The sequence below is a fragment of the Thamnophis elegans genome, chromosome Z (genome assembly GCF_009769535.1).
Source record: "Thamnophis elegans isolate rThaEle1 chromosome Z, rThaEle1.pri, whole genome shotgun sequence".
Lineage (NCBI taxonomy): Eukaryota > Metazoa > Chordata > Lepidosauria > Squamata > Colubridae > Thamnophis > Thamnophis elegans.
The window spans coordinates 106,043,926-106,188,104 of record NC_045558.1 but is presented as its reverse complement, the minus strand read 5'-3'; the positions used below and the strand labels follow the sequence as shown (position 1 = coordinate 106,188,104).

At 39.5% G+C, this 144,179-nt stretch overlaps 4 protein-coding genes and 1 pseudogene across 10 annotated transcripts; 3 read left to right on the top strand and 2 right to left on the bottom strand.

The window, feature by feature from the left end:
• Positions 1-3,389: 3,389 nt before the first annotated feature.
• On the bottom strand, positions 3,390-16,030 carry LOC116522606 (paired box protein Pax-6-like). The gene is made up of 7 exons (XM_032237587.1): positions 15,916-16,030; positions 8,791-8,949; positions 6,618-6,700; positions 6,346-6,505; positions 5,921-6,021; positions 5,620-5,761; positions 3,390-3,588 (listed from the first exon to the last, which is right to left on the bottom strand). Exons 1-7 carry the CDS (start codon positions 16,028-16,030, stop codon positions 3,503-3,505), a joined length of 846 nt encoding a protein of 281 aa, XP_032093478.1. The 3' UTR covers positions 3,390-3,502.
• A 28,191-nt stretch (positions 16,031-44,221) lies between these two features.
• On the top strand, positions 44,222-44,363 carry LOC116523097 (annotated as a pseudogene).
• A 20,361-nt stretch (positions 44,364-64,724) lies between these two features.
• Positions 64,725-76,117, top strand: RCN3 (reticulocalbin 3). 3 transcript variants are annotated; one of them, XM_032237060.1, is made up of 7 exons: positions 64,725-64,820; positions 67,918-68,157; positions 69,617-69,810; positions 70,361-70,533; positions 73,029-73,089; positions 73,335-73,534; positions 75,227-75,915. In XM_032237060.1, the coding sequence occupies exons 1-7, from the start codon at positions 64,759-64,761 to the stop codon at positions 75,332-75,334; spliced, it is 1,038 nt and encodes a 345-aa protein (XP_032092951.1). In that variant the 5' UTR covers positions 64,725-64,758; the 3' UTR covers positions 75,335-75,915. The 3 variants fall into 3 exon arrangements, with proteins under 3 accessions (XP_032092951.1, XP_032092952.1, XP_032092950.1); XM_032237061.1 differs by lacking the exon at positions 75,227-75,915 and adding an exon at positions 75,923-76,082 and having other exon boundaries at positions 64,726-64,820; XM_032237059.1 differs by lacking the exon at positions 75,227-75,915 and adding an exon at positions 75,952-76,117 and having other exon boundaries at positions 64,727-64,820.
• Positions 76,118-76,189: 72 nt separating this feature from the next.
• On the bottom strand, positions 76,190-89,065 carry NOSIP (nitric oxide synthase interacting protein). The gene is made up of 9 exons (XM_032237063.1): positions 88,690-89,065; positions 88,109-88,219; positions 87,198-87,303; positions 85,027-85,108; positions 83,012-83,153; positions 81,053-81,159; positions 79,282-79,469; positions 79,038-79,146; positions 76,190-76,567 (listed from the first exon to the last, which is right to left on the bottom strand). Exons 2-9 carry the CDS (start codon positions 88,176-88,178, stop codon positions 76,496-76,498), a joined length of 876 nt encoding a protein of 291 aa, XP_032092954.1. The 5' UTR covers positions 88,179-88,219; positions 88,690-89,065; the 3' UTR covers positions 76,190-76,495.
• Positions 89,066-109,331: 20,266 nt separating this feature from the next.
• PRRG2 (proline rich and Gla domain 2) lies at positions 109,332-142,078 on the top strand. 5 transcript variants are annotated; one of them, XR_004257022.1, is made up of 8 exons: positions 109,332-109,605; positions 121,101-121,208; positions 125,424-125,587; positions 134,131-134,164; positions 136,226-136,352; positions 136,945-137,091; positions 139,086-139,184; positions 140,546-142,078. XR_004257022.1 is itself a non-coding variant. In XM_032238161.1 (8 exons), the coding sequence occupies exons 3-8, from the start codon at positions 121,109-121,111 to the stop codon at positions 140,571-140,573; spliced, it is 600 nt and encodes a 199-aa protein (XP_032094052.1). In that variant the 5' UTR covers positions 109,527-109,605; positions 110,012-110,171; positions 121,101-121,108; the 3' UTR covers positions 140,574-142,078. The 5 variants fall into 5 exon arrangements, 4 of the variants coding, with proteins under 4 accessions (XP_032094048.1, XP_032094049.1, XP_032094050.1 ...); XM_032238161.1 differs by lacking the exon at positions 139,086-139,184 and adding an exon at positions 110,012-110,171 and having other exon boundaries at positions 109,527-109,605; XM_032238157.1 differs by lacking the exon at positions 139,086-139,184.
• Positions 142,079-144,179: the final 2,101 nt, after the last annotated feature.

Here is a 144,179-nt window from a genome sequence, read left to right as displayed (position 1 = left end):
GGCATTACTGCTGGTTTGGCGCACAAACAATTTTGCGCACACGCCAAATGCACTCTCTGCACACATGTTAGAAAAGGGGGGGGGGTTACATTTCTGCAATGGAGATTGTTCTGTGCTTGTGCAGAACCAAACATCAAGATGGTGCCACTGACAAATAGAACCGTTTTGGGTTCGTGAGCAGCCGAGTTACTACCTACTCGTCCGAACCAGTAGGAACCCACCTCTCCTGTGCACATGTAAACTATTAATTGGACTAAAAGAGAGATGCATAATCTTAAGGAATACATATGATATTGAAAAATCTTGAGCAAGACCTCTAGAGGTTCCCCAACCTATATCTGAAATTGTGAATGATAAAGATTTTTTTTTTAAAAAAAATGTTGTGGCATTCATGTCTCATTTTTCTCTGGGAGTTCAGAATGAATTTTATGGATGGTCTCTCCTCACTTTACCCTTATAACAAAAAAAAAAAAACCCTGCCAGGTCAAATTAAGCCTAATTCAAAGTTATAAATATAAAATTAATATATTTAATTATATGTAAATGTTAACATCGATTTCACTTTTTATCCCATCCTTACTATTTTCAGAGTATGGCACCTAACCAGTCACTTAAGGCCTTGAACATCATTTAGCCCAGAAAAAAAATAATTAACCCAATGCTCACCAAAACGTATGATGCTTTCCCAAAAAATAATACTTCCCTCCCACTTTCATTGGAGATGCCTATTTTACAGATGAGAATCAGAAGGAAACAGCCCAATGCCTTATGCGGCAGAAAGCTCCTCAATGTTGATGAGAGATTAATTTCTAATGCAAGAAAGACATTTCACTAATGTTTTTTTTAACCTTCCCATCCCATATGCTACCAAAAAGACTGCTGCATTGTTCGCAATTCACAAAGGAGTAGACCTGTAGCAGTGGTGGGTTCCGGATTCCATTGCAACCGGTACAGTGGAACAGGGACAGATGCCCACCACGTGAACACGCGCAGCGCGCATGCACGGACATGTACTTCACGTGTACTTACCGCCAGCAACGCTCCAGCTGCTTGGCAGAGCATCGTGCAGGCACCGTACACATGTGCAGAAGCCCCCAAAACTTCAAATACCAGTAAGGAGTGCCGGCGAGCAGGTGGGCCCTGGGACGGTGCCTGGTGCTCCCAGCATCTGGTACCGGTTGTAACCCACCACTGATCTGTAGGGTTCTTTCTGTTTTTTTAAATCAGATATGGAAATGGAATATATAAAGAGGAAGAAAATTATTCCACTTGTCCCTCTAATATTGGACTCCCTACTCCCAGAGGCCACTGTAAGTTAATGATGAATAATGTCTGGAGGCCCATTGGGTTGCCAAACCCGCACCCCCACTTCAGAACTCTGTAGCGAGATAATTGGGTTTTCTCTCTTATTCTTGTTGCGTCCAATCTCTGGTGTGAGGTCATCATATCCTTGTGTGAGCTGGACTCGCCTTAACACTTAAACACAGGAAAAATATTTGAGTTCTGTATCTTCCTTCCTTCATCCCCTAGTCCTCTGCTCTTCATCCTGAATACAAGCCTATTGTCTTTGCATAATTTCGTAGCTTTTTTCTTGCCTCGTTTATTCTTGTTTTCTGTTATTTTTTAAAAAAAAATCTGGAGCAGATTACAATTGCTCAGCCCTTCAAGAAATGCACAGAAGTTTACTGTGTCTTGAATCAACAACAATCTTCATGTGGTTTAGAGCCCAAAGACACACAGCTCTCTCTGTTCATCAGCACCCCAAACCACAGGCCTTACTAAAAGCAAGAGAGACCAAGGTGGGACATGTTTGCTGAACAAAAGGTAGGGCAATACAGTAGAAAGCATTCTTGATAAACTGATATATGAGACACTGGAAAAAGCTGAGAGAGCAAGAGGCAACTTTAACACTATTTTATAACAGACAGGTTCTAAAATCTCCTCCACAACATCCAAAGCTAAATATCAAACGGAATGCACTTGCAGAAAAGTTGATGTGTATTGCATCTTTGCATTGTAATAATACATCCTCTCTCCCTCTGCCTAGCCTCTTATCTTTCCCATTCTACCTCACTACCCCGGTTCTGGAATAAGACCATATTGCTTAGAACTGGGTGATGTGACTGTATTGTTCACATGTGCATGCATACATGTGCACATACAACACACACACACATATGGAGTATTATGTACACAGGTCCTTTATTAACACACATGAAACAGTGTGAACTTACAAGTAGTATGTGTGTTTGTGTAAGTAGTTAGAAAGGGATGGCAAACATCCCAAGCTCTGGGATCCATGTAAAATTCAGCTAAATGAATTGCATGCAGGAGAGAAAATATGTGGGGCTGAGGAGATAGCAGAAACTAAGTTATGAGGCATAGATTAAAGGGCAATTTTGGAAAAAAAATCCAAAACACTGGATATCACACATCAATGAAGTAAACTAGTATACACCACCTAATTTTCCCACAATACTACAGGAGGGTTTTTCGTCCTCACAACCCTTTGCAAAACTTGCCCAAAATAGGAATGCTATGCTTTCCTGCACTCTTTTGCAATAGGTCAAAAGAGGATTGGGTGTATATTTTTCTTCCCATGAACATTCTTGTGCTTCCCATTGCATCCTGTGATTCCCATTGAAAGGTGGGAATCAGAAGTCAGATAAATAAATAGTAAGGAAGTGAATGAATGAATGAATGAATATCATTGCCACTTTTTCAAGCTTTTGCTAAGCATTTCTGTCCAAGGTTCCAACTTTTTTTTATATTGGACTTACTTTCTTTTATTCATTATTCATTTCCTGCCATTTGCAGCTATTCCTGCAAGGGGCACTAGTTCTCTTTGCTCCCCTCCTCCCAAAATCCTTTATGCTGGATTCCCCCCAAAGATGTTCCATTTCTTTCCAGACCTGTTTTTTGTTGTGATTCGCACTGTTCTCGCTGGGAGGCAAACAGGCCGTCTGCAAGGTCTGGTTAAAAAAAAAAAAAAGTCAAGATGGAGTATGCAGCACTGTGATTGAAGCTTGGCCTCCATCTTGACTTTTTTGACCAGGCCTTGCAGATATCTCTGGAGCCAAACAAGAAGAGGAGGCTCATGGGGCAGAATGCCAACTGGGCATAGAGTGGCTGTAGATGCACACACAAAGTTGAAGAGAAGCTTTAGAGCAGCGTTATTTGAACTTGGCAACTTCAAGAGGTGTAGATCTCAACTCCCAGAATTCCCCATGCTGGCTGGGCAATTCTGTGAGTTGAAGTCCACAACTCTTAAAGTTACCAAGGTTGAAAAAAAAACCTGCCTTAGAACCAAGACGGATGAGGTTGCCTAACTTAAAGACACAAAGAGGGAAGGGCAGGGAAGCTCTCCCTGTGTGCCATCCCCCCCCCAAAAAAAGTTTTTCACCATTCCTGTATTTCCCCCTGCAGAGGAAAAGCCCTTTTCTCTCCATTAACCTTCCTTCCTTTTTGCTTGTTCGTTTTATTTCCTCCACCACTTTTGTGCTCATTGCAGTCGTGGCCAATACTGGGCAAGATCAGAATCCCCACCTGGGACTTGTACAGGAACTGACACTCCTGGAGAAATCAACCCTAGAAAGAGAGAGAAAGCGTCAGAGGGGGTTGTGGGGGGAGGGAGAATCCTACCAGATCGGTTACAGAGTGCAAAATTCTGAACCCAGGATTTTCAGCTCAGCAACTGTAGGAAACACAGCAAATTGTAGGAAGTTGGGGACAAGAACTGAAACAAGTTGAACAATCCTGTTGCAATAATGTTCCCTGTGCCCAGACTGCTAAGGCTGTTTCAGATTCCTTAAATAAAATTTAGAAAAGGCAACAAAAAGATTGCTTCTTTAAAGTCTAGAGACATGGCAGGAGCCCCAGAGATATTTCTGGGCCCCTGAAATAATGTGTGTTCCTTGTGGTTACTACAGTTGCATTCTTAAGAACAATTTAAGAGAATGGTGGACTGTTTGCATAAAAAAGGAGGTGCAAAACAGAAATACTCTTGCTTTGATCCCTATACATGGATACAAGTATAGAAGCAGGATTTCCACTTAGCTTTCAACACCCAGAGGAGCATAAAATAACATCAAGATTAACATTAGACCAACCATCAAGAAGCAAACAATATCCTCAACAAGGAACTGCCAAACAAGCTAACAGTAAACAGCCCAACCAAAGAACTATCAAGGCCATTTCCATCAACATTGACAGGGCTGCCTATATAAAATAAATATAAATATAAAAAGAGAGCAAAGCTCATTCTTTATTAGCACTGGTGATGTTACCAAGTTTGGATAATGAAATATCTGCAAGAAAACAACCAAGCTCAGAGGCACCAAGGCTTCCCCACATAGTTTTCTTCCCTTTCCATTGTTCCCTAAAGATGCTATACTATTATTAGTATAATTTAGTAATGAGTTGAAAACAATAATGAAAAGGGAAATGCCTGTTGGGATGAAGTACTAGCAAATCTGTTTGTAAACATAATTTCTTTCTTTGTTCAATTTCTTTGGCAGACTTTGGCATAGCTTGTTCACTTCTTTTCTTTATTGTCTTTCTTGAGGCTGAAAATGGCCTTATGGTATCTGTAAAGGAAGACTCTGACACCCAATATGGTAGTTAAAATGGTGCTTGATGAGTAAATATTGCCTTTAATGAAAGAAAAATGAAACTAACACATCCAATTATTTTTCCATGACCATGAGGCTAGAAAGAAGCATCTTCTATTTTGTTTTCAAAAATATTAAAAGAAATTCACACAAGTGGACATCTTCTCCCAACCAGAGTGTAAGAATTAATCCCCATGTTCTTCACTTGTATTTGCCATGGTTATTATAACAGAATAACAGTTGGAAGGGACCTTGGGGGTCTTCTAGTCCAACTCCCTGCTTAGGCAGGAAACTCTATACCACTTCAAACAAATGGTTATCCAGTATCTTCTTAAAGACTTCCAGTGTTGGGGCATTCACAACTTCTGGAGGCAAGCTGTTCCACTGATCAATTGTTCTAACTGTCAGGAAATTTCTCCTTAGTTCTAGGTTGCTTCTCTCCTTGATTAGTTTCCACCCATTGCTTCTTGTTCTACCCTCAGGTGCTTTGAGAATAGCTTGACTCCCTCTTCTTTGTGGCAACCCCCAAGATACTGTCATGTCTCCCCTAATCCTTCTTTTCATTAAACTAGACATACCCAGTTCCTGCAACCGTTCCTCATATGTTTTGGCCTCCAGTCCCCTAATCATCTTTGTTGCTCTTCTCTGCACTCTTTCTAGAATCTCTTTCTAGAATCTCCATATTTTTTTACATTGTGGTGACCAAAACTGGATGCAGTATTCCAAGTGTGGCCTTACCAAGGCATTATAAAATGGTATTAACACTTCATGTGATCTTGATTCTATCCCTCTGTTTATGAAGTGTTGGCTTTTTTGGCAGCTGCAGCACACTGCTGGCTCATATTTAAATGGTTGTCCGCTAGGACTCCAAGATCCCTCTCACAATTATGATTGTGTCCTTCCTCCTGCCAGGTTTTCCTGATATCAGTTCTGTTTTCCCCCATCCCAAGTGCTCTGCTTCCATCTCACCCTGCCCCAATCCCACTTCCCCTTGTGTCTGCTACATTACCAGTAGAAGTCCCACTGCTGGAGTTCAGACTATGAGAGGAGAGCTGGGAGGGTGTGTATGAATCATAACTTCGCACTGATGGGCTGCCAGGGAGCATGCAGGAATAAGACGATGTCTGGCTGGCAACAGGGGGCACTGCCTGCTAATGAGTACCAGAGAATATGCAACAGAGAAAGAAAAAAGGATATTAATATTGCTAGTGTATCAGTATTGGTTTTTTGCACACACACACACACACACACACACACACACACACCCTGCTTGGACCATTCAAGACTTCTGTTGTTCCTTTTAAGCTCACCTGAATAGGGAGGCTGTTGTTGGCCATAGAGAAGGGAGCTAAAGGTGGAAGGGAACCATAGTTGTTGCTGAGGACACTTTCTGTATGGCCCAGCATAGCACCTGAAAAAAAAAGAGGAAAAAGAGGTTTGTGATTGAAAAGAGCGGTACCCTCTAGGAAACAAATTAAAAAATAGTCCAAGAAGCATTCAGTAGAATGAGGAAGTGTGTTCTTAAAAACATCTCAGCTGTCTCATCAATTTCTGCAATGAATGAATAACAGGCATTCCTGTCCAAACAGGTGATCTTTTAAATCCAGAATCTAAAAATGTCTCGTGGCACCCACGTTTCCAAAGAGTACATGGTACCTTGATGAATTATGCTGCATGGGAAGGTCCCAGGAGTAGGTGGGGAATGAATGAGTTTGTTTGGGGACAGGGCCCTCACCTGACCCTATAGGCTGAGGGAGTGACTGGTAGACAGCACTGCCTACAGTGCCAAAAGTGCTGTTTATGATCAGGTGCCCCCCAGTGCCACCTGCTTGGCGCCTCTGGTTCCGCAGTTTCTCTTCCCGACGCCATTTAGCTCGACGGTTGGAGAACCAGACCTGGAAAAATTAAAAAGAGGAACTCTGTTGCCCAAGAGAACAAGGAGTATAATGGTAGAAAGTCCCTGCCTTTTTGTTTCTTGTTAAATGGCTACAAGGTCATCTCATTTACCTGGATCCGGGCTTCGGGAAGATCGATTTTTGCTGCCAAGCGTTCACGGGCAAAGACATCAGGGTAGTGAGTACGCTCAAATTCTGAAGATTTAAGTTGCAACGTGTAAAGATATTAAACACACAGCCTCCTCTTTACCAACACTTACAGTTCTTAACAAAATATATTTTCAAGCACTCATGCTGTACATATCACATTAAAGGTACATTGATAGTTCCCCTTGTTACATTGAAGTTTAGATTCAAAAGAACAGTTCTTTCATATGTGATCCTTCTCTCCCTCTAGTTCTCCTTTAGTGATCAGCAGAAGAATATGTATTTAAAAAAGATAATCTTCCTTCAATATTAGGTTATTATCTGGTTACTCCACTGTCAGACTTCCATAGGAATTCAGCAATACTGCAAATGTTATGTCCAGTGCTATCCATTTACTGTTCACATCAGTCATCTTCTTTCTTTTTAGTATTACGAGCCATATCTTTTGGAAACATTACAGTCTTAAAAATCATTGCAGTGTTTTTTCAAATTGGGGCAGCTTAAGATGTGTAGACTTCAACTGGGCCACTTTGAAGAAATTCTATGAGTTGAAGCTTACACATTTTCAAGTGGCCCAGTTGGTGAAACATGGATATAATGTATTCTATGTTTTTGGTACAAATATGCATTTTTGTATAATGCATGATTTAAAAATGGCAGGTCTTACAATGTTGATGACAAAAAAAAAAAGCTTCGTTTGTGCAATACCAGATATGGCCACCAGATGGCCATGTATGTCTTTCCCGTCCCCATTCTGACTTTGAAATGGTATTTCCAACTCTGGACCACCTTAATGTCTGGGTTAGGGAAAAATAAATTATACCTCTCACCGTTATTACACAGCAATATTCTAAAAAAGAAGTTAGAGGGAGTCAGTGAAATCATTATGCATAATCCAGTGTACTCCACTTCTTCTATTACAGTGTATGATTTAAAAATGGCATGGCTTATAATCTGTGGCAAAAATGCAGTTTTGTACATAGGTTGCAATACTATTTATGATTTCTGTATAGCATGATTGCCATCCCACTGAAAGGGTTTCTAATGCTTTTGGTTCTGTGTAGTCAGCATGCAAACTCCTCAAATTTATTTCCTGATATTTCTAGGTTAGAACTGGAAAAATTCCTATGTGAGCCTTGGAGGGTCACTGCCAGCCATAATTCTAGTTTAGATGGAGTGATTATCTGATGCAATAAAAGGATATTTCCTGTTTCAGAAATATTCAGGCAATGTTTCTCAACCTTGGGAATTTTAAACTGTTTCCCAGAATTCCTCAGTCAGCATGGGGAGCATTCCCATCTGACTGGAGAATTCTGGGAGTTGATGTCCAAACATCTTAAACTTCTCAAGATTGAGAAACATCATTTTCAGTCTTCATCTGTCAGGTGGCTTCAAAAATAGAGCAACTATACAACTGGCTTTCTTGAGCTGTGTGTCTGGGCCTGATAGCAATAGCCATATCACTTAGACTTATATAACGCTTCATAGTACTTTTACAGCCCTCTCTAAGCATTTTTTTTTTACAGAGTCAGTGTATTGCCCCCAACAATCTGGGTCCTCATTTTACCCACCTTGGAAGGATGGAAGGCTGAGTCAACCATGAGCTGGTGAGATTTGAACTGCTGAACTGCAACTAGCGATCAGCTGAAGTAGCCTGCAGTACTGCACTCTAACCACAGTGCAATCCACTGATGGGTTGTCTACATCTGTGATTAGGGTAACAAGAAGTTCCTGGAAAGACTAACTAACTACTGACCTCTTCACACACCTTTTATTAAAGGCCACATGCTGGCAAAGTTTTATGTGTTTGTTTGAATCAGCCCCTTACTGCAATTGCTTAGATCAGTGTTTCTCAACCTTGGCAACTTGAAGATGTCTGGACTTCAACTCCCAGAATTCCCAGCGAATGCTGGCTGGGGAATTCTGGGAGTTGAAGTCCAGATATCTTCAAGTAGCCAAGGTTGAGAAACACTGGCTTAGATTAATGTAACAGGGTGCATCTACATGCTGGTTATAAAAACATTGACATTCCCCATACTTATCTCACAACTTCCTGTTCAAATTACCCCAGAAAAGAAATGCCACCCAATGGATTCCAATCTCACCAGAGAGCATTCCCTGCTTCCTCTTTGCCTTACCTTTCTCCAATGCCTCTATTTGCTCTTGTGTGAAAGAAGTTCTGTTTCTCTGCAATTTGCGCTTCAGCTGCAAATGGATTTGAGAGTCATCTAGGTCTTGGCTGCCACCACCTTGGGGGTGCTCAGAATCCAAGCTACTTTCTAGCTGCTGACAGCTGTCTGAGGAGTAGGATGGAGAACAATGAGCAGCACAGAGTTAATAACACTCTTCCCCAAACTGGTGCTCTTCAGAAATGCTTGACAGTGACAGATACCTTGACTCTGGGATATGGGAGTTGTAGTCCTCCTGTATGACCATAAATTCTCAAATGGTTTAGGAGCAGAGATGGAAGCAGAGACATCATTTCAACACTGCTATTTTTTTTCTTATTTATTAGCTTTATAGGTAGCCTTTATTTCTACGATTCAAGGTGAAGTAGTAATGGCTCTCTTTTTATTTGCTCCACAATGAGACAGATTGGGCTGAAAATGAGGGGTAGAAAATAACTTACAGTAGTTGACTTTTTTGCCTAACCACTGCACCAATCTGTTTCTCCAAGCCCTTCAGAAACGGATGTATGGTGGTTATCACCAGCACTAGTCTTTACAGGTAGTTCTCTACTTACGACCATAATGATTGTAAATCACAATAGTCACAAAGTAGGTCATCATGTAACTGGATGTAATTTTATGATCTTTTTTGGCAGCAATTATTAAGTGATCACCATAGTTGTTAAGTGAATCCATTGTTCACCGTGGAGCACTTTTGCTGCAAACTGGAGTAAATGCTGGTTTTTGGCAAAAAAAGATTGACAATCACGATCACATGACTGCTAGATACCGCAAACAGCCATTAATGTGAATTGGTTGCTGAGTGCCCAAAATATGATCATGGAGTTGGCATCGGAACTTTAAACTGTCACTAAGTGACCAATCGTAAGTCGAGGACTATCTATAAAATGCCACAGGAGCCAAGCAGTGCTTCCTTCTGCTGACCAAGTAGAGAGGAAGAAAACCAGCAGCAAACTAGCCCCTACCCCAATTATGGGTCTGTATTGTTTGGCATCAATTATAGACAATGTGTAGAGGCTGCTTAGACTGCTTCCCCAAGGACTCCAGAGTTTTGCTGGAGATTTGGATTCAGTGTGTTTGCTGCTGAACTGCAGCTGAGATGGAAATAAATGGACTCAGTGCCACACTAACTATCTTGAAAAATTGTGCTGATGAGAAGATAGTTTACGTTCTTTGCCATTTTCTCCTATTCCAGGTTACTCCTCTCTCCAGCATAGCAACTTGTTCCAATGTTGAGTTGGGGCACCGTTGACCACTGTTGGGCAAAGCTTCATGCACTGACCAGTTTGTACAATATCTGTGAGAAAGTGTCTTGTTTGTAAAAGGTAAAAAGGAAAATGTAGCCACAAGGTGCTGCAAGATTAGGAATTCCTTCAAACCGTTTCCAGCCACTACTTCTCTTTCCCATGCTCCCCTTTCCTCTGTAAGATTAGGGTTCAGTTGAGAAATATCCTGCTCAACTTATCTAACTCATCAACTCGGACATGAAAGAAATCGGCATAATTTTGCTCCAGCCACAGACCGTGAGATTTTAGTGCAGAATGCAAAGCCTTGGGGGGAGGGGAGCATAGACATCCTGCTTGGTGTATTTGAAATGTAAAAGAATGGTCTGTTGGAATTCTTAAGAGAAACATATACATTCAAGATTGTTCAGCTTTCCACGAATTCTTTCCATGGTCTAAGCCACAAGTATCAGGCCTCCATTTCAATTTCCCACAATGTTCTGCTTTGCAGTCAGAATCAATAGTTATAGCCGTTAGCTTCTTTGAGTATGAGGGAGTTTCACAGCATTATGGGGAACTAATATAGTGGCTTGAGAAAGCCACTCAGTGCTGCTTCAGAGAACCACTGTTCCTGTCCTTTGCCCGTAATTAGAAAGATCAGGCTCACAGTAAGAAGATAGGCATTTTTATTTGGAGCACATATAAAGAAGCTAACCAGCTGACAAAAATAGCCCTGCAGCACAAGCCCTAATCCTTTGGCATGTACATACAATGTTACATGCACATTCAAATGAGGGTGAATTTTGCTGGGTGATGATGTCATTCTGTACAAAGATGTCCTTCAGCTGGTTCTCACACAGATAGGGAGCCTACCAGCCGATTTCCAAACCATCAGAATACATAGGCCGTCCTTCCTTCCTCAAAGAGTTAATCTCTTTTATACAGAAAGGTAACCAAAAAAAAAAAAAGAAAATCAAGCCAAAATATTACCACCTTACATTGCCTGTAAAGATAATCCCTGACTTTGAAATATATGCACTGCAATTCTGTGCTATAGCTATAGCCTTCTTTCTAGCCAATTTTAATAATCAGAATTCTGGAACTTCCTCTTCCAATAAATTGTGCCCACAAATCTGGCATGGGGGGGGGTCTCTGAACTTCAAGTGGTGTCATGTGGTATCTTGCTTCGTCCCCTGATGGAAAATAGACATTCTCCTCTGGCTTCTTAGCTTCCCCCACCCCGAGCCTTTTCTTCTTCCTGTCTGACTCTGTGGTGAGACAACTGTGTATTAATAGTTTATAAAGAGTCACTGAATAATGTGTGTTAAGAAATTGTTAATCCATGACTGCACACTCACAGTAGAGATAGATTCTTCTATCTAGTTTTAATTCATTAAGGTGGGGCGGAACCATCCCTGACACATGGCACATAAAATATAATGCATGCATACTGACTCAAGGGACAACAAATGGGAAGACATAAAAACAATCTCAGTCTCTCTAGCGGAAATGTGGGGGGGGGGGGGGCAAATGGGAGAAGACTCCATTCCCAGGATAGCATGTAGGTTTTGTGTATATAGTGTGTATTGTGGGAATCTTGATCTCTCTGAGACAGGAAGTTTTCTTCCTGGTTGGCTCAAAATAGGGGCTGCAGGGAAACTGGTGACAGCTGCTTGAGGCCTTGGAGCCCACGAGAAAGGGATAATGGATGGGTGGCAACTGAGGGTTTGGGGAACCCACAAGAGCTTAACCTTTCATCCAAGGGGAGCTCTATCCTGAGCAATGACCTTTCCGTGCTTCTGCGAAACCAAGCACTCAGATCTCCGCAGGCAACGCAAAGCCACTGCATCAGCTGGAGAGCCTTAATGTGAGATGACACAGCCTTCTCCCTCCCCCCTGATTCTTCTAACTGTTTGCAGTCCCTGCAGCAAAGATATCCAAAATGCCTCGTTGGTGAAGAACATTTCTGCTCGGCCCTGGCCCAGATATAGGCCTGTCAGGGTCTGTCCTTACCGCCCATGTCACTTCAACCAGTCTGCCTCTCTTCCGCCCCCCCCTCCCCATTCTCCCATATCCCCCTCAGTTCTATTTTTTGCTGAGATATCTTTGCAAAATGCAAAGGGAGGAAACACGCTTGCATACACCCAAAGGGGAAATGGGGCAGGAGGGCTAGGGTGGTGAGATGGAGGAGAGAAGGGAAATGGTTGGGGGTGGGGGAGAGAAAAGGTCTTGAACTGTGTCTGAAATCACCACAAATGGAGAAGTTGGGCAGAAAGAGGACCTCCTGCTTTTACACTTTGGTAACCACAACAGTCTCTCTGTGGAAGTGGGTCACATAAATGGGATCAAGAACATTAGAAGAGAATGTGCACATATATGGCATCTAGCACAGCCTTCCCAAACTTGTCAGTTTCCAAGTGTCCTGAGTAATTATTCTCTGGATCTGCAAGCTGGTTCTAGAACTTTTGTTGCAGGCTGTCCGAATGCTCCAGGTGGGACAAAACATCTGGAATTAGACCCCCATCCATAAGGACATCCACCTCGGGTTCCAGGTGGGCTGGACTGTCCATGGGCCTCCAGGCCAGATCACACAATACAGGCAATCACCAGGCATGTTTTTAAGGTAATTGACTAGTCTAGCTTTTTTGGGACACAGGGACACTCAGGGTATGTTAGGCTTTTTGTCATCAACTATCTTGGAGGGATATTGGGTAACTGGTAATGTCTGGAGGTGAGAGAAGCAGGATAAGGGTTGGCAGTGGGACACCAAAGTTCGTGCTGGGTTTATTTTTTTTATTTTTATTATTTTTGCTGTGTCATGGAGGATAGAGAAGATGTCAGCTCAGCTGTGGGGAAAGTCCCTGGTGAATGGGCAGAAAGCCCAATGTAGTACAGCACTACAGCTTTTTATTAATTTTATTAGATATTCAGTTCAGCTGTTGAATGTCGCTAGTTGAGGAAAAGCAATGCCATGTGACTCAGCCGCCTGTTAGCAGTAAGCAACAAGGGTTATTGTGGTTTGAGGTGGGGTGGCAGTACCATGTATGAAATGTCTCACCATGGGGTCATAAACAACAGGAACAACTTATTGAAGTGGAAAGATTTTGGAATATCAGCAAGAAGAGTCTAACGCCAAGGTCCATGCTTACCTTAAAGCAATCCCACATTCTGCCTACCACTTTCCCTACAGATTACACAAGATATTATTATTGGGGGGGGTGATTATGGGTTTTTATATTGCAGAATTTTATTGTTGTAAGCTACCCAGAGTCACCATGGGAGGGTTGGATGGCTGTATAAGTGTGCTCAGTAAATAAGTAAATATTTATTGAGCACATATAAAATATTTATTTTATATTTCATAAAGATAGGTAAGACTTTTTCAGAACACAAAAACGTCTTTTTGAATCTCTCTGGAGACTTTGAATAAGTGGAATGAAAAGAACTGTCTCTACTGGAATGACTATAAGAGGGAATAGATTAAAAATGTCAAGACACCATAACCACATGATAGCAAGAGCACTTATATACCGCTTTACAGTGCTTTACTTCCCTCTCTAAGCAGTTTACAGAGTCAGCATTGTTCCCCCCCAACAATCTGGATCCTCATTTTATCAACCTTGGAAGGATGGAAGGCTGAGTCAACCTTGAGCCTGGTGAGATTCGAACTGCTAAATTGCAGGCAGCCTGCATTCAACAGAAGTAGCCTGCAGTACTGCACTCTGACTACTGCGCCACCTGGGCTCTTATGATGAAAGCCCCACCCATTTTACAGGTGAAAAAAGGGACAGAACCTCAGTGGCAAGATCATGATTGCCATCTTGAAGATTCCGACTCCTTCCATGGATAATCTTGTCTATATATTGCAAGGGAGCTCAAGGCTCAGTTCTAATAGGCATATTATCTTATGTAGAAGGATCCCACTACCTTCTTATCTTACGGTATGTGCTAATGCCATTAACTTTGGTTTTGAAGTCAGTAACCAAGGCTCACAAAAAAAAAATGTTGAAGGAGGATGAGAAAATCTAGTGTTCCATCTAAAGTCTAAAGTTATCTGGAAACAAATGCTCAAGAGGGAAAAGCAAAGCAAGCTCTGAGGATTTCTTAAGAACGAAATAATAAATGGGCAGATAGGTGAGATACATATTAGGTTACCTCATGCATTAGATAATTAGCCTACATTATTCTAATTGAAAGTAATTTGAAGTAATTATTTAAGGTTTGCAATGTAAGAAAATAAAATCAGTCCTAATTCATGGGTGCTCCAGGAAATCCATAAGCCAGCCATGAAAACATCCATTCTCCATTTTTATCCTTCCTGAACGCCTTCAGAAATGAGAATTCAATGACACATCACCTTTGAAGTTCCATTTTAGCATTAATATTTGCTTTTAATTTGTGATAACCTCTAAATATTGTGGTGTGGTTGTAGCCCCAGAGTACAGAGGAAATGATGCCAAGACATGAAGATCTTCAATTTTGGCAGGTGCAAAAGCTATGCTACTTCAAATATCTGGCCAATCTCATTGGTTATTTCACATGTCAGTCAAGCAGGGCATAAAGTACCCCCCCTCCCAGTAAGCTTCGTTTAGAACCGTGAGAAGCCACATATGTCCTAATACCACTACAGCCATCTCCAGCCCCATTTTCAGAGCCTCCAAGGCATCCAAGGACAGACTCTGCAAATCACATGCTTGGGAATTCAAAGTACTACTTATCTCATTTGCTCCATCAAACACTCCTTTTAGGGAGTTTGCCCAAAATGTGAACCAAGTTTTCTCACAAGTTTTTTCCTTTGTTGATGAAACAGTCAATTGACAGATGTGTCTGTGATGCTGAGTGGGGAAAAAAATATTTACCTGGCAAAGAGAAGGTTCTGGGAATCCCAGATTATTATTATTATTTTTTGGCAGGTGGGAGAAGAAAACCAAGAGAATTTCCAGCACTGATATTTGAGATGATTTGGTGGTCTGGACAAATTCTCTTTAGAAGCTTACTTGATCAAGAGGAAGTTGGCAGCAGCATCAGAGCATCAGATGGCAATGCAAGCTACCATTTACATTTCTACAATAATAGGAGTTGTGTGGTGGCCCAGAGGTGGTGCTCACGTCTCACAATCAGGAGGCTGTGAGTTAGATCCTAGGTAGTGGAGATATTTCTCTCTTTGGGCACAGAGATAATATCTGCTGCAAACTCCGCACTGGTGACAGGAAGGGCATCTGGCCAGTAAACACTCAGCTCCATTCCGATGCAAGGGATTACAGGATCATTTAAAAAGCGGGGGGGGGGGGGAGAGAAAAAAAATCATTTCTACAATGCCTTTAATTGACTTTCCATTAGGGCATTGTGGGCAATTGAAATTGTGACTCAAAATAGACTCCTGCTGGCCTGAGTCGTGAGTTAGCAATAGTCTGTACCAAGGCATTTTTGTGTCCTGATGAATACCAAGTAGTGGTGCTGGGGTTGAAAAAAGTAACTTGATTTAGTTGTAGAAGGCTGTGAGGTGATCATGCCCACTCTTGATCTTTGCTGTAGAGTATGATTAATGAAGAAATTTTCAGAAAATTCTAGAAGACTTCCAGGCGGGATAGGCTATATTTAATATCTCCTACCTTTAATGAAGCACAGAATTGTCTATTTAGAAGCTAAAAGAAGACATAACCCAGAAAAAAACAGGTTGGGGCAATAGAAAAAAAAAACCTTCTGCTTTGCTTCCTCCCTGCTTTCCCAATCTCAGAGCTAGACACATTGAACTACCTAACTTATAAAAATCTCAAGGGAAAAGAACAAAGCATATCCTGATTATGTTTGCCTTTGCACATATAAACATATATACAGGAGGATTTCATACCAGGGTTGAGTTGTCCTGTCACCAAACTGTCTTGGTACCACTCCTGACGACTACTCCATGTGCTGTTTTGTATATTCAGCATTCTGCTCTTCTCATACATGCCATCCACCCCCATGGAATGGGGCTGAAGATCAGAGGGGCAGGAAGAAGGCTGGTGGAGTCAATAGAAGCCCCCCCCCCACACCTGGAGGGTTGCAAGCTGCAGTTGCCCAGCCTGCCTTGGATAAACCTGTAAGAAGGAAGGAAGGAAGGAAGGAAGGAAGGAAGGAAGGAAGGAAGGAAGGAAGGAAGGAAGGAAGGAAGGAAGGAAGGAAGGAAGGAAGGACAGTTTTATTTTCAAACTCCGGAGGAGCCATGCTTTTATCACACAATGCGTATTTGGTCACTATTACTATTTTTATAGTCCTCCTTCATGTTCACCTATAACTCTGTGAGCAAGTTAGGATTACTCTGAAGACTTAAAGCACCATTTAAGTATAAAGGTCCTGCACTGGTAAATTAGACTATCTCAGTTTAATAAGACCTTACAGTATTGTGTAAATTACATGACTTCTAACAGGAGAAACATGTTAGAAAAGAATGGCAGAAATCAGACCAATATGAACTGATAGATTAAGTTTATCTAAACAGCTTCTGCAGTTTCTTAAAAATAATGGATACCCTTTCTGGATTTCAGTCTAAAGATCATAGAGTAAAACAGTAAGATATAAATCCTCTTTTGTCCACAATCAGAAGAATTAGAAAAAAATATTGAATTATTATCTGCAAATTATATATTTACTATTCATTTCCCTATACTCCCTTTATACATGGCTACTATTTATTCTAATTGGTATGTCTGTGGAGATTCTCTGTCATCCAGGTCATGGTTGTTCCGAAGATGCTTTTTCAAAAGACAGCTGGACTTTATTTTTCCTTTCCCTTCTCATCCTTCAGTCAAAACTGAAGAAATTTCACGAATGAGAAGGGAAAGGTCTTCAAGGAAAAATAAAGTCCAGGTTGCTTTTTGGAAAAGAATCCTTAGGATGTCTAGTTGGTATGTTTGTGGCCTCCCACAATTCTACAGCTCCCCAGGGGCCCATAGTTCCCTCAACCCATGAAGACCTATTTGGGGAATCTTGAAGCCCAGGTAACAGCTGTAGTTAGGTACATGTGTGGGGAGTGTGGATGCTTGGTCCTTCATCCTGGCAACTCCCACCCCACCCTACACTATGCTGTGAATGGGCCAATATTCTTGCCTTTGGAAATTCTGAGTGTTAGTCAAAGCGCACACAGGCACAGGCGCACATACACACACACTCGTGCATACACGTGTGTGTGTGTGTGTGTGCGCGCACACACACACACACACAGAGAGAGAGAGAGAGAGAGAGAGAGTTAACACTTAGTTCCCCCCTCCCAGTATCCCAAGCTCTCTGCACATTTAGAGTGTGGGGCGGGAAACTTCAGAAAGAAAGGAAACTGATGCTCCAAGCATACATGGCTGGATAAAATTGGTGGATAAGAAAGAGCAAATGGAACAAAACTGCATATGAGTGAAACTTTTGCTAATCATGAATGCAGGAGGCAAATATATATTGCATAGCAGGGATGGGTTCCGGCTTCTGCTACTGCCGGTTCGCTCAGGGACACACATTGTGCTTGATGGGCGCTACCCTTGCACAGAAACAAAAAACAAGATGGCACTACCTATGGTGCTGCCGATAGAATTGGTTGGGGGCATAGCTGGCCGTGTTATTACCTTCTCAGCGGAACTGGTCTGAACCGGTAGGAACCCACCTCTTTCACGTAGATATTCTGAGATCCTATTAATTTATCCTGGGCATCCACGTTTACCTACTTAGGCATTGAATAATAATATCTGTAACAATCTTCACTGTATTGCAGCACTCTGTCGTGATTTTTAAAAACTTAATACTCCCAGTGCGATAACATTTTAAAAATTATTTCTTAATTTATAGTCTTAAACCACAAGCAGATGAGAAACTAGTTTGACCTAATGTGACAACAGAACAACGAATCGGTGTTCTAAGGCAATGCTACATTTGACAATGCCACTTTTACATACCTTTCCAGAGGGGCAACCTCTGGATACTTGGAGTGAATCTATCTTCACTGCCTGAGGACAATCTCAATATGAAGTTAAATGTGTTAATTAAGAAAGCAAATGAATAGGCTTATTAAAATAAGCTCTTGGGGTGGGGGTGGGATTCCAATTTTCCAGGGAGCAACAATAATTTCCTGAAACTAACTTCCTGGGAAGGGAACAGTTTTCATGTTGTGCAATAGCAAAAATTACACCAAAGATGAGTTGAATGGATCTTCCTTCATCCTCCAACCACTAATTATGCTACAAACTAATTGGCATAGATAGAGTAGAATGGGATAAAAATAAATCAAATGCATTATAAACCTGATAATAGTGAAAATCAATTTTGATTCTGTTGACAAGGGAAAAGCAATGAATGATTAGCACTAGGAGACTCTACTAAAACTACTCATTGGAAGTTGCCTCTTGCAATTCAGCATATAAATTTAATGAATAAAATATTGACCGGCAGCAGATTTTTAGGCCCTTAGTATATTGTCAGATGTAATTTCTCCTCCAGTATTTTTTATTTATTTATTATATTTGTATAGCCACCCATCTCACAAGAGATTGATTTGGGGCAGCATGCAGCACTTGATTAAGATGACAATTGGGAAAATATGTTCAAGTTTTTGTTTCACATTCTTTTGCTCAGCTGGAAAAAAAGTAGATGAGAACCATCTGAAGATCCGTGCTCTTAATCAGTAAGAACTCTCCTTTTAGTTGCGCTTAACTTTAAAAAAATGGAAACCCAACTACAACTTCTTGAATAATATTGTAAGTTAGTAACTAGAAATCAAAGGCATTTTAAGTTATAAGAAATATATTGGAATTTTGCAGCATGCAGTTGTGACAAAGCAATTCAGCAAAGCAGAGAAATAGCATCCCTGTCAAGTGGATATGCAAATAATTTAAACCACATCTTTTTAAAAAAAGGGCAAAAGAAATCAGATTAACAAAAAGAGGAACATACATGAATATGGGACCTTCAATTTTAGCATAACAGTGTGCTCACTAGCCTCGTAAGAAAATGAAAAACCGCAGTCTTAGTCCTATTATAAAATACGCTCTACTTCCAAATATCTCAAACAAAATTTTTAAAATGGAAAATATAAATTTTGCAGCACCATGACAAGTAATTCAAATTTCATTATACTGCATAATTACAAAAATCATGTAAGATCTTTAATTAATTACAAAAACTGCTATTAAAATGTCTTTGGTATCAAACAATGTCCTCCTCTTATTGGCATACATATGGACTGCGAAAAAACTGTATGACCATTAGATGCAAGCAATAAAAAGGTTAGCAATTTCTGAATCACTTTTCTGCCACCTAGTGAGTAACAAGATTTTGGAGTCCAGGTTTTTTATGCTTAGCCTTGTAAACACCAGCAGCCTTGCAAAACATCATTCCAAAGAATAAGTTGCATATATTCAAACATCATTTGAAGCTATGTCTTACTTAATTGTGGTTTGCCAAATGAACCACTAATTGACTGCTTCATTAAAATTGATCTCCCAGAAAGCTGTTTACAAACCATAACTGCTTGGTATAGTTTGAGTAACCACTTCGTAAACCTACCAAATGATATTCTGCTTTAGGGGACTACATAAGAAGTCTAACATACAGAAGTGAGACTTCCAAGCTCTGGATTTTATTCTCCCTCCCCAGATAATAAAATTCTTACATTAATGATTTCACTTTCTGTCCATGTGGTCTGCATCTAACCACTGTTATGTCACAATATTTTAGAATACCATCACATATACCTAGCAACTTAGTTTGTAGTTAAACACCATTAATCTTTCAAACCATATATTTTTTGCCAAATCTATTCAGCTGATGTTAATTTAAACCAGGGATGTCAAACTCAAGGCCTGTGGGCCAGATCCAGCCCTTGGGGTGCTTAGATCTGGTCTGCAGAGCCGCCCTGAGAACAGCGAAGGAATGGGCTCCCAATCTCTCTTTTTGGCTGGGATGGCCTCCTGCAACCCTCTGCCAGCAGAAACAGAGCTTGGGAGGACCGCGTGCAGGAGTTTTTGCTTGCAGAGGGTTGCAGGAGGCCATCCCAGCCAAAAACAGAGATTGGGAGCCCATTTTCCCTGGCACAGCACTCGCACCAGTCCTTATTACATAAGTAACATCAAGCTGTCTACGCCCACCCTGGCCTCCCGAGGTCAAGCACAACTCTGATGTGGCCCTCAATGAAATCAAGTTTGACACCCTTGATTTAAACCATTTCACTAACTGTCAAAATGCCTCAGTTATTGCCTATCTATATATACCACCAGCTGCCAGATACTTCCTTCCCTCCCTGAACTAAGAAAAGCTCAGCATATAGATTTGAAGACCCCAGTTCTGCTGGCCAATAAATTAGGTGTCTTGAAAAGCAGATTAGCAAATTCATGTCTAATGAATGAAGCAATTAGTTGTGAAGATTGTATGATATCCCCAGGATTCAGAGGAGCTAATGATACTGAACAACAGAACCTGAGTGTAAATCAGGAAATAGTCTTTTGCTATCCTATTTTGCTTTTTGAGCAAATGCTGGACTAAAAGCCCATCCACAATTCCCTTTAGTTGTAACTTGAAGATGCCTTGCTAATGATCCTTCAAGGACATATTTTCATTATACCACTTTTGTCAACCCTATGACATGAAATTACTTGACACTCGATGGGTAGCTATATATATTTAATAAACAAACAAACAAAAGTAAACATCTTCATTGATGATGGCTAGAGTTGAATTGCATTCATAAGGGCAACCATTAGTCACCTGTGCAGTTTGTGTAGCAGAGATGTTAAATGGGTGTACCAACATATGCCTATAATTCCTCACATTCTGGACCAAAAAAGGGTTATAAAAAGGGTTATAAAATTAACTCACTTAACAACCACCTTGTTTAGCAATGGAAATTCTGTTCCCAATTCTGGTTCTAAGTCAAGAACTATCTGTAGTTGTTGACCTAATTGCAGAACACCACACAAAAGATTATTAAGGAAGGACTTGCAGTCAAGAGACTGCGTGGTTAGTGCAGTACTATAGATAAGTCTGAGCAAAGGCCCTACTGACTAATGCTGCCCCCTGCTCTCTGAACAGAAATTTGAGAACTCTCAGACTGTGTATGAGGTCTGCCTGGAAAAGAGCTGCCTCATCAGAATTAAAGACATAAAATTCATGGCCCTAGAAAAACTATGAACACATAGTGCCTCAATTTTGTCAGGGCTGAGATTAAGCTTGTTGCTGTTACTCAACCACTAGAAAAAGCACTGGCAGCATCACTTGACCTCTACTGATGTTACATGAGTGTGCCAACAACCTCACCCAATTATTTCATGTAGTTGTTAAACAGGAGGGGTGAGAATGTCAATCCATGCAGTGGCTTATAAATCAACTTGTCTCTTGCCAACATCAATGGGCACTGGTGACAGAAAAAATGAGGAGAACCACTGAAACACTCTGCCTCTCATTTCCAATTCCCACAGTCAGTTGAGATGATATCATGGCTGATGGTATCAAAAACTACTGAAAGGTCAAGGAGAACCAGAACGGTCATACCATCCCTACCCCATTCCATCAGAAGTCATCAACAAGTGTAATCTGTCAGCCTCTATATTATGTTGCAGACTGAAACCCAATTAAAAAGATCCACCTACTTCATTTCCTTCAGGGCCTACAGAAATTTCAATACCACCACCTTTACAACAATCTTTATTAACAAGAAAGGTTGAATACTGGGCAGAAATTGTTCAGGATTGCTAGCAATGGCAGTGAAGGGAATTCTTCAGAAGGGAATCCACCATTTCCTTCTTCAAGGGAAGCAAAACCAACTCCATTCTGAAAGATAAATTCTCCACCAATATGAACTCAGCCCTACAGGTAGTCCTTGACTTACAATTGAGTCCAAAAATTCCGTTACTAAGCAAGACAGTTATTAAGTAAATTTCCCCCCATTTTATTACCCTTCTTGCCAGAGTTATTAGGTGAATTGCTGCAGTTGTTAAATTAGTTATATGGTTATTTAAGTGAATCTGGCTTCCCCATTGACTTTGCTTGTCAGCAGGTTGCAAAAGGTGATCACATGACCCCAGGACACTGCAACTGTCATAAATGCATGCCAGTTGCCAAACTTCCTACTTTTGATCATGTGACCATGAGGATGCTGCAACGGTTGTGTGAAAACGGTCGTAAGTCACTTTTCCCAGTGCATTGTAAATTTGAATGGTGATTAAATGAAGGACTATCTATATGTCACTTCCAAGGAAGATTTAACTAGCCAAGACAGCACCCTCACCAGACGAAAATGAAAATAGAGACGTATTGTTGGGGGCAGAGCAAATTGTACCAGCAGTCATTTAGTTCTGTTTCAAGGACTGTAAGATAGCATGTTAAACTGGCTGTCTGACTGTACCCTAACAAGATTACTTAATTTCTTCGACAAAATATGCTGCTGCCGCCAATAATGGGAGGATGAGAATATTGCTTCACCCATAAGCACATATTAAAAAGTCTAATCAATTAATCTTTCCAAATCAGGGCACTCTACCTGGGCTTGAATTAAAGCACCAAGCTAGACACCAGCGAGTCTGTGAGTTCTAATCCCACTTTAGGCATGAAAACTGGCTGAGTGATTTTGGGCCACCCACTCACTCTTAGTCCAAACTGTCTCACAGGGTAGTTGTTGTAGGGGAAATAAGAGGAATGAATATTATATATGTTGGCTACCTGTGTTATTTAAAAATAATAATAAATATAAATAAATACACAAATAAATTGCATAACCAAATAATTTTAGCTGGGAAAATTTTTCAACACAAAAGCAATGTATCTGAGGGACACAGGTTGGGAAATGTTAGCGGAGAGAAAACATGAATACCCAATAGTCTTACAGTACAATGTATAGTATTCATAAGTTTTGTAGTTCTGCTGTTTTGTGTAGTATTTGTACATGGGATGGACAGGAGGGAAAGGAAAAACAAATATTCCTCCAGAAATACTTATTGTTGCCATATTTGTTTTAATTTGCTATGTTTCCAAGATTTGTAATACCCTAGGCCACATTGTTTAAAGCAAAGATATGCACTTTTAAGATGATTTGGGAAATAATTGATGTCTTCTAAACTTTGACACCTGAGGCCAGGGCCTATTCAGCTTTAGATCCATGCCAGGCCCAGTATCCAAGCATTTCCAGAAGAGATGGGCTTCTCAGCCAGTTTCCTACCCAAATAGGCCAACCTGTTTAAATTTAAAAATAGATGCCTATCATAGACTTTCAGACAAATTTTGAAATTACCCTTTTCCTATCTCCTCTGTCCATTGTCCATGTACTTAAAAGAAGGGTCTATATATGAGCAGACTTGATGTGCATAGAAAGCCTCCTGACCTTTCTTTGGCCCCCTTTCAGGGCACAAAAAGGACACAAAACTAATTATTTTTACATATTTGAGGACCTTGCGTGCAAGCAAAGCTCTCATTGAGGCATTAAAAAGTCTGAGTATATTGTGATGCTGAAGCACTTTCAAAGAGAGTCTGAATCAAACGTATTTCTGAATGAACTCATTAGAATGGATAAACCATCTGACTGATAGATTTAAAAAACTGCATTCAGAAATATTGTCTTTTATACTACATATTATATAATATAATATAATGGATACTAAAATATTTATGTTTATCTGCATAGCACCCATCACTAACAGTACCAGATGTTATATAAACATATATGGAACAACTCACTCACTCCTTCTCTCATAAATGTACAATACCATTACTTACAAGCGCAATGTACATGTACCACCACTGCATCTCTCTATGATAAATGTAGAATATTATTATTTACACACCAAATCAACATTACCCTGAAACATGTCAATGCAGTGTATAAACTAAGCCACATTTTTGGATGTGTATCATGCATCTTTTCCTATAAGAATGTATAAACCCCCTAATAGGGCTTTTTTCAGAGGTACAGTTGGTGTTGATATGTAGGCAGGAAATTATGCATTTTGTAGTTTAACCCTTTTAGAGGACATCAAATTAGAGAAAATAAATAAAATCATACTGAAAAGGCCCATTGCACATCATATTCCAATCATGACAATGTTTAAAACAAATCTTTTGAAGGTTATTCTTTCAATCTGCCACTACTAGGAATCTTCCCTCCTCCACAAATCTCAGCAGTCACACTTCATATGAAGACCATAAAACTCCATGTTTTCATGCTTTCTTCAACCTGATAGCCCCATAATTCGTTTCAAATTCAGCCATCCCACATACACAATAAACTAAATCAAGTACAAGACTGAATACCAGAGAGAGAAGATGCCTTATTACTCTTAAGCCAATAAACACCTCAACCCAAAATGGCTGCCTTCTCTGTTTTTGCCCAGGAACTCAGGAATGAGGAACCTTTCGCATTTAGGAGGAGTAAATTTGGCATTTGGAAATCATAACTTAGGAGTTGAAAAGAAAAGCAGCAAAGGAGTAGAAGTAATGATTTAGAAATCATACTATAACCATTTTTTAACAAACTGTGGTATTTGAGGTTATATAACATTTAAATTCACACACATGTACTTGTTCTAAAGAACATATGGATAGTAATATTTCCCCTGAACAAATTTTCCATAAATGGAAATTTTCTTTTTTCTTCTTCTTTCTTTTCACTGGGTGGGGTAAATTCTGTTCTCCACAATCAATTATTTTAATTGAAGCCACAGCTCACTTCATAATCTAGTAGTCTATATGTGGCCATATATACAACTGAGGCATACTCAAATTTTACAAAATCTGATGATGCGTTTGTCTCTTAAGAACTAAAAAAAAAAAAACCTCACTCCATTCTGTTTCTTTGCTGTCTTCCTTCTCCTTGCATTGTTTCATATATCATACATATCATACATATTAGCAGAATTATTACAATCATAATTACCTGGAATCCTCTGATACTGAAATTTGCAACTGAACAGAGAAGGACAGTATTTGACTAAAAGTGATGCTAAGCCAGTAATTGGGTAAATTAGTTATGTATGAAGTAGGTTTGATCCATCTGCAATGATTGAAAATATTATGTTACCCAGGGAAGGGAGGAGAAGTAGAAAAAGAATATTCTCAAAGAATCCAGTGTCAAATGCAACCTATACGAATATGTCAAGATTGACATATCTGAATATATTAACCAAAATCTAAATTGGGAGGGTAGAGGAGGGGTCAATAAGGAAAATGAGGAGGAAGAACATATATAAATCCAAGACCATTTGTAAACTAATCATTCATTCAAAACTTTTTGTGCATAAAATACACAAAATACAGTTCTAGAACAATCGATTTCCAATCCCAGCATTGTTCCACACCCATCTCTCCACTTATGTTTTTCTAAGTCCCAGGTTGTGTACCTACCAGTTTACTCGAAGTCAGGTAGTCTTGTGCTGCATAACTTTTTCAAATCTTTGTTTAGTTGCTTGCTGCCCAGTTTTAATTTTGCATCCTTGGTGGCACTTTTTGATGTGCCTTACCTTGGAGTTCCTTTTTTCCCTTTTCCCAGTTTGTAAACCGCTGTGCTTTTCCCAACGTTCTTTGGTTAGCTGATTTCCAACCTCCCTTTCTCTATGCAATGCCTACCGTGTTGGCCCTGAGGAGTGCCTGGTTTCTCTTGCACATACGCTCAGGGATGCCCAGTTTAGATCCCTGCTCCCATGCTACCTTCGCAATCCAATACTACTAACACTTTCACTCTTTAGCATCTTACCTTTTCATTCAACAATCCCATTCAAACACACATCCTTTTTTTGCAGAAGCTTTTTGGAGGTCTTATCATCTTCTCAAGTTTTACCCACTGTTTTCTGGTGCTCACTCAAAAGGGGCTCCCCAAAATTGTTGCTCCTTGCGTGCCTACTGCTCATACCCACTCACTCTTGCTCTGTGCTATGAATGACTTTGGGGCGGGTGTTGTTCAAGAATAAATATCATTTCTGCAAACTGAGATTGGGGGTGGGGGAGTCTGGGATGCGCTGGGGGGGAATGCAATACTGCTGTGACATTTGTGCTAAGTTGTCGTGTCAGATTTGAACTTAATTCCCTCCAATGGATCAAGGGTGGGAGGGGGCAGAGCAGGGAGAAATGTCCCCAGTTATACAGCCATGTGTTGTTGCTTACAGAAATCATAGAGAAGGAGCCTGTCAGAGCTGGTCAGGGCTAGAGGGTATGGTGAAGAAAGGGAGGGGGGAAATGGGACAGATGCCACAGACAAGCATGAGATGTACCTTGTACAAATGACTGCAGGGACAGAAGAGAAAGAGAAACCAGTATGCTTTTTCTAGCCCTTCCCATCTTCCCATCTTCTTCCAGCCTTTCCCATCTTTGCCCTTAGCTCTTGTCCTTAAGCATTATCAAGTCTCTCTCCTTTTAATCAAAGGACTCCAAAGGTTCCAAGATCATCTAAAAAAGCCAAGGAATCTTTGTCCTGAATTCTGCTCAGACCAGCTAAATTCAGGAGTCTCACCACAGAGACAATTCAAAATATTGATTTCCAATGCCTGTTATGTATACTTGCCCAGTCTTCCTTTCATATGTCATAAATGAAACCAGTTTTTTATTGTATCTCCTTTGGGATTTCCATTCTCCAAGTCACATTCTCCCACCATAAAGCTGAGAATGGGCACCGTGGTGCCTAAGTGATTTAGGGTAAACAATGAGGAGATGACCTTGATCAGAAGCAATTAAAATGGAGCTACTTGATATAGGGCAACTCAGCCTGAGGGAAATACAGTAGGTTGTGAATAGAGTACAAGCAATTAGCCTGATGGGGGATGCTTTTACACAAGGAGTAGGGGGACAGCTAGCAAGTAGAGTCTCCTAATCTATTGAACTTGTTATCCGATGGTATATCAAAATAATGATGCATTTATCCTCTGGAGCTTTCTATGCAGATTTTTATTAAGTTGCTGAATAGGTGAATAGAACATCTTATTATTTGCCCTTATTTAGTTCATTTTAGTTCTTGTAAATTCACATGGGAGACGTTAGCCCTGCGTGGAAGGTCTATATAAAGCTCCTTGATCTGGGTTGCAAAAAAATAATAATCAATTGATCACTAGATAGCAGCAAAGATATATAGTAATTATCTGCATATCTGCTGCCATCTAGAGATCCTCTAATTTTTTCAGTTCTGGAGGTAGGAGCCGTAGACTGTTGAGTATATTGAAAGAAAGCAAGAGAAGACAAATCAAACTCAGCTCAAACAGACAATAAATGTCTGCAAAAACTGTAGTTAAAGTCTACAGGCAACAGAAATTCCCATTGCAACTGATTTTATTCTCTCTAAATATGGATATTTATGACTAATCAGGCATTGATTTGCAAAAGAAGAAAACAAACCACTGTTATTTTTTCCTTTCTTTATTTAATGTAGAAACTATTTTTCTTCCAAATAATTTTAGGATGGCATGCAGGTTATTATACAATATACAATATAATTATTGTAAAATAATTATTTAAAATTAATAATTAAAATTATTTAATTATGTAAAAAAATATTTTGTAAAATAATTTTACAAATGTTAGCTGAGGACTGTCTCAAGAACATTTGTGACTGTGTAAATCTGGATCTCACCTATCTAAAGCAATGTTCCTATTATGAAAACTGGGACAGAAAAAAAATCGACCAACTTGTATGAAAGAAATGCTTAATAGATCCACTAAAGAATTGCCAACGGAAAATCTGGTTTGGTTGGTGGGGTGGGGTGGATATAAGTATCATGGGGTGATTTCAAATCAGATTTCCAGAACTTTGTATTTTATTTTGTAATAACCTGAAATCCATCCAATGGAGTCCAGATAAAAACAAAAAAAATGAGTTTATATACAGAATTAAATATCTGAACGCAAGAATTGACTCACTGTTCCGGATCTTAATAAAGCTCAGGACTTTCCACTAAAATTCCCAGGTGTCCCAAGCTTACTTTATTACAACATTACAAATCTAAGAGAAATGGATATTACTGTACTCTCTTGCTGCTACAATGATTATAAGAACTGGGAATCAGAAATCCTGGTGGATCTAAGACAAATCAATCTGAGATCTACCAAGGGTGGTAACAGATTTACCTGTGACTTAAATGAAAAACAAAACAAAACACGAACAAACAAACAAACAATTCTAATGCAAGGCATGGCAGGACAGGGCAATTAAGGGAAAGAGGATTAGAGAAATCCTCTGGTCACAACTAAGTGTCTAATGATAGGCATTTTGACAAAAATGTTTTATTAAAACTGTATCCAGAGGTTGTGGGTCCACCACGGAAAGTCTTGGCAATCATTAGTCTGAAATGCGATAGGATCTCCTGCTTGAGGGGAGGATTGGATTAGAACACCTCTAAGGTCTCTTCCAACTCTGTTACTCTGCTATTCAATAAGTGTCTACTGATAGATATTTTGGCAAAAATTGCCATGTTAAAAGTGTAGAGATGAGGAAATAGGAGTTCTTAGAAAGTCTAGGAGAGACAGTGGTCTGTACCTTAACTACAGGGTCCATCTTTGTGAAGAGTAAGGGTATCCACGCGACTTCAGAGTGGCTGAGGCTAAGTACATATTTCTGTTGCTGCCACAGCCATCAATTAAAAATGCAAAGCAGATTGACTCATGTGGAAGGGGGCTTGGGGGGAGCGAGGGAATGTCAGGCTTCATCTATCTGTCCAGCAAGACATGATAGGGAGGGAGGAAGGTGACATGACAAGCGGGGTGATGCCTGTAGGGCTACATAACTAAAGAGGTTTAGCAATGGGCCCTGTCCCACTTTTTAAAAGCAAAAGCAAATCTTTGCAGATCCAAGAATGTCAAGATCCTTAGAGAATCCAATATTTCCCTCTCTAATCTGGTTATGCATTGGAAGTAAAGCCTCCTTCCGACACTTGTAAAAAATACCCCCCATTGTAACACAGAAGCATAAAAAGGGGGCCTAGGTATATCCCCTACCTCAATACTTGTCCTTCGTTGGTTTGCACTGGCCCCATCTCCTCTCTCTCTCTCTTAACCCCACAACAACAACTCAGCTCCATCGCTTCAGATTATTTCTTGCTTCTGACAGAACCATGATTTTGTTAATTGAAACATTAAAGTGCTCCCTTTCATAGCCCTGACTTTACCCTTTCTTCAGCGAATGCTTGTCAAAGCTGGGTCAGAAATAGAGGGGGAGGAAATAGTGTGTAGGGCAAGACACATAAGATTCTCAACTGCATCCCTCGGGGCCAGCAAAAAAGATGGAATTTCAAGAGCAGCCAGTTTATTTCATGGCCCAGGAATAGTTGGGTAAAGCAGAAGCACAACTAGACAAGATGGGTGTGACAGCCAGGAAGTGAACACATAAACAGAACCAAAGCAGTGTTGGAGACTGAACAGGGGGGGGGGAGGAGGGACAACAATTATAACAAATATAGCTAAGAAAACAATCTCCCTGCACATGGCATAGGTTATTTGCAGAACCACCTGTTCATAGGATCTCTGTCAGATCCACATATTCCAACAAGTCTCCTTCCTGGGAAACAAAAGCCAGTGTATGAGATCTTTGAGGTATGCCTTCTTGGTAGTAACCCCTGATTTTTGAAGTGATTTGCCCTCCCAATATACAATTGGTACTAACCCTGCAAGCCTTTAGAAAGGCAGTCAAGACATGATGTCAGTCCCAAAGCCAAGAATGGCATGTGGTCAGTCTTCCAAATTGGGTTCTTTATTATTTCACACCTGTACACAAAATCTTTCCAGACTGACCCCTCTACTATCTTTGTCTATTACATACTCTGCAAACTGTTAGGGAGTCCTCTTTTCTTTCACACATAATCTCTGAACTGAGTTGGAATGCAAACCCCTCCCTCCCGGAAATCCACCTCCTTACTACTACATTTTATTATATTGGCTTGTTCACAGCCTTTGGCTCTGGATGAGAAGAACCCCAATTGTTAAACTGCAGCATATTTTAGCCTGGTTGCCATATTATGATTTCAGGGGGCTTTTCATTTATTGTGTAGTATACACGGCAACAATAACTAGCTAACCAGATAACCAGATAAACAAACAAACAAACAAAATTCTCTATCTCTTCCTATTTCAAGGAACCACTGAATAAAAACTAATACAAATTGGTATCTATACTTAGTTGTCAAAACAAAAGTTTTGAAAAATGTATTTTTTGCTCCACTAGTCATCTTTACACATCTTTACAGTTAGAGACCTTTTCATTTTATCGCCCCCCCCCCATGAATTATCTTCTAAATATTATGGACTGCAACTTCTATTGATCTCCTGTAGTCTGGAGAGGTTGTGGATTGCAATTTACCACATCTGGACCATGTCCAATTCAGGGTGAGATATAGCATTATAACTTGATCAACCTCCTTCAGATTTCCACACAGTATTTCTCAATTTACAATAATAATTATAACCAGAATTTTTATTGCTAAGCAAGGTTGTTGCTTAAGGTTGCTAAGTAAGTTGCACCTGATTTTACAACCTGTTTCATAACATTTGCTAAGTAAATCACTGCAATTGTTAAATGAATCCAGTTTCTTCCATTGATTTAGCTTGTTGGAAGCTAGATGGAAAGGTCACAAATGGCGATCACATTCCCCTGAGATATTACGATCATAGTGGTCAGATGCTTGCCTATCGCCAGGCACCCAATTTTTTATCAAGGGAGACTGCAGATACTGTGACATCTGTAAGTGTGAGGACCAGTTGTAAGTCACTTTTGAAGTGCTATTGAAACTTTGAATAATTGCTAAACAAATTGTTGTGATGAGTCAGATCTTCATTGTTCTGGCATGTGCACAAACAGGAAGAAGGAAGAGATGTGTGCATGCAGCTCCTGCCTAACAAAGATAAAGGAAAGTGAGTACATGCAAAATTGGTCAAAGGCTAATAACAAAAGCCAGATGCCTGGTATAGTATATCAGGTATACAGATTAGGTATGGAGTTGACAGAAGGTCAATGGAAGGTCTGTTAGATAGTAGCTCAAATTCTTATAGGGTTAACGTAAGGTATGGAGTTCACTGAACCAATAGAATGTCTGCTCGATAATGGCATTTACCTCCGGCAAGAAAATGTTTCTGAACAGATCAGCAGAATGCTGCAGATATAAATATAAACAAGAGACATTCTTTCATATGTGGTGGATGTGCCGAAAAGCCAGGAAATATTGGATCAAAATAAAGATATGGTTAGAAGAAATCCCGAAACAAAAAATTGAATTGAAAACAGAACTTTTTGTATTAGGTATAATAAGAGAAGACCTAAATAAAGAAATCCAATATATTATACTTCATATAGTAACTGCAGCTAGAATTACATTTGCTCAAAACTGGAAACAGGATAACATTGATGTAATGGTAATAAAAAATGTGCTTGATTGTACTGAGATGGACAGGTTAACTATGGAATTAAAAGATAAACAAGAAACAGACTATTACATGATTTGGAATATATGGTATAATTGGCTAGAAGGCAGATGTAAAGAATGTACATAAAGTTTAATTAAAAGGTATACTAAAATGTGTAATGTGTATGTGTGTGTGTAAATATTGATACAAGATACAATTAAAGAGTATTATGTACATATATTAATAATTATATAATATATAACATAGTGATGTATACAATTGAAATAGCCATGATTTAAATATAAGCAATATCGATACTGGAACACTGTTAAGAGTAGAAATATAGTGTAAAAGTTGAAATATTTAATAAAAACTAATTTTAAAAAAAGAATATCTGCTAGATCGTAACTCAAATTCCTGTAGGGTTAACATAAGGTATGGAATTGAAGTTGAGCCAGTAGAGTGTCTGTTAGATAATTCCTAAAGTGCTTATTAGACAATATTTCTGTAATCTTGCCTTAAATAAAAGCTTGCTGAATCCTTTGTTGTAGGTTCCGGCATTTTGTTGGCCTGGACCTCTTTTACTGAAGCACTTCAATAACAGGGAAATCAATCCTGCACCTTGTGTCTCGTATCTTCATTAGCTTTGGTGCCAGGCTCAGACCCAAATTTGGGGACAATAGTTGTAAATCAAGGACTACCTGCTTACAGTGATTGTAAGTCAAAAGCTTCATGCAAGGAATTGGCCCTCATGGTATTGGACCTGGGTACTTGAGAGACCGCCTGCTGCCAATTACCTCCCAAAGACCCATTAGATCGCACAGGGCCGGCCTCCTCCGGGTTCCATCCACCAGCCAATGCCATCTGGCTATGACCCGGGAGAGGGCCTTCTCTGTTGCAGCTCTGGCCCTTTGGAACGAACTCCCTGCGGAGATTCGGACCCTCACCTCTCTCCCTGCTTTCTGAAAAGCCGTTAAAACCTGGCTGTGTCGGCAGGCCTGGGGTTGATGAGCTCCCCTCCCCTCTCGACAGGTGTGGTTGTTGGTCATTTTAATATGTGTATTTTGTACTTGTATGTTTCCCCTTCCCGTTTAAGTTGTTCGCCGCCCTGAGTCCCTTTAAGGGAATAGGGCGGCATATAAATAAAATAAAACTTAAACTCTGCTCTCTTCTGTTGTTGAATAGACCAACTCTCATTCTACACTTTTTCAGTGGTCACCCCACCAATTCACTCCCCACAAAAATTTGGTTTGTGCCAAGCAGCCTAGTTTCTTTCTTTTTTCTTTTCTAGTAAGCACATCCTGCAGAGGCTTCAAAGGATCTCTGCTGCCTAAAAAGGCATGCTTGCCTGGGCCAGGCTGGAAAATGTAGCTGAAGATAAACACATGTCAGTGGAACAGAAACTCTGTTTTTCCCGCTTGGGATGGATCTCAACAGCCACTGCCAAGGGCCGTTGGGAAAGCTTGCCAAGAGCTGCCAGATGGTATACTTGATCCTTTATGGGGATGGAATAAGACTGCAAGGCCAGGTGGAGGCTGGCCATGGGAGGACTAGAAGTAGGGAAGATGTTTAAACTAAGATGAGAAACTAGACCAGTTAGGAGATAAGACATGTCTGGGTGATGTGCTACAGAAAGAGAGAGGTACAACCTGAAGTAGGTATATAAGCAAGCACAGATGGGAATATGGGATATTTGGCTGACAAGGCAACATATCCTTGTTTTCCATTTTTGCACTAATTTTGCACAATACATTAACCTGTAGTTAACTGAGCTATGAATAATTGAATTAGCCCAATCATCTGGATTTGCAAAACACTTTGAACCATATACTGAGCAGGCTGGTTGGGTTTGCCCATTATATTGGGCACTTTTCCCATTTCCACCTAACCTTGGGAAAATTGTTTGTCCCCGATGACGTTGCCTTTAGCTTGTTCTAACCCACAGGTCACACGGGCTCAAGTCATCCTTAGTTGTTCCACTTTTCAAGATGCTTCCACTCCACTCAAAGTCAAGAGCTACATGTTCTACTTTTCACCCATCATAACAAAGGTGACGTCAGATTACTAGTAAGGGCTGGGATCAGAAGGACTCCTGTTCTGGCTGAGATGCAAACAGTACAATAATATTTTCACGGTCCTGGACTTCCTGGGAGGAGCCTACTGGTGGGGGCAGCAAAAAATCAGCTGCCTCTGAATTCCTGGCTACGTACCTGTTTAGAGGATCTTCCATCTGACGTCTTATCAGGTTTTCTTATCCTTCAGGCAAGAAGGAAAGAAGAAACTGTTTTGCTGGCAAATGCTCTTCGATTTTTGCAGCTTTTGTGCTTGCAAGGAAAGGGGGGCTAGCCCAAGGCAGAACGGCTGTCCGTGCTGGGAACTTCAAACTGCCTTGTGCAGGACAAAGTAGGTCTCTCCCACTCTGCTCAAAGTTTTGTTTGATTTATTCTTATCACGAGCTGGATCCGTTTACTGTGGACAATAATTGCTTATCAACATTTTAGCTTCTTTTCTTTTTCTCCTCCGAAAAATTATTTACTCAGAGGCTTCTAAAATGGCACCGAGCAGGCTGGTTTCTCCGGTAATAACGAACACTTTTTGATAATCCTCACAAGAATTCAAAACAAAAGAGATTGCTTATCATTTGTTTTGGTTTCACAATAGAAGAATTTTACTCCTTCATTAACCTTGCTTATTTGGAAGTTAAATGGTGATGAATCTGCTGAATGGTCTTGTTACAATGTTTACTCACTGAAAGTTTTGCCAAGCCTTAAACTTCAAAATAAAAGCCTCTTTACTTAAAGCTGCATATTCAGGCAAAAGAGTTTTATTAACTGCAGGCAGATAAATTTTGAAATGGCCTCAAAACCAAATATTAACTTGAAGTCGTCACCCTCTACTTCCAGGGGCACATCCTCAGTGCCTGGCACAAAGCTGCAGCCTCCGCTTCCTACACCCCCTGCTGGGGATGTGTTAACGAAAGAATTTTTCCTGAGTAATCTAAGCGAGGCTCTTAATGCACAGACAATTAAAATGGAAGATAAGTTTAGAGATAATAGAGAGGTGGTAAAGCAGGAGAGAAAAGAGGAAATAAAAGAAATGAAAGAAGAAATTAAAAGTGAAATAAAAGGACTTAAACAGGAGCTGTATGAGAAATTTGATGCTAAGGTTGATAAAATTAGAGATGACATGCTGAGTCTTGTAACTGTATTAACAGAACATATTTCTGGAGTGGAAGATACCCTAGAGGTTCTTAATGATGCCAATGCTAACTTGACATTGAAAACAGAGGTGGTGGAACAAAAAGTGGAAAATGCTGAAAAAGAAATTATTATGATACAGTACCGACAAATGGAGTTCGCATTAAGAGTAAGGGGGCTGTGTGAGGAGAAACAGGAGAACCTGAAACAGATCCTATCGGAAGCTTTTGACCGCCTGATGGGAAGACCAGGGACCAATCAAGACTGGCAAATTGACAAAGCTTACCGCGTTAACTCCTGGCTGGCAAAGCAGAAGCAGCTTCCTCGAGACATCGTTATATATTTTACTACAAGAGAGTTTAGAAATATGGTACTGCAAGCATCTTATAACACTAAGCTTCAAATTGGCGGTCAAGATCTGGTTGTTTTGAAAGAGATACCACCTCAAATGTTAAGAGCCAGGAGAGACTACGCTTTTTTGGTCGAAGAACTCAGAAATCGTCAGATACAGTATAGATGGGATGCACCATTTGGCATCATATTTACATTTGATAAGCAAAGGTACCGCCTCAACTCTGTATGGAAAGCCCGAGATTTTTATTATAATATATTGAAGGCCGGACACCCTGCACCATCTGGACCTAGAGAAAGACCACAAGAAGGACAGGATAGACAGCAAACTACACAACCACCAGACAAGATGGAGCATCTTTCTTCTCTAGAAGTGCAAGGTGCTATGGAACCAAGACCTAGCCGCATGACTACTAGACGTATGGAGAAACAAGCTAAAAAGCAACAGCATCAACAATCATCGGCCATCGATCAAGGATCTACAACAACAAATCTGGAAGCAATGGGAGGAGCTAGACCTAAGGTTAAACAGGCCGTGCAGGAAGCTCTAAAAATGCTTCAACCAACCAAAGATGACAACTAAGATTTTAACATGGAATGTCAACGGACTGAACTCTCCACAGAAGAGGAAGAAAATATTTCATTATCTCAAACAGTTTAAGAACGATGTAATTTGTTTGCAAGAAACTCATATCAAGTCAACTGATCAAAAATATTTAATCAACTCAAAACTTGGTCAACATTTTGCAGCTTCTGCTATGGAAAAGAAGAATGGTATAGTTGTATACTTAAGAAAAGATATGAAAGCTGAATTAATAGAAGCAGATCCCTTCGGAAGATATATTGCTTTAGACTTAATCTTAGAAGGGAAAAAGACATTACTTTTGGGAATTTATGCTCCCAATCAACAGCAAGATAGATTCTATAGAAATCTTCATGCTAAATTAGTACAGTGGGACTATAGTTCCTGTATACTATTGGGTGACTGGAATGGAGTGATAGACACTAAGAGAGATAAGAAGATTTCCCGCCTAAATACCAAGATGCGAGCAAAGTTACCCAAATCTTTCTTTGACATTATGGATGATTTTGAATTGAGAGATATTTGGCGAGAAAGAAATGCAGAGGAATGTGACTTCACTTTCTTCTCGAACAGGCATCAATCCCTCTCAAGGATTGATTTTATTCTAACCACTAATGATTTGCTTTCTAGGGTCAAGAAAACAAAGATTGCAGCTAGGATCCTTTCGGACCATAACCCAGTTTGGATGGAGTTGGGAAGGGTAGTGCAGGCAAGAAGGTCTTGGAGATTGAACGAAAACTTATTTAGATATGAAAAGTATATTAATGATTGTAAAAAATTACTATCTGAATATTTTGTTTTGAATATGAATAAGGGTACATCTATGGAATTTGTATGGGACGCAAGCAAAGCGTATATGAGAGGAGTTTTGATGAATATAAATAAAACACATAGAAATAAGCAAGGGTTAAAACGAACAGAACTGGAAGAGGAAATTAAGAGAAAAGAGCTGGAGTTAACAATGAACCCAGACGATACAAAGGTTAAGGAAGCTATTAACATATTAAAATCTCAATTTGACATGTTGATCTCTGACCAGGTGGCTACTAATCTATTATATGCAAAACACAATACTTTTTGTAATGCAAACAAACCTGGCAGATGGTTAGCTTATCAGATTAGGAAAAAAAGGAAAACTCGAAATATATCTAAACTGATTTACAGAGGGAAGGAGGTATTTCAACAGGAAGAGATTCAAAAGGCTTTCTGGGAATTTTTTACAGAACTGTATAAAGGGGATAAAATTAATGGTTTAGACATAGACAAATATTTAGACAAAGAGAAAATACCTTCAGTTAGAGAACACAGGCAAAAATTGAATCAACCAATAACCTCGGGGGAAATCCTGCAGGTAATTAAGCAATTAAAGTCAGGGAAAGCACCAGGTACAGATGGCTTGACAGCGGTTTACTATAAAAACTTACAGTTAGAAATGGTAGAACCTCTTAGAGAATTATTTAATATGATTCAAACGGAAGGTAAAGTCCCTCCATCTTGGAAGACAGCGTTTATATCTTTGATACCCAAAGAAGATCAAGATACTACTCAACCCAAAAATTATAGACCTATTTCATTACTGAATGTAGATTATAAAATTTTTACTAAAATATTAGCAAATAGGTTAATGTTGGTCACTCAACAATTGATACATACGGACCAAACAGGTTTTATACAAGGGAGGCAGATGAAAAGTAATGTTAGATTAATTATTAATGCATTAGAATATTTGGGAAAGAACAACCAGATCCCTGCTGCGTTTATATTTTTGGATGCTGAGAAGGCCTTTGATCGAGTTAACTGGCAATTTCTGTTGAAGATACTGCAAAAAATGCAGATAGGAGATAATTTTTTACAGTCAATTAAAGCAATATACCAACAGCAAACAGCACAAATCATAGTCAATGGAAGTCTAACAGACTCTTTTCAAATTGGAAAAGGTACAAGACAGGGCTGTCCTTTGTCCCCATTATTGTTTATTATAACTTTGGAAGTATTGTTGAATAAAATACGGGGCTTGGATGGTTTAAAAGGGATCAAGATTAGGCAGCAAGAATATAGAGTCCGCGCTTTTGCGGATGATTTGGTCATAATATTGGAACAACCGCAGGAATCCAGTATGGTTTTAATGAATATGATTAATCAATATGGTCAAGTGTCGGGCTTTAAAATAAACTTAGGAAAAACCAAAATATTAGCTATAAATATGAATATTAAACAAAAGGAAGAATTAGGAGTGATGCTAGGATGTGAGGTAGTTAAAAAAGTCAAATATCTTGGAGTTAACATTTTAACTTCAAATGGGAAATTATATAAGCATAATTATGAACCACTTTGGCATAGCATACAGACAGAGATGAAAAAATGGGAGAAATTGCACTTATCTTTGCTGGGTAGGATAGCGGCAGTGAAAATGAACATTTTACCAAAATTTTTATTTCTCTTCCAAATGTTACCTATACTTAAAAAAGATGCGAACCTTTTAGAATGGCAGAAGGGTATCAACAAATTTGTGTGGGCAGGAAAGAAGCCGAGGGTAAAGATGAAAATAATGCAAGATGTACGTGAGAGAGGAGGATTGAAACTACCTAATTTAAAACTATATTATGATGCAGTGGTATTATCTGTAATTAGTGATTGGATTCACTTAACCAATGATAGAATATTGAACATTGAGGGACACGATCTGGTATTTGGTTGGCATGCTTACCTGTTATTCAACAAAAAATTGGATAAGAACTTTAAAAGTCATATTTTAAGAAATGCTTTATTGCGGGTCTGGAAGAAATACCAATATAAATTAAATGACAAGATACCCATGTGGGCAATTCCTAGACACGCAATTGAAAATATGAATACAGCACAAAAACAGGACAGAATTACCTACAGACAGCTTCTTACCTCGGAAAGGGGGGTATTACAATTAAAATCTTTAGAGGTATTAAAAGAGGAGAAGGTAGTTCAAACATGGTTCCAGTATGGGCAATTACAGGCTAGGTGGAAAATAGATCAAAAAATTGGTTTTATTCAAGTTGAGGATAATCTGCTTAAACAAATAAGAGATCAAAGCTTAATGCATATAAAGAGGATATATAATGTATTAATACAGATGGATTCGGAAACAGAATTAGTTAAAGATTGTATGATAAAATGGGCTCAAAATATTGAGGAACCAATAATGTTGGATACATGGGAAAGAATCTGGGTAAGAAATGTGAAATTTACACAAGCTCAAAATCTGAGAGAAAATTTTTACAAGATGTTCTATAGATGGCATTTAGATCCTAAAAAGTTGGCTTCTATGTATCCGAATGTACAGCCTAAATGTTGGAGGTGTGGTTCTCTCGATGCTACATATTATCATATATGGTGGACCTGCCAAAAGGTTAAGGCATTTTGGATAAAAATATGGTGGGTCATGCAAAATGTTTTTAAAAGAAGGATAAAGTTTAGTCCTCAGTTATTTTTACTAGGTATATGTACTGACTTTACAGTGGTAGAGACCAATTTGATTCTGCACCTGATAACTGCAGCAAGACTGTTGGTGGCGCAATATTGGAAGAAGGAAGACTTGCCTACAATTCAAGAATGGACATTGAAAGTAACAAACTTAGCTGAAATGGCTAAAATATCGGCATATCTCAAAGATCATTCAAATGAGAGATATAAACGAGACTGGAAAAAATGGATTGACTATATACAAAATAAATACAGGACTAAGAAATTCCAGTTAGCCTATGCTTAAGATCAGAAATGATTTAAACTGTTAAAAGTCAGTTCAGTAAGAAGAAGCTAAGGTCAATCTAGAATGTCATTAATTTCTTTATTTCTTTTTTCTCAATAGATTTTAGACTGTGTTAGTTAAAAATCCATACCGTGTACGGGTTCTGGGAAGTCGGGGGGGGGAGGAGGAGAGGGGGTGGGGGGTGGAGGGAGGGAGGGGTACACACATCAAAAAAAAAATTGTACTTCAATGTCTTAATGATTGACAAATGATGACATATTTGTGTTTTTTTTAAAGAAAAATAAAAAAGTTCTGTTAAAAAAAATAAATAATATTTTCACGGTCCTCAATACACAACCACAATTGCTATCAGATTTCTGTTGCAAAGCAAGCCATTTGTTAAGTGAGTTGTGCTCAATTTTACAACTTCCCCACCCCCCAAAATTGTTAAGCGGATCGCTGCAGTTAAGTAAGTTATTAAGGAAATCATCTTCCCCATTGATTTTGCTTCTCAGAAATCAGCTAAGATTGCAAATGGCGATCACATGACCTGGGACACAGTAACCTTTGTAAATACATGCTGATTGCCAAGCACCCAAATTTTGATCAGATGATCATGGGGATGCTACAATGGTTGTTAAGTGTGAGGATCGATTGTAAGTAACTTTTTTCAACATTGTTGTAACTTTGAAAGGTCACTAACCAAATGGTTGTTAATCAAGGACTACCTGTACAGTTTGAAATCTTGCGGAATTAGCTGATGTTGCTAAGATAGCGTTGGAACATCATCGTGTTGTTAGGCAGAACTACCATCAGAGAAAGGAAAATGGAATGCAATGGACAAAACAAGTTATAAAATCCAAAATTCCTGAAAGGACCACGTTGCAATTTTGTGTGGCTGCAGAATAAACCTGGGTGATGGGTCAGGTTTCCTCCCTTTAAGCTTGGCTGAAGCTTCACATGTAAGCAAACCTCCTACGGAGTTCTTGGTGCTCTTGGAGCTTGGTTGTCTGCTTGCAGATGTTTCATTACCACCCTATCAGGTAACATCATCAGTGCAAGTGAATATGGGGTTCACTGCCTGTCTATATTCAGTTTGCCTGCCAGTGTTGATGGAGGTGTAGTTTTCTCCTTGGAAGCTCCTTGATTTTATTTTCTGCTTGATTGTTTGTCCTGATCCCTGCTTTTTTTTTAATGTTGGCTGCTGGAGGGAATTCTTTTTATCTATGGAGACTGAAGTAATATTAAACAGTCAATTTCCTCTGAATTGAACTCAATGCAGAGCCGAGGTGGCGCAGTGGTTAGGGTGCAGTACTGCAGGCCACTTCAGCTGACTGTTATCTGCAGTTCAGCGGTTCAAATCTCACCGGCTCAAGGTTGACTCAGCCTTCCATCCTTCCGAGGTGGGTGAAATGAGGACCCAGACTGTGGAGGCAATATGCTGACTCTATAAACCGCTTAGAGAGGGCTGAAAGCCCTATGAAGTGGTATATAAGTCTAACTGTTATTGCTATTGCTATTGCATTTTCACCTATCCTTCCCAAGGAAGGAAAAGGAAAATACGTTTTGCTCTTTTCATGCTTAGCACAAGGTGGCAATTGATTACTGACATTTTCAAAAAATTCTTTCTTTGGAAACTAACCCACAAAGTAGCATCCACCTTACGTAGGTGCAAAAATACCAACAACACCCAAATGCTTACCCTACAACTCTGGTGTTTTTGCTTAGCTTCTTGAGATTAGCAAAAAATCTATTAACTCCAACTTTTTGCTGCTGTATTTTTGTAGGCCAGATCTCAGAATTTAATCATGTCCCAAATTCAATCTCTGATATTTTTAGAAATAGTTAGAAAGCAAGCAAGCGGTGCAATCCATCCAGCCGAATGCTAGAATCTAGCTGAGTGAACTACAGATTGGTTTAAGAAGGTGATGTTACTCTGACCTCTTCTGGAATAAAAGGGTTACTACAGAGATCAACAGGGAAAGGGGAATTAGCAAGTCAGAGAGTTTTCTCAGGATAATTAGGTTAACATGGGAGCAGTGATAAAATTCTTTTTTTTTTACTACCAGTTCTGTGGGCATGGCAAGGGAAGGATACTGCAAAATCTCCATTCCCACCCCACTCTGGGGGCAGCCAGAAGTGGCATTTGCCGGTTCTCCGAACTACTCAAAATTTCCACTACTGGTTCTACAGAACCTGTCATAACCAGCTGAATTTCACCCCTGAATGGGAGTTACATGCTATATAACTCCCAAAAGTAAACTGTATATTGGCTTAATCTTATGGACTGATTCATTTGGTATGATGCTTGGGTTTCCAATAATATGATAAAGCGTAAGCTATTCACCTTATTTTGCCTAGCCCACCATACTGGGTGAATCAAGCTGTGATTTGAGTTGTTTGTTTTCATTAAACATTGCAATTTATAAAATCTGCTTTAGCACCAAGCTCAAGGATAACCATTATTTGAGGGTATGGGGTCAAAATTAACTTTTCAGAAAACTCAAGGAGGCATTAGCCAGGTTTTTTAAAAAATCAGAGTAAGAATAAGATCAAAAGACCTTAGAGAACAAGTTTGCTGCCTTTATCAGTCTTATGCATCCCCCAATTGTTTTAAAAAATCCCCACTGTGTCATAGGGAATGTTTCATTTAGAACCTCTTGCTCCCAGAAATGGGACAGATTATGGGGTATCACAGCAAAAGATGATGGAGTTGGAACCCCAGAAATTAAAGAAGAGAATGAAAATACAGAAAACAAAGACAAGATACTAGATGAACTTATTAATGGAGTAAATGTGAGTGAAAGTGGAAAGAAGGGAAACTGGAAAAGTGATTTTGACAATTTGGAGCTTTATCCCAAATTCCAAGGTGCAGGAGGGGAAAAAAAAAGAGCGAAAAGGATGGAGTTAAGAAGACAAATCTATCCAGAAATAAGTTTGATAACCAAAGTTTAGCTTACATTAATAACAATTCAAGGGCAATGAAACTACATGAGAGATCTTCCAAACTACAAAATGTGGAGAGAAATTCAAAACTCTGGAAAGAAGCTGAAAAGAGAATTGACACAACAGCTGGCGAGAGAGAAAAAACCATTTTGCTACTGGAAGGACACTGGCTGATAATGTTAGTTGATGATAAAAAGTTAGCTAATTTTTGTTGATCAATAAGTAGGGATTATAGTATTTTGTAGACTGTTTTAGATTATTATTGAATGTTTATTCATTAACATATAATTTACTATGATATTAATAATGAAATGATAACCTTAATTAGGATAAATAACCAGGCCATAAATTGTAATTTGGGATCTGGTGAAAAGATGTATAAATCTTACAAAGTTTTGTTTAGATCTTGTTATGAGAGTATAAATAATTTGGGTCAGAAGAGACGTGATACAAATAGGCAAACAATTGGTTTTTCTTTTTCTTTTAACTATAATAATAAGAAAGAAATGTTAATGCATACTTTTGGTGATTATTAAGTAGAAATGTTAACATCTCTTAGATTGTCTTAGATTTTAAACGTTTATTTTGTTAATACATAATTAACCAATCTGGGACTTAGGGGAAAGCCCTATAAATCTTATTAATAAATTTCTGTTTAGAGAGGGTTATAAAGGTATAATCTTGTTTGGGCCTGTGGAGAGGAGAGGTGAGATAAATAGGAAATAATTTTTAGTTAACTACAATAATAACAAATAAATGTTAATGGATAATATTTAATGGTACATACAGGTGTATTGTACCAGTAAAAGTAAAATGGACAGAAGCGTTAATTTGTGAGTTTGGGGGAGGGGGGGAGAGGGAATGTTAGATATCCTCCTAACTGACCTTCTTTTAGAATATGTTATAAGGATGTAAAGTTATGGCAGATTCATTGTGATTGCGAAAGTATGCCAGTAGGTGGTTGTGTCTTCAAATATAAATGATTTTAGGGGGGGAGGACACGTTTAAGTAACCGTAACCAAATGAAAATTGTGGTACAGTGATAGTAAAATACATAAATTCTAAAATGTACAACTCAACTTGAATGAAATATATGTAATGACTGTGGAAGAAACACAAAAATGTGCCTGAAACCAATTGGCACACTTTTTACAAGCTGTAATGAAAGATGATTCTTTTTTTTCTTTTTCTTGTGTTCTTGTATAATAAAAATTATGGATGGATGGATGGATGGATGGATAGATAGATAGATAGATAGATAGATAGATAGATAGATAGATAGATAGAGAGAGAGATAGAGATAGAGATAGAGATAGAGACAGATAGAGATAGATAGATAGATAGATAGATAGATAGATAGATAGATAGATAGATAGAGAGATTGATTCCCAGTAAGGGTATGGCTAGCTGATGAGAGCTAAATAGCTTGAAATAGATCTATACTAGTCTCCCTTTATTTATTTATCAGCACAAATACAACATATATATATATGAACCTCTTGCTCCCTATCTGCACCTTAATTTTGGAAAGAGGGTATTGACGTATTTGAAAATGTAAACAGGGCAATATTTTATTACTAAACATGATGCATGCATAAAATCTCTGTGATTGCCTTCCAAATTTCTAAGTGCCTTTTAACCTCCAGTGTTAAAAAAAATCTTAGCCCCACACACCAAGTGATGTCACCAAATGTGCTCTGGGTCCCCTAGAATGAAAATACAGGCCTCAGACTTGTCGTATCCCCATTGTGATTTGTATGCTAGCAGGTTGTGGGAAGTCAGTTAATTGTGATTCATGCATTCATTCTATTCTATTAGATAGTTATAGCTTGGCACACAGTAGCAGTAATGTCCTTACTCAGATAGATAACAGAGGAAAATCACAAAAAACACCACACTGACATAATATCACTCATAGACACAAAAGGGCTGGAAGTTGTATCCATGCAATGGTGCTTCTATCGTTTTGAAGAAAGTATGCGGATAGGCTTCCGGTGGGGGGGGGGCTGCCTGTGGGAGCTGGTTCTTAACAGCTCCTGATTCTATCGCTTCTCGGCCTTTTGGCTAAGATCAAGTGTAGTATCTCCTGAATCTTGGTTGCGTTAAACTGTCTGAACAGCAATTCATCAGCCGTTTGACAGCTTGTTTACCTTTTCTTCGGGCTTAGAAGGACAAGGTGAGCTAATTGTGCTTAGGCAGCACGCCAACTAACTTTCCCAGACCATAAATCTGGGAAGGGAGGAAGGGCACCTGACAGCAGAATTTTCTCCGTGCCAAGAACCCTGCTGCTTTTATTCTCAGCACAAAGGCATCCACCCATCCTCAACACAAAATCTGATCTACTGAACCCGGAACGAGCATAGCCTATACACATGAACTTTTAATTGTATGTATTAATCCTTAGCTTCATTTTTACAAGAATTCCTTCTGATAACTTACTTGTTAAAGAGATATACAAAATGGCGCCGAGCAGCTTCGTAGTACTGGTCGGACTTTGAATTCCCATGGAGCTTAAAACTTCAAAGAAAAGGAAGTGATTTATTACTAAACTAAACAGCAATTGCTGTACAATCGGCCAGCATAGATTTATTAATTGGCTGAAGAAGATTAAACTTGGAATGGCTTCTAGGCAAAAGGTTCCCCCCCTCATTCTAATGTTTCAAAAAGTGCGGGCAGCTCCCCCGCTCCCGGTACGAAATTACAGTCATTACTTCCTCCCCCCCATTGTTGCAGGGGAGCCGTTGACTAAAGAAATTTTTCAGAAAGAATTGGCTGAAGCTTTTAAAAATCATGCAGTTGCGATGGAAACAAAAATTAAGGAGGAGATATCCATTGCTCATAAAGAATTATCTGATAAACTTGAGACTCAGGTTCAGAAGATCAGGGACGACATGTTGGGGTTTTTTAATTCACTATCAGAATATGTCTCTGGAATTGAAGATAGATTAGAAGATCTTAGTGATGCCAATATTAACTTGGTATCGAAAATGAATGTGGTTCAACAAAAAGTTGGAGATGATGAAAAAGAAATTATTATGTTACAGTATAGACAAATGGAATTTGCATTAAGAATAAGAGGTTTGCGTGAAAATAACCAGGAAAATTTGAAACAAATTATCTCAGAAGCCTTCGATAATCTGATGGGAAGTCCAGGTGGGAATTTTGAATGGCAAATTGAAAAGGTTTATCATGTTAACTCCTGGCTTGCCAGACAGAAGCAACTACCAAGAGACATTGTGGTGTACTTTGCTACAAGAGACATGAGGAATATGATATTGCAAGAGTCTTATAAAACCAAGCTTCAAATTGGGGGTCAGGAGGTGACTGTTTTGAAGGAGATACCACCTCAAATGCTAAGATCTAGGAAAGACTATGCTTTTTTAGTTGAAGAGCTTAAAAACTGTCAGCTACAGTTCAGATGGGATGCACCAGTCAGATTAGCACTCATTTATCAGGGGCAAAGATACCGTCTTAATTCAGTATGGAAGGCCCAAGACTTTTACAATAATATATTGAAGGCTGGACATTCCGCCCCGCCTGGACCTAGAGAAAGAGAACAAGGACAAACTACACAAGTATCAACAAGGTTTGATCAACTTTCTATCTCAGAAGTACAAGGAGTCAAGGAACAAAGAGAAACCCATGTGATTACCAGATTAATGGACCAATAATTAAAGAAGCAACAATCACAACAATAATAGCAATAGCAATAGCAATAGCAGTTGACTTATATACCGCTTCATAGGCCTTTCAGGCCTCTCTAAGCGGTTTACAGAGAGTCAGCATATTGCCCCCAACAATCTGGGTCCTCATTTTACCCACCTCGGAAGGATGGAAGGCTGAGTCAACCCTGAGCCGGTGAGATTTGAACCGCTGACCTGCTGATCTAGCAGTAGCTTGCAGTGCTGCATTTAACCACTGCGCCACCTTGGCTCCTGTTACCGGTCAAGATGCTACAGGTACCAGTTTAGAAGCAGTGGGAGGAGCCAGACCAAAGATTAAATTCCAGGATGTCCAGATGGCTCTAAAAAAGCTTCAGGGAGCTAAGTTCCTAACGTGGAACGTTAATGGATTAAACTCCTCACAGAAAAGGAAGAAAATAAATCACTATCTTAAAAAGTTCAAGAATGATATATTTGCTTACAATTTGTTTGCAAGAAACTCACATTAGATCAACTGATCAAAAATACTTGATTAATACAAGACTTGGACAACACTTTATAGCTTCTGCTTTAGAGAAGAAAAATGGTAGAGTTATCTGTGGTGGCCCGGCAGGAATAGGTGGAGCTGCCGTCAGACTCCGACAGCGAGGGGTCTTATGAGTTGGCCTTGGAGGAGGTGGAGGACCTTGGACAGGGTGTTAGGGCTCGGCCGGAGCTGTTAGAGCTGCCGCCAGACTCCAAAAGTACGGGGGCTGGTGGGTCGGCCTTGGAGAGGGTGGAGAACCCTGGACAGTGTGTTAGGGCTTGGCCGGAGCTGTTAGAGCTGCTGCCAGTCTCTGACAGCACGGGGGCTGATGGGTCGGCCTTGGAGAGGGTGGAGAACCCTGGACAGTGTGTTAGGGCTCGGCCGGAGCTGTTAGAGCTGCCACCAGTCTCCTGACAGCACGGGGGCTGGTGGGTTGGCCTTGGAGAGAGTGGAGGACCCTGGACAGGGTGTCAACTGTGGAGGAGATGTGGTGGGGAGCATTGGATCAAGGGGAATGTTCCTGCAGGTATTTGGGAATCACGAAGGAGGAAACACAGGAAATGAGTGCAGGCCATCTTATGGACAATCCATTCCGACCGCATCCGGACTGTCATACCCGGGGGATAGAGCCCTGCGGTGGAGGATAGTGTTGTGACTCAGCAGAAACCAGTGAGTTGTTTCAGGATGCAGGATTACAATGCAGCTGGGGTTCGTTAGGCTCTCCTCCTGTGGATAAAAGACTGATGGTGCCACACCTTAGTGGCAGAAGTCAACGTTGTTCATTTGTTCGTGAGTTCAGTTCCGTTCCTGTTCGAGTTAGTGTTCATGATTCAAAGAGGCACTTGAATAAGTGATTTGCTTTCTGTAAACCTGGTTTGCTGTAAGAGTTTTGTTTTTGCATTTGCTATGTAACTTCTTGCCAGAGACTTTATCTACGTTTATTTTAGGCTCGCAGCCAGCTTGAGCCAGTACTGATAAAGATATTTCCTTTGAAGTTCTGTCTGGCTGTCGTTTGTGAACAAGCAAGGAGGGGGGGGTCAGAACAGTTATCTACTTAAGGAAGGATATGAAAGCTGAATTAATTGAAGCAGACCCCCCAGGAAGATATATTGCAATAGATTTGGTACTAGAAGGGAAAAGGACATTGCTACTGGGAATATATGCTCCCAACCAACAACAAGATGGATTTTATAAAAAGCTCCATGCTAAATTAGTACAGTGGGATTATAGGTCCTGCATACTATTGGGTGACTGGAATGGTATTATGGATACCAAGAAAAATAAGAAGGCTTCTCAGCCAAATACTCAAATGCGAGCGAAACTACCTAAGTCTTTTTTGATATGATGGATGATTTTGAACTGAGAGATATTTGGTGAGAAAGAAATGCAGAAGAATACAATTTTACCTTCTTTTCTGATAGACACCAATCCTTTTCTAGAATTGATTTCATACTAACTACCAATGATTTGCTTTCTAGGGTAAAGAAGACAAAGATATGTGCCAGTTTTATCAGATCATAATCCAGTTTGGATGGAGTTGGGAGGTGTGACGCAAGCAAGAAAGTCTTGGAAATTGAATGAAAATTTATTTAGATATGAGAAATATATTAATGAATGTAAAAAATTGTTAACAGAATACTTTGTATTTAATATGAATAAGGGTACATTTATGGAAATATTATGGGATGCAAGTAAAGCGTATATGAGAGGAGCTTTGATAAATCTAAATAGATTTATAGATGCCGATGCCTGGAAGCTGTCAGGATCTGGATGGGAGTGAACAAACTTGCACTCAATCCTGACAAGACTGAGTGGCTGTGGATGTTGCCCCCGAAGGACAGTCCAGATAGTCCATCCTTAATCCTGAGGGGTGAGAATTTACACCCCTCAGAGAGGGCCCGCAACTTGGGGGTCCTTCTGGAGCCACAGCTGACATTGGAACACCATCTGTCGGCTGTGACCAGGGGGGCCTTTGCCTGGTGAATCAATTGCGGCCCTATTTGGATTGGGAGGCACTTCAAATGGTCACTCACACCCTCGTCACCTCAGGACTAGACTACTGTAATGCGCTCTACATGGGGCTGCCCCTGAAAAGCGTTCGGAGACTACAATTAGTCCAGAACGCAGCCGTGCAAGAGATATTGGGTATACCAAGATACACCCACATTACGCCTATCCTCCACGAGCTGCACTGGCTTCCTATTGATCTCCGGTCGCAATTCAAGGTGCTGGTCATTACCTTTAAAGCCCTACATGGCTTAGGACCAGGATACCTGCGAGACCGCCTACTGCCGCATACCTCCCAACGGCTGGTGAGATCGCACAAGGGGGCCTCCTTCAGGTGCCGTCAGCCAGGCAGTGTCGGTTGGCGGCTCTCCGGAGGAGGGCCTTCTCTATGGCCGCTCCGACCCTATGGAATGAACTATCCCCAGAAATCCGGACCTTACCCACTCTCATGGCTTCCGAAAAGCCATTAAAACCTGGCTATTCTGGCAGGCTTGGGGCTGTTGACCTCATTACTGAGGTCTAGCCCCGATTAGATTGGGTGCATGATGATGTTTTAAATTGTCTTCTTTTATGTTTTACTAATTACTTTCTTTTGTTTTGTAAGCCACCCGGAGTCCTCCAGGATTGGGCGGCCTATAAATCCATTTAATAATAATAATAATAATAATAATAATAATAATAATAATAATAATAATAATAACTCCGCCGTTGCCGGTCCCAAGCCCGGATGAGAAAGGAGGAAGGTTGGGATCAGGTTGGCATCTGGTCCCGTAAAAAAACCCCCGCCAACCCATACAATATGGTGAAAAAAACGAATAAGAATTCCATACCGCATCGGTCGTCGCGCGGGTTAACAAGGGCCGCGGCGGATGTTGGGGTCCCTGGACATCCGTCGACAAGTGGGCTACAAGTGGACCAGCCAACAAAACGACAAAAATATAGTGCAGATGAAAACCGTGCCATAATGGCCTGTTACTACAACTCAGAGCCAGAAAAAAGAGGATATTTAAAGCGAATGTATAAATTATGGAAACAACAATATCCAGATTCAAATGTTAGTGAACAACGACTAGCAGATCAAAGGCGATTTATTATACGGAATAAAGTGTTTAGTGAAGTTGAACATGAGGAAATTCAGGCAAATTGCAAAACCCAAAAAACAATATCACAAGCGGAAATAACTGATATTCAAGACACAACTAAAGACACTATAGTAGAACTCCCAGAAGAAGCTCTCAGGGAGGAAATAACATCACCACCACTAGAACCAGTTATCACTGAACCAACTGATGAACTAACTCAAAAACAAAAAGAATTGAAGGATAAGATCATGGAGCATTTTCTGCTTAATGAGGAAAGGCAACGTTTACCATCACTAAAAACTGTGCCTAAGAAAATTTTGGCCCCTATCATGAAAATGGTTAATGCAGTGTTTTCAACAATTGAACCGGGATCCATCTTGGAAACAAACCAGTTAATGTACAGCACAGCTGTAATAGTCACTAACGAACTAGGCATTAAAATTAAAGTACCTAGTCACACAACAGAAAAAGCATCAAAGCCAAAGTGGAAAATCCGTCTAGAACAAAAAATCAAAAAATTAAGGGCAGATGCTAGTAACTTAAAGAACATGCATGAGCAACGGCTTAAAAACAACAAAATCATAGATCGGCTAATCAGAAGATATAGATTGGATACAAGAAACATCAATGAAGCTGTAGAGATTGTAAAACAGCAGATAACAGCAACAGCTAGAAAAATTGAAAGATATGAGGCACTAATCATCCAATATAAACAAAATCAGCAATTTCGATCAGACCAACGGCGTTTTTATCAAAGTCTTAATGTGAATGGTGACACCAAAAGTGAAAAACCAGAAAAGCAGGCCACAGTTGAATTCTGGAAAGAATTGTGGGAAAATGCAAAGGACTACAACAAGGAAGCAAAGTGGATACATGACTTTGAGAAAAGCATTGGCAACAAACAAATGCAAGTATTAGAAATAACAACTGAGATGATCAAAAATCGAGTTAAAAAGGTAAAGAATTGGACATCACCTGGAAAGGACCAATTACATGGTTTCTGGCTCAAATATCTGACCAGTTTACATGCAATATTGGCCAGGCAACTGAATGAAATTTTACAAAAGGGCCAAATTGATGAATGGTTGACAACTGGAAAAACATACTTGATTCAGAAAGATCCAACTAAAGGAACAACACCTGAAAACTATAGACCAATAACATTCTTACCAACAACCTTCAAATTACTCACAGGCATTATTGCAGATAACATGATGGATTATTTGGAAACAAACAACATCTTGCCAGTAGAGCAAAAAGGCAACAAAAGAAGGAGCAGGGGCACAAAAGATCAGCTTCTAATTGATAAAATGATATTAGAAAATTGTAAGAACAGAAAAACGAACTTGAATATGGTCTGGATTGATTACAAAAAGGCATTTGACTCACTGCCACATAGTTGGATCATAAAATGCTTAGAAACAACTGGCATTAGCAAAAATATTACATCCTTTACTGAAAAGGCAATGAAACAATGGAGAACTGAGTTGGCAGTAGGGAATGAGAGCTACGGAATGGTTAACATCAAGCGAGGAATTTTCCAGGGTGATTCACTTTCACCTCTTCTCTTCATCATCGCAATGATCCCACTATCAGTAATCTTAAAAAAAATGAAATTAGGCTACCCAACAGCCAAAAAAGCTGAAAAAATTTCGCATTTACTATATATGGATGATTTGAAACTCTATGGAAAGTCAGAAATAGAAATCCAATCATTGACAAATACAGTCCGAGTATTCAGCACCGATATTTCAATGCAGTTTGGCATGGAAAAATGCACCACTGTATCCATAAAAAGGGGCAAAATCACTGCATCTGAGGGAATTGAAATGCCCAATGGCCAACTAATTAAATGCAAAGAAAATGAAGCCTACAAATACTTAGGCATTCTGCAGTTGGATAACATCAAGCATGGAGAAGTAAAAACTATTGTCAGGCAAGAGTACACCAATAGAGTTAGGAAAATTTTAAAATCTAAATTGAATGGTGGAAATACAATCAAGGCCATAAATACCTGGGCAATACCAGTTATAAGATACACAGCTGGCATAGTTAACTGGACACAAGCTGATTTGGACCTTTTGGACCGAAAAACCAGGAAACTAATGACAATACACTACAGTTTACATCCACGTGGTGATACTGATAGACTATATCTGCCCCGAAAATCAGGTGGCAGAGGATTATTACAAGTGAAGCAAACAGTTGAAGAAGAAAAACATGCACTGGCTGATTATTTAAAAGACACTCAAGAACATCTATTAATCGAAGTAAAGAACAAAAATCTACTGAAGGCCCAACAGACAAAACAAGAATACAGAAAAGATGTGATAAAATCAAGAATGGAGAGTTGGCAGAACAAAGCACTGCATGGTCAATTTCTGGAAAAAATAAAAGATAAAGTGGACAGTGAACAAACTTGGTTATGGTTAAAAACAGGTACATTAAAGAAAGAAACAGAGTCACTAATCCTGGCTGCGCAAGAACAAGCTATCCGCACAAATGCCATTAAGGCCAAAATCGAAAAATCCTCTGATGATGCCAAATGCAGACTTTGCAAAGAAGCTGATGAAACTGTTGATCACATACTCAGCTGCTGTAAAAAAATCACGCAGACTGATTATAAATTGCGGCACAATTCAGTAGCACAAATGATCCATTGGAATTTGTGCAAAAATTATAATATTAAAACAGCAACAAACTGGTGGGAACATCAGCCTGAAAAAGTCACCGAAAATCAGATGGTCAAGATCTTGTGGGATTTCCGTATACAAACTGACAAAATACTGGCGCATAATACACCAGACATCACACTGGTTGAGAAAAATAAGGTCACAATCATAGACATCGCAATACCAGGTGATAGCAGGGTCGCCGAGAAGGAACATGAAAAAATCGCAAGATACCAGGACTTAAAAATCGAAATTCAACGACTATGGCACAAACCAGCAGTGGTAATTCCAGTGGTAATTGGCACACTGGGTGCTATTCCAAAAGCACTGGAATTACATTTAAAACAGTTAAAAATTGACAAAATCACCATCAGTCAAATGCAAAAAGCCGCACTGCTTGGATCTGCACGCATATTACGAAAATACGTTACGACGTCCTAGGCCCCTGGGTGGGGCCCGACTAGTAACCAATGCCAAATCCGGCGAAACAACTGGCCGCTGTGATACAATTGTACAATAATAATAATAATAATAATAACAACAACAACAACAACAACAATAATAGATTACATAGACGCAAACAGGGGGAAAAGTGAACTGAACTGGAAGATGAAATTAGGAAGAAAGAGCAAGAGTTAACTTTAAAACCAGGAGATAAAAAGACTAAAGAAACAATTACCTTATTAAAAGACCAATTTAATATGCTGATTTCAGATCAGGTAGTTACCAGTCTGTTATATGCAAAACATAACACTTCCTGTAATGCAAATAAATCTGGTAGGTGGTTAGCAGATCTGATTAGGAAAAAACAAAAATCTTGTAACGTAGCGAAATTACACTACAGAGGGAAAGAAGTGTACCAACAGGATGAGATTCAAAAGGTCTTTCATGAATTCTTTATAGCATTGTACAAGGGTGATAAAATTCAAGGTCTAGATATAGACAGATACCCGGATAAAGAAAAAATACCCATAGATAAAGATGAGCAGAGGGAGAGATTGAATCAACCAATAACTTCGGGGGAAATTCTACAGGTAATCAAACAGTTAAAGGCAGGGAAAGCACCGGGTACAGATGGCTTGACAGCAGCTTATTATAAAAATCTACAATTAGAAATGGTAGAACCTCTTAAGGGATTATTTAATAAGATTCAAATGGAAGGCAAGGTACCCCCATCTTGGAAGACAGCTTTTATATCTCTGATATAAAAGAACATCAAGATATTACCCAACCAAAAAATTATAGACCTATATCATTACTTAATGTAGATTATAAAATCTTTACCATGTTGGTTATTCAATAATTGATTCATAATAATCAAACAGGTTTTATTCAAGGGAGACAAATGAGAAGTAGTGTAAGATTAATTGTTAATACACTAGAATATTTGGGAAAGAATAACCAAATCTTGCTGCGCTCATATTTCTAGATGCTGAGAAAGCCTTTGATCGAGTCAATTGGCAATTCCTGCTGAAAATACTGCAAAAAATGCAAATAGGAGAACATTTCTTACAATCAATCAAAGCAATATATCAACAACAAACAGCTCAAATTATAGTTAATGGAAGTTTAACAGATTCTTTTCAAATTGAAAAAGGTACAAGATAGGGTTGTCCCTTGTCCCCATTATTGTTTATCATAACTTTGTAAATACTGTTGAATAAAATATGGGGCTCGGAGGGCTTACAGGGAATTAAGATTAGGCAGCAAGAATATAGAGTATGTGCTTTTGCAGATGATTTGGTTATAATATTAACCCAACCACAGGAATCTAGTAAGGTCTTAATGAATATGATTAATCAATATGGTCAAGTGTCAGGATTCAAAATAAATTTAAGGAAAACAAAGATATTAGCTACAAATATGAATACTAAACAAAAGGAAGACCTAGAAGGAATGATAGGATGTGAAATAGTTAAAAAGGTCAAATATTTAGGAGTTCATATTTCAATCTCAAATGGGAAGCTATATAAGTATAATTATGAACCACTTTGGTATAGTATACAGACAGAGATGAAAAAATGGGAGAAATTACAGTTATCTTTGCTGGGAAGAATAGCAGCAGTGAAAATGAATATTTTACCTAAATTCTTATTTCTTTTCCAAATGCTACCAATACTTAAAAAAGATGTGAACCTGTTAGAATGGCAGAAGGGTATTAATAAATTTGTATAGGCAGGGAAGAAGCCAAGAGTAAAATTAAAAATAATGCAAAATATGCATGAGAGAGGAGGTTTGAAATTACACAATTTAAAATTATACTATGATGCAGTAGCTTTATCTGTAATTAGTGATTGGATTAATTTAACAAATGATAGAATACTTAATATCGAGGGGCATGATTTGGTATATGGCTGGCATGCTTACTTTCTATATAACAAAAAAGTGGACAAGAATTTTAAAAGTCATATTTTAAGGAATGCTCTACTGCGGGTCTGGAAAAAATATCATTACAAATTAAATGATAAGATACCCATGTGGGTAATTCCTAGACATGCAATAGAAAATATGAACATAGTACAAAATCAGGGTATAATTACTTACAGACAGCTTCTTACCCTAGAAAGAGGTGTATTACACTAAAATCCTTGGATGAATTAAAAGAGGAAAAGGTAATCCAAACATGGTTCCAGTATGGACAGCTACAGGCCAGGTGGAAAACAGATCAAAAAATTGGTTTTATGCAAGTCGAGGATAATTTACTTAAACAAATAAGAGATCAAAGTTTAAGGCATATAAAAAGACTATATAATGTATTAATACAGATGGACTCCGAAACAGAATTAGTTAAAGACTGTATGATAAAGTGGGCTCAAAATATTGAAGAACCAATAATGCTGGATACATGGGAAAGGATTTGAGTAAGAAACCTAAAATTTACACAAGCCCAAAACTTGAGAGAAAACTTTTACAAGATGTTTTATAGATGGCATTTAGATCCTAAAAAGTTGGCTTCTATGTATCCGAATTTACAACCTAAATGTTGGAGATGTGACTCTAGGGACGCTACATATTTTCATATATGGTGGACCTGCAAAAAGGTTAAGGCATTTTGGATAAAAATATGGTGGATTATGCAAAATGTTCTTTAAAAAAAGGTAAAGTTTACCCCCCAACTATTTTTGTTAGGTATAATTACTGATTGTACAGCTGTAGAGATTAACTTGGTTTTGCACTTAATAACTGCAGCTAGATTGTTGGTGGTGCAATATTGGAAGAAGGAAGATTTGCCTACTATCTAAGAATGGACATTGAAAGTCATAAATTTAGCCGAGATGGCTAAAATATCTGCATATCTTAAGGACTACTCAAACGAGAGATATAAACGAGGCTGGAAAAAATGGATTGATTATACTCAAAATAAATATGGGAAATTCCAGATAGCGTATGATTTTAAGATTAGGAAGGATATAAATTGTTTAGTATTAGCCTAGCAAGGAGAAGCTAAGTTCAATTTAAAGATGTTATTAATTTCTTATTCTTTTTTCAAATATATTTTAAACTGTTTTTGTTAAAAGATTTATACCGTGTATTGGTTCTGGGAAGTCAGGGGAGGGAAGGTTGGGGGGGGCTGGGGGGGAGGGGGGAGGGAGGGAAGCATATTAGGCTTGAGGAGGGGTGTTAGGTTTTAAAGTAATGTGATTGTACATTAAGGTGACCAGACATAATGCTTTTAGCGGGACACCCCCACTTTTTGATGCATTTTCCCGCGTCCCGCCCGCTTTTTTAAAAGGCACGCTTTTTTTGGCGCTGGCAGCTCCCGCCCATCAGCTGCTGGGCTGGCTCATCGTTCTGTTCTATGCTACCTACAAATTTAAGCCAGCCCAGCCTGCCGCTCACTGATTTGATTGGCTGGACTCCAGCCAATCAGTGAGCTGGCCAACCAGCTCACTGATTGGCTGGACTCCTTAGCTGAGGACGCAGAGGAGTCTCCATTTTATTTTGTCTTTCTTGTTGGGGTTGCAGCTGCGCTTACTGGTGGTGAGTAAAATTAATCATGTTTTGTAAAAAATTTTACTCGGGAGTAAATTTTACTTACTCCCGAGTAAAAATTTTACTCGGGAGTAAAATTTACTCCCGAGTAAAAAATTTACTCGGGAGTAAAAAGCGGCTGCCGGTCGCGCAGAGAACTTCCACGTGGTTCCATCCAGACTTGCCGCCCGTGCTGGCTGGGAACTCCGCAAAGCCAAAGGGGGAGAAGGCAGGGGGCTGTCTCCTCCTCCCAGCCCAGCAAACAGTCCTTTTTTCAGCTGTGCAGACAACTTCCACGTGGCTCTCGCAGCCCGGCAGAAGCATTTTTTCGGGGGAGGGCTCTTCCTTAAGCAAGAATTGCATTAAAGACCAGAGCAACAGGTATTTCCTTATTTGCCTGGAGAGACAAATAATTCCTAGGGATACTTGCCATGTTCTTTCATCACCATGACGATCTTATTTTTTTGAGCTAAATGTATTTTTCCAGTTTGAATTGGGCATAATCTTTTTTTATTGATCCACTGTCAGGAAGAGGGATTATAATTTAAAACAGATGATTTCAGTGGCATCTTTTTTATTAATTTAAATTTCTTTCCGTTCTCCATACCCATCTTCTTGTATCAAATAATAGCTGTGGATTCATTGGTATTAAGTGTATATGTTTGAAGCAGTGCAGGAAATCTTGAAAACTTATGAATTTTTCTCCCCTCTGTGGCATTAGGCCTTAGTATCTGATTTGCTATATAACTTAGCAGTAGTTATTAGCACTCTTGGTGAATGATTCCCTTTTCTCAAATTATCTTGAACAATAGTTTGCAGTGTTTTCATATCTTGCACCCAGCTTTTTAAATTTATTATTAAATAATTTGTATTCTATCAGGGGCTTTCAGCAGTTTACAGCAACAAAAATGCCAAATAAAATTATATTATTATAAAATCATTGTAACAATTCCACAAAAACAATAAAAAGAAAATCCAGTGATAAAACCATATTAAATCCCAATGGCTCTAGAAGACAGAATAATTTGTACAGCCTTCCTGAATGGACAGCAGGTTAGGGCTCCCTGCTCTTGGGGGAGGTTTCCAAAGGATGGGCACCAGCTGAAACCTTCCTCCTGAGAAAGCCCTACCTTTGTCATGAATGGGATTACAGGGCCTCCCCAGAAGATATTTAAAGCTCTGGTAAGATAGCTTTGAGGGGGGTGGTCTTTAAATATTTGGACTTTAAGCTGATTTTGGAACATCTGTAAATTTGAAAGCACAAAAAATGCTATTGGCTTGTTTCCAGATGAGTCATTTACTGTAAGGAGTATAGGCTCAATGTATTTTAAAATAATATTTTATTTATTGTGCATATGATTTTTTAAAATAGTGGTATTCTGTGTTGATTCTTTTTTTAAATTGTCTTAGACTATTTAAAAAAAGATTCTATCCAAAATAAATTGAAACAAGCCATTTTTAAAATTTCTATGCACAATACTTTGAAATGGACTCAGGAGTCATGATTGACACTGAGTGAATTTGCACTTTTAATAATCAGGAAGATACAATGGCATTGAAAAAAGTGACTGATGACCATTTTTCACACTTAGCGACCATTTTCACACTTAGCGACCGTTGTGGCATCCTCATGGTTACGCGATCAAAATGTTGATGTTTGGCAACGGATTCGTATTTCTGATGATAGTTTGAAATGGTGACAGTATAAATTATTGCTGGTGTAATACTTAACAATGGTTTTTAAGGATTTCTTTTATTTATAGAATACCTTTTTTATTATTTTGGGGGGATTTTTACTTTTAAATTGTTTATAAAATGTATTTACTACAAGAAATGTTCCTTTTTGCAAATGTGATCTTTGCAAATCTTTGTGATGCAATATGTTCAGACCAGGTTTATGTGTCTCAAAGTGGCTGCTATTCTATGGGCAGGCCAGGTTGGTGCAAGGCAGCTTTGCCAGATTTGGTGTGTTTCACCCTCATTGAATTTTATATCGTATAAATAATGGAAGGAGGAAGGAAGAGAAAAAAGGAGGAAGGGAGTGAGTGAGGAAAGAAGAGGATGGAAGGAGGGAGGAAGGAAGGAAGAGAGGGAAAGAGCAGAAGACAGATAAGGTGAAGGTAGATAAGCAAGAGGAATGAAGGAAGAAGTGAGGAGTCTCGAGGAGGGGGAAAACATTTAGTGACCAAAGTTACAATTGCATTGAAAAAAGTGACTGATGACCATTTTTCACACTTAGCGACCGTTGCGACCATTTTTCACACTTAGCGACCGTTGCGACCATTTTTCACACTTAGCGACCGTTGCAGCATCCTCATGGTCACGTGATCAAAATTTTGTTTGGCAACAGATTCGTATTTATGCTGGTTTCAGTGTCCTGGGGTGACCTTTTGACAAAAATTTTTTTTTTTCATTTTTTCATTTATTTTCATTTATTAAAATTTATAGGCCGCCCTTTTCCCTGAGGGGACTCAGGGCGGCTTACAATCACAAGGGAGGGGGGTGCAGTATCAAAAAACAAAACAAAATGTGAACAAAGAAAAATAATAAAACACAACTTTCGTTCAGCAATCAAACACTCGGGCGGGTGAATTGGGAACCTATCCCTAGGCCTGCTGGGAGAGCCAGATCTTGAGGGCTGCGCGGAAGGTCTGGATGGTGGTGAGGGTACGGATCTCAACGGGGAGATCGTTCCACAGGGTCGGAGCTGCAACAGAAAAGGCTCTCCTCCGTGTGGTCGCCAGTCGGCATTGACTGGCAGATGGGATTCGGAGGAGGCCCAGTCTGTGCGATCTAATTGGTCGAAGGGAGGTAATCGGCAGAAGGCGGTCTCTCAAGTACCCAGATCCACTACCATGGAGTGCTTTAAAGGTGGTCATCAGTACCCTGAAGCGCACCCGGAGACCAACAGGTAGCCAGTGCAGCTCGCGGAGGACGGGTGTAACGTGGGCGAACCGCGGTGCGCCCACTATCACTCGCGCGGCTGCATTCTGGACTAACTGTAGTCGCCGGATGCACTTCAAGGGCAACCCCATGTAGAGCCCATTGCAGTATTCCAGCCTAGAGATCACAAGGGCTCGAGTGACTGTTGTGAGAGCCTCCCGGTCTAGGTAGGGCCGCAACTGGCGGACCAGGCGAACCTGGGCAAATGCCCCCCTGGTCACAGCTGACAGCTGGTGGTCAAAAGTCAGCTGTGGGTCCAGGAGGACTCCTAAGTTGTGGACCCTATCTGAGGGGTATAAAATTTGACCCCCCAGCCTAAGTGTTGGTACATTAGCCAAATTATTGGGAGGGAAGCACAACAGCCACTCGGTCTTGTCCGGGTTGAGTACCAGTTTGTTAGCGCTCATCCAGTTCTTAACGGCCTCTAGACCCTGGTTCATCACGTCCACCGCTTCATTGAGTTGGCACGGGGCGGACAGATACAGTTGCGTATCGTCCGCATATTGGTGGTATTTTATCCCGTGCCTCCGAATGATCTCGCCCAGCGGTTTCATGTATATGTTAAATAGTAGGGGGGATAAGACCGAACCCTGCGGCACCCCACATGTTAGGGGCCTCAGGGACGATCTCTGCCCCCCGACCAACACCGACTGCGACCTGTCCGAGAGGTAGGAGGAGAACCACTGTAAAACAGTGCCTCCCACTCCCACCTCCCGCAGTCGTCGCAGAAGGATACCATGGTCGATGGTATCGAAAGCCGCTGAGAGGTCAAGGAGAACCAGGATGGACGCATAGCCTCCATCTCTGGCCCTCCAGAGATCATCGGTCAATGCGACCAAAGCGGTTTCTGTGCTGTAACCAGGTCTGAAGCCAGGTCTGAAGTAACCAGGTCTGAAGCTAATCAAGGGTCCCCCCCCCCCCGGTCAAGGGTGTCCCTCTTTTCCAATCTGAAAATCTGGTCACCTTATTGTACATGTATACTGTCTTCTCTTATTTTCTCTTTAAAACTAAGATGTTATGTATATTGAAATGGAAGTATAAATACCATCAACACAGAATGGAGTTTGCTCAGAAGCTGAAATACACCAAGTGAATGAGAGGAAGAGTGGGAAGCAGATGAGAGAAGAAAGATATGAAGAGAGGGCAAGGAAGGGGGGAAGATGAGGAGAATAAGGAGGAGTGGAAAGAGGAGAGAGAAGGAAAAAGGAAGAGGAAGTAGAGTAGAAAAGGATGATGGAGGAAAGAAAGGAAGTAGAGAGGGGGAGGAGACAGGCAGAAGAAAGGGCATAAACATGGAGTATGGAGAGCAGAAGAGCCAATAATTGGTTTTCATTTTATTTTTTTAATTTCTTTTTTTTCCGGGAGTTGATGGCAAGATGAACTGATGTAATTAATAATCAGTACAATATGATATTGGCTATGTAATAGTATATATGTGATTATATGTTATGAAAATGGAAAATAAAAAAAGTTTTGCTTGGGGAAAAAAAAAGAAAGCATGTGGATGTTGAAATGTGGTATGTTTATGCCAAGCAAAAGGTGAGCTGCTGCATTTGTAAAGCTGACCTGAATGTTTGGGAAGAAAGCATAAGGAGAAGTAGACAAACAATAATGTCAAAGATTCATAGCCTCCAGAGACTCATTTATAATTCAGAAAATTTAAAATGGTATTTCAAAAATCAGAGTGTTCTGCTCACAATCCAGTAGTATCTGCTACTTGCAGCAAATGCAGGCACACACAAAACATACCAAGAAGAGATTCGGCATACTTACCTAGTATGATCATATTCATAGGTATATTCATTACTTACTTAATTAAGACATTTTTGGAGGTTGCACAATTATAAACTGACTATATGATCTGGGTCAGATAATACGTTATATTACAAAGCCAAACCAATGAAATGTCCCAAGATAACAACAAAAGTTAGTCTAAATCTGGGGTGTCAAACTTCTGTCGTGATGGTGGTGTTACATGATGTAATTGGGACTTCCCCCCCCCCTTCACTAAACTGGGCAAGGGCGTGGCTAGTGCGTGACGCATCTCGCCCTGAGGACCACAACTTTTGACAGCCCTGGTTTAAATGTTTGACCCAATTATGCCTGTCATGCAAACAAAGCTAGTGTATACCCTAAACAGTTGCAACTATTGTTTTAAAGGTCCAAAATAATTGGCAGATGCTTGTTTTGAAGAAACAAGCATCTGTGGGTAATTTGTCAAAATATCAATTTAGGATTAATTTATCTCTAATCTTATTCTTCTAATTAAAATTCTCCCCCCTCCCAAAAACCCCCATGTGGCTTATATACCTATACTAAGAAAAGGGAAACATGTGTTTTTCCACCTCCTTTGTGAGTCTGGCCCTATTCATGTATCCAAAACTGCTGAATGTGTACATAAAGCTATAAATCAAGAAACAGTTAATACAAGAGAAATATCTGATGGCAGTTGCAAACGGGTCAAAAAAGCTGTTAAAAGCAAGAACAAAATGGCTGCTTTTCTCACATACTGTAGTGGTACCAAGTTCAAGCACATTGTCAACCACGAAATTCTCTGGTTGACTTTAGACCAGTGACCTCCCCTCAACCTTCTTCATGGAGTTATTGTTATAGCAAATCATTGGTGAGAGTTACAGAAGGCCACCTTTAATTCTGGAATGGAAGGCAGAACTTATTTATTATTTTTCATCCCACCTTTATTATTTTTATACCTTATTTCTTCACAAGGACCCTTTAGGGTGGGCTGGGCTGATAAAGGATGACTGGTTCAAAGTCACCCAGCCAGCTTTCATGCCTAAAGTGGGATTAGAATTCAGTTTCTTGGTTTCTAGCCTAATGCTTTAACCACTAGTTCAAACTGGCTCTATATTTTTATTCTGTAAAATATAAATGCTATACATTTATGTACTATATTCTTCTATCTTAATAGAATAGAATGAATGCATGAATAAGTAAGTACTCGAGTAAACAGTGTTTTCCAAAACATTACCTGTATGGAAAGAAGATCTGAGGAGGACAGGGAAGGCAGGATGGTTATACATCTTATAGAACAAGTTTGCAAAAGATTTCTTCTTTTCTATTTTTTATCTACATGCAACATTGTTTTACCTTATACAATACTAATTTCTTATATTTCTTTTCTAATTCCTTCTCCATAAGGAATAATTCTGGTTTCATCATGGTGTTGGATCACAATATCTTTTTGCATCATTGTGTCAATTTGCATTTAACATTTTTTTTGCTTTTCTTCACAAATCCACTATGCATGCTGAAAGTCCCTTCTTCCTTTTCACACTTCCAATATTTTGATGTTCCTTTTCACATTTCAGATTACCACCACCAACACATCATTTTGTAAAACTTCTCTCTTAAATAATAACACAACTTAACACCAGTTCCCTATATTTTCCCATATGTCTAGATTTTGTCAGCTTCTGCCTTGCTGTTGCTTCAGCTGCCATGAAACGGGAAGGGGGGGGGCGTGTATTTGGGAGGGGTTAATTGATGTGCTGGAGGAATGTTCTAGGATGTACCAGTCGTTGGGACTGCGCATGCGTATGTGTTTCCCGCCTGCATCAACGGCCTACACATTCCATCGTTGGCCTGTCTTTTTGAAGTTATCTCACACCTGACATTTGAAGGACTTATGATTGGACTGGAGCTTTGATCCTAAGGGGGGGGAACGGGCTATCCTATATATCAATTGCTTTCGCGCCATATTAATCAGACTTTGCTTCGCTACTGCTTGCTTATCATTTATAATTAGTAAAAGTACTTTTGATTTCCAACCCATGGAGTCTCTTAGTTTTCTTTCCTAATTATGGAATGGAGTGGGCTTGACAGATTTATATTATGATCAAAGTTTGCAACCTATTTCATTATCATACAATCAGTGTTTTTCAAACCTTAAACCTTAAACTTTAAAATGTCGACCTCTACTCCCAGAATTCCTACAACTTTGCCAAATTGCAATCATAATGCAGTCATGGATTCTGGATTTTGGATACATTCCATAAGTTAATCTATTTGAGGTACAGGTAGTCCTTCACTTACAATACTTTATTTAGTGACTGTTTGAAGTTACAATGGCACTGAAGAAATGACTTAGCATTAACATTTTTCACACTTATGTCCATTACACCATTCCCATTGGTCATGCGATTCAAATACAGTCTCTTGAAAATTGATTCATATTTATGATGATTGCAGTGTCCCAGGTTGCGATGTTCTGACAAGCAAAACCAATGGATAAGCCAGATTCACTTAACAGCCATGTTACTAACTTAACAACTGCAATGATTCACTTAACAACTGTGGCAAGATAGGTCTTAAAATGGAGCAAAACTCACTTAGCAACAGAAATGTTAGGCTCAATTGTGATTGTAAGTTAAGAACTCTCTGTACATTGATTGAAAAATCGTTGCAATGTCCCCCATGTCGAAATAAGTGGCAAGTAAACTTAACAAATAAATATTTTGTCCTTTTGAAGGTTAAACAGATTTTAGTAGCATATAAATGGTGGGATAGCTTCTAAGTCATCTTTTCTTAAAGCTAGCATAGGGCTCATTCTCTCAGCACTGAATTTAATTCCCACATTTTGGGTTGCACCAGGGCGAGCTGACCTAAGCCCTTTTGCTGCCTCAGGTGGAGCAGTAATTGAGCAATAAGTTTCAAACAAGGTGCTCTGGATCAAGCTTACCACCCAACGTGGACAAGGGAAAAAATTCAACAAGTATTTCAGCTCACTAGCAGAAAACAGTACAATAATGATAGATTTTATTTTCACTGTTATAATTCTTGAAATCAAAGTCATCCCAATTACTAAAGATATGATAAAGCCAGTTTATTGGTAGATAATTTAGCCATGAATTACTTAGCCATATATATATTTTTGGAGTTATACAGTACACAAAATGATAAAACCATACAGGGCATATTTACATATGGTACGAGGCGATTAATACACATCAGAAAAGTGTAAGAAAGAGAAAGTCACTGAATCGACCTCTCCCCAGTCCCTTGAAGCCAGCATTCCTCGGATAGGATGGAAGAGCTTCAAATGCTCCGTAGTTACTTGAATGTGGATAGAAGAATGTTCCTATCTCTTTTTCTTTAAATAGCAACATTACTTGAGCACATTCAGAGAAATAGAAACAGGGAATGTCTATGGAGATTCTCGTCTTCAAAACGTCTTCAAAGAAAAACCAGAAAGTCCAGTTGCCTCTTGGGAAAAAAGCACCTTTGGGTTAGACACACCGAAGTTGGAAAGATGGAAGGCAATTCCCGCGTCTAAGATCTCGAATCAAAACTGATAAAACACTTCGCACAGAATCGGGGTCCGCAACCCCCCTTCCCTGTTCCACAATCCTGGAAAGCCACGTGGTTTTAAGAGTGCATTTCATTTCATTTCATTCTAACATTGAGTGCCAAAAAAGGGGTGGCGGTAGATTATTGATGCGCGCCAGAGAGAGGTGTCCTTCTGTAGTTGGGCGAAGAGGGGAACAGGGAAGACCCCCACACACAAAAAAAGCCCGCCCCGCTGGCCTCGCCTTCAAGGCGCTGCGGGAAAACGTGGGAAGTAGGGAATTTTGTGTCAACGTGGCGCAGACGGACCAGTCCCCGAGCGCTCGGCCACGCCCATCATCCCACCGAGGCCCCGGATTGGACATTGCAGAGATGAGGGGCGTGTCCGGGGAGACAACCAGCGGAGCGAAGAGATGAACTGGGGCAGCATTCGGAGAGTGGGCTTCGCGGGCGCTGCAGCTTCTTTGGGGAAGAGGTAAAAGGCGTGGGGGAGACGGGCAGGAAAAATCGATGCTGGCTTAGGGGGAATTTATGGAAAGGGATTATGGATGGGCAGACCAGAGGTGAGGTGGACGAAATGAGGTCTCTACGGCTGACCGTAGAGAACTTCATCAGGGAAGGCAACCTTTTCCTTTGTTAAAGACGGCAGCATTGGAATTGGGGCAAGTTGGGATGCTCTTGATTTGATTTACGAATAAAATAGGAGAGGTGAGAGGATCCGATTGTGGGGCGCCACAGAGTAGATCGAACCATCCGAAGCAAAGGGGTGCTGAACTATCTGGCGCTTTGTGGGGGCTATTGGAGCAAGAGTGCTTGTGGTTTAGAATGGGAGGAGACCGCCTGGTGACTCTAGAAAACGCAGCAACGTGGCCACGTGTGGGATTTTAGGGACAAACTCCCGGGGGATGCTGAAACCCTCTTTGAAATGGGTAGCAGTAACCACCTCTTATTGAAAAAGTTACTTATTCGTACCAGAGTTCTGCATCCTGCTCTGTTTTTTATTTAATTTGTATCATCTAGTAGGGTTTTTTTTTGCTGCTATCTACTACTTATAGTTAGATATTTTCTGATGTGGAATATCACTTCTTTTTTTTCATTTGCTTCCTGAATGAAAGATGTATTTTCCACCAAAAGCAATAATAGAGATAAAGTGTTTTAGCTCTGAATTCCACAGATTGTGTCTTGGTGGAGCAGGGACTCCTGTGGTTCCTTCTAGTTTGAACTACTTAATTTGTCTTGGCATTTGAAGGCAATCCTATGGGGAGAGGGGATAAAATATGCATTCCCTCCCTTGCAAGTAGATATATTAGTTTGTTTCACCACAATCCAGTATAAAATCAGTAAATGTACATAAGGCAAATACTTCCTGGCCCTAATTTCTAGTATCAGTGTAACAATATTATTCTGAGGTGGGATGGTAAAGAAAGAGATTAAAGGAAAATGAAATGCAGAAAGTGCAAGACAACTATTATTTGAATAACACTGACCATTCACAAAACAATACTTGAGTGCTAGTGAATACCCAGTGTTAATCAGGTCATTATCACTGTCTCCACTGTTTCTTCTCAACCTCTTTGTCTACTATTCCCTTTGTCTCTTCAGCTTTTTACTGAAGGAATTAGTAAATGAAGACTTGGATTTTGGGGGGAAGGGTAGGCAACAATATGAAAGGGAGTTTTCATTGCTTTTTTCAGAATGGTTTTTTTTTTAAAAAACTCTGAGGTCCTGTCCTCAGCTAGAAATTATGGTGTTTCTTTATCAAAAGTTCAAACAGGTTAACCAAGCATGGCCCTGTCTAGCCTTTTTAAAATTATCCATCAATTAAACTGTGCCACTTGCTATGAGCGAGCAAAAAGGTTTTCACCATAATAGATTTGCTATTCTTTAAGAGGTGGGATTCTTAATCTCTGTGCTTGATTGTTTGCTTGCAGACATTTCATTACCCAAATAGGTAACATCATCAGTATAAGTACCCAATCCAAACGAGAGACATGCTGATGATGTTACCTAATTGGGCACTGAAACATAAGCTCAGAGAACACAGAGAATTCCACAGTTCTATCTTGGGCTACCCATATACTCTTCTGTTGGTACTCTTCAAAATGCCACAAGTTGATTTGTCAGTTTTTATTGCAGTGAAATTACTTCTTAAGATGGCTTTGTGCAGTGGCAGGAGGCTGTTGGGTTTCATTCAATCCAGGATCTGCCATAGGCCGAGGAGTTTGGCAATGGAAGGGTCCTTTTTTGTACTACAGCCTCGGATGTAAAGCTGTGCTCCCTTTCTGTGTCATTTTGTTCTTCAGTGGCTTTGTTCTGGACAGAGCAGGAACAGTGTTCATTGAGCCACTTCAGGAATTGAACATTCTGTATTCTGGGCAGCAAACTGAGAACTGGCCTAATTTGCTTCTGCTGCTGTGATCTGCTGATGTTTTCCCCCTTGAAAAGTGCAGCCCTTATTACCAATGCCCACCTCCAACAGAGCCTTAGAGAATGATAGAGCTTTCTGTCTGGATGAATGGACTAGGATGAAAGGAAGTAGAATGACTAACTAGAGAATATAGCTGGGAATGGGGACTTGGTGGTTTTTCGTATGGAGAGAGGCCTCAGGATAAAACCAGGTGATTGGCAACTTATCTCAAGCATCTGATCGCAATCCTACATGGCAAGATTATGACTGGGAGGTATTGTTTCAAATCTAAAATCAGTGCAGAAAACAAGCAACATGTTGCTGGATTATATGAGACTGGGAGACTCTGAATCCAACCTCTTGCTCAGACATGGAGTTCATTTGATAACCGGGCCAATCTTTTTAAAATCAGTTGTTTTACAGAAAGGTAAATTGATGGTTCCCTAGAATGGAGTAGAGAACTACCATATAGGTAAAGCATAAACATAATATACAATTGTTAGAAAGAGGGAATAAAGCAAATAGAAAATGGGAGCAAGGCTCTGTTATCTTGGTAAAGAGAAGAACAACATTATTGTGTTATTAGCATCATTAGAATTTGTAGAACTTTACCAGGTACAAAAGAACAAGCCCAACTCACAATGTAAAATGTGATTAAAAAAAGAATAATGTGGGGGAGAAGGGTTTGCAAAAACAATAAGCTGCCCAGATTCCTCTGGGATTGGGCGGCCTATAAACCGTATAAATAAATAAATAAATAAATAAATAAATAAAAGCAGAGCATGATGATATGGACTGAGTGATAGCAGATCTGCTCTCTGATGTCTTAGAGATCTATAATTTCAGATGATGGTAAATATTATTATCTAAAACATTTAAAGAGTGCCAGTTTGAATATCAGTACAATGGGGTATAATCCACAAAATGGTACAAGGATAGGATAGTCTTAGAAGAAGGATTTGAAGGAAATTAAAGAGGTGGTATTCTCCAAACTCTGGATAGCATAGGAGAATGAACGTCATATTTTTAGAAAGCAGGAGTTCTCAAAAGCAGTGAAGGTGGATGGATACAAGGAACAAAATTTTCAAACCCTGATGTATCAGGATATGTATATAATGTATATGCTCTGTGTTTTCCTTATTCATCATTTTTATTTTTTCAAGAGGCATACAATGGCTTGGCAGAACACGCTTTGCTACTATTACCTGTTGACAGTATGCCTAGTCTGGGCCCAGGCCAAGCCACCCCCTGACAAGAAGGATCGTATCCACCATGGTCAAGACCTCAGTGATCACCCCCATGATGACAGTCAAGACTTCCGCTATGATCATGAAGCCTTCTTAGGCAAAGAAGACGCCAAGACATTTGACCAACTAACTCCCGAAGAGAGCAAGGAGAGACTGGGGTAAAGTTGCATTGGCGAAATTGAACAAAGAATTTTGCATTCCAAAACTGGGAGAGGAAGATCAAATGTCTAGTCCTGTAGGGTGTAAGCTTGTTTTTCTAAGAGGGGATTCTAAGCATGCTGGCTTATTGTGTGCAAACTGGGTTAAGATTTGGTCAAACTGGTTACAAGCATATTTGAAACAGCTAGAGTTTATGAATTCCCTGTCATCTAAGCTTTATGCCCATTCTTGACATGGCATTCAGCCCATTTCAACTACATCAGCAAAAGAAAACCCAACCAAAATAATAATGTGATTAAATAAACAAGTCTCATCATATAGCCTTTTTTCTTCAAGCAGTTATTCTCTTGGTCAAATGCAAAGAAATAGTGCTATGAATCCAGAGCCTTTTAAAGATAGTATTAGCCAGCCATTTGAGAATCATTTCTCCAACGTGATGTTTCTCAGTCCTCATAAGATGTATGGGGTTCAATTTCCATAATTCTCTAGACTGCAGGCTTCCAAGATTGAAAAACATTGTTCAACAGGCATCACGTTCTCATTAGAAAACTGATCAGGCAAAGATACTTCCCCCCCCCCCCCCCCCGGAACTATTAAGAACGAATAAGGTGTAGAAGGAAGTTTTCTATTTTCTGCCTCAAGTCACCCTTTATAAAATGGTGATTGCCTAGAGCAGGGGTCTCCAACCATGGCAACTTTAAGAATTGTGGATTTCAACAAGACTTGTGAAGTCCACAAGTCTTAAAGTTGCCAAGGTTGGAGACCCCTAGCCTAGAGCAGGGGTCCCCAACCCTTTGGGCACAAGAGACCAGTTCTACGGAGACAGGTTTTTTCACAGACCAGAGGGCTCTGGTTTTGCCTGCATCCTGTGGATGGGGCTTCGCTTTTTTACCCAGCCTGGTTTCTGGAAGCCACAGACTGGTGCTGGGTCCACGGACTGGGGTTTGGGGACCCCTGACCTAGAGGATATTGAGAAATAAGGCATATTTCATAGTGACTATCCAGATCTTGCCTGAAGATCTAGTGAAAGAGAAAGACCCTGATTCTCCTATTACTTCTAGGTAATTGGCTTTCTAATCTAACTTCATCATCAGGAAACACGCCTGTGTCTTTCAATTTTTTTTAACATTGTTAAATCAAGCACATAATTAAGATAGGGCTCTAAACTGGTCTTTAAATCCCTTGATCTATTGGATCTTAATACTGGCCCCAAAAATGTGCTGTAGATCATCCACTCCCATTGGTCCCCTCCAGAAACATTAGTACTTCACTTCTAAGAAAACCTAGTCTCCACTCCCAATATGTTCCATAAATGTGTTGCTGGTGGTTCGTGACATTCTTTATAGAACTAGAGTTCTATAAAGACTAGAGTTGGGCAGAGTTCTATTTAGACTAGAGTTGGGCAGCCCAGTGAGTTTCTGTAAGCCACTCCTGAGTTTTCATGCTTATTTTTTGCAGGAAGATTGTGGACCGAATTGACCGAGATGGGGATGGTTTCGTGACTCAGCCTGAATTGAAGGATTGGATCAAGCATACTCAGAACCGCTACATCTATGAGAGTGTGAACAAGAACTGGAAGGACTATGACAAGGATAATGATGGCCAAATCACTTGGAATGAGTTCAAAAAGACCACTTATGGGCACTATGAAGGTAAGAGGGTGGGAGAGAAAGGTGTTTGTGTGATTATATGTTTATGTGGGGGAGAGAGAAGAAATATTAAGCCAGAGCACAGGAGAGCAGGAGGTACTATAGTCACCTAGCCTGCAAAAAAAGCAGATTGAAAAGGTAGACAGTATCTTGAGAAGTTAGGTTAATAAGAGTAATTGATAAAAAAAATTGCCTTCTCATGATGTGTACTTTGCTGTATCTCATCAATAATTTCAAATTAGTTCAAAAAATTAGTTTCCTCTCCTCTCTTACAGCAGTTGCTCCCGAAAGGACCCAAAAATCAGCAGTTATAACATATACTTTAATTTCCTAATGCTCACATGCCTCATTACAAAGACTTCACATTGCACTTAATACGGAGAGAGGTTTGCTTACCACTCAGGATATAATCTCATTCTGATGAACTGTTTCATCCATTGTCTGTGAGTGATTATGGTCAACCAATCCTGTAGGAAAATAAGTGTTAATTATGTGCTCAGGTTTACTGGGGGGAGGGAGGCTTCACTGATGCTCATGTCTCTGTTTTCTTCAGGAGAAGAGTTTGGGGATCTTGAGGACAAGAATTCCTATCGGAAGATGTTGGCCAGGGATGAACGACGATTCAAAGCTGCTGACAAAAATGGAGATATGAGTGTGACGAAAGAGGAATTCACAGCTTTCCTTCATCCTGAAGAGTTTGACTACATGAAGGACATTATAGTGATGGTGAGGATGGGAATACTAATACTAAACAGTGCAAAATTGCTCTAGTTTATCTGGCTGTATGAATCTAATCATGATGGCTTATTCAGCAACAGAGCTCAGCATACTATGTCGTAGCACATTATGTGGACCCTGCCTAGTCAAGAGAGATTTCTACTTACTACCTAAATTGGCTCCCCCTAACCATTCTATGGTTTCATTATCTGTGTTTGCATAGAATTAGAATTTCAATAGAATCATCTCCATTTGTTTATTTATCATATTTATATGGCTGCAAAAAAAACCAATGATTATAAAAATCAATAAAAGTGAAAATATTAAAATTCCTGGGTTATAGATCTTGCTTATCCTTAACAATGAGTGAACTAGAAAAACTATTGAAAACAGAGAACCTATAAATGGAATAGAAGTAACACTAAATGGTTGCTTAGTGAATTTATATCTGGATTCACATTTTCTATTTTCCCATAGTTGATTTTAATATAGTTTGACTAGTGTTCTCATTCACATGAAGTCTCAGTCATAAATCATAATTTTTGAACTCTACAACTCTCAACAAGCTAAGCTAAAGCCAAAACCAATTACAGCTTTTAATAGAAAGGTCGACAAATTTTTCACTTGGTGGGTATCGCCATATGCTTTTATATAGTATCGGGTGGGCAAAAATATTTTAATATATAAGTAATGCATGTATCTGTAAAGAATTAAAAATGTCCACAATGTGAGCATGCAGAGATCTTGTGAGATTTGCTTTATTTTAATTTTTTCCCATAAATTCAGTGGCTACCATCTACTAGTATTAATGGGTTAATGGGTAATTAATGGGTTAATCTTCAACTTAACATGTAAATCCAAATACCATATAAAAAACAATGCTTAGTCAGGGGAGTTTTTTCTCAACCATAGAAACTAGATGATGTGTAGACTTCAGTTCCCAGAATTTCCTAGTCAGCAAACTGGTTGGAGAATTCTGGGAATTGAAATCTACAAATCTTCAAATTATTATGTTTGAGAAACACTAGCCTAGATTCTTGCCAATATGATTAGTAGCAAAGGATCAGAGAAGCTTTGCTTCAAAACCTTTCAAAAATATCAAGTAGATAATTAGACTAGGACTTTTAAATAACACATAAACTTATGAAATTTAGGGGGTTGGGGTTTATCCAATTGAAACAAAGATCAACCACCAAGAATTATCTGAATCAGAATAATCTGATTGCATGGTTCAGAACAGCACTGTCTTGATCTTCCCAGCTAGTGACATGTATATTTGTGACAGCCCCTCTTGGACACTTTGCCATTAAGAAATCCTGTTTTCTGTGATGGATGGTGTACCTATATTGGATGGGTAGACAGCATCTTTATTACTTAGTAGATAGATGTAACTCATAAAAAAATGGAGCTGAAACCCCAGCAGCTGTTCAAGGTTTATTTTATTAAAACTTTTGTTCCTGTCTTTCAGTTTCCATTTAAAATGTATTCTTTCTCCCCTTTCATTTAATTCACCTTACCTCTCTTGTGAAATGTTAGATTTTTCCTTTAGAAAATATTTCAAATGATGTAAAGCATGTCTCTGTAAAGGATTTTATAATTACCAAATTAAGATGTGGCGCTGTCCTAGCATCCTATTTTATAATCCTGAAAAATCCAGAGCTCATGTTTATATGGTAAAAGGTAGCAATGATCTGCTTTATGCTTGCAATGTGACAAGCAAGAATGAAGTGTGGCTACTGCTATTCAGAAACTGAAGTGAGATGTTGATTTAAAATCATCTTCCTATATGCTTTTTTTAAAAAGGGACAAAAGAAATCCAAATCCTCTAATATTCTGTCTGCTGTCTAAATTGTTTGAGTTTCAGTTAAAAAATGAGTCTTTTCTCCTTAATGCTTAGGAGAGTAGTCCAATATGCAGTGTTTCATTCAGCATCTCCTTTCTCCCAGATACAAAGCTGACTATAATCTTGGAGAAGTCCTTCCCAATTTCCTCCAATACACATGGATACAGCTGTGATTTTGTGTTAGAGCAGCTGCTTTGCATAAGGTAGAAGGGATCATACTCAGTCCAGAAAAATCTGGGGGAAATCCTATCTGAGACCCTGCAGAACCATTGTTGATTAGAGTAGGGGTCTCCAAACCTTGACAAGTTTAAGACCTGTGGACTTCCAACTCCCAGAATTCTTCAGCCAGCAAAACTTTGCTGGCTGAGGAATTCTGGGAGTTGCAGTCCACAGGTCTCAAAGTTACCAAGGTTGGAGACCTCTGGATTAGAGTGTAGGTCCTCCTTTGAGTAACCAAGGCCCAAACTTAGAAAGCAATTATGACTCACCCACATTTCCCATGACTTCCTTGTCTGCAACAGAAATATATTACCAAGCATCTAGGAACTGAAAATGCCTTTTATTACAGGCATTATTTCTTGAGGTTTTGCTATCTTTCTGACACAACTCTCTGTGAAAAGATCTACTATACCATTAAGAGTTAACCTTCTGATTTTTTCAGGAAACCCTGGAGGACATAGATAAGAATGGTGATGGCTTCGTAGAAGTTGATGAATATCTCGGTAAGAATATAAGAATTCTTCTTGAATGGTAATGGATTACCCTGTTAAGAAGTAGGCTGGTTTGGGGCAGAGCTGTAAGTATTTTTTTGAGCCCAGAAGGAGGAGGTAATGAGACTCAGTATCTCTACTATCCTGTTCCTTCATTGGCTTGCCTTGATTAGAAGAAAGGTTCTACTTTAGTCCAGTACCTAGAGAGGAGGTACAACAGGAGATTTTTCGTATCTCACTTATTCTTATTTGATCAGGTGACATATACTCCCCTGAAACTGGGGAGCCGGAACCTAGCTGGGTGACAAGTGAACGTCAACAATTCCTGGAACACAGAGATATCAACAAAGATGGGAAGATGGATCGGGAGGAAATTGGGCACTGGATCCTGCCCCCAGACTATGATCATGCTGAAGTGGAATCCAAGCATCTCCTTGTTCAGTCGGACAAAGATCTGGTAAGAATAATCTAGGCATGGGAAAGGAGCTGCAATGCTCAGGCTAACACAGGAGTTGAGATATGTGGATGGTGTGTGACCCACTAGCCTTTTTTTTTAATACATCCATAATTGGGCGAGTCCCCAAGAATAAAACTTGATTTGAAGATTTTACTTTAGGGCAATTTTAGCTTCAGGTCTCTTGACCTGGGCATGGAAGTAGAAGGCAGGTTTTGATCCTCCCTCAAATCATGCTGGGTATCAATGCATTCCTTAAAGACTTCTGTCCTAGTTTGCTTGTAATTGGGGATTATTACCAAGTCCAATGCAAATTCATGAAATGAAGAAATGGGTCATTTTTTTAATTATGGAAGAAAACTATTTTTGGGAAACTAATAGAATTTAAAACAGAGTTCATTCTTTCCTTACTTTTTCCTCACTTTATCCGATTCAAAAATTGTGCTTGTACTCTACTTTCAAAGAGCTAATGCAATCAGGTCAAATTTTGGCAGAAATTACTTTATTTAATCTACAAAGGGAAGGAATCAAAAGCATATAGCAGCTCACCAGGCTTTCATTATAGGCTTCTCTACTAACATTAGGCAGGATCTGACCAGTACTACCATAGTTATCCTAAAATTTAATTCTTAAAGTTCATATTTATTTATTCATTTGTTCATCTATCTTTTTATTTATTAAATTTATATGCAGCCCATATCTCAGTTTCAGGCGACTGAATGCCAGCTGCACTTCTCGATACAACTGAAATCTATCCACAAATGCAATTTTAACACAATCTGAAATGAATACTTGAAAGCTTGCCCTTGACTATCTCATGTCAATTAAGTGGCACAAGACTAAAAAGACATCCAGCTTCTAGGACACCAAATGTATTTTCAGCTCCTCAATATCAGTCAAGACCCAAATTTCATCCTCAGGGAAGCTTCTTTAAAATATTGGTCATTAATGAGAGCATTAGACTAAGGACTATCTATGCTCTAAGAAAGTTTTTTGATGCCTGTCCTCTACTGAAAAACTTCCTTTCCTGTCCACAAGAATAGAAAGAATAGAGAGAATAGAAAGCTGAGTTTCCAAGCATGTTTCGTTACTGCTGAATCTCTTAAAAGAAAGCAAACTTTTTAAAAGAATTCTGCCACAAGGAGTATGTGTACAATGTCCAGATATCATAAATATTTTGTTCAGAATTGTGACCTGTGGTAGCTTTGTGTCACACTTTGACAATTCCTAAGATATGCAGCTTCCACTATTTGGCTCCAGTTATTTATCTTTATGTTTTGAAATAGCAGAATAAAAAGGGAGCAACTTGAAATTCATTATTGTAGATCTTTTTTTAAAAAAAAAAAGTCATTCGTGTTGGTGTGTGTAAAATACAGCAATCTCTGTAGTATCACTAAGAACTTTAGCCCTCTATATGAAGAAAAGCATAATATTTAAACTGCCTCCTCTAATGATCTGTTGTGGCATGGACTGTTCTAAGAGTCTGGAAACATTCATATTTTAAAACAGTGTTCTTTCCCTCTGAAAAACTAACATAAGTGGCTTTAAACTAAAGTTTTATATATAATTTACTAATAACACAATATAAAAATGTTAAAAAATGATTGGGATGTAATTGGGTTATAATTGTGCCCTTCTGTCCTTGCCTTTCTATTTCTCTTCTCCCACTGCTTCGCTTCCTCCCCCAAATCGCAGGATGATAAAATAACCAAGCAAGAAATTTTGGACAATTGGAACATGTTTGTGGGGAGCCAGGCTACCAACTATGGTGAAGATTTGACAAAGAAGCACGATGAACTGTAATTGGCCTGGGTGGGGAATATACAACAGCGGGTTCTCCCTTACATGGGAGTGGGAGAAACACACTCCAGAAGGAATTGCTCTCTATTTATTGTTGGAAGGGCCTGCTTAAACTTTCTTCAAAAAGTAGTGTAGCTGGTGTACTTGGGTGGCTTCCCCTAGGATCCATTCCTGTTTTTCCGCAGCTTCCATCTCCCCCAAAGCACTGTGAGCCCTTGTCATGTTATGAAGATCTCCATGTTCGAGATGTTTGAGATGAAATACACTTCCTTTCATCAGTGCATTTAATCTCTTCTGTAATGTTCTTAATGCACTTCAGTTCTTCCCTTACAATCCACACTTGATCTAAGGGAAAGCAAAGATTAGCTCCCTCAAATGCTTCCCTTCTTTTAAGAAAACAAACACGGCTGTTCTCTTTGCAAACACTTGTCTGGGACCTGTTGGGAATAATGAAGTAACCACTCGGGTTCAAAATTACCTCCAATATCTGTCTATATAGGTAAAAAAACGTTGAATTCAGGTTGAATGTATTTTTAAGCATCTTAGTGGTAGCCAATACCTTGGATAAATACTGCTTATCTAGGCTTGTAGTTCTTTCTCTGTACCCCTTCCTTCTCCAGGATAACAGGCTTTCCCGAGATGAAGTCTTAGAGTTGATGAAGCACAGCATTCAAAGCGCCAAAGAGTATAAAAACACAGCTGAATATCTGGGGGCCCGCCAAGAATTGTGACCTCTTAACTTGTAAAATTTTGGATAACTAATAAAATCATTTCCCAACCTGTCAAGATATTGTGCCATAGATTGGACAAAGAAGCAGCAAATTTTGTAGGGCAAAAAAGATTGATCCAACAAGAGAGTATGTCACTTTTTTTTAATAGTAATCAATTTCAAATACACTGAGCCTTTGATTATGTGAACTGCACCCTCTATTTTCTTTTCCAAGATAGAAAAACTTGACAATTAAATTATGATTCCTAAAAATAAGCTGCTGATTACACATTTCCCAAGTTAAGAATTCTTTCTTTCAAAAACTTTTAAGAAAGTCTGGTTTACAAAATTGCAGAATACTGTCTTTCTTTATATGCAATATTAGCTTTTTTAAGCTAGCAGATGGCAGCCAGCATCAGGTGGAGAATCATCCCTTTCTTCTCCATCTGAATATTCTAAGCTTGCATCACAGGCCGAGATTTCTTGGCTTCCAGCTCCACGCCTGATCCTGCAAATCCTGTGCCACCCTGGAAAAAGAGAAAACTCATAAGGAAAGAGGAATGGCATGGTGAAGGGAAGGCCCACCCTTATCCTGTCCTTGATGGTTACGGAGCGCTTGTCGCTGGGCAACATTACAACTGAAGCCCAAACTGCTTTGTTTGACAGCTAATCCTGGGGCATGTGATTGCCCTGGGCAGGAGGAAATTCTCTGCCAATATTCAGAAACCTTCAAAGTGAGTGTGTAGTTCCCTACCCTCAAATTTGCATATCATATTTTGCTCTAAACCTGGGTTAACAAAACACATCTAATGCGTTCATGAGACTTGGTATTTTAAAACCTGCCATATCACAGTGTACATATGACATGCTTTTTAAAGCATGCTAAGTTTTCTACAACATGGTGGCAAAAAGAACTCTGACAAATTGAAAGACAAAAAAGTCAAGTATAAAAAGTAGAAAGGGGGGGGGGGGGCATAAGTAAGGCAGAATAAGAGCAAATAGCCCGAGCCTGTAAAGATGAAGTAAAGAAAGTGAAGGCTCACAATGAAGAAAGGCTTGCCACAAAAGTAAAAAATAACAAAAAAAAGCTTCTTCCAACATGTTAAAAGCAAGGGAAAAGGTTAAGGAAACAATTAGTCCATTGCTGGGAGAAAGTGGCAAGCAACAGGGAGAAAGCAAAACTATTTAACTCATTTTTTGCATCTGTCTTTATACAAAGGGATAAAACAGTCCAACCTATCAAAAACAGCACCACAAAAATCAGATTAGGAACACAAATTGAAATAGGGAAGAAAACAGTAAGTGAGCACCTGTCTACCCTAGATGAGTTCAAATCACCAGGACCGGATTGATTACACCCCAGGGTTCTGAAGGAACTGGCAGATGAGATCTCAGAACCACTGAACTATATCTTTCAGAGATCCTGGTGCACGGGGGAACTGCCAGAGGACTGGAAAAGAGCTGATGTGGTTCCCATCTTCAAAAAAGGGAAAAAAATAGATCAAGGAAACTACAGACCTATCAGCCTGACCTCAATACCAGGAAAGATTCTGGAAAAGATATTCAAGCAAAGAATTAGCGAACACCTAGAAGTAAACAAAGTAATAGCCAAAAGCCAACATGGGTTTGTCAAAAACGGATCATGCCAGACTAATCTTATTGCATTCTTTGACAAAGTGACAAAATTAGTGGATCAGAAGAATGACGTCAATATAGTTTACTTGGACTTCAGTAAGGCATTTGATAAGGTAGACTATAACCTACTACTAGATAAAGTAGAAGAATGTGGGTTAGACAGCATCACCACCAGATGGATTCGTAACTGGCTGACCAACCGCACTGAACGTGTAGTCCTCAACGGAACTGCATCTACATGGAGGGAAGTATGCAGTGGAGTATCCCAAGGCTTTGTTTTAGGCCCAGTACTCTTCAACATCATCATTAATGATTTGGATGAGGGAATAAATGGGGAACTCATCAGATTTGCAGATGGCACCAAGCTGGCAGGAATAACCAACACTCCAGAAGACAGACTTAAGATACAGAAAAATCTTGACACACTTGAACATTGGGCACTATCTAATAAAATGAAATTCAATGGTGAAAAGAGTAAGATTCTATATTTAAGCAAGAAAAACAAAATGCACAGGTACAGTATAGGTGGTACCTTCCTCAATAGTAGTAACTGTGAGAGGGATCTTGGAGTCCTAGTAGACAACCATTTAAATATGAGCCAGCAATGTGCAGCAGCTGCCAAAAAAGCCAACACAGTTCTAGGCTACATAAACAGGGATAGAATCAAGATCATGTGAAGGGTTAATACCACTTTATAATGCCTTGGGAAGGCCACACTTGGAATACTGCATTCAGTTTTGGTCGCCACGATGTAAAAAAGATGTGGAGACTCTAGAAAGAGTGCAGAGAAGAGCAACGAAGATGATTAGGGGACTGGAGACTAAAACATGAAGAAAGGTTGCAGGAACTGGGTACATCTAGTTTAATGAAAAGAAGGACTAGGGGAGACAGTGAACAAGGACTAGGGGAAATAGCAGTGTTCCAATATCTCGGGTTGCCACAAAGAAGAGGGAGCCAAACTATTCCCCAAGGCACCAGAGGGTAGAACAAGAAGCAATGGGTGGAAACTAATGAAGGAGAGACGCAACTTAGAATTGAGAAGAAATTTCCTGAAAGTTAGAACAATTAATCAGTGGAACAGCTTGCCTCCAGAAGTTGTGAATACCCCAACACTGGAAGTCTTTAATAAGATGTTGGATAGCCATTTGTCTGGAACGGTATAGGATTTCCTGCCTAGGCAGGGGGTTGGACTAGAAGACCTCCAAGGTCCCTTCCAACTCTGCTATTGTACCATAAACATCTGTAGAAGCCCAAGAGATAACATTCACAATCCAAATAATCCCATGTAAATTATATATACATACATACATATATGAATGATGGTTATCTTATTTTAAAAAGTGTTTTAATAGTCAATCTCACCCGTTGTAAAACTATGATGTCTTTGTCTGTCAACTTCTCTCCGTTCATTGGATCAACCATATCCTTCTTGATAAGTTTTTCCACACATTCCAGAGTCACAACTGAGCCTCTTGGGTAGAAAAAAAAATCTCTTTTACATATTAAATGTAAGACAGATTCCCATGCTTGGATCCAACTAGGGATTTCATCTCATATGTAACCTTTCCTCTAAGAAAAGACAACCCCCCCCCCCCCCATTACTCACGATGGACGGAGCACAGCACAAGGGACAGAGTTTCCGAGCATGTCTCGTGTGACAGCACACACGTAGCGGTCCTGCCGGTTGATTAGTCCAACGCGATCTACACTGGCATCTACAGGAGTGAAGTGCACTGGGATCAAATCTTTCAGCTTCAGTGGTTTCCTACTCATAGGGCAGTACACGCACTTGTCCTGGAAGAAATGACATGAATAAGATAAACTGGGATAAGATAAAATAACCCTAGAAACTGGGGGCTGTGACGTCTAGTCCTATCTTAGGCACAAAAGACAGCTGGGAGACGTTGGACCAGTCGCGCTCTCATCTTTAAGGAGGAGGCAGCAGCAAACCGTTTCTGATATCCTGCCAAGAAAACTGCAGAGACTTCTCCAGTCGCCAGGAGTCAACTCTAGCCAAAGGCATGCACCATCACACACTTGGGTTAGATTAGAATAAATATGGAAACATGTATTCTAATCCTGTCTTTAAGCTGTCGCAACACAGTGGTTAGAATGCAGTACTGCAGGGCTAACTCACTACTCACACCAAGTGTTCAATTCTGAGTGGCTCAAGGTTGACTCAGCCTTCCATCTTTCTGAGATCAGTAAAATGAGGGTCCAGATTGTTTGGGGGTAATAGGCTGACACTGTAAACTACTTACAGAGGGCTGTAAAGCACTGTGAAGCAGAATATATTGCTATATAACCTGAAAATATAAGATATTGATGACTGGAAAATCAGAAAGTGCATTAAAAATAATAATATGCCTCATACATCATAAATAATTTTAGTAGTATCTTCCAGTCAACCTGACATCCCCCCCCCCCAGGTAATCTTCAACCAGCAAATAAGGAACTCAATGTTGTAAAAAGAGTTCCTTCATATATCCAGATCATTTAAACATCGGTGAAAATTTTAAAATATTAAGAGGTAAGCAATCATCATGACTAGTTACGGGATCTATGGTTCAACAGATCTGGACTGGAACAGTTTGGAAAAGGCAGCATAACTCTTTAATACTTTTCAATCCACAACCATGAGCAAAGAAAAACAAGACTAACAGAAGGGCTTCTGATTTGGGGAGGAAAAAAATCTAGATCCAATAGAGCTATTAAGTAAATGCTTTAAGTAAAATTTAGGACTTTTTCTAAGAACTCTAAACTAAAAAACTTCACTTTTTAGTTCCACAAAAGCTTTATGAATACAGCAACACATTAATCCAAGATTTAAAGATTTTATAGTTTTTTATAGACATGGCAGTTAAGCTGGTTTCGTTTTGTAGCATACACAAACTGCAAGATGTACATATGCTAACAGAAGCATTAGGATAGGGGTGTCAAACTCAAGGCCCAGGGGCCAGATCCGGCCCGCGGGGTGCCTATGCTGCCACCCTGGAAACAGCAAAGGACTGGCCTGCGGTGCCTCTGCCAGTGCAGGAGGCTGTCTCAGCTGAAGATGGAGCTTGGGAGCCTGTTTTCTCTGGCAGAGCGCTTAGGCCACCACAGGCACCCCAAACATGAGTGACATTGAGCTGGCCACGCACACACCCGCCCCTCCGAGGTCAAACACAACCTTGATGTAGCCCTCAATGAAATTTGAGTTTGACACCCCTGCATTAGGAGAACCTTGAAAAAGAATGACAAAATAAGAACCATATTAATTCAACTTAAGAGTTTATGTTATTCTTCATAAAAACCATGGCAGTTAAGCTGGTTTGCAATGTAGTCAAACGCAAGACAGTTTGGTGAATCTTGAAAAGGAATGACAAATAGCTCACTGGTTTTGGAATTGCTTTGGTCTTGGCCTCAGGTGTCAGTGAAGGGATCCAAAAACTTGGTAGCTGTTTGGCCTTTTCTCCACTGCTGGGCCCAGCTTGAGGGTCTCCTATAATGCAGAGAAGAACAAAGTTATTAAGATTAATTGTATATGGGAAAACACTGCACATCTAACAGTAATGGAATTCATCTACATGCTCAGGGGTGCTGTTGTAATATTAAATGTCCTGTGCATAATTTTATATGCAATCACGTACTGCTAAAAACATTTTTTTAATATTACAGAGGCATACATACACATTACACATTGTTAAAAACAATTTTACCTTACAACTGGTGGCATATCCCCCCCACCCTTATGAGGTACTTTTGTTTGGTATACTGTGTTTCCCGGAAAATAAGACAGGGTCTTATTTTTTTTTACCTCCGAAATAAGCACTTGGCCTTATTTTTGGGAGGTATTATTATTTTTGAGGTCCAGGAGGCGAAGAGTGTGGTCACCTCATGGCTGCTGCTGTGTTGCAATATTTTTGGAGAGGGCTTAATTTTGGGGTGGGGCTTATTTTAGTGCATACGCGCAAAAGCCTGATTGGGCTTATTATCTGGGGAGGTCTTATTTTCAGGGAAGCAGGGTACAATTTGCACATTGGGCTACCGTGGCCCCGTGCATGCTAAGTCAAGAACATGTAAAAGGATCCAGGAAGTAGTTTTCTTGTGCATCCCAAAATGTGACCCTCATCATTACATAGAGCCACGGTGGCATAGTGGTTAGAGTGCAGTACCGCAGGCTACTTCTGATGACTTGTCGGCTACCAGCAGTTTGGTAGATCGAATCTCACCAGGCTCAAGGTTGACTCAGCCTTCCAACATTCCAAGGTGAGTAAAATGAGGACACAGATAGTTGGGGGAAATAGGCTGACTCTGTAAATCGCTTAGAGAGGGCTGTAAAAAGCACTGTGAAGCAGTATGTAATTCTAAGTCTATTGCTATCATTACTTTAGTACTACCAAGCTCCACAAAGATGGGAATAGTGCAGGCATTGTTACTCCATGCTCGAAGAAGGAGTTCAACTGCTTGCATTTCTCCTGGATGACTCACTTCCCATTAATGCAAAGAGACTGATAGCAGGAGAGCTAATTTGAAAAGAGGTGATGGTGCGTAGACAGTAAAACTGAAAAATGGAATGAAGATAGGAAAAAAGTTTAAGAGAAGACAGAAATTTGACAGTAAGCTAAGGAGCTATTTACAGTATGTAAGGACCAATAAAAAGTCACCTCCCCAGTTTAGTTTATATAGGGATATTTTAATTTTCAAAACACAGAAAATAGTCCTTGAAATCAGCCCTTTTATTACTTGTATTTACTTCTCCACATAATTTACATTTGAAACACACTTCTTCCAACAATAGATAAGCTTCTTAAAGCTGTCATGAAAGAGCTCCACACCTTATCTCTTTAACTTAACAACCTCCTCTTGAGTGGCTCACAAGGTATGAGATCAAGACTTGTCATGTTGCAGCAAATATCCTATTTGTGCTTTCAAACTCACCTTAATCATTTGTTGACTGTTGCAATTAAGTGTTGCACGCACACACCTCATCTGGAGGCTCATCTGGAGCCTCATTTTTTATTCAACCCTTGTAAGAAGAGACTGCCTCCCCCCCCAACCCTGGTTTCTAAAGTTGCTTAAGGCACTGCACCATGAATTACAAACATTGCCAAAAGGCAGGGAAAAATGAATAGGAGCTTTGTGAACACTCTGCTTCTGCAAGGCAAGCAGCACCAGAACAGAGAAAATGGGAGCAATTCTTATCAAGTCTGACAGCATCTTTAAGGTTTACACGAGACCAGGCACAGCAGAAGGAAGAACCCATTCGTGTTATACTTGTACACAGAAGGCAAACAAGATATTTCCCCCTTCCACCACCAGTGGCTTAGATGTTGCTTGCATTCCTGATTTACCTGAGTGACGATCAAAGGGATTGAGATGTTTGCTCACAATGCTCAACTCTTTGTCAAGGAAACTCTTCACCTGGGACTCTTTGGCAGCCTTGCTCAACTCTGCCATTTCTGCCTTCTTTTCATTCTTCTGTTTTTCATAGGCCTGCAAATGCCAAAAAGGAGGCAATTACTAAGAAACCATTCACTGTTGCTCTACTTTTCAGCATGTCAATTGTAAAGCAACTGCTTCTGTTCTATATAAGAGATGTAGGGCAAACATGCAGTGGGGATAACTGTGCTCATTAAAAGCAAAACTAAGTTTTTAAAAAAGCTGTTGGCTTCATAATTACTTTTAAATGAGAAAAGTTTGAGCAAAAAAAATAATGAAAAGCTTGTTGGCAACTATGGTAGATGAAGAAACTAGACTGCAGCTGTGGAATGCCCAACCAACAGCAGCACTACATAAATAGAGTTGAGTAAATAGCAGTAAATAGATTTGATGGATCCCAATATCCCAGCCTTATAACAACAGCAGTGAGTTAAGATGCTAAATACCCAAACAAGTAACTGAGCCATAAACATAAACCAAAGTTTGGTTTCTAGCTTAGTAGAGATGTAGTCTTTCTAAAAAGTGCTGATTTTTTTTGTCCTACATTCCTCTAATGTAGTACTATCACCTGAAAAGGGAAAAAGAAGACCCATTCCCATTAATAGCCTCCAGAATGGGATTTGAACTAAAATATACAAGAATCATTATGTGCTCTTTTTATTTTTGATACTCATAATCCAACACTGGCCAAAAGACAGGATGCCTATGTTAACACTTAAATCTCTTTTTAAGTCAGGAATCGATGGCCAATAAGGTCCATATCAACTTTTACTAAAGAAACGTAGTCCCTATTCTATAAATGTATCTTCCAATTCTAGAAAGAGAATTTATTTCTTTACCCTGTTTCCCTGAAAATAAGCCCTCCCCAGATAATAAGTCCAATCGGGCTTGTGAGCGCATGCGCTAAAATAAGCCCTCCCCCAAAATATTGCAACACAGCAGCAGTCATGAGGTGACCACACTCGCTACCTCCTGTACCTCAAAATTAACAAGATCTTCCCGAAAATAAAGCCAAGCGCTTATTTCGGGGGTCAAAAGAAAATAAGACTTGTCTTATTTTCGGGAAAAAGCGGTATTTGTATCTCACCATTATTGTTTTTATAAATAACTCAAGCATATCCAGCACACTTTCCTCCTCATCTTTTCCCCATCTTTTCCCTACAACAACCACATCTGAGGAGAAATGGGCTGAGAGAGTGACTGGCCCAAATCACCGAGCTGGTTTCCCCAGCTAAGGTGAAACCTGAACTTTCTAGCCTGGTGCCTTAACCACTAGACCAAAGAAAGAGTAACCAAATTTGGCCACAGCTATGGAGTTCATCTTCATTTTTCAGTCAAAATCTAAATGTATTGTTTTATAATGTTTATATATTAATTCTAGAATAAATTTCTCAAAGAAGTTTATAGAGTAAAATTGAATAACCACTAAAATCTTGTTTCTACATCTACTTCCACATCCTTTCTTGAACAGACTGTTTCTTAAACCTTGCAGCCCCGTTGATCTGATAGTATCAGCCCTTCTGGGCCATTAGGCAATGACTGTCAGAAGCTTTGGATATCTTTCTTCCTCAAACTACAGTGAATCACTGGCAGAGGATAAAGGCTTTTTAATCTGGATAAATGCTACTGAATAGCAGGCCTATGAAAAGAATAAAATAATTCTTGTGAATTGTTATGAAGATAAAGTATCATCTGAGTCTTTATAAAAATGTAGAATGCCCACACTAAACTCACTTCAGCTAAGTCACATTTACTGGGTTAATTTTCATGTTATATAGCATACATATTTTATGTTACTGGGATTCAGTTCTTTTCCGCATCTTCTTTCATTTGCTAGCTGTTTTAAGCATAATCTTCCAATATATCTATTAAAATTGACAATTAGGTACGAACTCAATTATCCTTGTAGCTCTCTATATTGGCATACCTTCATTTGCCGGGCAATTTCCTTTTTCTGATGTAGGATATACTCCAGGATAGCTTCTTTTTCATACAGGTATCCATCAGGGCTGGAAAGGGGGAGAGGGGAAGCAACATAAATATCACTTATAAACCCACCATAACCCAAATCCTAAAGCCCCCATGCCTCTTTGACTACAGTGAGAATTTCAGAGCGTAATCATATTCTGTATTCTAGGATACATCTGAAAAGTCGTAATATATGTAACTGAGTGGCAAGATGGGGCATGTTTTTAATGTCCAGAATGACCCTTAACCCTTTTGAGACAGTTATAGAGAAGAAGCAAATGGTTAGGGCTACAGAGTTTATTTTTCTGAGTTTGGGGCAGGAAGTTGGAAGTTTGTTTGTTTTTTAACTGCAGTAAGCCTATTTTGAGGTATCTTTAGCTTGTGTGACAAAATGTCAAGAAACCATGCCATTACAATTAGAGGGGTGGCAGGGATGAAATTCAGCAGGTTTAGATAAGTTCTGGAGAACCGTTAGCGGAAATTTTGAATAGTTCAGAGAACCGACAAATATCACCTCTGGCAGGCCCCAGAGTAGGGTGGGAATTGAGATTTTGCAATATCCTTCCCCCCAAGAGTGGGGAGGGAATGGAGATTTTGCAGTATCCTTCCCCTGCCACACCCACCAAGCCATGCCCATAGAACCGGTAGTAAAAAAAATATTGAATTTCACCACTGCTTTATGGGCTTCAAAAAAGTGGCCCAGGAAACACATGGTAAAGTTTCAGGATCAGAGAGGATAGAGATGAAACCAACAGCATTCAAGAAGTCTAGTATCTCCGCATGCATAGATATCCTCATTTAAAGACTGCAAGTAAGACCAGCAATTCCTTTACTAAGTAACATGTTTAAGTGAAATATCATACGACTATCCCAGACTTATGATGCCACTTCCACAGCATTCATTAAGCAAATTATCCTAGATCATTAAGCACAATGTCACGTGATCATATCTTGCAACTTATTGCCAGTTTCTCCTTTGACAGCTTATCAGAAATTGGTTGTGAAGCTCACAAATGGCAATCATCTGACTGTGGGATATTCTGACCACTATAAATGCATGCCAATTGCCAAGGGCCCAAATTGCGATCGTGAGATCATGGAGACACTGTTAATGTTCAGGGGTGGCTTTAAAACTACTTTTTCAGTGCAGTTCTAAATTTGAACAGTCACTAAACAAGGCAGTTAACAAAGGACAACCACTACAGATATCAGTTTGACGGGAAAGAGGATTTTTTTACAGAATTGCAGACAAAAGCCAGGATTGGTAATGGAGCTATGCCCCATTTCTTGCTGGCCTTTGTTGTTTTAGTTTAAAACTTGTCTACATCATTCCCAATTCTGTAACAGTAACTGTATTCTGCCCCATTGTTCACCTACTCCTCCCCCCAAAATAAACTTTTTCTTGCACCAATGATATTCAGAAATAGCAATCTGTGGAGGATCGCAATGCTATAATGCCTAAAATAGTTCTCATAGAACATTTCATGTGCAACAATGGATACATGAAGTACGTGATCTGTGTTCTATTGCTGGACTTAATTTTCCAGAGAGAGGGGGCATAATAGCACAGACACATACTGAATTTATGTTCTAGTTTTTAACCGCAATTCCTCTATGAAACAGAAGGTAATTATTTTCCAAACAAAGGCTGGAGGAGCGTACCAACAGAATTAAGATTGTGCAGGAAAGGCACAAAAGAGATAAAAGCAGTTCTTGTGGGGTTTTCCCCCTCCCCGGCCCCTGTAAAAAGTAAAATTGTAGCCTTTTTTTTAATACCTGGGAGGATTTAAAAGGCAAAGTGCATCTATTTCACTCTTAAATTTTCAAATTTCCTTCCAAAACAAGGCTAGGGCCAGCACTAAATATGTCATGCAAATAATAAAGTACTGTCAAGTGGCAAAAGGTACACATTACTTTATCTGTACAATTACACACTAAAAAGGCTTCTACATTTGTTTTAAAAAAATCAACAGGCGCATACAGCAAAGGAACAAATAAATTAATGATACTGGGCAGGGTCAATTATTCTATTATTTTTAGAGATTACATTATTGATAAAGTTAAATAAAAGACACACAGGGAAGAACTTCAGCATAAGACTAAAATATTTCAAATGGATCTGATAATTACGTCACAACAGGGTCCTTGCAGGGCTGCAGGGAGAGACAGCAGCAATCAAAGTCCTTGACAGCATCTTTGCTCAAACGGACGTTCTGTGTCCCATAACCAGAGGCAGCTGAAAAAAACAGAGGGAAGGTCACAGTAAGAGAGCAGTATTGAAAAAACCTATTCAAATGGCTCTTTGGATTGCTGGATAGAACTGGTAAAAGATAACAACTGATGACACTCTAATCAGAAAGGCAGAGTTTGCCAAGAAGGCTCAGCTTGTTCCAAAACTTGTAGTGTGAATTAGTATAAGTCTGAGTTTCGATTAAATACTAGAGCGTATTAATCACACTCCAGGGGTGTGAACAAAACTCTGAACTAATCTAGAAATTTTCCCAATATCCAGCTAGTCATAAACAGCACAAAGGTAACTGCCTCCCAGTTCTGGTCTTCATTATTTCACTATATTATGTCTGAGGGGTGGGGAGAAATTACTCCCAAATCTTGTGACAATCCTCTGAACCTTTTTCTATAAAAGCAATATAAACTACACACAGAGGATGCCAACCGACAAGATCTAGGGACTTCATGAAAAACTTTTCTTTCCACTGAATAAATGGAAAGAAAAGTTTGTAATTATTCTTATTTTACCAATACATTTCTCCTATCCTACTTGAGACATCCTCTTCACATAATCTCCTGCACTGTGGATTACTTTTCCTCAACATGATTTCCTGTCATCCCTAGCCAGCATGCCAATTGATATGCTAGCAGCACAGAATGAAAATTGCAGTTCAACACATATAGCAGAAACAGGCTAAGAAAAATTGCTTTGGATTTCCACATGCAATTCCATTATTGCAATGAGAGGCAAACATTTCCCCACTCAACTAAGGAACACACAGCATATATATTTCAGTCTGTGGCCTCCTCACCTGTGTCCTTTTTCTTCTCATGGTAGGTGTAGACAGCTCCCGCTGTACAGTTCTTGCCATGACGCGTCATATAGACGTAGCTGGACAATCCAGGACAAAGCCAATTCTCTTCTAAGAAGAAGATATCAAATTATCTAGTGAAATACAATGTCAGATACAAAGAAGCGGATACCTTTACATAGGAAGCAGATTAAAACAAAGATTAAAGATTTAAAGATTAAAGATATTTAAAGCTTTTTAAAAAAGTTTTATTGGACTTTTATGTTTAAATATACATCAATATCAATACATGAACAGTGTGGCCTCTGGGTATAAAACAACAATAACAACAACAACACTAACACTAACAACAATAACAATAAAAACAAGAATAATTTAATTGACTGAGTTTCATGTTTAATGAATAAAGTATATAATAATAATTACATTAATCAAACATATAATCCTAGTATTGATATACAAATTTATTTTAAAATAGATATTCAATATTAATTCCATTTTAATGCCAATCTTTAAAGCTTTAAAGATATAAAAGACACTGAGATACAAATTAGTCAGGCAGATGATGCCAAACTACTCACAAGCCACACTTTGACCACCGAAGCCAGAAGTCTCTTTCAGACAGTTTTTCGTGAGGACCTTCTGGCTTTAAGTACCGACAGGAACAGCTACAGCAGCCCGCTCTATTCCGCAGTCAAAAGCGACCTGCTGTGCCGAATGGCGAACAGCAAGTGAAACCTTTGACAGATGCCTGCAGGGGTTGCAGATCAAAATGCTTCAGAAGGAGCCAGCTGAAAGGTTGGCACCTTAACAACCATTCCTGGCCTCCAGGCACTTAATACCGCAACTTCTTTTTTCTGCCGTTCTTCTTTCAGTTTAATAAACGCTCAAGAAGACGACGGTTTGCCCCTCCTGGACAATTTCTCCCCCAACACCGGAAGCAGGAAATCTATGAGTCCGGAAGGGCTCCAAAGAACGGAAATCCCCCCCCAACCCGGATGTGTATCGGATTAAAGCGTCCCGCGAAAAAGGAGTTGAGTGCTTCTAAACCGAGGTTCCGGACGTTAAAGAAGCGTTCAGGCCTGTGGCTTTTGTCTCTGTGTTGTGGTCTTTTGTTGTTGTTTAACGCCCTCAAAGTCTTTTCTCCCCCAAATTCCTTTGCAGGTGTAGGGAGAGCGATTGTTGGGGGGGGGGGGCAAAGGGCTTTTTTCTCTTAAAATGTCTCCAAAATTATGAGTTTATAGATTCTTTTTGCAGTTGCTGTTCTTTGGATATGCTGTTATTTTCTGATGGTTGGAGTTACTTAGCTTTAATAGTATATTTCATACTTCTCCTATCTGCTTGGAGCAGATAGGCTACTTCTGTAATACAAATATTTGGAGGCTGGGACTGATGAAAATTATTTTCTAAACTATTCAGAATGTACTATGTTCTAAGCCTTTCCATCTCTTAAAAGAGTGATTTACCCAAACTTGCTATTTCCAAGTAACTTTCACCAATCTAATTAAAAGTTTTGGGTTTTGCAGTTTGCACTTGGAGGAAATCGGGTGGGGAAGGGTATTCTTGTATTGTCAGTCTTGTACGTTTTTTTAAAATACAGAACTGAACAAACCTTGTAGCTATTCTGAAACAGAGGGGGCAGCATGGGAAATATTTTAGTATAACATTCCCTTATAAAATGCATGAAGGCAGATCTTTGGATATAAAAAAGGATTTTAGCGGGGTGTGGGGAGAGAAATAGAGGGAGAACAACAATTACCTAAACAGAATATTATAAAAGCAATGCAGTCGGCAAAAAATAAACTACAGTACTTAATTATTACTGAAGTTCCTGGGTTCCAACTTTTATATTTTTATTGTAGAAAGGATGGTGGGGGGAAACGGGGCTGTGGTTGGATATTGATTGTGTAGGAACATGTTCTTGGCCTTTTTTGTTTACACAGGAGATTCTCCTGAGCATTGATTTTACAAAAAGGTGGGGAATGGGGACAAAAGCCAGTCTCTAAAATATATGTTGCTTTGCCCAATCAAGAAAATCCTCTGGGTTTTGTCTGGAGATTCTAGCAGGGGAGTGCAGCTATCGTATACCCTGGCATCTCCCCCCAGCACGGCTCTCCAAAATGTTTAAAAATCTGGCCCCAAATTGTTGGAAGTGTAAAAACACACCAGGCACTTTTTATCATATGTGGTGGATGTGCAATGAGGCAAAAAAAAAATTGGAAAATGGTTCAATCATAATTAGAACAAATGTTTAAACCAGACATTTAAATGTTTAAATGTCTTGTTTAAACCAGAAATTTTTCTCCTAGGTATGATACCGGAGGGGTTTAAGAAAGATACACTTTATCTAATTATACATGTACTAACTGCGGCATGCATAACTTATGCACAATATTGGAAAAAAGAAAATACACCATCAGAGCTAGATATAATCAGAAACATGTTGGCCTGTGCGAAAGCAGATAGGCTCACTCTTGAACTTAAAAATAAAGGGGAATCAGAATAGATTTTATGATTGATATAAGACAAGGTGACAAGACTGGAACAAACTATATATTGTGATTGGACAGAAGGATAGACAATGTATTAAGTAGGCTAATAGTTAATGGTTGAGACTACATGTATATAATATAAATGTATGGTCACTTTGATTTCACGGTACTGCATTGTTTTAAATGTAAAAATAATAAAAATATATTCCCCCCCAAAAATGCTCCGGTTCCAAACAGCAAATCAAAAGGAATCTAAAGACTAAAACCATTTTCAAAAGCTAATTGTCATCTAGTCACACCTCACAGCATGGGTTACTTTATCAGATCCTTTAGGGGGCACTGTGTACCTTTTTCAAAACCAAGAGTTGGTCTTCCCACCAAAATGAAAATTTTAATTATAAGATGGAAGCAATTTTGAAAAACTTAATGTTACTTCCCATGAAACGTGGAGAAAAAAGACTTTTCTGCCTGCGAGTCTTGAGATGCTTATCTCACATGCTACAACCAGCTGAAAATAAAAATGATATAACAAACTGCTGTTTCTTCTGTTTTGGCAATAATATTGGCCAGATGATCTGAGCACATAGCTATTATTGTGTCTCCCAACTGATAGATTTCCCTGTTTCTTCCCTTCCAATCTGTTCAGACACAGCAAGCATCAATTTCTTTCCTTTCCATTTGTGGACATAGTTTCTATTTGTAGATCTTTTGAATGAACCCGCCTTGTACTTTATCCTTTAGAATTTTATTAATTTATTTCTATTCTGCCTTTTTTATTTTTACAAATAACTCAAGGCAGGAACTATATCCAACACACCTTCCTCCTCCCATTTTCCCTATAATAACATCCCTGTAAGATGAATTTGGCTGAGAGAGAGTAACTGGCCTAAAGTCACCCAGGTGTCTTGTATAACTAAGTTGTGATTTGAACTCTCATATTCCTGCCTTCTAGCTTGGTGCCTTAATCACTAGAACAAACTGGCTCTGTGCAATTTCATTTTCTTGCTGTATCTAGCACTTTCCCAAAGATTGCTGAACATTCCTTGTTCATATATACAATGGACTCCCAATATGTGGCCTTATTGGACAAAGAAAAAAAAAACTAGCTGGTGAACCCTAACAGAACTGTATTTGAGCATCGTTCTGGATAAGAACTTCATAAGGAGAAAATTGGTGCCTCTTCCATGTTTGGTGCATGCTGAATGACTACTGATTGTCTAATATCTTCAGGGAGGGATTCAGCCAGTTCAGGCGAACCGGTTCTTCAGATTTTACGCAGTTCAGAAAACCCGCAAATCCCACCACTGGATGGCTCCGCCCCGCCTGCACCCTCACTCCTCATCTCACTTGGCATCACTGCTGCACTCTGTCTGGCTCCCTCGCTTGCCTCAACCACACAGTCTCTGCAGACCAGCCAGCTTGCTTGCCTTCCAACACAGCTGCATCCCACATGGCACTTTCCCCGCTGAATGGCCCTGATCTGCCTGGGTGAGCCTGCGTGCAAGGCCCGAGTTCCGGCTTAGCTGCCTCCCACATGGCCCAGCCAGCTTGCCTGCCTTCCGTTGTGGGCTACCATGCCGTAGCCACAGCCCAGCTCTCTGCCTCAACTGCCTTAGTTTTAGGTTGCTCCCAGTGGTGGGTTCCGGATCCCGTTGCATCCAGTACAGTGCAATGGTGCCGGGCGCCCACCATATGCATGCACGCAGCACACACGCAACACGCACATGCATACCCACCGCCCGCAACACTCCAGCTGCTCAGCAGAGCATTGCGCAGGCGCCGTATGAAATAAAGAGCTTATTGAAAGCAGAAGCCAACTTTGTAGATGGCTCTATACATAAGCAAAGCAAATACCGCATGCAGAAATCCATTCAAGACAGGATATTTCAAAACTTACAGCAAAATTTGACAGCTAACAAAAAAGGCCTATGGGACAGATCAGGATTAGTACAGCACCCCTTACCCAAGACCCAGCACAGGACAAAAGCCATTAGGAATTGCCCAACACCCTGTAAGAACACACTGCACACACACACACGCACATATCTGCAGCATTTCAGGACATGTATAAAAATCCTGGCACTCATCTAGCTATTTGTTCAGCTGACCCAGAACTGCATGTTGCCTTTGTCTGTGGTTCTGTTCATCATTAAACTTCCTTTCAAATCAGCATCCATTTTATTCCTGGCTTGGATCTCAACCAGGTGGATTTTCCAACAACTGTAACAACTGTACCAAAGGAGGTGGGTGGAATGATGGTCCGTAGAGAAATGGCCATCACCAAATGTACATATATACCTATAATATAACCTGCCTTCCGGTCCTGGTGGGCCAAGTGGATATAATAGAGGAGAGGTAAACCCAAATATTTTGAGCAAATACCAACTTCTGGCTATCCTAGAGGCTCATGTAAACCTTTCTTCCTTGTGGGAGTTGCTCACAATTCTCTTTTGCTCTCCTCTGACCTAGTATATCATATTTTTCTCCCCATGGAATTCATCATACATTGACCTCACCTACATTGAATTGACTTGCATCCCATCTGCTATGCCAACATATTTCTTTTAGAAGCATCCTGCTACAATACAGGCTGTATTGCTGAACCCCACCTCCTGCTAATATGTCTGCTTCCTGCCTATATGTACACTACTATACTATGCTGCATTTCCCTACAATATAATTCCAACAGTGCATTGCCATTGCCTATAGCCAGGCACGTCTCCTCAGGCGCTAGAAGAATGCAGATATGCAAAACATAGCATCCCGAGATTCTGCTGAGCTGCATTTCCACTCTGCAGAGACTGCTTTGTAAGCTTTTGGTGATTGTGTCTGCTACTATGTGCATTCTTCACACAGCCAAAACAATGAGCCCATCATCAAACACACAACAAAGGAAGGGTCAGTGCTGAACTGGAGGAGTTAGTAGGTGGTGAGAAATACCTGCTTCCAGGCATTCCTCAGCACCTACTACTTCCTCCAGTACAGCACTGAGGAGTACATCATCAAGAATTACACTAGCCTTATTTGCTGCACTAATATTAGTGGATGGGCACAAGATCTTGCTGTACACATTCAGCAAGTTAGGCTGAAGCCTAACTTCAGATAATAATGCATAATGAATTGTTGCTTGAATGCTACTGTGAGAATAGTACCAACAATCAAGCTTGCCATTTGTTTATTCTATTAAAGATGAAAATTATATGTCCCTGCAAGACTTGCCTTTTAGTGCTACACTGAAGGTAACATGTATAACTTGTCAAATTTTAAATTGATATTTGGAGGCATATGCCTCTTGTGATAGAGTAGAACTGGAAGAAGAACCAAGAGGTGAGCTAAACGTCTGAATGAGTGGTCTGTTCAGTAGAGGTTTACACATCTTCTGCAAGTCATCATTAAATGTCTTCTTGTTGTGGCCTTGATCAAGTGGCAAATATGAATAAATGAATTGGAGTGCATCATAAGTGCATCATCTCAATCTTGGCAGGCTTGTGGCTCTAAATAAATAAATAAGAGGGGGAAAGTCCACCTATCTTTGAATTCCCTTGACACTCTAAAGCTTATGAAGTTTCTAAGTTTTGAAATACAAATAAGCAGAATTCATTTTTATAGCTCTTTCTTCCCTTAGGCTAGAAAACCTGTTAAACTATTGAGCAATGAAAACTGAAAAGTGTTAATGCTTCTAAGCAAACAACTGTGACAGCAAAGCTATATGCATTGCTAATATAGAAAAGCTGTGGCTGGATCCTTGCCAGATGATATCTCACTATTAAAAAAGTGTTGCATTACAGTCAGTGTATGTGTTACAGTGAACACCACTCTGCCATCAAATACCTGCCACATGATAGAAGCTACTTCTCTAGGATAAAGGGCTACAAGTAAACATTAGATCTACTATTTCCGGTACAATGGCTATTTTTCATACATAGGTTGCCTTCTCTATTATTTGTCTGTCGTATTTATAACCTGTGATTTATGCAGTGTGGAATTTTGCCGTTGATAAATCCTGTCTGTCAGGAATAAAAAGGAAACATTTTGCAGTCCATAAGTTTTATCTCCATCTTCTTGAGTTACTAAAATGTGTTAATAACGCATATCTTCAGAACTTCTTTGCTGCAGTATAAGTATATCAAACTCAAACCACTTGCTTCATAGAATAAATTTGGTTAATAAGAGGATAACGATAGCAACTAAATTGTCTTTGTTAGATATCCCCCCCCCCCACAGATAGAGGTTTCCACCAAGGTCCTCTGTTCTGGCAGGAACAGAGGATGATTCCCATTGGTCAAGAGGTCTGACAGATCCCTTTAAAAGGGGATGCTGTCCGACCCTTCTTGAGCAGATGTTTACATTGACTTGCAATAAAGAGCTGTTGTTACTGAAGCCTTTGTGTGCCTCCTTTACCCGATATAACACTGCTACTGTCCTCGAGCTTTACTGTATATGATCGAGGACCGGAAATTCCGATAACCGTGCCAGGAATCCACAACGTTCTCCCTGTGTAGTTGTGTGCATATACTGAATCACCTATGGAAAAGGATCGAACTTTGCTTGTGGTGTCGGAGGGTAATGTAGTGGAATAATTTGGATTTAGCCGTTCTAGGTGAGACCTCACGCGGCGGCCCATGAGGAGCTCAGAGGGGCTTCTCCCAGTGGTGCTGCTGGGTGTGATGTGTTGGATCAATAGTTAGTGATTGATTAATGTTTGCTAATCGCAAGGACCCATCCTAGTGAGGGCCTCTTTTGCAGATCTCACCATTCTCTCTGCCTGACCATTGGAGGCCGGATGGAACGGCGCAACCAGGGCATGCCTGATTCCCAGAGATGCTAGGAAGGTCTCAAATGGCATGGCCATGAATTGGGGGCCGTTGTCAGAGACCAAGACATCAGGAAAACCGTGCATGGAGAAAAGTCTCCGTAGAACTTTGATTACTGCTTCAGCTGTGGTTGATGTCATTAGGACTACATCTAACCATATTGAATAAGTGTCCACCACAATGAAGAATATTTGGCCATGTACCGGTCCTGCAAAATCAATGTGTACCCTGGACCATGGCGCTTGTGGTTGCTTCCACTCTTTAGCGGGCGCTTCGAGGGGGGCGGTCTAGATTCCTGACAGGATGTGCATGTGGTCACCCATTCCTCGATTTCCCTGTCCATGTTAGGCCACCATACGTAGCTCCTTGCCAAGGACTTCATCCTGACTATCCCAGGATGCCCTACATGTAATGCTTCCAGTACTGTGATGCATAGTTTGTTGGGAATAATTACTCAGTCCCCACACAACAAACACCCGTTAATAACTGACAATTCATCACGCTTGGTAAAATATATTTTGAATTCAGCCCAGACAGGCTCTTTGGGCCACCACCACCACCACCACACACACACACACACACACAGTTCAAAATTTGCTTTATTTGTGGGTCCTTTGCAGAGTGGCGTGCAATGTCACTAGAGGAGACAGGTCCATTTTCCAGGAAGTCAATGAGGAGGACCATCGTTTCGGGAGTGGGCTCGGCAAGGACTTCAGGCAAGGGGCAGCAGCTCAAGGCATCTGCGTGCCCTAAAGTGGAGCCAAGTTGGTGAATTAGGCAGTAGGAATAGGCAGCCATGAAAATAGTCCGCCTGGTCATTCGGGGAGACAATTATACTGGGGTGGGACGATCCCCAGCCAGTAACCCCAACAAAAGTTTATGGTCTGTGATCAGTTCAAAATCCCGGCCGTAGAGATACCCATGGAACCTTTTCACTCTGGCAACTGCAGCCAAAGCCTCGCGGTCCAATTGGCTGTAGTTCCGCTCTGCGGCGGACAATGTCCTGAAATAAAATGCAATGGGGGCTTCAGTTCCATTGGGAATGCGGTGGCTGAGGACATTGCCAACACCAAATGGGGAGGCGTCACATGTCAACACTAATGGCAGGGTCTGGCTGTATTGTACAAGGAAGGAATCCACTGACAAGTCGTTTTACTACCCTAAATGTGGCGGTCTCAGCTTTGCCCCAGGACCATTTCGCATTCTTGGCTAGGAGGCAATGTAATGGTTTAGCAACAGTGGCTTTCTGTTTGAGAAAGACGCTGTAGAAATTAAGGAGCCTGAGGAACACCTGCAGTTCGGTCTGATTGCGAGGTGTGGGGGCATCCTTAATAGCTTTAATTTTTGTGAGGTCAAGTGGATCCCAGACTCATCGATCAGGTACCCAAGGAATTCTAATTTTGGTACATTAATTTGACATTTTTCCTTTTTGAGGCGGAGACCCTTGTCTCTAATTTTGGTCAAAACTGCTCATACGCATTTTAAAAGTTGCACCTCATTTGCAGCAGACACCAAGATGTCATCGAAATAGGGGATGACTCCTGGAAAATCCCCTGCAAAAGTCGTTCCATGACACTTTGGAACAGTCCAGGGGCGATACTAATACCAAATTGCAGGTGTTGGCATTTGAATGCACCCCTGTGTGTCACAATGGTTTGGGCCTCTGCGGTAGTGCCATCTCTGGCAATTATTGGTATGCCTGTACCATGTCTAATTTTGCAAAGATTTTTCCTGGGCCGAGCGAATGAAGAAGGTGCTGTACAATGGGTACAGGGTATGCGCTTTGTTGTAACACTTTACTAATTGTGCATTTATAGTCCGTGCAGATGCAGACAGACCCGACACCTTGACAAGTGTCACAATTGGCGTCTCCCAGCATGTGTGATCGACTGGTTCTAAGATGCCTTGGCTCACAAGCTTGTCAATTTCTTTTTCTATTTTAGGGTGGAGAGCGAAAGTTATTCTCTTGGGCTTTAACCTAATTGGGGCTATTGTGGGGTCCAAGCTAAAAGAAATTGGGGTTCCTTTGTACTTACCAAGACCGGTGCTGAAAACGTCCTCGAACTCCTTAAAGATGGGTTCAGCGCCGGTGCTGAATATGTCTTCAAACTCAGCACCTTCGTCCCTCATGGAGTTGATTCCAGTCACTTCCATCCCCAAAGCTTGGAACCAATCAAGCCCCAGGAGGCTTTGGAGGTTTCCACTGACCATTGTCACAGGGAGAGTACCTCTGAATCATTTGTAGTTCACCCGTGAGGTGCCTTGGCCCATGATGGGGACTTGGTTCCCCTGGTAGTCATGCAGGTGGACATCAGGGTTTTGGAGGTGATGCTTCTGTAGCTTTGGGATCTCTTGCTTGAGAACTGGCCATGGAATTATGATCAGTGATGATCCAGTGTCGATCTCCATTTCGCATGGAGAGTCCTCAATGAGGACAGTGACTTTCAGCTTTTTGGGGCACTGGTATGGATTTGTCTAACTGGGACAGTGACATTTAGCTTTCTTAGGCGCCCAGAGCAGATTTGTGTGACAGACGTGTATCTGACTTTCTGACTTTTGTGGGTACCAAGCAGAAGAGCCAAGGTGGCGCAGTGAGTACTGCAGGCCACTTCAGCTGACTGATATCAGCAGTTCAGTGGTTCAAATCTCACCGGCTCAGGGTTGACTCAGCCTTCCATCCTTCCGAGGTGGGTAAAATGAGGACCCAGATTGTGGGGGCAATATGCTGACTCTGTAAACTGCTTAGAGAGGGCTGAAAGCCCTATGAAGCGGTATATAAGTCTAATTACTATTGCTATTGCTATTCTGCCAAGCCCCTGGCTTGGACCGCTGTTGGCAGCTTTGTGAACCTCTCGGCTGTCTGGTGGCAGTAGGGAAGTCACTGCGGCACACCTTGGTGATGTGCCCCTTTCGCTCGCATCGCTGGCAAGTTGCTTCATGAAAACGGCAGGATGCTCAGGCATGGTCCCCTCCACAGCTGGCGCAGGGTGGAGCTTGTGAGTTGAATTTTCGTACCGTCTTGGCACATCCTCCCCACTTTCTATGCTCTTGGGCTCGGTAGTCTCGCGATGTACACGGGTACTCTTCCGCACGTCTTGAGATGGGCTCTGGCGCTGTAGGGTTTCCATCAATATGGCAGCTGATTCAGATGCCCTAGCCTCGTCTAGTGTGATCTGCAGAGAGAGGTTAGACTTAATGAGTAGCCTCCTCTGCAGAGTAATGTCTCGTACGGCACAAATTATGCGGTCCAAAATCAGCTCATCCAGGTCTTGGAACTCATAGTAAGCTGTGGTTTTTTGGAGCGCTGCTACATATTCATTGATAGATTTGCCCTCCATCTGTTTCCGGATATTAAATTTGTGCCGGTGAACGTATTTGGACGGCTTGGGCGCATAGTGAGTCTTCAGTGTCTGTTGCAGTGCAAACCAGGACACAGCTTGGAGTGGAGTTGGTTCCAAGAGATTTTTCGCCATTTCGAACACTTCCCAGCCACAGTACTCCAGGAACATGTTCTTCTTATGAGCTTCTGTAACGCCCGTGAGATCGTTCGCTTCGAGGAAGCACTCAAATCGTAACATGTATGATTCCCAGTGCTCAGTGGCTAGATAATATGGAGTTGGTGGGGCGTGCATAGCCATCCTGATTTAATTTCGTTTTCAGCAATGGTTTACTTGATGCCACACAGGATTCTCCGGCTGGATGGCTTGAAGTACTTGCAAGATTCTGTTTGCTCTTTTGTTCACCTAGTTGTCTTCCAATCCCACCTTCGTTGCCAGTGTTAGATTGGGTAAAAGAGGCGCATAAAGGCTTCAGTAACAACTGCTCTTTACAGAGAACAGAGGACCTTGGTGGAAACCTCTATCTGTGAGGGGGATATCTAACACAAATGTGATGCCTCCCCACTTGGTATTGCTGCTGTCCTCAGCCAACGCATGCCCAACAGAACTGAAGCCCACATAGCATTTTATTCCAGGACATTTTCTGCCGCAGAATGGAACTACAGCCAATTGGACTGTGAAGTTTTGGCTGCAGTTGCCGTAATGAAAAGGTTCCATGAGTACCTCTACGGCAAGGATTTTGAACTGATCACAGACCATAAACATTTGTTGGGGTTACTGGCTGGGGAATCGTCCCACTCCAGTATCATTATCCACCCCCCCAAATGACCAGGTGGACTATTTTCCTAGCTGCCTATTCCTAGAGCCTAATTCACCGACCCGGCTCCACTTTAGGGCACGCGGATGCCTTGAGCCGCTGCCCCTTGCCCAAAGTCCTCGCCGAGCCACGCCCGAAATGATGGTCCTCCTCATTGACTGCTTGGAAAATGGACCGTCTCCTGTAGTGACATTGCACGCCACTCTGCAAAGGACCCACAAATAAAGCAAATTTTGAACTGGCCCCCATTTTATGGCCATGCCATTCGAGACCTTCCTAGCATCTCTGGGAATCAGGCATGCCCTGGTTGCGTCGTTCCATCTGGCCTCCAATGGAATTACCAGTCCTCAATCATATGCAGTAGAGCTCGAGGACGGTCGATATTGGAGAAGGCAATCGACCAATTCCGTAGCCGGATTTCCAATTCCAAACTTAGACAACCAACAGTAACTCCTGCACGAGACAATCAAAACCACACGAAACAAAACAACAACCCCTCCACCTCAAACTCAAGCCCGAGAATCTTGGAAGACTTATCTGACTTCAATGCAGAGCCGCAGCGAGCTCCGAGTGAGTCAACTCCAGAAGCTCCAGCCGCGGCCTGTGGAAAGTTCCAGGAGCTTCCATCAGGCAGAACCGCAGAGCAAACAAGTCCATCTGACTTGCCTGAAGAAACTACTAACACTGAACTGCGCAGGTCAGGCAAAGCTACGCAGAAGCCCACCTACCTGCGTGACTACGGCACCAGCTGGATTCATCTATCCAAGAGGGGAGGGATGTTAGATATCCCCCGCCCACAGATAGAGGTTTCCACCAATTCCCATTGGTCAAGAGGTCTGACAGATCCCTTTAAAAGGGGATGCTGTCCGACCCTTCTTCAGCGGATGTTTACATTGACTTGCAATAAAGAGCTGTTGTTACTGAAGCCTTTGTGTGCCTTCTTACCCAATCTAACAGTCTTGAAAAAGGTATCCTGAAAAAAAAGAATCTAGTAACCTTACATGTTTTCATAATGAATCTTAGTCCTCAGCTAGCCAGAACTGGTTCTTATAATATTTACAAACAAAATGCAGGTGCTATGAATCTTTAAAAGGAGGAATTTGTGCATGATGATTTTTTTTTGCTTTATTCATATTTAATTACATACATATTAATTAAATAAATGCATATCCTGGTTTTGTTTTTATATGCATTTTCCTTTCTAGAGAAAGGATTCTTAATGATCACAACTCTTTCTTATGTAATCAAGATACACATTGTTAACTCTCTAAATTCTGTTGGTTGACCCACATGGGATATAATTAATTCTTTCTCAAGTGAAGGATAATGTCACATAAGCAATTGGGAGAGAATTTACATGATTATTGTCAGTGTGTCATTCCCCACTTTTCCAAGGCTACCATTTGTTTTTTGAGTCAAGGACTGCCTTGAGTGGATAGGAAATAGATCTCTAAGATAGTATCAAAGCCACTTTAGAATTAATTTTTAATTTTAATTTTACCTTTAATTCTGAACTGTTTCCTGCCTCCTTTAACTGCTGGGTAGTTTCTCCTTTCCTACCAAGGTGATTGGATACAAACCCTAATAGTTTTTGCTCTCCCTGGATGGTTGAAATAAGAAGAGAAGTACAATTTTCAACCTGCCTTATTCAGGGGCTGGGAACATGATTAAGATGACATTGTGGAGACAGGGCAGAAAACAGATGTTCAACTGTGATTAGGGGAAAATCAGGAAATGACCACAGAGGAAAAAAAATCACATCCTGATCACTTCAATAGCATCTGATGGAGTTGTTTACAACTTGAACCAGTTTGGTCTAGTGGTTAAGGCACCAGGCTAGAAAGCAAGAAACATTGAGTTCAAGTCCCACTTTAGACATGAAAACCAGCTGGGCCAGTAACTCTCATAGCCCAAATCATCTCACAAGATTGTTGTTCTGGGTAAGGTAGGGGTGTGTGAGTGTGTGTTGCATATATTCATTGCCTTGAATTATTTGTGAAAAACATTTGTATTTATTTCCCATAAACAAATAAACCTTCTACATGAATTGCTTTCCAAAATAAATCAATTGTCAAGTGTCAATTGTAAATTTCCTATGCATGAGCAGCTTAGTTCAAACTACAGTGGTGTTGTAGGTGTAGGCTAGGAACTGCTTCTGATCATGCTGGCTTGGAATTCTGGGAGTTGTAGTTTTTATTGCTTGTGACATTCCCAGACTGGAAAGGTCTGGCAGACCATAGTATTTTCCAGAGCATGTTCTGCCACATACAGAGCAATTGATTATATCAGTTCTTTGGAGTTCATTTTGCCCGTTATTATTTTGTGTAATAAATAACCCAATACTTCCCTGTGGTTGCATATTAAGATTACAAGTATGGATGAACCTGTCTTTCAGGAAACTGAACTGTATGCCATTAAGGTACTGATCTTGTGATAAAGAACCAAATAAGACAGGAAACACCAGGGCTGTGTTGACATAGTGGTTTACTGAATTAGCTCAATTGCCTAGATTTGCAAAACAGATTGAAACATATTGTTGGATTTGTCCAATAAAAAAGCCACAAATTAGCCAACTCTAAAGATTTCCACAACTATTTTTAACCCCTCTGCTTTAAAAACAGTTTGACGCCAACTCTGATAGTCTTCATTGCTGCCAATCCTGAAACACAGTGAACAGCTAGAGAACAATAGAGTATTAAAAAAAACCCCATTCAGTTGATGCTAAATCTGCTGAGACCACAGCACCTAGAAAAGAAAAGAAAATCCTCCAAGCTATGCTACTACAACAAAATAAAACATTCTCGACATTGCATGGTATACACATGGTATTTATGAAACCCAGATGGATGACCTTGGGCCAATCACTTTCTCTCAACCCATCCCACCTCAAAGGGTTGTTGTTGGGGGAAAAATAGAGGAAGGTTTATTCACTGCCTTGAATTATTTATAAAATTAATAAAGGCTGGAAATACATACATATATTACATACATACATTACATTACTTATATACATACATACATACATACATACATACATACATACATACATACATACATTGGAAGAAATATCCATCTGGTTCAGTTCCAAGCTGGGAGAAAGACACTGGAAAGATGGAGGCTGATTGGAAAAATAGTTTAATGATGAACAGAACCAACGGCGTTTAGAATTCTGGTATAGCTGACCGAATGGAGTTGAAAGTGGGGAGTTTTTATACCCTCTTTGGGCTTTGTGTTTGAGCTTCCTGTTCCTGTGCAAGAACATGTCCTTTAATTCTATTGGCTGTTGTCAAATTCCTATGGGTTATGTAGGGGTTATGTAGGGGTCACAGCTGGCTCTATAGGCAAAAGAGGAAATGCAAATCCTAAATGTTTGTTTGAGCTAATTTTGTCAACCTTTGGTTTATTGGACTGCTCTGGGATGGTGCAATGAAGAGGTTTGTCTTCTGAAAGGGTGTTGGGCAATTCCTATTGTGGCTTAACGGCCTTCAACCAGTGGATCTTGGAGGAGGGGTTGCTTGGATGAGGGGTTGCTTTTAATCCTACCATTCTGCCTTTGTTCCAACTTTGCTGCAGAGAGTTCAAAATATCCTGTCTTGAATGGATTTCTTCCTGCAGTATTTGCTTTGCTTATGAATAGAGCTATTTAGATACTTGTCTTCCTTTTTCAATAAGCTCTTTATCTCTTAAGCGTAGGCATCTGCTGTGGGCTATTAAGAATGACTTGGGGGCTGCTTCCTGCCTCTAAAAATCTTGTTTCTCCATTTCTCATTTAGAGAAATATAATATTCTGTCTTTTTAAATATTCTTCAAAATATTTCATTCTTTTTTTGAGGGGAAGGCTTCACATACCCCATTTCCCTGAAAATAAGACCTCCCTGGATAATAAGCCCAATCGGGCTTTTGAGTGCAAACGCTAAAATAAGTGCTCTCCCCAAAATAAGCCCTCTCTGAAAATATTGCAACACAACAGCAGCCATGAAGTGACCATGCTTGCTGCCTCCTCCACCTCAAAAATAATAAGAGTTCCCCATAAAGTTCCCAATTATTTGGGGGGTCATAAGAAAATAAGACCCTATCATATTTTGGGGAAACACGGTACATACATACATACATATATACATACACACACACACACACACATACACACACACGCACGCACCAGTGGTGGGTTCCAGATCCCAGTGCAACCAGTACAGTGCAACAGGGCCCGACGACCTCCACATGGACAAGCGCAGCGCATGCATGCGTATTTACTGCTTGGGATGCTCTGTGATGCCTTTGCAATGCTCTGAGCGCGGAAGCCCTTAAGAGCTCAAATGCTGGTAAGGAGCACACGTGGACGGGTGGGCCTTCCGGAGCACCGTACTGGAACGGTACTCAGTGCTCCTGGCAGGCACCAGTACGCCCGTTCCAGGGCGCACTGGTCATAACCCAACACTGATACACACACACACACACGGTTTTAAAAGTGACTGCAAGCAAAATAGTTCCTTAGCACTTATGCGACCAAGTGTTGTTCATCATACTTCCTAACATAATTATTTGTTGCCATAGGACAGGAGAAAACACCACCTTATGAATTCAAGCTGCTTTAATAGATTGCAGATCCTTTCCAATTTCCTATGTATGTATATAGTAGGCCTTTAAAAAGGCCACTTAAGAAAGAATCTTTCTTCAGGCACTTGGGTCAGGATACAGTTCCTAATTAATACAAAAGAGTGTGTTTTAGTTCTGATTTTGCTTTAATTTGTGTGTTGGCGGGTTTTTTTTGTTTTAGAGGTATCAGTAATTTTTATTTTGAATTTTTGATTAATTAATTTATAGTCTGCCTAGAGTCATGTTGTTTGAGATGGACAGCCATATAAATGTTCTAATAAATACAATTCATAAATAATAGTCAGAGGAAGCCAGGGGAAGATTGACCAGAATTATGTTTGTTTTTATCTTTCACGGGAACCGATCAAAGGCAAACTGCTATTTCAGCCTGAGATTTGGAGATTGCCTTCAGCTCTCAAACTCAAGGAGAAGCAGGGTGAGGTAAGAGACCTTACCAAAAGAGAAGCTTGTTCATCTGCAGGCTCAGAATGTAAATAAAACAATGACTTTGCTGAGATTATAAATTCAGCAAAGGCCAGAAATACATAAAGTGATCCTGCTTTAGCATTCAGATTCAGAGGTTCAGCCAGGTTCAGCCGAACTGGTAGTGGAATTCAAGCCTGGGTCACAGAATTAGCAGTGACCCAGGCCTACCACGTCCCCGAACCGGTTCCTTTGGTGCCACCATTTTGGTTTTTAGTGACTATGCATCAGTGGTAGGATTCAAATAATTTAATAACCAGTCCTCTGCCCTAATGACCAGCTGGGTAGGCATGGTTTGGTGGTCTTGTGACTGGGTCGGTGTGGTCAACTCAATGTCACTCAGGTCAATGGGCGCTTCACCTTAGCTGTTACAATGTAATAAGGGTTAACAGAAGAGGCAGTTTCTGAAAGCAGGGCAATAAAGATTAGGTTAGAAACAACTTCCTGCCTTCCTTACAGGATTAGCCCTGTAAAGTGGTGAAAACACAAAAGGAGATTTCTTCCAACAACCGGTTCTCCGAACTGCTTAGAAAGTTACCAACCGGTTCTCCCGAATAGGTGCGAACTGGCTGAATCCCACCACTGCTACACATGCACAGTTCATTGTAAATTGTTCTGCGCATGTGCGAAGAATAATTTACGTTGAACAGCGCACACGTGTGTGAATGGGTTGAGAACTGGTAGTAAAACTGGCAGCAACCTACTCCTGTTTGCATTGTCTTACTTTCATGAGGTCACTGGAGTCTAGCATTTTGAAGGTGCCTTCCATAACCTCCTCAAACACGTTATTAGGATTGTAAGCAGTTGTGGAGAGTAGAACAAGGCAAAGAGTTTAAATAGGTCAACTTTCAAATCTCTATAGTCATGTGATGTTATGACACTGAAGTAAATTGGGAGTAGGAAGGACATCACCCAAACCAAACAAAAGTTTCAAAGGACAAGAAACGCTTCACCCTTGTTTAGCAGGGAACTAAAGAGTAATATGTGGTTTTAGTGACACAGAAATGAGGAAATACATCTGATATTTTTAGTAAGAGTGTGATTCTTGACATGTAGCTGGCTGGGAAAGATTGGTGAGCAAAAGGCAAGAAAATATATACTGGTAGTTATAGCAAGAAAGTGGTTTTCCCCAGTCATTTGTCCACAATTTCTCTTTTATACTGCTTGAATATTTCTAATGTAACATATATTAATTTGACAAATAAATTATTTTATATATTGTTCTTAATATTACATACAGTAACAACAATGAAAGCAGTTCTTTTTTTTCTCATTCAAGATTTTTTATTTTTAATACAAATTATACATATTATAGGAACAAAGAGTTGTCTTTTCTTTTACATCCTCTCATTTACATAGTCCTTTTTACATCATAGTTTCATTTTCACTTTCTGCCAAATTATTCTCTTCCATTATTTTTCATATTTATGATTATTTTTAATATGAAAACAATATCTTCAAAGTCACACCAAATTTACCTTTCTTATTTTCTCCATTGATATATTTTGCTATAAGCATCATACATTCTCTAATTCAATTTCATAGAGAGTATTTCTTTCACATTTTTTCTACAATTAACAATATACTATCATTTATTTCTTAATTAGTTACATCACAATAAAAATCTTACTACTATTCTTTTTAGTCTACTAATCTTTTTCCCTTTCTTCCTCTTTTAACTGTTTTCTCTTGGGCTCCCAAAAATTCCAGTTTTAATTCTTTCCCTTCTTTCCCCCCCCCCCCCCATTTTTGTGATTATTGTATCTTTTCTTCGGAGTATTTACTTTTATTATTCTAGTAACTTTCCCCAGGGTTTTCCCTGTTCTCTTCCTTTCCTTACTATTTTGTGGTTTCTTTTTTGGGAGAACTTCTTTCTCTGCTTTTTCTTTGTGACTGTAAATCCCAATGAAATCTTCTATCTGCATTTTATTTTCAATTCTTCTTTTTCCAATTTATCTTCCTGTAACTCATTTGTGCTTACCTCTTCTCCTATTCCTTGTTCTGTATATTTCCCGGCTTTTCTTTACCAATTCTTAAATCACAATATAAACTAACTAATTTATAAATAACCTTTCAGTTAATATTTTTCCTATTTTTTCTGGTATCTGTGACAAAATGTATAATCTATAAATATGTTGCCTCTGTGAACTAAATTAATTATTTTCAAAGTGATGCACCATAATAAAATATAATGCACTTAAAAGAAGGGCTAATGTTTCATCTTGTGTTTTGGGATATATATATATGTATGTATGTATGTATGTATGTATGTATGTATGTATGTATGTATGTATGTATGTTATATTTGTGCTAAAAGGCAACAGTAAAAAAATATTGGGTTTCTGTCTGGATGGTCTCTTGTGACGAGCCGAAGGACAGAGAATGGAAGTGTGACCTTCCTCCCATATTTGGGCATACCAGGGGTTGTGACTTTATATATATATATATATATATATATATATATATATGTGTGTGTGTGTGTGTGTGTGTGTGTGTGTGTGTGTGTGTGTGTATGCATGTGTGTGTGTGTATATATATATATGTGTGTGTGTGTGTGTGTGTATGCATGTGTGTGTGTGTGTATATATATATATATATATACATATATATATATATATATATATATACATACATATATATATATACATATACATACATATATATATATACACACATATATAACATATATATATAACATATATAACATATATATATATATAACATATATAACATATATAACATATATAACATATATATATATATATATATATATATATATATATATATATATATATATATATATATGTTATATTTATGCTGATAAATAAATAAAGGGAGACTAGTATAGATCTATTTCAAGCTATTTAGCTCTCATCAGCTAGCCATACCCAAGTTTTTGGGAATCGAACCTTAACTCCCTGCCTGGGAGGCAATAGAGCACAGTATATATATATACTTTAAAGTCACAACCCCTGGTATGCCCAAGTATGGGAGGAAGGTCACACTTCCACTCTCTGTCATTAGGCTCGTCACAAGAGACCATCCAGACAGAAACCCAATATTTTTTACTGTTGCCTTTTTTGTTACATTTGTTATATTTATGCTGATAAATAAATAAAGGGAGACTAGTATAGATCTATTTCAAGCTATTTAGCTCTCATCAGCTAGCCATACCCAAGTTTTTTGGGAATCGAACCTGTGCTCTATTGCCTCCCAGGCAGGGAGTTAACCATTTGAGCTACAGAGAACGACTCCTTTATCAGCCAGCCAGGGTGGGAGGTATATACTTTAAAGTCACAACCCCTGGTATGCCCAAGTATGGGAGGAAGGTCACACTTCCACTCTCTGTCATTAGGCTCGTCACAAGAGACCATCCAGACAGAAACCCAATATTTTTTACTGTTGCCTTTTTTGTTACATTTGTTATATTTATGCTGATAAATAAATAAAGGGAGACTAGTATAGATCTATTTCAAGCTATTTAGCTCTCATCAGCTAGCCATACCCAAGTTTTTTGGGAATCAAACCTGTGCTCTATTGCCTCCCAGGCAGGGAGTATATATATATATAATATTGCAACAATGCATATAGAAAAACTAATGATAACAAGGAAATTTTAATTGTTTAAACCAGAACAGTTAGAGCCAAGGCCTGTCCATGTCTATTCTTTTAATAAAATTCATGTCTTATTCCCCATATAAAGTGGATTTACAAAGGTAATCCCTATTCAGGTGACTCATGGAACTTGCTATCTTTTCTTATTATCAGTGTACTTGATCTGTTAAAAGCTACAATTGTTCAAAGGTTATGAAAAAAATATGTTCTACATGCCACAGAAGTGATTCAAATCAGATTAACAAAATAAGGAATGAGAGCCTGAGACTGTGTATTGATTTAAATGTGATTAACATAGTAACAGTTGACCAGATATATACATCTTTTCCAACTTGGCAGCTCCAGATGTGGAAGGTTTTTCCAAGCAGAATGACCATTAGCTGTAAGCTTAAACATTATTTATAAACTGCAGTCCCTGAGTTCTCACAACACACTGAACCAAAACTGAATAAAACACATATAACAGCTTAAAATGAACTGTATACCAATAATCAGAATTTTTCAAATTTATTTCTGCACCCATGTGATTATCTAAATAGCCTAGAATATTAAGAGAACAGTCCATCAAGCAACTACAGTTATATTAGATCATAAAACCTTGGGGGGGGGAATTCACCCACAAACTCCAACAAAGGAATTTGAAATATCTGTTTTCTCAGGATCCAATGTTGTTTCCAAGTTCTGGATCATTAATATCTCCTAATATCTCCCCTATTGCCCTACTTCATAGGCTGAGTAATTTATGTATATTTATCACTTATGTATGATTCCTATTTAACTATACTTGAAAATGTTTGCAAAAGTGGACATCAAACAGAGGCCATCAGAAAATCAATGAATTAGAATCACTGAGACAGACCACTTGATTTCTAAAATCTTGTTTCAAAAATCCTAGGAGTCTTGTGTAATACCAGAAAGAAGAAATGCATCAGAGCACCCAGGAGTTCTCTGTGGACTGAGTGAAGCAATATGTTCAGTGAAATTGACTACTGGACATTTACATAGAAGAGGCACACCCAGGAATGCTGCTGGCTGCAGTGGGAGTTCCCTTTCCTCCATTACCTAGTTCCCCTCCTCCATGTGATGTTTTTAGTCACACCCACCTTCAGATCTGAACTTTTGGTAGCGCCTGACTCCACTCAGAAGACGCTTGCTCTTATTTCAACCTTTCCTCTCTGGCCTGCTGCCATAGATGAGGATGCATTTATCCCCCTATCACTCACTAAAGCAAAGCTTGCCTTCAGACAGTTCAGATCTGACTTTCTAACGGGGACAAGCAAGTGGAATTCAAGAAGAGCCGAGTGCTTCTGCCAAGATACTGTTTTCCACTCGTTCCATACAGGTGAGTTGGGCAGCTACTTGAACACATGGACAGCTATGGGGGGGAAAATGTCCTAGCTTTTCCTTTTAACAGTTTGTTTTCCAAAACTATGTGTGACTTCCTTTTTCTTCCTTGTCTGTTTGGATCTGGCTTTCTCCAGAAAAGTGGTTTTTAAACTGGGGGTAATTATTAGGAGGGTAATTTGAGCACATCCTGGGTATAATGGAGCGATTTGTAATTGTGCATTGAGGATCCTATTTGCGACTGCCACTGCTGAGATTCCTGTCTAAAATAACAGTCCTTTTTTTTTCCTTTTAGGGTGTAGTATCATTTAGACCAGGAAAAGGGGTTCATTAGATCAAACAGGTTCTGCTCTAGAATTTATAGCAGGGAAAGAATTTTTATTCTTTTATACTTTCTTTTTTAGCTGCAGCTGGTTTAGTTCCAACCAGACAGCTAAACACTTGGTGAAGTTTTATGCAACAAAACAACATTTGTATCAAGATCCAGTCAACTTAATATTTTAAAATGTTCTAGTAACAGGAATCACAACTATTCATATTTTCATCCCCTTCCACACTTCATAGGTAAGTCCTGTTGCTTTTTAGGCAACCATTTAAGTGTGTGTGTGTGTAAGAGAGAGAGAGAGAGAGGGAGAGAGAGGGAGGGAGGGAAGGAGGGAGGGAGAGAGAGAGAGATTTCACCTTATCAAAAGAATGAATAACTCACTGGACTGTAACTAATTTATTAGGAACAGTTTTCAAGTCCATTAACTATTTTATAGTTCATGAAAATGGAAAGCAGTTGGACCTGTGTGGAAAACTGAATTTGAAGGGCAACATATGATTTAGAATATGCATGAGAACCCAAATAACTTCTGGTGGAAAATTGTAAAGTAACCATGTCTTTCTCCAGAGTCACAGTCCTTCCCCCTCTGTCTTTTATCCAGGCTGATTAATGATCAAGAAGCAGGAAATCAGTATCAGTTTCATTTCATTCTTGTGTTGGAGCTATTTTTATTGCAGGAAATTCCCAGCTTTATTTGAATGTGTACTTATTTATCACGTAGGCATATTCATTTCACCGTATCTGTTGAGCCAATGGTCTCTATCTTACGTCTACCTACTGTTCCTTCTTCAAATACATCACACTTTCTTTCCAAATTCTATTAATATACCTTAGTTGTTAAAGTATTAATTACAAGGTTACAAAGTTATCTGAAGGTGATAGTTTTCGTATCTTAAGGGAAGAGTCCTTGATCTTTTTGGGCTCTGGGTGACCACATTGAATGGGAATTTTGAGAACATGATATAACCACTTCCATTCAATTTTTGCCATTGTGGGCATGTTAAGGTTGCTGCACATCACTGTTTTCAAACTTGACAATTTTTAAATATATTATGTGGACTTCAATTCCCAGAATTCCCCAGCCAATTGCATTTTAAACACATTTTAAAGTTGTTGCCAATGTTGAAAAACACTTCTCTACATCACCCCCACCAACTTCTGAGAATGCTCTCTTACTCCTTAAGCCTATTGTTGCCTTTCCTTTCTTGCAGGTGGATGCTGTTCTAACCAAAGCTAACATTTCAATTTTTCAATTCTTTTTCTATAGTCTATGTAAGACCTATATATATTTGGAGAAAAATGGTGCTTAAAACAAATGCTTTGCAGTATTATAATTTCCTGTTTAATATACTGAAGAATGTTAAATAAAATGAAAATGGAATTTGATAGGTACCAGGGAAGCGTTGCTGGATCTAGTGATAGCACTGGTTATCACAGTGAAAACAAAACTGATAGAAGTTTTGTAAGATTTATAGCAACGGTTTGCAACTTTGCCAGATTTCAGAAAGGTGGAAGGCCAAGGCAAAAAATAAAAATGTTTTAATTTACTATTCTTTGTATACCAGATAGTTATTACCGATTTTGCTAGTTTTGACTATTAGACTATTGAATTTTCCTCAAGGATCTTGGGATAATTAATGACATCACAATATATGTGCTGTTCTAAGTAATACATCTTTCTATAATTGAGGTTTGTTTGTCCCTGTTATGCTTTTCCAGGAATAATAATGATGCCACCAACAATATAGTGTATTTCAAATTGAAGTTAGTGATTCTTGAAAGACACACAAGCCCATTATCGCACAGGGTAGCCTACAGGTAGTATCCAACTTACCATCATTCATTTATTGACCATTCGAAGTTAACGATTGAAAAAAGTGACTTACAACCATTCCAGCATTGCCACGGTCACATAATCAAAATTTGGATGCTTGGCATTGGCCCTGAAAGCCATCTAGGTGACCTTGGCCCAGTCACTCTCTCTCAGCCCAACTCACCTCACAGGGTTGTTGTTGTTGTGAGGAAAATGAGAGGAGAAAGGAATATTAGATATGTTGGCCACCTTGGGTTATTCATAAAAATAATAAAGGCAGGGCATAAATAAATGCATAGATTTACAGCAGCACCCTGGGGTCATGTAAATGCCATTTGCAGCGTCCCCACCTGGCTTCCAGCAAGCAAAGCCAATTGGGGAAATTGGGTTTCCTTAATGATCACATGATTCACTTAACAAATGGAGCAATTCATTTAACCACAGGGACAAAAAAGTTTGTCAAATTGGATATAACTCACTTAACAATGGACTTGCTTAGTAAAGGAAGTTACGATCACATAAGTACAAATTTCTAAATAAATAACATTTAATGGTTTAACATTTGTCATATGTAATTTACTATTCGGTGGCAAGCTTTGGAGGAGTTTTTATGTGTGCGCACTGAAAAATGGTTGAATTATCAGCACATGCCAGATCTAAAACAATATGACAGCACAGACAAGTTTGAATCCCTAGCACCACGTAACAGAACGAGTTCCCGTTACTTGTCCCAACTTCTGCCAACCTAGCAGTTCGAAAGCATTTAAAATGCAAGTAGAAAAATAGGGACTACCTTTGGTAGGAAGATAACAGTGTTCCATGCGCCTTTGGCATTTAGTCATGCCGGCCACATGACCACGGAGACGTCTTCAGACAGCGCTGGCTCTTCAGCTTTGAAACGGAGATGAGAACCGCCCCCTAGAGCCGGAAATGGCTAGCAAGCATGTGCGGAGGAACCTTTATTTTAAGCTCTTTTAGCAAAAAACAAAAAATATCTAGGAGAGTGTAATGTATCATGAGGAATTCTGGAGATTATAATGCAACAATAACAGGGTAGAACAAGAAGCAATGGGTGGAAACTAATCAAGGAGAGAAGCAACTTAGAACCGAGGAGAAATTTCCTGATAGTTAGAACAATTAATCAGTGGAAGAGCTTGCCTCAAGAAGTTGTGAATGCCCAACATTGGAAGTCTTTAAGAAGATGTTGGATAGCCATTTGTCTGAAATGGTATAGGGTTTCCTGCCTAGGCAGGGGGTTGGACTAGAAGACCTCCAAGGCCCTTCCAACTCTGCTATTGTATTGTATTGCATCTGGAAGGCTGTGTATCCTCATATTTAGTTTTTTATATGGGAGGAGGCTATCTCTTTGGGAACAATGTAAGCAGCAAAAATGTCAGGTGTTCTTCAGGTTTAATCTCACTGTGATTATTTTTTAGACTGCTATCCTGTACACATTAGTCAGAATTATATCAGGGCAACACTACAGTTCCAATGGCTGTCATAAGGAAATACGCAGCTTAAAAAATTACTGCATTATCATCATGGTATTGCAGATAATTCTATTGACTCAGATCATGCAGAGCTCGATAATCAGAAGACAGTGTAGGAGAGGTTCCAATTTCATTGGAACAGTCATGTATGTAACCATGCATGGAAAAAATGGCAAATTATTAACTTCCTTTATAAATAAGCGAGGTAAATTCCAAGAGGCTAAAGAACATCCTGGTTCAATTTCAACTAACAGGACTTTTTTTCATAGACTCCCAAACAAGGCAATTTGTTCTGCTAATTATCCTTATTTAAGAATTCACGAGAGAGCCACTTATTGTAGTGATTAAGGCATACAGGCTAGAAACTGGGAGACTATGAGTTCTAATTATGTTTTAAGCACAAAGCTAGCTGAGTGATCTTGGGCCAGTCACACTTTTTTAGCCCTGGAAAGGAGTCAATGGCAGCCACTTCTGAGAACCTCCCAAGAAAACTTCAGGAACGTATACAAGGAATCTCCAAGAATAGAACATGAGGAATTTAGGATTAAATGAATCTAAGTCTAGGGAATATAATACCGAAGCCTCTTTGGTTGTGCAAAAAACACACTTTCTCCTTAAGACTTAGCAGGAGATTATAATAAGTTTATTTAAAAATACAATTAAAAAGATACTGAATACAAACTAAAAAGGGGGGGGGGAAGAAAGCATAGAAAAGAAAAAATAGAATATAAAAGAAACAATAAGAACATAGTTTTAAAAAAATAAATACTGGGCTTAGAAATACTGGAAAAGAAGGGCTCAGCCCTTCATCATGACAAGTATAAGCAATACAGTGGGACCAGTTCGGCTGAATTGGTAGTGGTTTGGCGGCCTGGGTCGTTGCAACCAGCAGCAACACAGGCTTGCTATGCCCCTGAACCAATTCTTCAGACACCACCATCTTGTTTTTTGCTTCTGCACATGTGCAGAACAATTTTATTGCTCTGCGCATGCATGTGGAAAGCACGTGTGGGACACATCCACGAGCGAACCAGAAGCAGTGACTGCCAGAACCCACCCTGAAGCAATGTTAGTAACTTATCACTTTCTCTTAAAATAGAACAAATGATCCCTTCTTCCCATACCCCAACTCTTATCTGTAACAAATCTCCTCATTGTTCAATCCTAGTTAGCAAAAATCTAGTAATGGTGAAGGAAGTTAGCACCCGCCCCTCTACTAGAAAAATGAAATATCCTATGAAATATTAAAAAGGCAGAATATTATATTTCCCTGGTTGAGAAAAGGAGAAACATGTTTTAAAGACAAAGCAGCTTTCTGCATCTCCCTCCCCCAACACCCCTCCAGCTCCAGGGTGATGGGATTAAGACAATGGCCATCAGACATGATATGATTAGCACTCTACCCATCTAGCAACAGATCACACCACATGGCATCAGGGAGATTGCATCACCCAAGCCTGGGACACAGACAGCCCACAAAGTTAGCTAAGACACCACCACCACCCCGTCCCTCTGGGAGTCTGACAGCCAATGGGATACATTTCTTGGATAGGGACTGGAAACTCTAAGATGGGGCCCAAGAGAGGGTATAAAACTCAGGTTCTCTGAGCATCTCTTCCTTTTTTCTTCAAGATCTTCAAGGCATGTGACCCCCTTTTTCCCCAGGACCTCAAACCATGTGGTCCTGTCCACCATCATGGAAGCAACTTCCATGAATCCAGTGTTTTTCCCCGCACTTGGAACTAAACCCAGATGGCATTTCTTCTACAATGGTTACCAGAGACAATAACATATTTATTTTAGCCTTGATCAAGAATTAACTTTATTTTCCTTCTTTTCACTTTTAATAATCTTGATCTTCAATCTCTTAAATAATGTTCTAGAACTTGATTTCATTTTTTCTTTGTTTCTTCTCCCAACATTCCTCAAAGTTTTAACAAGTCTCCTTTGTAAATCCATTGTAGAAAAACTATTCAGGTCATGTTTGATTTGTTATTTGTAAATTCCTTTTAAATCTAGTTTTAACTCAATCTCAATCTTGCCCTAAGTAAAACCTGTTCCACTTTCATAACATCTTTTAAATGCAGTCTTATCTATAGAGATGATATTCTTAAAATTAACTTGGATCAATTGTCCAGAAATATCCTTCAGTATGTCCATTGTAAAAGATATTTTGCTCCATTCTGTATTAATAAATTAAATTTAAGTGATCTTCTACTTTAATTGTAATTTTTCGTTCCTCTTGATTTTCTCCACTGTCCAACTTTCAAAGTCTCATTCTATCATGTTTTTAAAAAGAAAATTCAAAACAAAAGATTTTTCCACAGAAAACTTTCTTATAATTAAGTCTAATTCTTATAATATTCTGATTAATTAGAATAAAAATCTTATTTCAAATCCATTTGGACCCTTAAGTCTATTTATAACTTTGTAAAACCAAAGTTATAATTACCCTTTATTGGTTTATTCCAAAAGGAAAAAATAATAAGTTCTTAAACTTGTATTTAAATTTTCTTTTGCTAAAGATTGAAGAAAACCTGTAGGAGATGATGTTGAGCCTGAGAGAGAAATCAAATGTGTTGTCAGTCTCAAATCCCTCACAAGCAATCTAAGTCCAGCCCAACTTAAATTGCACTGACTAAATTCCACTAAATTAATTTCCACTGACTAATTTCCACTAAATTCCCTGTAGTCAGATTCTTCTACTTAGCTTTATCATACAATAAACCTATATATTCATTTGAACTGCCTGGACTCCTGATTTCCTGCATTTGATAAAACTTCACTTGATGCTGTAAAACGGGTCAGTTCAAAGGTTCCTAATAGCTGAAAAGTAGTTAACAAGCAATTAAGTATGCAAACACAGTGACCTTTTTGGAAGGTGCTAATAGTGATTAGGGGGTGGGGGTGGGGGTGGGGGGTATTTCCTTGTCTCCCAAAGCTCTAAACCTGCTGGGCACCACTTTTTTAGCCATAATGGTTCAACATGGCTTACTGAAACTATCCATCCAGGTTTACAAATGTAGCAATTAAATCTATACAAGTTGATAAGCCAATCTCACACAAGCTTTATTACCACTTCATACTCTATCCATAAAGTCCTTAGCTTAACTTGATTCCCAAGGAATGCAAAAGTCAAGCTTCAAGCATTTTAGCTCTCATGTGGTCTTCTGAACACACACTTGTTAATAAATAATAGTAAAATATTTCTGGGAAGGAGTTGGCTTCGGCAAGAATCAAGCTCTTTGTGTGGCTGTCATTACAACATGATTCTGCTGCTCCTATTTTGATTGGATACAGAAGGAAATTTCAACAAGTGCATTTTTTCTCAAATCTGTATTATAACTCTGTTCTTAACAATAACATGAACACGTTTACATTAGTTTTTTTTTTAACTTGCTCAAAATGTTTCGAAATATGGAAGCAATGAGAAACTTTTACATCCTCATTTTTTTCCATTTTGCAGCTTCTGTCCTCTCCCTTTGAGTCTTCTTTAACTTGCAGTTTCTGGTTCTGGAAACTAGTTCTGGAGAATACTAAGTGGAGGAAAGGATGGTGAAAGTGGCAAAAAGTAGTAGAACTTCAATTGCATGTTTACCACTGTCATCTTGACTCTTTTTTAACCCACTGCCCTAGTGGTACCATTAGCTGAATCCTTGCTTCAGTTGCCTGAAAAGGCCTAGTGAAAGGATTAATCTCTGTGTCTATGGAGATTCTGAGTAATCCAGGTCATAGTTGTGTTTTTTCAAGAGGCAGTTGGACTTTCTGGTTTTCTTTGAAGACATTTCCCTTCTCATCCAAGAAGCTTCTTCAGCCATGACAGTCTCCATGACCTGGATGACTCAGAATCTCAATAGATATTTAATTATGCATTCATCTCTGTATATTCAAAACTTTCTAGGGAACCTCAAGTGATAAGGAGAGGTTGGGAGATTGCTTACATGTGCTCCTGACAGTTTCTCTTCATATAAACCCATAGAATAGTGATTTTCTATGAGTTAGAGTATCAGACAGGATTAACCATGTTGCTCACAACCACAGTGGAGTCTTTTAAAGGGCATTACGTTCACAATCCTCACTTTCTAATCACTTTCAGAAATTGCTACTTAACTTCAGTACTTCTAAGCAGTTAGACACCTTTGGAACAAGTTTCAAAATGCCTGGTGAGTCATCCTGTATGAAAGAAAAAAAATATTCATGATCTTAAGAAGTTAAAAAATCTGAAATAGTAAAAAACCAAAAACGTTATGATCTTAGAAAATTATAAATGGACTAAGAATGTAGTGGAATTTGGAATATCGAAACTTTTACAATATTTGAAATAATGTAGAAAGAACAAACATTTTCTTGTGGGAAATAGATCTGTTTTGGTTTTTGGAAAATATAGCAGAGATAAATAATTTTATGATTTAAAAATTGGATACTCCAGGAAACTATTTAGATAATGGAGAAAAAAATGGAAACCTATAAAATGTGAAATGCCATAGCACTTCACAGCACTGAAAATATTGAAGAAGACATTTCAAGAATGGAGAAATTAGTATGCACAATATCAACAATGTCTATACTGATGTCTGCGTCTGTGGATAAATTATAGAAATTACAAACATTGAACAAATTTTATTTGACAAGATAGAGATTGTATCAAAAGAAGATACCGGAAGGTCAAGAGAATGTCTTAGAAAAGGATTCTTCATTGGATCTATAAAATAAATTGGATTTCATGGATTTGCCTATAGATAAGACATGCAATATGGAATAATTGTTTGTAACCTTAGAGCGGGTAAAGAATTACTACATTTGTGTATACCGTACTTGTGACAAAAGTTGTAAGTCACTTCCTTATGTAGTTCTTTCCTCATTCTTCATCATATTTGTCAGAATATTTGTCATTATGATTACGTGCGCTTTTGCCTCAGACCTTGCTTAATATCAAGGCAGCCTCCCTCAGTAACCAAGAAAGAAACCACTCAACTTCATTTTGCAGAATTAAGAGTACTTTTACTGGTCATGAGTAGATAGCAGCTAAGCAAAGCAAGATCTGAGGCAAAAGCGCGGGTAATCATAGATATCAATATGTGACCCAATTCCCTCCCACTTGTAACCCCATCCCATAGTCCAATCAGCACATCCCTCAGGTGTCATGTGGGTGTCATCTTCAAAAAGCATAATCAGGTTGGTACACCAGACAGTTGGCCTTAGCAGGCAAATCCACTATCTGCAGCATGCGCAGTAGATGGTGAGAACAACTCCCTTTTTACAATCACTCCTGTACTGAAAACTTCCCCTCCCAAATACCATGCCTCCCGCTCCACGTTTCAATGGCAGCAGAAAGCAAGTAGCGAAGCAGAGGCTGACAATATTTTTGTATATTTACACTGATTCTTTTTTTTCTTCTCCCTTTTTCTTTTTCCTTGTAACATTTATCTTTTATTTTTATTACTTTTGTACTGAATTTTATTAGGATCAGAATTCTTAATAAGATTATTTATCCACATCTCTGCATGCTAAAAATTATCCCAGCCTAAAACTATAACTAAGTTATTAGCTTTTGAATATGCTTTCATACAATTACCAGATGATAATGCTAAGCCAATCAAATTTCTTTTAGAAAAATAGCTACCAGTACCTGAGAAATTGCAATACATTGCAGCTCTACGGAAATGTTTTTTTTTTTGTTTTGTTTTAAATGAAAGATAAGCACACAAACAAAGTGAGACTACTGCTAATTATCTGGTTGTGGACCCTTGAAATGCTTTTTAATCATCTTTTCATCCTGTTCTCTTTATGGAATATTAGCAAATTTAAAAAAAATAACACAATACTTGCTCCCTTGTTAGGCATCAATTGTTCCTCCAGTTGGAAGGATAGGGGAGGTGATCCTGCTTTCCTCACCCCAGTCACTAAGGTAGCAAGCAGGAAAATATTGTTTTAGTCAGATTCATGCATAATAGGAACAAGGGCATGCTACATGAGCTTCATGTAGGAGTATAGGAGTTTAAATAGGAGTTTAAAAAGGCATATAAACATCCAATTAGTTTTTCTTTTCATCAGGTCCCTTGCCCTTATTTTTTTTTTAAAAGATGGATTTAATTTTTAAAAGGTGAAATTGAGACTTGTTCAACTCAAACTCCTTTCTGTCTGCAGCATTGTTAATTGACACAATCTGTTTTTTTTAAAGCATTCCTTCAGGTCCCACACAGAGCTCCAAGGCTCTGAAAAACAAAGGACTAGTAACCACAATTCTTTTGTTCCCTTGAAAAATGGGGGCAGGAACTAATTACAGGTAGTCCTCAACGTAGGACAATTGGGACGAGAATTTCAATTGCCAAGGTAGCTGTTAAGTAAATTGCACCTGATTTAATGAGCTTTGTGCTAGGTTTGTTAAGGAAATCACTGCAGCTATTAGGCGATTTGTGTAGTTGTTCAGTAGAGCTGGCGTCCCCCATTGACTTGGCTTGTCAGAAACCAGCGTGGAAGCTGGTTGCAATCGGGTGATCCCACGATGCTGTAACCATAAATGCAAGCTTTTTGCCATGTGCCCAAATTTTGATCACATGATCATGGGGATGCTGAAAATGGTCGTAAGTGTGAGGCTCAGTTGGAAGTCACTTTTTTCAATGCTTTTGTAACTTTGAATGGTTGCTAATTGAATAGTTGTAGGTCTATTTACCAACTTAGTTGTAAATCTGGGATGGTTGAAAGCAGACCAGAGGGAAATCTCCCATTTGCCTTTCAGTAAATAGGGCAGGGATGGCTAACCTTTTTGCCATCGCGTGCCAAAAGCGGAGGGAACAGGGGGTTGTGCATGTGCATGCCCACACCCATAATTCTATGTGCCCTCCCCACACATACATGTGCAACCGGAGGCATATGTGTGCGACACCCCCCCCCAATGTTCTTTTGGCACGTGATGGCACGGTGGACCCGTTTTTCACCCTCCCCAGGCTCCAGAGCCTTTCTAGGAGCCTGGGGAGAGTAAAAACGGCCTTCTCCACCCCCTCTGGAGAGCCATCAGAGGCCGAAAACAGCCTGTTTCCTGACTTCTGGTGGGCCCACAGTAGCTGTCTGGCATGCACATGTGCCGGAGCTGAGCTTATGTGTTTACTGATATGGTTCTGTGTGCCATCTGTGGCACACGTGCCATAAGTTCACCTTCATGGAAATAGGGGCTTTGCAGGAATCATGAACTGTGTTGCAAAGAAGTGTTGACTACACCAGTGTTTTTCAACCTTTTTTGTGCAAAGGCACACTTTTTTCATGAAAAAAATCATGAGGCACACCACCATTAGAAAATGTTAAAAAAATTTAACTCTGTGCCTATATTGACTATATATAAAGTAATTTTCCCACGGCACACCTTACACTATGTCACGGCACACTAGTGTGCCGCGGCACAGTGGTTGAAAAACACTGGACTACACGAAAGCAGCAAATCAATAGACAGAAAATTATTTGCTTCCACCTAGTGATTGCCTTTATTTTAACACCCCAAAGAATTTCTCTGCTTCAGCAACTTACATTGTGTGCCTCTGGACAGCAGGATTCTGGGATGTGAAGTTTAGACATCTTAAAAGTTGCTGAGGTTGAGAAAAACTAACAGATCATCTAACTGATATTTCCAGGCCCAAAACTTTGCCAACTCTTCAGTGTTATAGGGATGATTTTGCTTTTGACTCAGATCTGAACTGTTCCTTGCCCTGACCACTTTATTGATTAGGCCAAAGGTTACATTTACCCCTCCATTCCAGCTAAACTGAGGGCTGGGAGGCTTTTTATCAGTGTGTACATATTAGTGGGGAGTGCTATATTTTAGCAGCCTTTTAATTTAGTCCTTTGGCGACTATCTCCTGTTTTCTCCCCAGGATCTACCATGCGGAGCTTTTTATGTCTTCTTTTCCTGTTCAAAATTCTAGTCCCTAGTTTTGCTGCCTCCCTCCATAGACAACTTGACCAGGAACAAATTGAAGAAGGTAAAAGAAACTGGGAATAGGGGGGTTGTTATCCAAATTTAGTGGCAGATTTATGGAGAAGTATGCTTGCATGCTCTGCATATGGAGTATTAGAAGATGTTAAGACTAGGCAATAGAGTACAAGAACAATATTTTAGACTCAGAGACAAAATGTTTTGTTCTGTTTTGTTTTTTGAAGCCATGGGGACATTCAAGTAACTCCTACTTACAGAATCCAAATGTCTCTTTTCCCAGGATTGTGTGATAGCTATAGAAGGTGGCCATACAGTGCTAGAAAAAGACAAAGGTGTTTTATAGGGTGGACATCTCAAAGCACCTTTTCCCCTGAAATTCACATCCGGACTACAGAAATGCTAGCTAATCTCCTCCAGTCTCTTTTAATATAATTCAGATTATGTAACACTGCAACAAATAAACAAAAGCTCAGTCAGTTTTCTATTTTAACTTCCAAGTATTCCCAGGTAATATAACCCAACATCCATTTTCCTAGATGCAAATGCTCCTGAAAAACAGGGGCCATGAATGGTAGAAGGAATGTCCTCTAAAGAAGCCTTCACTAAACCAATTTTATAAAAAGACCTTTAGATATGGGTTCTCTTTCTTTTTTTAAAAAATAATTGTATTAAAGATTATAATAGAAAAGGAAGGGGGGAGGGAGGAAAACTGGTGTTCCTGAATGTTGAAGCAAAATAGCAATCCTGTAAAGTCATTTAACTAAAGAGATCATCATTCAAGTTGCCCAATGATGATTTCTTTAGTTGCCCAAAGTTGCCCAATATTCCTGGTTCAGTATTCTAAAGAGAAGGGTGTGCAATCTGCAAACTAATATTGCCTGCAGCCCTTGAAACCTGGCATATGGAGTTATGGGTTCGGTCCTAATTTCTAATCTCTTAAGAGATTGATTCAGGGTTTTAACGAAAGTAGGTTGCTCTTATCTGCAATAGGTTGGCAAAAAGGGGAGGAAGTTAGAAAACTAGGGAAGGGAGGAAGAGGGGTAGAAAGAAGATGAATTTCTTCATTTTTACATCTTCATTTTTACACCCATCTTTTACATCTTCGACCTGCCTGTCATAGCAACCCAAGGTTGCCTGACCTGGGAAGACCATTTGAAAACCATCTCATCTCACATTTTCCCATGCATCTTCTATCTGGGGCAAGACACATGCTTTAAGCTATTTTCTTCCCAATTGCTACATATATGCCATTCTGATTGGACTTCAGAGCCACAACAGGGAAACTGTGGCAATTTCATCCCTGGGCATCAGTCTGACAATCTTTCTGGAGAATTTGTTTAAACATCTTTATGAAGCAGGGCTTTTTGGCATAATGAAGTGGGCAGACCATGGATCAGGAAGGCACCACTTTTCAATCTGCTATTTGACTTGTCCTACCTCTCAAACTCACTGTTTTGTTTTATGTAATAATGCATAATTATTACATTAAAAAAAATCCTCCCTTAATGAGGTAATTCGGGCCAGAATTTCCATCAATAAGTATTGCAGTCATAAAGCATGACATCATGTGATTCTGCCATTTAGCAATGGGTAGTTCCAGCAATTCTAATTGTTGAAGTTAAGTGAATATGATAAAAGTTGTTAAGCAAGAACCTCACATGACTGCAACTTCTGACTTCCTACCAGCAGAGAATGTCACAAATCATGATCACAAGACCACTGAGGTGCTGTGACAGCCATAACTTCGAGAAGAATGGTGGTAACTACCACTCAGCACTGTTGCAATCTCAAACTGTCACTGAATGAATGAATATTAAACAAGGATCGCCTGTACTTGTCCTCATTTTGTGATTGCCTTGTTTAGTGATTGCTTGCAGTAACAATGGTGGTAGAAAAAGTAACTTTACCAACAATCTTCACATTTAGAATCTTTGCAAATCTGTGAAACAAAGGAAAGTTGAAGTAAGATTGTAAGCACAGTCACAGTTTTATTCAGCGCTGCTTCACTTAACTGTTGTGTTGCTGGTCATAGTTGCTAAACAAAGATTGCCTATATAGAGGTATCTATTCTCATGAGGCTTTTCAACTATGGTGTTGGAGAAGACTCCTGCAAGTCCCTTGGATTGCAAGGTGATCAAACTGGTCAGTCCTAGAGGAGATCAACCCTGACTGCTCTTTAGAAAGCCAGTTCCTGAAGATGAAAGTCGAATACTTTGGCCACTTAATGAGAAGGAAGGTCTCACTGGAGAAGCGCCTAATGCTGGGAATGATTGAGGGCAAAGAAGAAAGGGATGATAGAGAATGACGTGGCTGGATGGAGTCACCGAAGCATTAGGCGTGAGCTTAAATGGACTCTGGAAGATACTAGAGGACAGGAAGGCCTGGAAGAATGTTGTCCATGGGGTTGCAATGAGTTGGACACAACTTTGCAACTAACAGCAACAATCTACTATCATAGGTTAATCTGTTGTTTCTCACAGAAAAAAAGTTCGCTAATCTTTGCTCCACTTTCTATATCATCTGGCCTCTTCTGCTTTAAACATGTAATGTAGCTAAAACCAGCAAGACATTGCACTCAATAACTGCCACAGTATAAGCTGTCTGCACTTCTCCTCACAATGCTAATGATCCATCTACTTCCCAAATAACCAACAATTAGTGCTTCTCAAAGTCCTGCAGAACCACATTCCATATGTGGCAGGGAATGCAGAGTGAGGGGGGGGACGCCATGCCTTCCCACAAAGAGCAAATAATAAGCTTTTGAGTGGTTTGACGCTCTTTCTTAAAGGGAAGGCTTGGGATTGTGACTGGGTAAATTACGAAGACTTATTCATAGTGTTTATGATGGGATCATCTGGAAAGATCTGATAATAGAGGAAGGAATAGAATCTTATAGGCAGAATAGTCACCACAAGTTCTCTCCCAAACTCCCCCAAATCTCCAGTCTGATTACATATGAATGGCGTTACCACAAATTTATTTTATTTAGAACTGCTGCTTGTACCAAAGTCAAACTGGCACCAACCCATCCTCCCTTCTTTCTTGTACAAGATTGTTCTCTTCCAACAATGTAACCAAACTTCAGTACTATTGGTAGGAGAGTGGTGTTCTCCAGATTTCAGGATTGTGAGATGGGCTGGTGGAACTGTTTTCCAGCAGAGTAAAATGGCTGGAGAGTAGGAGAAAGGGTAAAACAGCTGCTGCTGATCCCACAACAGATGTTGCCTCAAAAACAGGGGTAGATTGTCTGCAGGGCTCATGTGATTTCCAGTCCACTTTGTTGGATGACCTCTGCTCCCTCCTCCCCGAATAAAATTATGCAGCCAAATTTTGTTGGCACTCCAGTGAAAATCTCTGGTGTGGTTTCCTGTCATTTTTTTTCTTCAGGAAAACTGCAAAAGTGATGCCTAAGCTTCATTTAAATTTAATAGCTCAAAAATATTCTGTAAATCCTGTTGGGAATAAAAAGTAACATAAATGTCACTTCTCACTGTGGCACTTGGTTGCTAAAAAAAAAGAAGCATTTCCTTGAAGAAATGTAACTTCTGGCAAAACAAAGTTTACCCATTGTTATAGTGTCTTAGCAGTATAGCTCAGGGATGCCAAACTCGTGGTGTCACATTGTCACGTGATATATCATAACTCTCCCCCCTCCCTTTGCTAAACCGAGAATTGGCATGGCCAACATGTGACACATTTGGCCCACAGTTTGACACCCCTGGTATAGCTGGTCCTTCTGAAATTCTGCATTTCTTTACTTCTACTCATGTTAAAGTAAAAGTAAAGGAAATTGGATGGAAATAAAGTCTTTCTGTCATAAGTCAAGACTGCTAGATGGCATATAGTAGTTCTTGGGGTTTTTTTGCTTCCTTTATTTAACAGGCATCTAGTTCTGCAGCATAACAATATAGTATAATGTTTGTCAACCTTGGCAGCTTGAAGATTTATGGATTTCAACTCCCAGATTTCTGGGAGAATTGAGGAATTCTGGGAGATGAAGTGCATCTTCAATACTGCTGTAGAACAATGTTTGCAACCTGGTCAGCTTCCAGATGCTTGGACTTCAACTCCTAGAATTCTCAGCCATTGCCCTGCCAGCAGGGAGTTCTGACTTTTGAAGCCTATACATCTGAAAGTTGTCCAGGTCCAGGAGCATTGCTCTAGATCTTATACGCTTTCGTTGAGAACTAAGAGATATTGTTCACAGAACTTCGTGCCTGCTCTGAATGTCAGGGTAATGTCTGTTGGTTCCTGTTCCCAGTGTTCTTGGATGCCACGTCTGCAAAGAAATTCTTGAGCCGTAAGATTCTTTATAACCACTGGGATTTTGAGCTGATTGTGCGTGACAACTTGGAGCGTGAATGCATAGAAGAAGTTTGCAGCTATGAAGAAGCTCGGGAAGTCTTCGAAGACGACATAAAAACAGCTGAGTATGGGGAACTGGATGGGCTTAGGGTGGCCACTTGTCATAATGTCATAATGTCATAAAAAGGGTTCCACCACAAATGCGCGCACAACAAAAGCGCGCCTGACTAAACCGCGGTGTCTAAAGCGCGGTGACAAAACCATGCGACGAATGAGCATCTAATTAGCCCTAAAGCGCGCCGACAAAAGCACGCCGACAGAAGCACGCCGACAGAAGCACGCCGACAGAAGCGCGCTGTAACGTAACCCTCAACCTAACCCTCAACCTAACCCTCAACCTAACCCTAAACCTAACCCTAAACCTAACCCTAAACCTAACCCTAACCCTAACCCTAAACCTAACCCTAAACCTAACTGTAAATCTTACCTTAAAGGAAATCGCGCTTCTGTCGGCGCGCTGTTGTCGGTGCGCTTTTAAAATCGCGGTTTTAGCGCCGCGGTGTTGTCGGCGCGCTTATGACGTTCGCGCTTTTAACAGGTCATGCATAAAAAGAGGGCATGCCCCCGCAAAACATTTATTTATTTATTTATTTATTTATTTATTTATTTATTTATTTATTTATTTATTTATTTATTTATTTATTTATTTATTTATTTATGTAGTGTACTTGCTACTCCATTTCAAAAAGACTCTGAGCAGTTTACAGTAAAACAGAAAGCATTAAAAGAAAAATAAACTAATTAAATTCCTCAAATGATTGACGTCTAGCTACTGACACACCAAAGCAAACATTACTAACAATAAATGTTCCCTTCGGTGAGTGAACTCTCTGCATGATCTCCCTGAGCTATAGTAACATTGGTGTTGACCTGATCTTGGATGGAGCACTGTTCCAAAATTTGTATAAGTATGACACACTAAAGGAAATGTAACATACCTTGTATTAAAAGGAAGGGAGTAACCAAAGATCCTGTTATTAGACATCTTTACGCTCTTCGTTTTTCTCCTTTTTTTTACTTTTAAATTGGAGACTCCATTAGAGAATGCAGGTTTTCAAATGGAGGGCAATCCTTTATAAACTTGAAGAAATGGCGATCTTAGCCTATAAGCATAGTAATCTATAAAGTGGAGTTTTCCCCAAAGGATACTCTTTATATATGCATACTTCAATGTCCAGAATTCTCAGTAATGGCCATGCTAGCTGGGGAATTCTGGAATTTGAAGTCTACAATTTACAAATGGCCAAGTTTGGGAATTTTTTCTTTAAAGTACTATATTGCGATTTTCAAGCTATCTGATGTTGCACTTTTGACTCTGTGTCACACTAGTAACTATCCTCTTGATTTAGGGTAGGTAAAACTAGTCATCTCTAGCCTACTCCTCTCTGGGTCTACTAAAGTACAATTTTCAGAACCTCCGTTCAGTAGAGCACATTTGACAGGTACCAGATTGGAAACACTGAATTTAGGTATAGTGAATATCTTTGGTCCAAAAAGCATCATTTTCTTATTTTACAAAATATATCTATTCTAAAATGTAGATATTTTCCTCAGACATAATTTAACCGAAATAATAAATGAAATATGGATGTGAGGTTTGAATACAAATTTGGTTAATGGTTATTTGTTAATCATAATTGGAAATCCTGTACTGAACTGGGCTTACAAAGCATCTATTGTCCTAACTATGATTTTACATAATGTCTAAATGGACAAAGATAAAGTGGTTATAGCTGATCTGTGACCCTAAGTGTGTTGCACAACAGTGTTAAATTATGAGCTTATAAAGCTGAATCATGAGAGAAGATGGAAAGTTACTGTAGACAAATCATTCTAAGTCATGGTTTCAATAGTAAATCATAATGAACATAATCATGGTCAGATGTATGAACTGTACAGTAACTCTTTCAGCTTCTTAAATTTTAAATGTCTAAACATTTAAAGTTTGGTGGGGATTTTAGTATTCTTGAGTTTGGTAGTTTTCTGACAGATGCTTTATTATCAAGATAGGTAACATCATCATTGTTTCAAATATCAGATTTCAAATATCAAATTTAAAGCTTTTTCTCTATTCCATATATTTGCTGAGCAAAAAGTAATATTTATAGGCATATATATGCCAATGGTCACTATCCAAATTCTCTTCAATATCCTGTTGAATATTCTGTTGAACAGGAGTGCTGATTTACCACTTGCTTATCAAATACTTAGGGGGCAAGAGCTTGGCAGCAGAAGCAAACCGTGGCACGACAAAACCGCGCTCGACTAAAGTGCGCCCGATTAAACCGCATCGCTGACGTCATCAACAGGAAGACAACAGCGAGCGCGGAGAAAGAAGGGCGCTTTAAATAACGCTTTGAAAGGAAGCCGATTCAAGTTAAGGTAAGGGTTAGGTTTAGGGTTAGGGTTAGGGTTAGGTTTAGGGTTAGGTTTAGGGTTAGGTTAAGGGTTAGGATAAGGGTTAGGTTTAGGGTTAGGTTAAGGGTTAGGATTAGGTTTAGGGTTAGGTTAAGGGTTAGGTTTAGGGTTAGGTTTAGGATTTGGTTTAGGGGGGTTAGGTTTAGGTTTAGGGGTTAATTTTAGGTTTAGCGTTTACAGCGTGCTTCTGTCTCCGCGCTGTTGTCGCCCTGTGATGACGTCAGCTACGTGGTTTCGTCGAGCGCCCTTTAGTCGAACGCAGTTTTGTGGTGGAACCGAAGCAAACAACAACCAAGGACTTTAATAGCCAGCATCAACACCCCACTCAACACCTAAACATACAACAGGGACCATATAAATATTACATACAGAACAGCTTGAAGTACACACTTTGCTAGAGAGAAGTTCCCTGAAGATGGACTCCAGTATAAGTTCAAAAGCTCAGAAGGAAAAAAAACTGCTGGTCCCAGTGACTGACCACGATTGGATCCTGCAACATTATCCTGTATTTGCCTTCATTCGTATTGCATATACCATTGCATCAGATGTAACAATCATGTCAACGGTCATAGATCACGGTTTAGGATTATAAAAAATGAGCTTCAACACTCTTTCCTTGAGCTTGAATGCAAAGAAAATTTTGGTAATTTCTACTTGCATTTCAGATTAATACCACTTAGTACTTTGTCATTTGATTCTTAAATACAAGTTAATCATTATTATGCTTTATTGAAACAAGTCAGCTTCAGAATTTGTAGCTTTATAGAGTTGGCCATTTTAAGGATTACTGTGCTCTGTCAGGTTCAGATTACATTGCAAATTTCTGTTCCTTTAACAAAGAGGCCTTCAATTCTTCTTTCTGATTGTATGATAATAGAGAATAAACCAGCAGGTGCATACAGAGATGGTTAACCGCAGTTTATCACTATTTCTGGTTGTCCCGTTAAAGTTCCAAAGCTGCAAAGTAATTTAGTTCAGCCTTCCCCAACCTTTCCAGGTCAGTGGATCAGCAGAGATGGCAGTGGTAGGATGGTTTCATGCAGGGGTGGGTTGCTGTGCATTACTGCCATTCAGAGCGCAAAAAATGTGTTCCATGCACGTGCGCATTTGCACCTAAAAAGTTATGTGCATGGGCGAAACAAAAAAATGGGGGGATTACATTTCTGCAATGAAAATTGTTCTGTGCATACGCAGAACCAAAAATCAAGAGAGTCCCGCCATAGGAGAACCTGTTCAGGGGTGTGGCAGGCCTGGTTTGCTGCCGGTTCCAGCAACCCAGGCCGCCAAGTTACTATGAGTTCAGCCAAACTGGTAGGAACCCACCTCTGGTTTTACGTTTGTGTTCATGCCAAACACCCATGCACTCTCCATCACTTTCACGGCCTTGTTCCAAATGGGCTGTGGCCCAGAAAAGGGACACAGACCGGGGGTTGAGGACCACTGAATTAGTTGACTAAGTCAGATCCCCTTGTCAGATTTTCGTGGAAAATTCAGAAGAGATTTATTGTGTAAACCACCAACAAGGTCTTGATTGAGATCTTGACTGATCATTCCTAAACTGTGCCAGAGAAATCTCTGGCTTGAAAAGAGGGGAAATGAAGCCGGCATGAATAGAAAATTCCCAATATAGCAAATAGTTAGCAGAGAAACAAGTTTGTTTGTTAAGTCCAGATTGTTTTGCATGAATCAGGTCATATGTGTGTCAGCAAACAAGGAGAACAGTTTGAGTGGAGTTTTTGAAGTTTCTAGAATGCTGTCTGCATATCTCGATTTTATTTATCTTGTTTTAATAGGTTAGTGCTTTGCTTAGAATATAATGGATAAGTAAATAAAGTTTCACAAAACACAGCAGGTGGTTTCATCCATCCGAGTATCTCTTTACTAAACAGTTTAACATAAAATGTGGACTTAGTTATTAGATTATTCTTCCTAATAGAAAATGTACAATTCACTGACCTCTTTCTGACTAAATAAGCTGCTATATTGGGAGTTTTCCATTCATGCCTATGTATGTTACTCCACACCAGCCTCTCTATCTTCTCTTCAAATCTTTTTACCTTTTTGAAAACTGGTATTTGTGGAGACTCACCATTTCACTAATAAAGGATATTCTCATTCAGTCTTCCCCAGCCAGCAAGTGCTTTATATCAACATAATCTGGTGGGAACTGGACAAAGTGTTTTTTTTCCCTAGGGACAGAGACTGACAGTATATAATTTGTCTCAAATTAACTAACTCTGACTCTTTCAAGGCCAGCTTTCCAGGCCATTTTAGTCTCCAGGGAAATTCCAGTGCATGCAAACATGGATTTGAATGCACTCTGATTGGCCCCTAAAGAGCTAATGCGTCCAATAAAAAATATTTGAAGCTAATGTGCTGGTTTACTTTAATTTTATTGTGATGTTAATGTTTGTAAGGTTAATGTTTGTAAACTACTCAGAGTCACCTCTAGAAGAGATGAGTGACACACAAATCTAAGATAGAGATAGACAGACAGACAGACAGACAGATTCATTTTGTGACATTATCTTTGTGAATATGATTAAAATAGTAATAATTATCCTATTGATTGCTTTGTAGTGTTCAATTTTATGCTTTTAACTTAGTAAAATTTATTTTGTACTAACCTGTTCTCAAAAGCAAAGTGCAAGTAGCTAGCAATCATATTGTTGGTCAATAAATAAAAATATTTAAGACATTTAAATTATAATAGGTAATAGGTTAGCAACATGACATTTCCCATGATTTTTTGCAGATGAATATTGATTTAAGTATGGGACTCAGTAGCCACATTAGACTTTTGTGGCAATAGAGGTTATGATTCCTGCCCCAGTATATATATATGGTAATTTAAGAATGTTAGGATGATTATGTATTCCCTATGACTATTATGATCATTATATTTTTCCATTTAAATTTTAATTGACTTGTCAGATCTCAACTGAATTGTCATATTAATGCCATTTTTGTATACTAATGAGCCTTGTCTATCGGAGATAATGATTTATACATCCAAGGAAATTAGCTGTAGTTCAAGGAACAATAAATCTAATAATTTTAAAGCACAGCTACATAAACAGAACTAATAAGACGCATGCAACATGCTTCTTGACCCTCATTTTTCTGTGGGTCTTGATTCTGAAATGCAGCACAGCAGAACACGTATGCAAACAAGTGTGAGACATAAAACAGGTTTTAGAATAGATTTAAAATAATTTAAAAAAAAGGAAAGAAACTCTCTCGTCCAATTGAGTGTTATGGATTCATTCACGCATGCATTCAATCTTTCTAACAATTTTTATTGCAAGCCGCCCAGAATTGCTTTGCAGAATAATATGGGAAGCATATAAATTTAAATAATAAATCAATAGATAATACTGTTGATGCCTCTAGCCACTTTGATGTAGTGATTAGGTTGCTGGCCTACAAACCAGAATCCTATATGAGATCTAGGCCTGCCTTAGGCATGAAAACCAGCTCGGTGACTTTGGACAATCATTCTCTATCAGCTCACCCCACCTCATAAGGTTGTTGTTGTGGGGGAATGTTGATGAGTAATAGCTACCAAAGGATTCCAGTTAACACAGGACTCTGTTTGCTTTTTTCAACAATGCTAGGAACACACACAACTATTCCATATGCTGAGTATTATTTATAAAGAGCATGGAAATTCTTTTGAAAGGCATTATTGGAGACATGAGATATATTTCTGTAGTGCGTTCATGTTCATGTACAGGCAGGACAGCTAAGAATGCTGGTACTCGATTTGTATTTATAGGTCGAACAACTCATTAAGATACAGCAATGCAATATCTTATGCTGTCTTTCATGTGCGTCAGGTAACCTATTTCCTAATTCCTGTGTATAATCACATGGATGATGAAAGTTTAACTCTCATACATTTACAAAACATGGAATTGGATAAGACTGCATTATCAAGAAAATCTTCCAGTCTGCCTATTTATAGTAATTTATACAATTTATATATCTATTGCATTCAACAATATAATTTACTCTATATTCTAGATAGTTTTCAGCACCTGGATAGAGAAAGAATGCCTCTTTGTGGATTTGTATTTATTTAGTGAAATAGAGAAGTTGTTTGCTTTTTTTTTAATGGTCAGTTTTTTAATCAAACCGAAAAGTATTTGATTTTCAAACATTTGTGAGTTTATTATAGACTGATTACTGTATTTATTGACTGTTGCAGGTTTTCTTTTCTTATAGGACAGTGCCATCTAGTGTACTTTGTATGAATTGCAAGTATCAGATTCAAGTTAGGATTCCTGAGAAATCTAGTCCCATGGGATTATAGTAGAGCAATTTTCTTGTGTCCTAAAATAGAGATGTGGTCAGCACTTAGTCTTCTTGAACAGCTGGCCAACCATGCTGCTGATTCTCCCCAATACCATTTTAATTTTCTATATGTCTCTGACTTATTGTCATTTTGGGTCAGTGTACAATATTTAATAAGGGACGCGGTGGCTCAGCGGCTGAGCTTGTCAATCAAAAGGATCAGCAGTTTGAATCCCTAGCATCGCATAACAGAGTGAGCTCCTGTTAATTGTCCCAGCTTCTGCCAACCTAGCAGTTCGAAAGCACATAAAAAATGCAAGTAGAAAAATAGGAACCACTTTGGTGGGACGGTAACAGTGGTGGATTCCTATCAGTTCAGACTGATTTGGCGGCCTGGGCCACTGGAACCGGCAGCGGTACAGGCCTGCCACGCCCCCGAACCAGTTCCCCAGGCAGCACCATTGGTGGCACCATCTTGTTTCTCAGTTCTCAGTTCTCATTTTAATTGCACTGCACATACATGCACAGCACACATCAAGCGCACACACGCGAAGCGCACACACGAGTGAACTGGCAGTAGTGCCTGCCAGGACCCACCCCTGGAAGGTAACAGCTTTCTGTGCGCCTTGGCCGTTTAGTCATGACAGCCATGGGAACATCTTCGGACAGCGCTGGCTCTTCGGAGATGGGTACTGCCCCCTAGAGCCAGGAACGACTAACACATATGTACAAAGGGAACCTTTACCTTTACAATATTTAATAGTTGCCAACAGAGAGAAATTTCCTGAGGATTGGCTCCAGCATGAGTCCAAAAGCTCAGAAGACTAAAGACTCTAGTCCTTGTGACCATCCCAGATTGTATCTTGCAATATTATCCTGGGACATCTACCTTTGCTTACATTCGTGGAAGATAGTTAGGTCCAGGTGCCCAAAATAGCATCACCACAGGCAAATAAGATTTAGTTTGCTGTTTTGGAGCTAAAGCTGTGTTTTCCCCTTTAGCAACCAGGAAGCCATTGTACAAAATTATATCATGGGTACAATAAAACATGCTTCATTCATCATTTGTTAATGGTGCTATTGGGTGACTCCTAGGTAGTGGGATCTGCTCAGCACTGATTAACTGCTTTAGTCTCCTATGAGCATGCCCTCTCCCTCTGGACCCTGGGTATTGTTGCATTTTGAACAATGGGAATCAGGTTTACTTTTGTTCTTGGACAGCCTGGATCAATGAAACAGCAGTTGATCAGCAGTGGCAGTAGGAAATGTATCCAGCATAAGAGAGGGAAGGATCCTCTGCAAATCCCATCCATCAGCTTATGAACTGTTATTTGTACTGCCAAATGTTCAGGTCGATCCAGGTCTCCAACTCAGGCTTTGGCTGAGAGATGTGAGGCCAACAGTGGTCCTCCTTTCCTGCATTATCTGTTTCCTCTTGCAGTGCCAACATTTCCCAGCTGGGTGAGGTGGCAGGTGAAGGGCAGGTTTGACAGAATGCTGAACTCATAAGTCTGGCCATCTCTCAAAATGATTTTTTTTTTTAAAAAAACCCACAGCAGTTCCTACTTCAACTCAGAGCCTAGGCAGTTGGGATTAGCAGTGAGGAGAGCAAAATTTAGGCTGGTTTATTTTCTATCTCACACATAGGATGAGAAACTTTAAGCAAAGAGCCCAAAGTCATTTGTAGAAGATACTGATTACCTTCTACAACAGAAGACAATAAAAGTAACCTTTGTATTTTTTTGTTATGTTTTGTTGGATACTCAGAAACATTTGATACTGTCCAGCAAGTCATTTAGAATCAGGCAACTTGAGATAGAACAAACAAACGAACAAATGACTTTTATTATCATGTTAACATTATTCTCCTATTTTGATATTCCCTCCAGATGAATTTTTGGAAGAACTATAGAAAAGAAGCAGGTAAGTAAGGCTACGAAAAGGTTACAAAACAGCAATGGGATATTCCATGTATTTGTGCTTTCCAATGCTGCATTATCCTTCTTGAATCAAGTGTTACCTTTATAGGTAACTAATAACTCGTAGGGACTTCTAAAATCTTCCAACCACTATTGTGTATTTAATAGTAACAAGGCTGGGCATTCTGTCCCTTCAGCATTAGTTAGGTGACAAAAGACTTTCCAGTTTCCTGAGGTAATCCCTCCCTGTAATAAGAATTTTGCTACCCCATTATTGATCCTCATCCTGCCTCTGCTGCCTTTGCTTCAAGTCACCGCAGCCACCTGCCTTCCTTTTGAAGAAATGAATTACAAGGCCTAAAGGTTTTTGTCATGTTCTAAAGCAAAGTTCTCCAACCTTGGCAATTCTAATATTTTAAGCATGGCTGGCTGAGGAATTCTGGGAGTTGAAGTCCACAAGTCTTAAAGATGCCAAGTTTGGAATTGCCTGTCCTAAAGCTCTGTTAGTCCTTAGAGGCAGTCCAGATAAGAAGTGCAACTATTAATGCTAACTTTATCTTAACAAAATCTTGCACAACAAAGTATTTCTCTCGTTCTCCCTATTACTCTCCAGATAACTGCCGAGGAACCCTTCTGAAATTATTTTAATGCCTCCTCCTCCTCCTCCCTCCTCCTCCTCCTCCTCCTCCTCCTCCTCCTCCTCCTCCTCCTCCTCCTCTTCTTCTTCTTCTTCTTCTTCTTCTTCTTCTTCTTCTTCTTCTTTAGACTGAGAAATTTTTTACATCCAGGTGTCTGTAGCTTTTCCTCCTATTTCCTAAGGTCATTTTCAGATACCGTTAAAGCTGCTATTGGATGGTGGCAGCTTAAGCAGGAATAGTGTGGTTTAACACTTGAGATTTAAGTAAGTAGCCTTCAAGGACAAGATGAAAACAGCCTCATGGGAACATGGCAGCATGAAAATGTTGCCACAGGTGTTTATAGTGGATTAGATGCAAATGAGGAAAGGCTGTAAAATTATATAAGATGGCTTTATTGTAGTGTCTTCTAGTATCACCCAAACATTGCTATGCTCAGAAATATCAACAAAAAAGAGTGGCTTTATATTGCTACAGGGATGGCTGGGTGAAACTATTAATTACAAGTCGGAAAGTAGCCTCAGTAGAATGAAAATGCCACGGTTCAGTTCCTGTACCTTCCATTCTCCAAATGCCTCTGAATGAGATCTGTAGCCTCAAGATATGAAAAAGCAATGCTGATCTAAGGACATTATAGTATTCTACTGTAATGGGCAAACACCTTGCCCTATCATACCTTTTCCTTTCTACAAAGATGTGCTTATACGACTTTCTCCTGCTTAATCAAGTAATCCATCCTAAAACTGTATGTTGATGTATGTAATCTGTTCTCCACCTCATTGCATGCCATATACTTATACCAGATCAACCAATTCAGATTGTAATTATTGCAAGTGGGGCACTAATGTGACAGATAATAACTTTTTGGGAATTCTCAGTGATTATCATTAGTGTTTAGGATTAACTTCGGGTGGGTAAAATTTTGATGATTGGGGACTACACATTTTTTCACAAGAGAAAACTGCATTGAAAGGTAATGAGGAAAGCGTGTGAGACATTCACAAGGTGAGCCAAGATTCTCCATTTCTCCAGGGTGCTTCCTTTCCTTTTTAAAACCAGTTTAAAGATATTTTAGGACACATATTCCAGTTTCCATGTATTTCCAGACCAAGAAAACCAAAATTGCTGATTTTCAACACTGGTGCACCTACAATTTGGCAACGTGATTAAAGGGGGCTTTGGGATCTCAAAAAGTATGGAGGACTTACCCTTGAGCCATCCTTATATCCAGACTGTCCTGACAAATTTGACCTGGAGCTAAAGCTTTTGTTCCAGGTTTATTCCAAAACCTTGTGATCCAGACCTTTACCCCAAGATTCCCCAGTTCTAAGAGGCAAGCCCTAATATAGCATGGATGTTAGAATTAGGATCTCCTGTTGTTTTAAGCAACAAGAGTCCCAGTAACCCTTCCTGTCTACCTGTTTTCATAGGAAATCCTGGAATAGATGTGGCAGGCCTGGTGGCTGGCCTGATTGCAGCTTTGGTGGCTATTGTCATGTTTATAATTGTGGCCATGTATTGTATCAAATATCGGGCTAAAGAGAGAAATCGATCCAGGTATGTGTCAGGAACCACATGGAGGTGTTTTGCGCCCCCCTATGTAATAAAGAAAGTGAAAGGGGAACATAATTCTAGCACTTTGTCACCAAGTAAACATGAGGTCAAAAGCATTTGATTCAGAATTAACATTGGCATCAATGAAAAGAACAACAGTATTATGGGGATTTATATCAGCCTTCTGCAAACACGGCTGACCTCTAGAGGAATTAAACTATAAATCTGATAATTTTTAGCTGCGTGCATATTTTCCAATGTGTATATCTTTTTGAAGTTGATGTTTTTACACAGTTGTTAAAAATACATCATTGAACTACAGTTTCCAGCATCTCCATCCTACAGAAATCTTTCATGGATATTAAGCAAAATGATTTTTTTTTTTTTAAATTGATAGTTTTCTCAACTTTTTTCCTGTAGTGTGAGTTACTGGACTAAAATTCCCTTAATTTCCAAACAGCCCGTATGCTTTCTAAACAGCTGGTGAAAAGTTTGCTAATTTTTTGTTTTGATTAAGTTAGGCTTACAGACAAAAAGCCTGTGAATTTTTTTAGGGTTGTTGTTTTGTTTTACCTCCATCTCCATTTCCTTTTAGAAGAACACAGGAAAATTTGAATCCAGGGATTCCCCTTACCTGCTTTGATGATGAGCCCAAGCCGGAATCTGCACCTGGGCTTCCTTCTTATGAGCAAGCAATGGCAGCTTCAGGGGTGCACGATGCGCCACCCCCACCTTACAACAGGTAGAATTATCATTGGGATCCTATCTCAAAATTCCAACATTATCTAGGGATTGGGAACTGGATATAGAGAGAAAGGAAGGTTTGAGACTCAGGCTGTCTAAAGAGAGTGTGCAATAAAGATCAAGATCCTATCTGAATTGAATCTTGGAAAACCTTTTCAAGGAAAGAGCATTGGATTATACAGAAAGCCTTATTCCCATGGAAAATCTGCATAATCCTGCAACAGACCAAAGACCTTTGTTCTCAAGAGGAAAGGCAGTACTGGAGTTGACAGGAAGTTCAGAATCACCAACAGAGCTCATGTTAGCCTCCAATGCGGGGGTGGGAAACTGCAGATGTTGAACTTCCAGAAATCTTCATCCCTATCTCTGCTGGCTGGAGCTGATGGGAGTTGTAATTTAGCAACATCAAAAAACGCATGTGAATAGGGGTGAAGACACAGGTTTCCTTTCCCTTCTATGTGTCTCTAGAGCAGTGGTCCCCAACCCCCGGTCCGCGGACCGGTGCCGGGCCGTGGAGTACCTGGCACCGGGCCGCGCAGCGGCCGGGGGCCATGATCGCTGCAGCGGCCGGGGGACATGATCGCTGCAGCGCAAAGGCTCCTGGGCCGTGCGCAAAAGCTCCTGGGCCGTGCGCAAAGGCTCCAGGGAAGAGAGCCCCGCGCTGGTATGCACGTGATATATAAACAATCAATGTGTCGTCGCGAACAATGCCCCCCCACCCCTGCACGCGCTCAGCGGGCCACGGTAAAATTATCAAAGGCTGACTGGTCCGCGGCGATAAAAAGGTTGGGGACCACTGCTCTAGAGAACTGGCAGAAAAAAAATGCCATTACATTCATTCACTCTACTACTTCATTCTACAGTCAGAAAAAGAGAATAGTTTTAAAATTACCTATTCTCCCCACTCCCAAGCCCAGGCAATGTGTGTATAATAACCTCCATCTCTTCTAGACTTCTGCTCATTAGCAATTTTGCTTTGATCCATTAACAGGTAGCTTCTTGCTCCAGTTTCAGTTTCTGCACTATTTATGGATCATGGATTCTGTCCAGAGCTCCACAAAGCTAAAGGACAAAAGAATTTGCTACTTTTTTTTAGCAACACTTTTCCCCCCCAGAATATACCTCCTAGGATCATTGGGGAAATCCATATACACTTCCCAGAGCTCCTTGCAGGTAGAAAACAAATATGAAGCAATTAAAAGTGACATGAATGCCAGGCTGTTACCATAGTATGAAACGGCAGCAGAAAATGTAACTTTCATCTGCTAAATTGAAAGTTGAAAAAAACTTTATTATTTGTCTGGATGTGGATATACACATGCATACATGAAAATAACAGCAGCATCCTTTTCTTTAATTAGCACTATAAAATTGGTGGGGGTCATAAAAATTGTAGGCGGATATGCACCATAGGGGTAGGATATCAAAAGTAATAATTGGGTGTTGCTTTTTACGATCAAAGTTTCCAGCATACCTTTTCTTCAGGCAGGATAGCGTTGGTGTGGTTACCTAACATATTTAAGCTGTTGCTGGATTTCTAGTTCCATATGCTTAAATACTCTGATGGAAGAAATAACCATTTAAATTACTCACAATGTCCTCATTGCAGTGTTACCATGAAATATTGCACATAACTTAAATTAGTATTTGCTGCTACCACCAGTACCAGATCAGCTCAGGATCTTCAACACTGGAGGCACTAGAGACAGATAAGGAGTAAATATAAAGCAAAATGAAGATAACCTTAGCCACAATAGTAAAGACCCAGATTTTCAATCTTTAATGGTCTTGAAAGTGCAGGAGTGTTAAGCAGATTTAATTAGAGTAGGCCAATCTTTTCCAATCACACATCTTTCAAATGTGTTGCCCTATCATCTTCAGAATTCCCATGCAGCATGCATGTTGGGGTAAGTACAACACAAATATTATATTATGAAGAAGGAGGGAAGCGTTAAGAATTCTCAGTTCTTAAACTTGGCTCTTTCTCCACAGGACCATGACTAGGGTTGAAATCTGACATATATGAGAAAGCAGCAGAGGCTGGCGCTATTTTCAGAGTGATCCCTGTGGTTATGAAGGCTAGTCTTGAAGGTGGTTCAACATGATTGGCATTGATGGATGACTTTATTGCAGTCTATATCTTGCTCAAAAGGAACAGATGAGTGGGGGGGGGAGGAAGGAGAGGAGCTTTTATATGTAAGGCTTCTGAAGCCTCCAGATAAAATCATAAATCTGAGATTGGAAGCTATGATGAAAGCCTATAGATGATGATAGGAAGAAAAGGAAGAGAAAAATTCTATCAAGGTAGCAATATAGAACAGGCTGCCAAGCCAACAGAAAACACACATTATGTTTTTTTTTTCTGAAACAGTTGCAAAACTTTCACAGAGACAGTTATTGTATTAATAGGGAATTTTGAACTTCCTCAACATCTGTAAGTCTACAAAGTCTGGAACAGCTCAGTAAAATCCTGACTTCCCGGTCTTTCTGCCTCTCGGAAAATAAAGAACGGAACAAAAGAACCTCATACCCTTGATTTAGCTCTGATCGTTGGGGAACCTACAAGTGAGATACATATATCCAAGCAGTTGAAACAAATGTAAAGTACAATTGTAGATAAACAGAAGTAAAAGGGCAAGGATAGAATGAAACATTGGCTTGGCTGTATGTAAAGGATTTAGGTGTATCAGTAGGTCATAAGATTAAGATGAGCCAGATACAGCTTTTAAAAATTTAATTCTAGGGTGCATTAATCAAAACATAATATTCAACTTGAGAAATGAACCGTTTCATGCTATTTCGCACTGGCTGAACTTTATCTAGCATTGAGTTTAAACGGGTACCACATTTTGAGAAGGTCATCAAGGAATTAGATCATACTCAGAGGATGGTGATTCAGGTAGTAAAACTTCTATGTAAAGAATTGTTGGAAGAACAATGTTGAATCTACAAAATATTAAAAAGAAATATGATAGCAATACTTGATAGACTATCATGAAGAAATGAAGCAGATTTGTCCTCTGCTATTTCAGAAACAATGCCCACTGCAGAGACATTGTAGGCAAGCAGAATTTGACTTAACATTTGTAAAAACTCTGCAGTGGTAAATGCTATTCAGCAGTAGTGCAGTGTGCCATTGGAACTTGTGAGCTATTTCATTGGATGAATTCAAGTGTGGGCTAAAAACTACTCAGATTTATTTCATATGCTGAGTGGAGCAGTGGAGTAGCTGAAAATCTTTTTTGCTTTATACCAGAGGTGGGGAACGAGAGCCCCTTTATGACTTGTAGACTTCAAGTCCCAGAATTCCTGAGCCAGAATTCCCAAACATAATCTTAATGTTTCATCTCTTCACTTTCTCAGGAATATTTTTAATCCAGCTAGTTTTTCTACATTCACCTGTTTCAGTATATGACTCTTTCTTCAATTACCATGTCTTTCTTTTTCTTCAGGAATAGCAATTTGACTCGGCCAACCTGAGTTTTCAACAGCCGGATAAATATTCTTGAAATACCTATTTCATCTTTACAAAAGACACTATGCACACCCTTGCAACATAGCCAAGGCAGGGAGCACATGTGACTTTGAAGCAGACAATTAATGCATACTGGATATGAAGCTGCAGTATGTGGAGACTGTGTATGAGTGGCAGGTGTGTGCAGAAGAGGATATTGCAACATGTTTTGGTTGAGAAATTAAAATCTAAAATTGCAAATGTACATATTAGGACTGATATCACTAGGTTAATGTGAAAGTGAAATGCTAATTTGCACAGAGTTCCTCCTCCCATTTCCCCCCTCTTCCATTCATCTTATGAATGAATTTTTTATTACCGTCTTTTCTATCAACATGTGATTATGCAAGGATTATATTAAGGATAAATAAAAAATAGTTTTATTTGGAGGTAAACATGACTGATCGTGGCAGACTAATTAATATAATAGGAATTGCAAGCTGGTATAAAAAAATCTTAAATAGCTCAAGACAAAGATTCAGTTTGGAGAAACTGCTCTGGATTATACAAGCTCAGACTTTTATTCAAGTACAGAAAGAATAGAGATATTACAAGTTGTCTTTTGTGATTGGCATGCAGTACAAAAAAACAGGAATGGCTAGCTTGATGTATTCATTGGCAACATTACATTTTGCCCCTGCTTGTTCCAAAGAATAGTATTTGTTATGGTCACTGACTTAGCAAAATTCATGATCTATTCTAGAGACTGTTCTAAGAGCAGAACATAGAAGAAGCTGACTTAGATCACATCAGGTTATTTGACCATTTGGCCCAGTGTTATTGCTTGACTCACATCTGCTCTCCAGAAGCCTCAGCAGTGAAAGGCTTCTCCCTCCACAGCTGCCTGATCCATTTAAAAATTTGGCCTGGATTAAGTTTGATTTTATTTTTATACAAAGCGGGTTCCCCATTTCTAAGCTCTGTTCCCCTCTTAACCTGAAGACAGACACGCCCACGCACTCTTCAAAACTGGTCCTGAGAATTTTATTAGGGAAGGCAGATTAGCAATGCAAATTGGAGCACAGGTATTTCAAGACAAGTAGGAAATTTAGCCAGAGGTGGAAAACAAGTAAGAAAGTCCAATCAACCACAGAACATAGGTGCACCTCTGCAGTGATGTAAGCATGAAAGAGTGGGAACAAAACATGTTTATAAATACTTCTAAGAGCTATATTGCACAGCTGTCTAGAGCACAAGATGAGAATGAAATGAGAATGATGATGTAGTTGGACAAAAACCCATAAGCACAGATGTTAAATTCATATCTGCCCTGCCTTTCCACTTATTTGTCATGAAATATTGTTTGCGTGGCTATGAGTACAATAGAGAGAACACTCCAACAGAGCTGTAAGGAAGGAGAAGCAGTTTGCTGAGTGTTGGCGAACAATAATGTGGCCGATTAAATGAGTAAACTGTGAATCCTTTAACATGATTTCTATGGAAAATAAAATTTTAAAAGCTGTTTTTCATACATCTGAGTGTCCTCATCAGAAGACGTTTTGGTTCATGATTTAATTTGAACAGATTTCATGTATCCATCAGAAAAAGATAGCCACAGGATTCCACATGATTCTAGATTGCCAAGACCCAACTGGCATATTGCTTTCGCAATTGCCAAATTTGCTAATCATCTATGTAAAGGGGGCAGGCAAAGTATCTGGCTTTAATCTTTCAATTTCTTTCCCCAAAAGCACTATTTTGTGAATTTAGACTATGTTCTTAACAGCTGTTATTATGGCACTTGTGCCATAATGTGGATTTGTGAAATACATGTACAGGAAACTCCCACTCTTTTATTATTTTGTCATATTTGTGCTTTGACTTATTTACTAATGGAGCATAGTCCCCACCCCCTCATCCTTTTAAGCAGTGTTTCATAATCTCGGCAACTTTAAGATGTGTAAATTTAAATATGCTGTCTGGAGAATTCTGGGAGTTGAAGTCCACTTAATTATTAAGAAACATTGCTTTTAAGCATTATTCCTGTAGTTCCATTTTTGGGAATGGAGGTAAACGCACATTTACCTTAAGGTATTATGGTATTCTAGTTGATTGTATTACATGTCTCAAATTTAAAAATTTAACTTCAACAGCCAGTTTGGTGTAGTGTTGAAGGTGCTGGTCTAGATACCTGGAGGTTCATCTGACCTTAGAACTAACTGGGGCCTGTCACTCTCTCTCAGGCCAATCCACAGGGTTCTTGTGGGAAAAATAGGAGGATTATGTATTCTCACCACATTGAATTTTTATAAAGTAATAAAAGCAGGATAACTACATAATTAAATAAATCCTGATAACTGACTCATCAAATAAATATGGCGCTTGCATTTATTTTATTTATTTATTTAAAGCATGTATATAGCCACCCATTTTATATTTAACTCTAGGTGACTCCCAATCACACATAACAATTATTGTTTGGCATATAAATATATGCTGCTATTAAAAGTCCCCCCTTCCCAATATCTATATATAAACAAAGGAATTTTCTACATATCCATATCCAACCTTAGGAGCACATCCCTTAGCTTTGTGCTGAAATACAGATCTCTGAAAAAAAAATAAGCCCTCCAGTTTTGTCCAACGAAGAGCTCTTCCTTTATTTGAATTCTTTTTTTTCTTTTTTCAGTTTTATGGAATAATTATCATTTCAGCTGTATGGTTTACTTCAATGTAACAAATGCCCCATTTTCATTTATTCTGGCAACTGGGATGTCTTCTATCACGGACCAAATCTGAGAACTCTAATTTACCAGGGAGAACTATAGGGATTTCACTGTGTTCCTGAGTGAATCCCAAATATTTTTTCTATATAGGTGTCTTCCCCAAAATTGGTGCCTTTCAAATATGCTAGAATGGTATTTCAAAGAGTTTCCAGACAATATGACTGTTGTTGGAGGCCTTCTGCAATGACCTCTTAGAAGTAGTTGACTCCTTGTATTCTCCAAAGGTTCTCAGCACATAACTCAAAATTCAGTGATTAGTATCAATCAAATAAAGAGCGTAAAAATAGATTTATTTCATCATAAATGTCAATGATGCAGCAAAACCCAAACCAAGTTAAACACAGAAGAGACCATAGGGGGGTGCTGGAGTTCTGTTACATTTTTTTAGGGCACATACAGAAAGCTGTGTTAAAGTAGTGTTCCTCAGTCAGAACTGATAGATAAGTATGCCAGCATAAATTGCCCTATTGCCATGATTTATTGCCATTCTGCCTGGGCATTGAAGGCAGTGAATGATGCATTTTCTTTCCAAGAGACGGTGGATTACTCTGGCAGAGTTTCCCTTCCTTCAAGCATCGTTGGCCAACAAGGAAAAGCAACAACCTATTGCTCTCCTTAATCTGTAGTGAATGGAGAACACAGAAAGATGCTTAGCATGGCTAGTTTAGTCACATGTCAAGTTGCCCAACTAATGGATCATCCTTTCAAAAGTAATATGTATCTACCTATCATTTGGACTGCTTCTGAAGAGAGGTCTAGTGCTTTTCTGAAAGAATACTAAACACGTGTTCCAAAATTGCCTGGTTGACAAGACACAGGCATGAAAGAGGGTGGAAGGTGAAGTGG

Coding starts and splice junctions, on each gene's coding strand:
- LOC116522606 (XM_032237587.1), bottom strand. CDS start 16,030: ATGGGGGTGGATGGCATGTATGAGAAGAGCAGAATGCTGAATATACAA. Junction 8,950..15,915: donor GACAGGACAACTCAACCCTG/GTATGAAATCCT, acceptor CCTACTCCTCAG/ACAGCTGTCAGCAGCTAGAA. Junction 6,022..6,345: donor CCCTCAGCCTATAGGGTCAG/GTGAGGGCCCTG, acceptor TTTTTTTTTCAG/GTGCTATGCTGGGCCATACA.
- RCN3 (XM_032237059.1), top strand. CDS start 64,759: ATGAACTGGGGCAGCATTCGGAGAGTGGGCTTCGCGGGCGCTGCAGCT. Junction 64,821..67,917: donor GCAGCTTCTTTGGGGAAGAG/GTAAAAGGCGTG, acceptor TTTTTTCAAGAG/GCATACAATGGCTTGGCAGA. Junction 73,535..75,951: donor TTCAGTCGGACAAAGATCTG/GTAAGAATAATC, acceptor TTCCTTCTCCAG/GATAACAGGCTTTCCCGAGA.
- NOSIP (XM_032237063.1), bottom strand. CDS start 88,178: ATGACGCGTCATGGCAAGAACTGTACAGCGGGAGCTGTCTACACCTAC. Junction 81,160..83,011: donor TCCCTTTGATCGTCACTCAG/GTAAATCAGGAA, acceptor TCTGCATTATAG/GAGACCCTCAAGCTGGGCCC. Junction 79,470..81,052: donor CCAAAGCAATTCCAAAACCA/GTGAGCTATTTG, acceptor CATTTCTTCCAG/GACAAGTGCGTGTACTGCCC.
- PRRG2 (XM_032238157.1), top strand. CDS start 109,347: ATGTTTTTAGTCACACCCACCTTCAGATCTGAACTTTTGGTAGCGCCT. Junction 121,209..125,423: donor CCAGGAACAAATTGAAGAAG/GTAAAAGAAACT, acceptor TCCTGTTCCCAG/TGTTCTTGGATGCCACGTCT. Junction 125,588..134,130: donor TCGAAGACGACATAAAAACA/GCTGAGTATGGG, acceptor TATTCCCTCCAG/ATGAATTTTTGGAAGAACTA.